Below are 144,179 nucleotides of genomic sequence, written 5' to 3'. Positions count from 1 at the left end.
TTTGGGCGCATAGCAGAGCTTGGAAGGGAAGGAGCACCATTTGACTTTTTCAACTCAGAATTGGCTGGAATTGAGATCAGACGCCATGTTGCATTTGGAGAGCCCCTGATGTGCCCAAACAGTGGAAACCCCCAATTCTAACTCCAACCCGAACCCCAACACGCCCCTAACCCTAGCCCTAACCCTAGCCCTAACCCTAGCCCTAGCCCTAACCCTAACCCTAGCCCTAGCCCTAACCCTAACCCTAGCCCTAACCCTAACCCTACCCCAACACACCCCTAGCCCTAACCCTAGCCCTAACCCTAATGGAAAAATGGAAATAAATACATTTTTTTTATTTTATTATTTTTCCCTAACTAAAGGGGTGATAACGGGGGGTTTGATTTACTATTTATGGCGGTTTTTATGTTTGGCGGCTGTCGCACGCTAAAAGACGCTTTTTATTGTAAAAATAGTTTTTGCATCACCACATATTGAGAGCTATAATTTTTCCGTATTTTGACCCACCGAGTCATGTGAGGTCTTATTTTTTGCGGGACGAGTTGACGTTTTTATTGGTACCATTTTCGGGCACGTGAAATTTTTTGATCGCTTTTTATTCCGATTTTTGGGACGCAGAATGAACAAAAACCAGCGTTTCATGAATTTCTTTTGGGGGGGGTGCGTTTACACCGTTCCGCGTGCGGTAAAATTGATAAAGCGCTTTTATTCTTCGGGTCAGTACGGTTACAGCGATACCTCATTTAGGTCTTTTTTTATGTTTTTGTCGGTTTTATGCAATGAAAACTATTTTATATAAAAAATAATTATTTTTGCATCGCTTTATTCTGCGAGTTATAACTTTTTTATTTTTTTGCTGATGATGCTGTGTGGCGGCTTGTTTTTTGCGGGACAAGATGACGTTTTCAGCGGTACCATGGATATTTATATGTGTCTTTTTGATCTCGCGTTATTGCACTTTTTGTTTGGCGGTATGATAATAAATCATTATTTTTTGCTTCGTTTTTTATTTTTATTTTTTAAGGGGTTCGCTAAAGGGGTTAACTAATGGGACAGTTTTATAGGGCAGGTCGTTACGGACGCGGCGATACCTAATATGTGTACATTTATTGTTTTTTTTTTTTATTATTTTAAAAAAATGAATTTATTGGGGAATATTTTTTTTTTTTTTTACTAATTTATTTGGCGATTTTTTTTAATTTATTTTTACACTTTTTTTTTAATTTTTTTTTACTTTATTACATAGTCCCAGGTGGGACATCACTGTCCTGTGACAGATCGCTGATCTGTCACATCACAGATCACTGTGACAGATCAGCAATCTGTCACAGGCAGTGCACAAGGCTTCCTCATGCCTGCGCTTTGCAGGCACTGAGGAAGCCAGCTTCCCCAGGCCCCCCGAAGGCCCCCGTCGCCATCTTGGATTCGGGGGCCTGGGGGATAGGAGTCCCTCGCAGCAGCGCTGCACATTGCGCTGCCGTGGGGGGCTCAGGGAAGCACGGAGGGAGCCCCCTCCCTGCCGATGCTTCCCTTTAACTCCCGGTACACCGCGATCGCGTTTGATCGCGGTGTGCAAGGGGTTAATGTGTCGGGGGCGGTCCGTGACCGCCCCTGACACATTGTGCCGGGTGTCAGCTGTGATAATCAGCTGACACCCGGCCGCGATCAGCGGCGCTCACCACGTGGGCGCCGCTGATCGCGGTAGACGTACTATCCCGTCCCCGGTCATACGGGCCCGGGTACCGTGGACGGGATAGTACGTCTCATGTCAGGAAGGGGTTAATGACCACTGTCCCTTTATGAGGTAATAACTCTGGAATGCTTCCATGGATCCCGGTGATTCTGACTTTGTTTTCTCAATACATATTGTACTTAATGTTAGTGGTAAAATTTCATTCATATAACTTGCGTTTATTTGTGAAAAAAATGGAAATTTGGTGAAAATTTTGAAAATTTAGCAATTTTCCAACTTTAAATTTTTATGCCAGTAAATCACAGAGATATGGCACACAAAAAACTTAGTAAGTAACATTTCCCACATGTTTACTTTACACAAGCACAATTTTGTAACAATTTTATTTTTTTTAGGAAGTTATAAGGGTTAAAAGTTGACCAGCGCACACCCCTGAAGGTGCTCAAAACCACATTCAAGAAGTTTATTAACCCTTCAGGTGCTTCACAGGAATTTTTTGAATGTTTAAAAAAATGAACATTTAACTTTTTTCACAAAAAAATTACTTCAGGTCAATTTTTTTTTATTTTGCCAAGGGTAACAGGAGAAATTGGACCCCAAAAGTTGTTGTCCAATTTGTCCTGAGTACGCTGATACCCCATATGTGGGAGAAAACTACTGTATGGGCACACGTCGGGGCTTGGAGGGTAGTAGTAACGTTTTGGAATGCAGACTTTGATGGATTGGTGTGCGGCTGTCATGTCATGTTTGGAGAGCCCCTGATGTGCCTAAACTGTGGAAACCCCCCCAAGTGACCCCATTTTGGAGACTAAACCCCCAAAGGAACTTATCTAGATGTGTGGTTAGCAGTTTGAACCCCCAAGTGCTTCACAGAAGTTTCAAACGCCCGGACATGAAAATAAAAAAATCATATTCTTTCCACAAACATGATCTTTTAATCCCCAATTTTTTTATTTTCCCAAGGGTAACAGGAGAAATTGGATCCCAAAAGATGTTGTCCAATTTGTCCTGAGTACGCCGATACCACATATGTGGGAGAAAACTACTGTATGAGCACACGTCGGGGCTCGAAAGGGAACTAGTGACGTTTTGGAATGCAGACTTTGATGGAATCGTCTGTGGGTGTCATGTCACGTTTGGAGAGCCTCTGATGTGCCTAAACTGTGGAAACCCACCACAAGTGACCCCATTTTTGAAACTAGACCCCACAAGGAACTTATCTAGATGTGTGGTGGGCACTTTGAACCCACAAGTCCTTCAAAGAAGTTTATAACGTAGAGCCATAAAATTAAAAAAAAATCATATTTTTTTACACAAAAATGATACTTTTGCCCCCAATTTTTTATTTTTCCAAGGATAACAGGAGAAATTGGACCCCAAAAGTTGTTGTGCAATTTGCCCTGAATATTCTAATACCCCATATGTGGGAGAAAACTACTGTATGGGTACACGTCAGGGCAAGGAAGGGAACTAGTGACGTTTTGGATTGCAGACTTTGATGGAATGGTCTGTGGGTATCATGTCACGTTTGGAGAGCCCCTGATGTGCCTAAACAGTGGAAACCCCCACAAGTGACCCCATTTTGGAAACTAGACCCCACAAGGAACTTATCTAGATGTGTGGTTAGCACTTTGAACCCCCAAGTGCTTCAAAGAAGATTATAACGTAGAGCCATAAAATTAAAAAAAATCATATTTTTTTCCACAAAAATGATACTTTTGCCCCCAATTTTTTATTTTTCCAAGGATAACAGGAGAAATTGGACCCCAAAAGTTATTATGCAAATTGTCCTGAGTAGGCTCATACCCCATATGTGGGGCTAAACCACTCTTTGGGCGCATGGCAGAGCTTGGAAGGGAAGGAGCAACGTTTGACTTTTTCAATGCAGAATTGGCTGGAATTGAGATCAGACACCATGTTGCGTTTGGAGAGCCCCTGATGTGCCTAAACAGTGGAAACCACCAAATTTTAACTCCAACCCTAACCCCAACACACCCCTAAGTCTAATATCAGACCTATCCCTAACCCTAGCCCTAACTCTAGCCCTAAATCTAGCCCTAACCCTAACCCTAGCTTTAATCCTAATCCTAGCCCTATCCCTAGCTCTATCCCAAACCCTAATGGGAAAATGGAAATAAATTTTACCTAACTAAGGGGGTGATAACGGGGGGTTTGATTTACTATTTATGGCGGGTTTTTATGTTTGGCAGCGGTCACACGCTAAAAGATGCTTTTTATTGTAAAAATAGTTTTTGCATGAACACATTTTAAGAGCTATAATTTTTCCATGTTTTGACCCACAGAGTCATGTGAGGGCTTATTTTTTGCGGGACAAGTTGATGTTTTTGTTGGTACCATTTTCGGGCGTGTGACATTTTTTGATCGCTTTTTTTTCTGATTTCATTAATTTATTTTCGGAGGGTAGGGTGTTTACACCATTCCGCGTGTGGTAAAATTGATAAAGCGGTTTTATTCTTTGGGTCAGTACGATTACAGCGATACCTCATTTATATTTTTTTTATGTTTTGGCTCTTTTATGCAATAAAACAATTTTATATAAAAAATAATTATTTTTGCATCCCTTTTATTCTGCAAGCTATAACTTTTTAATTTTTTTGCTGATGATGCTGTATGGCAGCTCGTTTTTTGCGGGACAAGATGACATTTTCAGCGGTACCATGGATATTTATATACAGTACAGACCAAAAGTTTTTATACACCTTCTCATTCAAAGAGTTTTCTTTATTTTCATGACTATGAAAATTGTAGATTCACTCTGAAGGCATCAAAACTATGAATTAACACATGTGGAATTATATAGTTAGCAAAAAAGTGTGAAACAACTGATAATATGTCTTATATTCTAGGTTCTTCAAAGTAGCCACCTTTTGCTTTGATTACTGCTTTGCACACTCGGCATTCTCTTGATGAGCTTCAAGAGGTAGTCACCGGAAATGGTTTTCACTTCACAGGTGTGCCCTGTCAGGTTTAATAAGTGTGATTTATTGCCTTATAAATGGGGTTGGGACCATCAGTTGTGTTGTGCAGAAGTCTGGTGGATACACAGCTGATAGTCCTACTGAATAGATTGTTAGAATTTGTATTATGGCAAGAAAAAAGCAACTGAGTAAAGAAAAACAAGTGGCCATCATTGCTTTAAGAAATGAAGGTCAGTCAGTCCAAAAAATTGGGAAAACTTTCAAAGTGTCCCCAAGTGCAGTGGCAAAAACCATCAAGCGCTACAAAGAAACTGGCTCACATGAGGACCGCCCCAGGAAAGGAAGACCAAGAGTCACCTCTGCTGCGGAGGATAAGTTCATCCGAGTCACCAGCCTCAGAAATCGCAGGTTAACAGCAGTTCAGATTAGAGACCAGGTCAATGCCACACAGAGTTCTAGCAGCAGCCACATTTCTACAAGAACTGTTAAGAGGAAACTTTGTGCAGCAGGCCTTCATAGTAAAATAGCTGCTAGGAAACCACTGCTAAGGACAGGCAACAAGCAGAAGAGACTTGTTTGGACTAAAGAACACAAGGAATGGACATTAGACCAGTGGAAATCTGTGCTTTGGTCTGATGAGTCCAAATTTGAGATCTTTAGTTCCAACCACCGTGTCTTCGTGCGACGCAGAAAAGGTGAACGATGGACTCGACATGCCTGGTTCCCACCGTGAAGCATGGAGGAGGAGGTGTGATGGTGTGGGGGTGCTTTCCTGGTGACACTGTTGGGGATTTATTCAAAACTAGGTGAAGAGCCCGGCGCTGCCCGGGCATAGTAACTAACTGTGGTTAGTTATAGCAAATTATAATTATCCTCCATCCCATAGTCCCGTGCCCATATACCCATCATACATATCCACGATCCCATAGGCCCATGCCCATATACCCATCATACATATCCTCCATCCCATAGTCGAGTGCCCATATACCCATCACACATCCTCCATCCCATAGTCCCATGCCCATATATCCATCATACATATTCTCCATCCCATAGTCCCATGCCCATATACCCATCATACATATTCGCCATCCCATAGTCGAGTGCCCATATACTCATCACACATCCTTCATCTCATAGTCCCATGCCCATATACCCATCATACATATCCTCCATCTCATAGTCCCGTGCCCATATACCCGACATACATATCTTCCATCCCATAGTCCAGTGCCCATATACCCATCACACATCCTCCATCCCATAGTCCCGTGCCAATATACCCATCATACATATCCTCCATCCCATAGTCCAGTGCCCATATACCCATCACATCCATCCCATAGTCAACCATTATGACATCATAATGAGTGGCGGGGCTTGCAACCTATGATGACATCAGTGTCGCCATGGCAACCATTATGACATCATAATGAGGGGCGGGGCTTGATACACGCACTTTTTCCCCATTATGTAGATAGGGGCAAAACTGTTTGGTGAATTGGAACGCGCGCGGTTCAAATTTCGCCTCACAACATAGCCTAGGACACTCTCGGGGTCCAGACATGTGACTGTGCCAAATTTTTTGGCTGTAGCTTGCTGACGGTGCGGATGCCAATCCCGGACATACACACACACATACACACACATACATGCATACACACACTTGAGCTTTATATATTAGACTAGCTGAAGAGCCCGGCGCTGCCCGGGCATAGTAACTAACTGTGGTTAGTTAGAGCAAATTATAATTATCCTCCATCCCATAGTCCCGTGCCCATATACCCATCATACATATCCACGATCCCATAGGCCCGTGCCCATATACCCATCATACATATCCTCCATCCCATAGTCGAGTGCCCATATACCCATCACACATCCTCCATCCCATAGTCCAGTGCCCATATACCCATCACACATCCTCCATCCCACAGTCCCGTGCCCATATACCCGTCATACATATCCTCCATCCCATAGTCCAGTGCCCATATACCCATCACACATCCTCCATCCCATAGTCAACCATTATGACATCATAATGAGCGGCGGGGCTTGCAACCTATGATGACATCAGCATCGCCATGGCAACCATTATGACATCATAATGAGGGGTGGGGCTTGATACACACACTTTTTCCCCATTATGTAGATAGGGGCAAAATTGTTTGGTGAATTGGAACGCGCAGGGTTAAAATTTCACCTCACAACATAGCCTAGGACGCTCTCGGGGTCCAGACGTGTGACTGTGCCAAATTTTGTGGCTGTAGCTGCGACGGTGCGGATGCCAATCCCGGACATACACACACACACATACATACACACACTTGAGCTTTATATATTAGACTAGCTGAAGAGCCCGGCGCTGCCCGGGCATAGTAACTAACTGTGGTTAGTTATAGAAAAATATTATTATCTTCCATCCCTTAGTCCCGTGCCCATATACCCGTCATACATATCCTCCATCCCATAGTCCAGTGCCCATATACCCATCACACATCCTCCATCCCATAGTCCAGTGCCCATATACCCGTCATACATATTCTTGACAAAGCGGCGGGGGACGTCGCGAAACGCGTGTTGGTGGTTCCACAGCTGGGAGCTCCTCTTCCTCTCCTCCCTGGTAAGTCGCCACATGGGTCTCCTGCAACTTTCTGTGGGCACTTTTTTATGGCAGGATTTCACCATACCCCTTTAGCAGGCAGCACTGGAATTGTACTTAGCCACTGAGCTTTAGTGATTTAGTTCCTGGATGTTGTAATGGTACTTCTATATGTGACAAGACATGTGCTATATTCCCATTTTTCTACTTACCGGGTTTTCCATCTTGGGGAGGTTTGGGAGATGATTTTTGGGATTTATTGCCCAGACTTTTTATGAGCACCTCATTATTATCTATGTTGTAACATTGTTATTTAATAAAGAATTTTGATATTTTTATATCTAAATGATTGCATGTTCTTTTGCTTCTCCTGGTTTTATATCAGTTTTTGAGCTTTTGCATTTGGTGTTGGAGCAGGGTTCTCCCTTGTCTCCATTTCACCTCTAATTTATGGGACCCTTGTTGTCATATTCTCCATCCCATAGTCCAGTGCCCATATACCCATCACACATCCTCCATCCCATAGTCAACCATTATGACATCATAATGAGCGGCGGTGCTTGCAACCTATGATGACATCAGCAACCTATGATGACATCAGCGTCGCCATGGCAACCATTATGACATCATAATGAGGGGCGGGGCTTGATACACACACACTTTTTCCCCATTATGTAGATAGGGGCAAAATTGTTTGGTGAATTGGAACTCGCGGGGTTAAAATTTCGCCTCACAACATAGCTTAGGACACTCTCGGGGTCCAGACGTGTGACTCTGCCAAATTTTGTGGCTGTAGCTGCGACGGTGCGGATGCCAATCCCGGACATACACACACACATACACACACACATACATACATACACACACTTGAAGCTTTATATATTAGATTGAAGGCATACTGAACCAGCATGGCTACCACAGCATCTTGCAGCGGCATGCTATTCCATCCGGTTTCCGTTTAGTTGGACCATCATTTATTTTTCTACAGGACAATGACCCCAAACACACCTCCTGTGTAAGGGCTATTTGACCAAGAAGGAGAGTGATGGGGTGCTACGCCAGATGACCTGGCCCCCACAGTCACCAGACCTGAACCCAATCAAGATGGTTTGGGGTGAGCTGGGCCACAGAGTGAAGGCAAAAGGGCCAACAAGTGCTAAGCATCTCTGGGAACTGCTTCAAGACTGTTGGAAGACTATTTCCGGTGACTACCTCTTGAAGCTCATCAAGAGAATGCCAAGAGTGTGCAAAGCAGAAATCAAAGCAAAAGGTGGCTACTTTGAAGAACCTAGAATATAAGACATATTTTCAGGTGTTTCACACTTTTTTGTTAATTATATAATTCCACATGTGTAAATTCATAGTTTTGATGCCTTCAGAGTGAATCTACAACTTTCATAGTCATGAAAATAAAAAAACTCTTTGAATGAGAAGGTGTGTCCAAACTTTTGGTCTGTACTGTACGTCTTTTTGATTGCGCGTTATTGCACTTTTTGTTCGGCGGTATGATGATAAAATATTGTTTTCTGCTTTTTTTTAGGGGTTCACTAAAGGGATTAACTAGTGGGACAGTTTTATAGGGCAGGTCGTTACGGACGTGGCGATAATAAATATGTATACTTTTATTGTTTTTTTATTTACAAAAAAAAAAAATTATTAGGGAATTTCTTTTTTTTTATTTAGGAATTTTTTAAAAATTATTTTTACACTTTTTTTTTTTTTACATTTTTATATTGCCCCAGGTCCCCACATTACTATAAAGTGTCAAATCGCTGATCTGACACTTTGCAGTACACTGTGTCAGATCAGCGATCTGACAGGCACTGAGGAGACTTTCTCAGCACCTGCTCTCAGCAAGCACTGAGAAAGCCGCCTCCCTGCAGGACCCCAAAGGCCCCCGTGGCCATATTGGATCCGGGTGCCTGCAGGGAGGAGGCCCTCGGAACAGCGAAAGCACATTGCGCTGTTCCGAGGGTCTCAGGGAGGCATGCAGGGAGCCCCCTCCCTGCGTGATTCTTCCCTGTGCCCCCCAGTACACTGCGATCATGTTTGATCACAGTGTGCCGGGGGTTAATGTGCCGGGGGCGGTCCGTGACCGCCCCTGGCATATAGTGTTGGGTGTCAGCAGTAATAATCAGCTGACACCCGGCCTCAATCCAGCGGCGCTCCCTCCGTGAGCGCCACTGATCGTGGTGATGTACTATCCCGTCACCGTTCGTACGGGCCCAGGAACTGTGGATGGGATAGTATGTCACATGTCAGAAAAGGGTTAAGTTATAATTGGATTCCCTTATTGTAAAGGACAATAAGAAGCCAAAAGGATCCTATTTAGGATTCCATCATTGCATTGTAATTTATACAAATAAAAGTTCAGGCTGGTATACCCTTAAAGCCATGCTTCCAACTAGTGTGGTGTCAGTGCCAACACTCCCGTTACTCTTTGTTTTATATGCAGCTCATTTCACCTTGGAACCCACATACTGGATGGGCCCAGGAAAATCCACTTCACCATATTCATTTGGTACTCCCGTACTCTTTGTTCTACACATTGGCAGCAAGGCCAGCCTTTCTGCATAATCATATGAACCCCAATTCACCTTGGAACCCCCATACTGGATGAGCCCAAGAAAATCCACTGTCAGCGTGTCAAAGTGGTCGCTTTAAATATCTCTCGCCTAATGATACAGGCCGGGTGCTTTGGACACTTCCTGAATGGCCTGTATCATTAGGCGAGGGATATTTAAAGCCACCACTTTGACACATATACACGCTGCCTCCTGCGGAAGCGGGAAGCGAAACGTGTGTTGGGGCACCAGCGTGACGTGCGGGCATCATAGCATGGGTAAGAGCGCTTTTACTTTCCATTAACCCTTTATCCACTCTCACTTATGGGAGGTCTGGGAGGAACGCCTTATTGTATTAAATAACGGATCATTAGTATGTGTAATCCCTCCTGTGACCTTATATCGTGAGGCCCTATGAATAGTGCACCTTTTTACTTATATGGGTGGACCAAACATATGATTCCGTGTGGTTACTTGTTGTGAATTCACTTTCTTGCCTACCTCTGGTTACTAGTGAAGGTAGTGGAGCTGGTTATATTGACAGAGGGGTCGCGAGTTCTTTTTCCGGGCTCCCTCTGGTGGTTACAGGAGGTAATGGAGCTGATCTAATTAACAATGGTCTGCCACCTGATAATGAGGATGATTGCATATCTGGAGTGTCTGATTGGTTTAAGGCAGCCGACTCCCTCTATCCCTGCTGGTGATTTTTTCCTGCCTCCTAAGGTCTTAGCTTCCAGCTCAGTCCCTGCATGCTCAAGCTAAGTGTTTTTTTGCTATTGTTCACATTTGATTTGATTTTGTCTATTTCAGTTTTGTGTGGTTAGCCAGCCCCTGCTGGGGCTGTGTTGAATTTCCATCCTTATGTTACTGTTTGTGCCAGTTTGTTTTTGTCCCTTATTAGATTGGCCTCTCTTTGCTCTGCTTTCAGAATATACCAGAGTGCTGATATAGTGGGCGAAGTCTAGTGACTTCAGTGTTTTTTCTATCAGACGTGTTGGGCATTTTTTGCAGGGTTTTTTGCGTGATTGCAGACAGTGTCTTTCCTTTCCTGTCCTGTCTAGTTAGTTTGGGCCCCATCGTTTGCTCAGCCTATTTTCCTGCGTTTGTGTTTTCATCTTGTCTCACCGACAGTATATGTTTGGGTGCTAGCTATTCCTTTGGGGTCTGCTCTGGGGCAGTTTAGATTTCCTCTTTCTTGCTTTAGGCTTATTTAGTTCTCCGGCTGTGTCGAGGCATCTAGAATCATCGTAGGTGCGCTCCACGGCTACTGCTAGTTGTGTGGATAGGATCAGGGGTCTGCAATCCGCTTAGTTACCAACCTCTCTGGTTTTTGTGGCTTAGCTTGGTCTTGCTTTCCTCCTCGGTGACCCAATTATAGCAGTTACTATTGACTGTCCTCTCTCTAGTTGGGGTCTGATGCTGCTCTTTACCTTGGATGTGACTTATGGTGTATATCACATGTTTACCTTTGCCTGGTTTAATGATATAATAAACATCTAGATTCATCCTTCTGAGATATAAGCTCTTCTGAGCCCTTTTTTGATTAAAAACTCCTTGCAGATATTGTCTTTGGTGGGATTTGAATCCAGGACCCCAGCGCTGCAAGGCTGCATTGCTAACCACTGAGCCACCGTGCTGCCCTATGGGCTTTTATTCTTTAATGGACTGCAGGAAGGTAGTAGGGTCCAGTCCGTTTCCTCCAGCCCAGATCTTATAAGTGGCCTATGGCCAGAGATTGGAGTGAAGGAAAACAAAAACCCTGCAGGAAGAGTTTGGGTGTGTCAGTTTTGGTTCTGCAAGCAGACAGAGCACTCCCTGTGTGAGGCAACACAGGGCCAAGTGGAGCCAAAGGGTCTGGCACACCTGCTTACACGATAGTGCGGTCGCTCATGGCAACCGGTCACAGACTGTTTTGTGCTTTCCCAGCTGTGATCCGTACAGCGTACTAAGTACTGTGTGAGTTTTTGGACACTAAACACATTTTGGTTTGAACTTTCTTGGGTCACTGCTTCATCACTGCACAGCGTGGACACTAGTGATAAGCAAGCACTAAAATGCTCGGGTGCTTGTTGTTCGGGTCGAGCAAATTGTAATTCTCGGGTACTCGGACAGAACAACAAGCCCAATGTAAGTCTGTGGGAGACCCAAGCATTTTTGCCGCGATCCCCCCGGGGTCCTTTTAAGGTCTAGAAACGTCTGAAAATGCTGGAAACACTGCTCAAATGACACGGGGACATCATGGGGATCGCCCCTGGAAGCATTCCTGACTCCTAGTTCACAGCGTTAAACATTTTTTCCAAGATTCATGCCATTTTTCCCGGTGCAACAAAAACACCCCAAAACGAAACCAAAATGGATTTTCCTGGGAAATATGTTAATGTTCATCCTTTGCAGGTTAATGACTTGCCTGTAAGGCAAAATAATTAACCCCAGACCGAAATGTTCCTCCTCTACTTGGGCTTAGTTCAGACGCATCGTTTTTGAAGCATTTTTCAACTTTAGCTTTGCTTTAATACACTACAAATGCGTTCACTGGGAAATGCCATTGTAGCATTTACCAACCCTAGTTGGCCATGTGGTGTGCGACACATAAGCAGACCCATCTTGTTTCATTTATAAAGGAGGAACTTTTAAAGTCACAGAGCCTATTTTACTGGTGCATCAGGTGGCATTAATCTTCTTAAAGGGACATTATTAATCTCCTAAACTGTTGTAGCCTATGCTGTGAGTTGATGGGCTGCCAAGATTACGACGCCCCTAATACCCCTTTCATAAGATGTCCAGGAGGGCCTCCATAAAAAGGATAGCATTGAATGCAAGGCCTGCCCTGCTACCAATTCATATGCACCCCATTTCACCTTGAAACGCACATACTGGGTGGGCCCAGGAAAATCCACTTCACCATATTCCTTTGGTTCTCCCGAACTCTTTGTTTTACACATTGGCAGCAAGGCCAGCCTTGCTGCATAGTCATATGCACCCCATTTCACCTTCTAACTCACATACTGGATTGATCTAGGAAGATCCACTTCACCATGTTCATTTTGTACTCCCGTACTCTAGTTTTTAAAGATTGACAGCAGTGTCTGCCCTGCTGCAAAGTCATATGCACCCCATTATGCCTTGGAACCCACATACTGGATGGGCCCAGGAAAATCCACTTCACCATATTCATATTGGTACTCCCGTACTCTTTGTTTTACACATTGGCATCAAGGTCATCTCTGCTGCATTATCATATGCACCCCATTTCACCTTGGTACCCACATACTGGGTGGGCCTAGTAAAAGTCACTTCTCCATATTCATTTGGTACTCCCGTACTCTTTGTTTTACACATTGGCATCAAGGCCAGCCCTGCTGCATAGTCATATGCACCCCATTTCACCTTGGAACCCACATACTGGATGGGCCCTTGAAAATCCACTTCACAATATTTATTTGGTACATCCAGAAGTCGCCAATAATAGACAGAAAAGGTCTAAGTTAATCTACACAAGTGATGAATACTGGGGCTTCAGTACAAGATTTTCAACATATCAAAGTAAATGGCATTTGCACGCCAAAAAAAAATAATTACACCTCCATGCAAAGTGTTCTTTTTCTGACCAGAAACACTTGAAGATCTTTTTTATTTTATTTTTTTTTCAAATGTTAGTGTATGAGATAAAGAAAATAATGTGGCTTCACTGAAATCGTCTTCTGATGGCAACAAGGCATGGTTCAAAAAGATTATTGTCAAATGTCAGAAAAGTGCGTTTTTTCCCAAAACAATTACATTTCGCAATGTTCAAATAAAAAATCACATAGAAAATCACACAGAGTGAAGAACTGACTGCAAGTAAAAAAAAAAAAAGAAAGAAAGAATATGCATCTCTTCCACCAAAACTTGATAATACTTCAGAGTTGTGGCTGATAAAAATAATCAGTCCAAAAGGGAGTGATACCGATTGTTACACCCAGTCCCCGTGCTGGCTCTGCGCCCCAGTCTGCTGCTGCACCCCAATCTGGTCACTCACCTCCTGCCCTGCATGCTGTCCCTGTGCAGCAATGAGCTCCCTGTCCGTCTCATGCTGCTCCTTGGCATCCTGCTCTCGCTCCCTCCCCCATCTCCTGGCGTCCTGTCAGCATGTCTTCAGGCAGAGCTATTAGAGCACGCGCGCTCTCCTGGCTTCTTAAAGGGACAGAGTGCATTTTTCAAAGTTGGTGATTATCCAATGGTGGTCTCTCCTCCATAGGGAGAGCGCCGGAGCAACGAGTATCTATCATTGCTACATCCGGATCTGTTCCTGACCTGTCTGTGCTGCGTTAGCAGTCTCTGTGCATCTTCTCATGCTATCTGTCTCCACAGATTATCTGTATCCTGCTACCTTGGCAATCCCTGCAATCACCTGTGCAAGTGCCATCCCGTTCCGCCATCAGCCATCCGTGTCCGTGGACTGTGACAAGGTTACTGGAGCCTGCTTGCTACCAACTACCCGGATCCAGGACCTGCCTCACCTGTGTCTACTTCTCTACGGACTCTGCTATTGTATCTGTTACCCCTTTTGGTCCCGCTGGGACAGCTGCCACGTGTCCAGGGTCTAACTGGAGGTAGCATCTGTGTCCTCCGGGTATTCCATTCTGGTCCTGTCCAAGGGACTTTACTACGGGTACCCGGGGCTCACTAGTTACGCCCCCTTCGGAGCCCCCCAGACCGTGGTGCCGAGGTTCCACTTTAAAAATAAAAAGCGAATGTAAACTTCACCATCTCTGTCTCCGCTTCCATTCTTTACACCAATTATTTAAAATCCTTGCAAGACTATAAAGTTTACTAATGTGACACAAAATTGTGTATGTTTTCAGTTAAGCTTTTGAGAATAACCCACAATGCAGTCTGAATGATGTGATTGGAGACAGGAGACGGTATAAAACATTTTTTTTAAAAAGTGTACCATGAAACCTCAAGCTGTCCAACCCTTTCTTGGTTTTCAAATATTAATGTATCACGACAATATGTTGAGAGCAGGATGCACTACATTGAAGGACAATCAACTTTTCGCATTTTTTAATGGTATGATGGTTCTCTCTTTGCAGAATTATGTAATGGATAATTTTGCTAGTTTATTTGACAATTTTTTAACACTATGGTTCAGATACAGCTTTAAAGATGGCTAATACTTGCAATATAACGCTTTTTTATTTCAAAGTACAAAATTAAAGGAAAAGTATGACTGAATAGTATGAGTGGGTACACTTTTGTATATTTTAATATACAAAGGTTAAGTACATATAGGGATTAAATATATCTAATATTTAAGTATATATAAAGATTAACTACATACAGTATACTTACATCATCACCAAGAGGCTTTTAAACATCATCTGTCTGGAATATCAGAGAAGCAACACCAAGACAGAGAACCCCTTGGAGATTCAATACACTGCATGGGCGCCCCAGTTGTGTAGGTATGAACACACTGTACATGTACAGGTACCCCAGTTTTGGCATCTGTCTTTGTCATGTTTCTCTGGTCTTATATAGTGATTTACACTATATAGTAACTCAAGTTTCACCCAGCCCTTCAAGTGGCCAGCTTTCAAGGTCGGATGAAACTGAGATACCATGTAGTCGTCAGACGAAGGGCCATAGGGTTCAGAATATAAAAGCCACAAGGATTAAAATAAAACCACCACAGACAGAGGTAAAGTAAACCGTAAAGTTTTACAATCACAAACCACTAACATATGGAAGCTTAGAACTGTTTGTGAAGTCAATAAACAAACAGTTCTCCAGATTGTGGCAGGATGAGATTTTTATTTCACATCTGTACATCTTTTACCAGAAATGCAGCTAGGTAATTGTCTGAATGCATTCTGTATATTTCAATATGGATTCAAAAGAGCCATTTTTATATTCGCACTACACTATTAACAGCAATCATATCTATATTCAGCCGTTCTTAAAAAACTGAAGCTTAACCCATAGACTACTATGGGTCATGACAATGTTCTTGACCAGTATCTATCGGTAAGTAATGTTAAAACTATCTGCCACTATGTATTCCGGAAATAAAAGAAAGAACTGCAAGAATGTGAAGATGTTCTAAAACATAACTGTGACCATGCTCAATATTCCATAACTGTTCCGTTCTGCTGTGTAGTAAATATTGGAGACTCAATAGATGATCTGACATCCTCTCCAAAAATTTCTTTACAGATAAAAATAGCATTTATTTTTAGTTATTTTTATTCCTGTTTATTATCCTAGAAAGAAAGAAGGAACATGCAGTCTCCCTCATACAAGTTATCTCAGCCAAAAATGATTACATTCCATACTCTGGATCTACAAGCACTCAGCTGTCACTTTTTGCTATTAAACACTTCCCATTTGATGCAGCCAAAGTAACGGTTTTCAATACAAGAAAAGATATTGTGTCAAAAGATATATTTCTAGTTAGCTACTGAGCCAAATTAACAGCATTGCTTTATCAAAGTAATATGCTGCATATTGTGTCCAATGTGATCAACCAGTCAATCAAAAACTGAGCTTTACAAGTGAGGTCTTTAAAGCATGAAAATTTTCTGAAGTATTTGCAAACCAGAATGTGGTTTACACATGCGGGGGTACCTTGGAAAAAATATACTCTTGTCAGCACAGACACACTTGCCCAAAATTGTATTGCCAATAACAGCACAGAAGACGTTATCCGTGGTCATCCATTGGCTGTTAAGGAGGAGACGGTGATGAAGGCCTGAGTAACAAGTAGACCAAATGTAAAGGACCGGCTAACCTACACTGGTAATGCCCATACACGCAGTGCATAGGCTGACAAACATTTCACCAATGGGGGTACCTTTTTTAAAAATATACTAGTGCCATCACAGCCCCCTTGCCCAAAATTCAACGGACTATAACAGTACAGAACATGTTCATGTAGGTCATGTAGTCTGAGTTAAGGAAGAGACATTGCAGGAAAACGAGTTAAGAAGTAGGCCCAATGTAGGGGTGTGGGTCTCTGAGACTTGTAAAGGAGTGCATAGGCTGACAAACATTTCACCATTGGGGGTACCTTTTTTATAAATTTACTAGTGCCATCACAGCCCCCTCTTGTAGCAAATTGAGCGGCCTATAACAGTACAGAACATGTTCATCTAGGTCAGGTAGTGTGAGATAAGGATGAGACATTGCAGGAAACCGAGTTAAGAAGTAGGCCCAAAGTAGGGGTGTGGGTCTCTGAGATTTGTAATGGAGTGCATAGGCTGACAAGCATTTCACCAATGGGGGTACCTTTTTTAAAAATATACTAGTGCCATCACAGCCCCCTTGCCCCAAATTCACCGGCCTATAACAGTACACAACACGTTCACCCAGGTCATGTATTCGGAGATATGGATGAGATATTGCAGGAAACACAGTTAAGAAGTAGGCCCAATGTAGGGGTGTGGGTCTATGAGACTTGTAATGGAGTGCATGACCTGACAAACAATTCCCCAATGGGGGTTACCTTTTTTAAAAAATAGACTATGGGCAACATGGACACCCTTGCAAAAAATTGGACTGCCTGTAGCAGCACAGAACACATTAACCCTGGTCATGTAGCCGTGGACAGTGAGGAGACATAATGAGAAACCATACTGAAATTCTAAAACTAAATTTCAAATGTGAAGCCATGTATGAAAGAAAATAACAAAACGGATGGGTAAACACAGATTCATAGATATCAAGCCACAATGTGTTCAACGAGATAGGTTTGTCCCTAGCAATAGCTCAGAGACAGTGATATAAATAGAAACATCTAATACCCTTGACAAAAGTTGAGTTACTTTTGCATCACGCAATCCCTCCGGCCTGATGTTCGACTGCTTGTGGATGATGAGGATAAGGAGGAGGCTAACAGAAAACAGACCAACCCAGGAAACGTACCACAACATAAAGGCAGCCATGCGTGCCCAACTACTAACAGACATGCCTTCCATGTCCTCAACATCAGGACGATTGACCATGGTGTCCTCCTCCTCCTCTTCCTCATACTCCTCAGGCCATCCCCGCTGAACAGATGGTATGACAGCTGTGCTTGTAGTACCTTCTACAGCTCATGAAAGTAGCTCCTGTTGTTCCTCCTCCTCCTCTTCATTGTCTACCACTCCACGTTGCAATGACATGAGACTGGGCTGAGTGTAATCACCCGGTATGTTTCCTGGCTCAATGTTCTCGTGTCCTTCCTGCAATGCATCCTCTTTTATTGTGAGCAGAGAAGTTTTCAGAATGCTGAGAAGCGGGATGTTGACGCTAATTATGGCATCATCGCCGCTCACCATCTTGGTGCAGTCCTCAAAGTTCTGGAGGACGGTACATATGTCTGACATCCATGTCCACTCCTGAGGTCTTATATGTGGTGTCTGACCTGAATATCGATGGCCTTGTTGAAGCTGGTACTCAACAGCTGCCCTTTTCTGCACACAAATCCTTTGCAACATATGCAGTGTAGAGTTCCAACGCGTGGGGACATCACACACCAGTCAGTAAGGCAGAAGCTGCTGAAGGCCAGCAAGGGCTGCTGAAGCTGTCACTGACTTTCGAAAATGGGCAGACATACGGCGCATTTTCAACAGCAGATCAGGCTGCTCCGGGTAGCTTTTGAGAAAAAGTTGAACCACGAGGTTAAGCACATGGGCCAGGCAAGGTACGTGAGTGAGCTGACCTTGCCTCAGAGCCGCCAACCGGTTCCAACCATTGTCACACACGACCAATCCTGGCTGTATGTTCAGCGGGGTCAGCCAAATATCTGACTGCTCCTTCAGCGCTGTCCACAACTCTTCTGCATTGTGTGGTTTGTCAACCAATGCAGATTAGCGTCAGCACAGCCTGTTGCCGCTTTGCTGAGGCAGTGCTACAGTGCTTCCTGCTTCTGACTGATGCGTTCATTTCAGAGATGGAGGCTGAAGTAGAGGAGGAGGAGGAGGTGCAGGATCTTTAAACTGGGTGCCACCCTGACTGACGTAGGGCCAGCGTAGGAAGGATGTGTTCCATCCCAAGGTCTGACAGGGTGCCGGCTTCCACTCTATTAACCCAGTGTGCCGTCAGTGAGATGTACCGTCCCTGCCCACCAGCACTCATCCACGTGTCCGTGGTTAGGTGGACTTTCCCAGTAAATGCATTGTTGAGGGCACCGGTAATGTTGTGGGACACATGCTGGTGTAAGGCCAGTATGGCACAATGGGAAAAAGAGTGGCGACTGAGGACCTGGTACCTTAGGACAGTCGCCACCATCAAGTTGCGGAAAGCTTCCGTCTCCACTAGCCTAAAAGGCAACATTTCGAGTGCAAGCAGACAAGAGATGTGTGAATTAAGTAATGTGGCCTGTGGTGCATTGAATGAGTATTTCTGCTTGCATTCCAATGACTGGGGTATAGACAACTGAAGGCTAAGCTGGGACAAGGACATGAACGGGCTTGATGATGGTGCTGATTGACTGTGGGCAGCAACAAGTACAGGGCTCGAGGCATCTTCACAGGCACGTGGAACTGGGGATTGGCATGTACGCAAAACAGTGAAAGAAGAAGTGTTGTCACCTACAGACAGTGTTCCTGGAGACTGTGGTTCTGCCCACAAAGTCAGGTGCTTTGCAACTTTGTGCCTAATCATGCTAGTGGTGGTCAGGCTAGTAGCTTTACTACCCCTGCTGATGTGGGCATGGCAAGTGCTGCAAATGGCCTGTTTGGGGTTATTGGCAGAGTCCTTAAAAAATAACCAGACTCTGGAAGATCTAACACTTTGAATGGCAACTTTCGGCCTGTTGGTGTGACGGGTAACGGATGCACACCTTCTGTCTGCGGCCACCACACTGCTTCTTCTTGCCTGTTGGGGTCTTCTTCTTGCCTCCTTCCCCATGTGTGCTGCTTTGCTCGCTCTGCATATCCTCCTGCCAGGTTGGGTCAGTACCTATGTCATCCACCACATCGTCTTCCACATCCGCACCCTGCTCCTCCTTCTGACTTTCCAGCAATTGTGTCTCATCATCATCCACCTCAGGTGACCGTGGCTGCTCAAAGATTTGTGAATCGCTACATGGAATATCATCTTGCCCCGCTTCAAGTGGAGTGGGCAAGAGGCCAGAATCTACAAATGGATGACTGAACAGCTCTTCTGAGTGTTCGAGTGTGGCATCAGTTGTCTCAGGGCACTCGGCATGGTGGGAGGAAGGAGGAGCAGGGTGAGTAATATCCGGTCCACACTCACGGCTACTCAGACTTGACCGTGTGGAAGACATGGTGGTGTTGGTGGCTAAGTGACTTGAAGCATTATCCGCTATCCAACCAACAACCATTTCACACTGCTCTGGCTTCAATAGTGTTGTGGTGCGGTCCCCTAGAAACTGGGACAGGAATTTCAAGCATGAAGATGTGGTTCTTTGCCGTGGCCCACTGTAAGCTTTGCCATGGCCTCGTCCTCTGCATGCACCATCAGCATCATTTCTACTTCCCCGTCCCTTGCCACTTGCCTTGCCCATTTTAAATGGAGTAATGAAAGAAGTAAAAAGCTGCCTAAAAATTGATGTCTTTGGAGAACATTTGGATGTGGTAAGTACTGTAGGCCTGCAAAGCGAAGATTTTCCCACCACAGATACACCAGGCCTCTGCCTGAGATAACAGACTGTATTCCTTATTAATTTTAATTTTTTTGGGAGACCAAAGACTGCTGGATATAACAACAGTGACAGGCAGGTGAAAATTAAAACAGATAGTAGCTGGCACGGAGAGACCACTACAATGAATTTGTGGCCTTTTTTATTTTGTGGCCTAAATTATCATGTATTTAAAGCAAATTTACAGGAAGCCCCCAAAAATATAACAGCCGTAAACTGGCAAGAGGTTGAGCACAAACAGATATGAGCTGGCATCAAGAAAACACTACAATTAATGTGTTTGGTTTTTTAAATTTTTGGGGGGGCTAAATGCTGCTGTATTTAAAAAAAAGGTACAGATAGCCCCAAAAATGAAACAGCCGTGAACTGGCTATAGATTTAGCATGCACAGATATCAGCTGCAACGGAGATACACCAAAAAATGTGCGGCATATACTGTATTCAAATTGCATATATACGGATAATATAGCCCACAGGTAGCAGCAGCAGCACCAGAAAACAGGAAGGGAATGCTGTATATACACACATACAGTGCCTGCAGGCCTTGCACTGATGTGTATGAAGTGACGTACGATACCCCGCCTGCCTATAGCTGGAACCCATATACTCCGTTACTAGTCCTTAGAAGGACTGTGGGTTTAGCTGGATGTGAGATATAGCATGCTAGAACCCACACCTATAAAGCACCAATTCTGACCCTATATCGGCTGCATCTATCCCTACTCTGTCTGATTCCGGAGGTGACTGTGACGAGCATGGTGATGCCCGGTCTCTTCTACCCCTGATGATGCTGTGCGACCAGCCATATCACTGCACGACCACAACAAAGATGGCTTCGGCGTTTCATAGTCTGAAGCGTGATTGGGTCTCTAAAGTCCGCCAAAATTGCTGAGTGGAGACACGAGTTCCCACCGAGCTATCCCAGAAATGCTCGCTGCTCGCCGAGTACTACGAGCACACTAATACTCGGGCGGGTAACGAGTAGTGGCAAACACGTTCGCTCATCACTATGCATTACCATTGGTGATGTTTTGAATATGTTCTGATGTTCTTTTTTTAACTTGCAGGTAGTGCAGCCTACATAGTCAAGATTACAAATGTCACATTGAATACAGTAGACAACATATTGCGTGTTGCAATTAATAAATGTTTTAATAAAATGTCATTAATGCATTGCGTTTTTATTGCATATTTGCACACACCGTATTTGTTGCCTGCACATTTAAAAAATCCTTTCGTAGATAACCATGTAGTATTAGTGGCTGTCATATTATTTTGAAAGAGTCTTGGTGATTAGTGTTGAGCGATACCACCCGATACGGAAAAATATCGTATCGGAATGGATCGGCCGATCTAAAAAAAGTATCAGGTATCGCCGATTCCGATCCCGGAAGTCTCATTCAAGTCAATGGAACAGAAATATCGGAATTAAAAAAAACCCTTTCTTTCCCTGTTGGTTAATTCTACATGGAGAAAAACAACTAATAATAATGTAGAATCTATTGTGGGAGGTGTAGGAGACATTAAAGCCATAGAGGTTTAGCCCAATCAAATGGAATAGCAGGATATTTTTTTTTTTAAAGACGTTCGTAGTTACAAAGATATTGACTATGTTAAAGTCTTTAATATTTTGTCAGATATGTATGTTTCACTACTTCCATGCTCTTCACCTTCTTTTTGACTTCTCCCACACTTTCTCCTTCATCATCTTCAACAGCAGCAGCAGCAGCAGTATCTTCTTCTTCTTCTTCTTCTTTTATTCTTCTTTTAATCTTCTTCTTTTATTCTTCATATTCTACTTCTTCATCTTCTTCCTATTCTTCTTCATCATATTCTTATTTGTGTCAGGCATTCCTGTAGTTGTTATCTATAAAAGTTTGAAGATTACACCTTCCGTTCAGCCTGTCACAAAAGATTTACAACAGGATTTGTCCGCGTTCAGTTTGGCCTGCAGCAGCAGGCCTTTTCCAGGGGCACCACGAGGAGGAACGGACTCACCCCCATACACTGCTTAGTCTTCTTCTGCTTATAAATTAGATAATATCATTTGCTCTGATTTTTAGCCTTATGCTTCATGTTCTTCTGCTTTTGGTTTTTATGCTTCTTGGTCTTCTGTCTCTTGTTGTTCTGCATCTTGGTGGTTGTCTTCCTGTTCTTTGTCCTTTTGGTCATCTTCTTCAGGGTCATCTTTTAGGTATTCTTCTGTGTGGTCTTCAGGGTCGTCGTCTTCAGGGTCATTGTCAGGGAGATCCAGAGTGAGAATCAAAAACCTTTTCCACAAGCTAGAACTTGGAAAAGTAGCAGAAGGTACAAGAAGGATGAGGAACTGCCGAGAACCAGCTGACGGTACTGGAACCCGGAGGGGCAGGAGAATGAATAAGAGCCAATGGCACAACCGTGGACCAGCTGACGTTGCTGGAACACGGTTACTAAGCAGGAGGTACCTGTGCTCCAAAGCACTACCAAGGACCAGCAGACGTTGCTGGAACTCGGATACCAAGAAGGAGGCACCTAGGCCAAAGGCACTGTCGAGAACCAGCTGACGGTGCTGGAACCCAGATGGGTAGCAGAAGCTGCAAGAGCAAATGACACTAGCGAGGACCAGCTGACGGTGCTGGAACCCGGTGGGGCAGCAGAAGGAACAAGAGCCAATGGGAGAACCGTGGACCAGCTGACGGTGCTGTAACACGGTTTCTAAGCAGGAGGTACCTGTGCTACAAAGCACTACCAAGGACCAGCAGACGTTGCTGGAACTCGGATACCAAGAAGGAGGCACCTAGGCCAAAGGCTCTGCCGAGAACCAGCTGACAGTGCTGGAACCCGAATGGGTAGCAGAAGGTACCCAGGAAAAAAACAAAGTTGCAAGGCCGTGAGCCGGCCGCAGTTACCGAAACCCACAGTCCTACAGGGGCTGCTTGTTGCTTGTCCTATTGGCACTACGTAACCAGCCTTTATTACCAGAACCCGCAGCCTACATAGGAAGCACCGAAACTGCAGGCACCATAGACTCGGCTAACCCGACCGCAACACGACAGGACAACGTATTGGTGGCAAAGTGACGTTGACACTACCTGGAAACAGCAGGCGTGCTGGAACCAGGCTGGGCAGGAGGGAGTACCCGTGCCAAAGACACTGCCGAGAACCAGCTGGCGGTGCTGGAACCCGGAGGGGCAGCAAAAGGAACAAGAGCCAATGGCACAACCGTGGACCAGCTGATGGTGCTGGAACACGGTTTCTAAGCAGGAGGTACCTGTGCTAAAAAGCACTACCAAGGACCAGCAGACGTTGCTGGAACTCGGATACCATGAAGGAGGCACCTAGGCCAAAGGCTCTGCCGAGAACCAGCTGACGGTGCTGGAACCCGGATGGGTAGCAGAAGGTACCCATGAAAAACAAAGTTGCAAGGCCGCGAGTCGGCCGCAGTTACCGAAACCCACAGTCCTACAGGGAGTGCTTGTCCTATTGGCACTATGGAACCAGCCTTTGTTACCAGAACCCGCAGCCCACATAGGTAGCACTGAAACTGCAGGCACCATAGACTCGGCTAACCCGACCGCAACATGACAGGACAAAATATCAGTGGCAAAGTGATGTCGACACTACCCGGAAACAGCAGGCGTGCGTAACCAGGCTGGGCAGGAGGGAGTACCCATGCCAAAGACACTGCCGAGAACCAACTGACGGTGCTGGAACCCGGAGGGGCAGCAAAAGGAACAAGAGCCAATGGCACAACCGTGGACCAGCTGACGGTGCTGGAACACGGTTTCTAAGCAGGAGGTACCTGTGCTAAAAAGCACTACCAAGGACCAGCAGACGTTGCTGGAACTCGGATACCATGAAGGAGGCACCTAGGTCAAAGGCTCTGCTGAGAAACAGCTGACGGTGCTGGAACCCGGCTGGGCAGAAGGGAGTACCCGTGGCAAACACACTTCTGAGCAGCAACATGCGATGTTGAAGCCCAGGGGTCAATCATGCAGCAGGCTGAGGCCAACTTGGAGCGAATTTTATATTGGTTGTACATAACTACTGATTGTAACCGTGATCCACTTTGGCCTCTGGCTCTACTGTCTCTAATATTTCCCCTGGCCTCCAACCACGGCAGTTGCTGCTCTGCAGAGTTGTCTGCACAATCCACACTTGTTCCTGAGTTACTGGGGCTCAGTCACATCAGTTGATCCCCGGAGGGGTGTCCGGCAAGGTGTCCTGCTCTGTCCACATTCCCACAACTATTAATGGGAATGGGGACAGAGCAGGAGACATTGCCGGACACACCACAGGGGATCAACTGACGTGACTGAGCCACAGGAACAAGTGTGGATTGTGCAGACGGCACATCAGAGCAGTGACTGGCGGGGTTGGAGGCCAGGGGAAATACTAGAGACAGTACAGCCAGAGGCCTAAGTGGACCACGGTTAAAAGTCAGTAGTAGTGTGATGTTGGAGGCAGCAGGAGACTTTGCCATCCGCACAGCAGGGGAACAGCTGGCGTTACTGAACCCCACAGACACAGGAGCGAGTGTTTCTATCTGTGCGGACGGCACTTCCAAGCTACAACTGGCTGTGTTGAAGCCCAGGATCAATGCTCCGAGCAGGCTGAGGCCTACTTGGAGCAAGTGGAAAATAACATGTAGTGTGATGTTGGAGGCAGCAGGAGACTTTGCCATCCGCACAGCAGGGGAACAGCTGGCATTACTGAACCCCACTAACACAGGAGCTAGTGTGTGTTTCTCTGTTAAGACGGCACTTCTGAACACCAACTGGCATTGTTGGAGCCCAGGATGAGGCATGGAGTTGGCTGAGGCCAACTTGCAGCATGTTTTATAGAGGTTGTAGACTACTACTGATTGTAACCGTACTCCACTTAGGCCTCTGGCTCCACTGTCTCTAGTATTTCCCCTGGCTTCCAACCCCGCCAGTGACAGCTCTGAAGTGGCGTCAGCACAATCCATACTTGTTCCTGTGTTACTTGACCTCAGTCCTGTCAGTTGATCCCCCGATGTGTGTCCAGCAAGGTCTCCTGCTCTGTCCTCATTCACACTACTAGTAATGGGAATGTGGACAGAGCAGGAGACCTTTACGGACACACATCAGGGGATCAACTGACGTGACTGAGGCCAAGTAACACTGGAACAAGTGTGGATTATGCAGACTCCACTTAAGATCTGTCACTGGCGGGGTTGGAGGCCAGGGTAAATACTAGAGACAGTGGAGCCAGAGGCCTAAGTGGAGCAGGGTTAAAAATCAGTAGTAGTTTGAATGTGGATGGAGCAGGAGACTTTGCCGTCCACACAGCAGGGGAGCAGCTGGCATTACTGAACCCCACTACCACAGGAGCGAGTGTTGATATCTGTGCGGACGGCACTTCCAGGCTACAACTGGCTGTGTTGTAGCCCAGGGATTATAGTTCAGGTGGTAGAAACATGAACACAACAGAAGACCTGGATACAGTTGCCAACCAATTATTTAGTCGGGAAGAGGACTGGCAAATTCTGGGGAGATCCAGGCCTTGTTCATTTTCAGAAAAGTAAGCCGATCGACGTTATCGGAAGAAAGTCGCGTGCGACGGTCTGTTAGTACACCACCTGCGGCACTAAAGACGTGTTCCGATAATACACTGGCAGCAGGGCAAGCCAGCACCTCCAATGCATACTGGCTAAGCTCTGGCCATGTATCCAGCTTAGAGACCCAAAACTTGAAGGGGGAAGAGCCATCTGGGAGTACACTCACAGGGCAAGACATGTAGTCTGTCACCATCTGACGGAAACGTTACCTCCTGCTGAATGGAGCCGTCAGTGATGGTGTAGACAATTGTGGCGGACACACAAAACTTTGCCACATTTGGGCCATAGTGGTCTTGCCTTGTGCTGAGGCGCTGCCTCTGCTCCCTCTTTGTGCCGAGTTTCCTCCACTGGGTCGACACACAGAGGTGCTTTGTAAAGCACTAGCACCACTGCTGTCGGGTGGAATGGAAAACATGATGGACTGCACCAGTGTGTCTTGGTACTCCCGCAGTTTACGCTCCCGCTTCAACGTTGGTATGAGGGTTTGCAAGTTGTCCCGGTAGCGAGGATCTAGGAGGGTGTACACCCAATAATCAGTTGTGTAGAGAATGTGGGCGATGCGGCGGTCGTTTCTCAGGCACTGCAGCATGAAGTCAACCATGTGCTGCAGACTCCCAACTGCCAAAGAACCGCTGTCCCCTGCTTGAGGCGTGATCTCTGCCTGCTCTGCATCACCCCACCCTCGCTGTACATACTGACTAGAGCTTTGTGTACCTCCCTCCTGTGGAGAGATGTCTTCCTCCTCCATTGACTCCTCCTCATCCTCCTCACAAAGTGTCCCCTGCCTAGGCCTTTGTGAAGAAGCACGTAGCGCAGACTGTCCAGAAGCAGATGGCATTTGGGACTCCTCATCCTCCACCTCTTCCAAAACCTCATCCCTTAGTGCTTGCAGTGTTTTTTGAAGCATGCAGATAAGGGGGACAGTCATGCTGACTAGTGCATCATCTGCACTCGCCATCCGTGTGGAATCATCGAAGGCACGCAAAACGAAGCAGATGTCCTTCATAGAGGCCCACTCAGTGGTGCTGAAGTGTGACCGGCGCACATTGCGACTTGTTTGCGCCTGATGCAGCTGGTACTCCATGACTGCTGCCTGCTGCTCACACAACCGCTCCAACATATGTAACGTTGAATTCCACCTGGTGGGTAGGTCACATATGATGCGATGTTCCCGAAGGCGTAATCGGCGCTGCAGAGCAGCAAGGCGCGATCTTGCCGTGCTGGAACGACGCAAGTGAGGGCACTCTATGCAGACCTTGTGCAGCAGTGCATCTAGATCCGGATAGTCCCTCAGAAAGCTCTGCACAACCAAGTTGAGCACATGTGCCAGACATGGGATGTGAGTGAGGTTGCCAAGGCCAAGAGCTGCCACCAGATTTCGGCCATTGTCACACACTACCAAGCCCGGCTGGAGATTCACTGGCAGAAACCACACGTCGCTCTCCTGCTTGATGGCATTCCAGAGCTCCTGCGCTGTGTGGCTTCGATTTCCCAATGAAATTAATTTCAGTACGGCCTGTTGACGTTTGGCCACGGCTGTGCTCATATCGGTCGTAACAGGCTCCTGCTGCGCTGTTTCAGAGGAACTGGAGTAGGAGGAGGAGTCAATGTGTACAGACTGGATTCCTGCAATCCATGGAGTTGGCAGAACACGTAGAGCGCCACTCTCCAGATCTGTACCCGGCTCCACAACATTGACCCAATGGGCAATGAGGGAAAGGTATCGTCCCTGTCCATGGTTACTGGTCCACGCATCGGTGGTCAGGTGGACCTTGCTACTGACGGCGTTTAGTAGCGCATGTTTTATGTTTGCCTCCACATGTTTCTGCAGGGCAGGGACGGCTCACCTGCTGAAATAAAAGCGGCTGGGCACGGTGTATTGTGGGACTGCCAATGCCATGAAGTCCCGGAAGGTGTCAGTCTCCACCAGCCTGAATGACAGCATTTCAAGGGCCAGTAGTTTGGCAATGCCAGCATTCAGAGCCTGTGCTCGGGGATGGTTTGCCGAGTATGGACGCCTTTTCTCCCATGCCTGTGCTACCGATGGCTGCCGAGTGGCCTGGGAGTGTGAGGATGACTTGGAACGTGGTGCTGTGGGTGGAATGTCACAGGGTCTCCGGACAACAGTGCCAGAGGTTCTTCCTTGGCGATCCTGTGAGGAAGCCGAACCAGCTGTGTGTGAGCTGGAGGAAGAGGCCCCAACACAAGCTGAAGAGGTGGTAGGTGGTGCTGTACATTGGCCTACGTCTTCAGTGTGTCTGTGTAACTCCAGCTCGTGCTTGGTCCGCACATGTTTCCACATATTAGTGGTATTGAAGTTGCTGACATTTTTCCCTCTTTTGACTCTCTGATGACACAGCTTGCATTTGACAAAGCAAATGTCATCTGCAACTGTGTCAAAAAAGGACCACGCACTGCAAGTCTTGGGAGCGCCCTTTTTGCCTTTTGAAAGTGGAATGCTCCTAACGGGTGCCGAAGTGGAGGCTACAGGCAACCAAGTCTGCCCCCTCCCTCTCCCTCCGGTTTTGGCCATTCGGGGAATCTCTTCCTCAGAGCTGCTCCCACCACCTTCCTGTTCCTCACACCATGATGGGTCAAGGACCTCATCATCTACACTCCCCTCTTCAAACACCTGCTTCTCCTGGGTTGTCTCGCCAGCACCGTACGCAACAGAAAGTGGTAACTGAGTCTCGTCATCATCTGATGCGTACTGAGGTGTGCTGACCATAGGCACTGGCCCACCCGCCTCTTCAGATTCAGAGGGACAAAGAAGTTGCGCATCACTGCATACTCCCTCTTCTTCACATTCTGGAATGCTGCTTGGCTGGCCCCCTCTTTCCAAACCAACAGATTCCGAGAACAGAAGTAGAGACTGTGATGGCTCCTGTCCAGGGCTCTCTGACTGCCTGGGCACTTTGTCAGGTGGTGAAGAGACAGATGGTTGCTCTTTGGTGCTCTGGCCCTGAGAGGATGTGGAAGTAATTGAAGTCAATGCGTTAGCTGCCATCCATCTGACAACAGATTCAATTTGTTCCTCCCGCAGCAGTGGGGTACGGTGAGGTCCTACAAAGCTGCGCATAAAGGACTGTTGCCTGCTAAAACTGGGGGATGCTGACTCACTGGTGCCAACAGCAGGCACAGAATCCCCACGTCCTCTCCCTGCAGAATCCCCACGTCCTCTCCCTGCAGAATCCCCACGTCCTCTCCCTGCTGAAACTCCACGCCCACGGCCACGTGCCTTACTCCCTGCCTTCTTCATCTTGCTAGACTGAGAAAGATAGGCAGAAAAGTACAAAGGGGGGCCTTAGTGTGCTTATTCCTGAACAGCTGGTTACAGGTATAAGAAACACTAATTTTATGAAGTGTGTGTGTCGACTACACTTTAATGGGAGCTAATGTGGCCTACACAACTTTCAAATGTAGTGTTTGGTGAACTTTGTTGTTTTTTTGGGGGGGCAAAAACACTAAAAGGATGTGACCAAAGATTTGAAAGTCAGAGTATCACCAACTTTCTGGAGCTATTACAATGCAGGCAGGTAACCTACAATGCAAAAGATGAGGCTCCAAAAAAATTGGGTAATACTAATCTGGCTGCAGCTGAAGGGCACAAGCCAGAAAAAAGGCTCCTCTATCTATCCTATATAGTGTTTGCAACCAACCAATGTAGATGGATATGGATGGATGCACACTAATAGGAGAAGAAAAAACGAGCTGCAATTAAAGAAATATATGTGTGAGGCAGTGACACGCTGAGCAGCCTACAACCAGACGTAGCTGCAGGACACACTACTCAGCATGAGCTGCACTCACACACAGTCAGAGACCTCTCAGACAGCCGTGAACAGTGCAGCTAAGTGGGCACTAGCACTGAAAGGCTGCAGAAAGGCTCCGCTGTCTACTACTAGTGTTTGCAACCAACGTATATGGATACGGATGGAAGCACACTAGATAGAATTTTTAAAAAATAAGCAGCTCAAAAAGAAAAATATGTATGAGGCAGCAGTGAGGCACGCTGGGCAGCCTACAACCAGACGTGGCTGCAGGGAACACTGCTGCTAGGGAAAAGCAAGCTACAGTGGTGGTTTATGTAGCCTGGGTAAAGAACAATATTGTTTGAGAATCGCTATTTCTAACTGTCCCTCACAGTCTTCAACAGCAGCCTGTCCCTAACTGAATTCACAGCAGAGTGACCAGAAATGGCGGCGGCACTGGCTTTTATAGTGCATCATGACATCATTTCAGCAGCCAATCACAGCCATGCCAATAGTTAACATGCCTACATGCCTAACAGGATGTGCCCAAACTTCTGAGGATTCCCATTGGCTGAATCAAAGCGAGCGGGCTGATAGCATTATGGGAACTTCCGATTCCGGTATCCGATATGAAAAAAGTATCGGAAGTCAGTATCGGAATTCCGATACAGCTAATATCGGCCGATACCCGATACTTGCGGTATCGGAAAGCTCAACACTATTGGTGATAAATAATCACCTAAAGATTTACCTCTTTGTGCAATACACCTATGTCCTTTAGATAAAACTTGATTGAAAATATCATCTTGATATAAGAAGGAATATATTTATTAATGATATATTTAATACCATTAAATTGAAGACTATAGGGAGCACTAAATGTGACAATATCTTTACCTCCACTAATTTTACATTTTATAGGCATTAAAGTATGTTGTCTGGTTATATTGGGGTCCAATTTCTTCTGTTACCCTTGGGAAAATAAAAAAATTGAGGACTCATCACTCATCTAGATAAGTTCCTTGGGGGTCTAGTTTCCAAAATGGGGTCACTTGTGGGGGGTTTCCACTGCTCAGGCACATCAGGGGCTCTCCAAACGCGACATGGCATCCAATTTCAATTCCAACCAATTTTGCGTTGAAAAAGTCAAACGGCGCTCCATCCTTTCCGAGCTCTGCCATGACCCCAAAAAGTGGTTTACCCCCACATATGGGGTATCAGCATACTCAGGACAAATTGCACAATAACTATTGGAGTCCAGCTTCCCTTGGGAAAATAAAAATTGGGGGTGAAATGATTATTTTTGTGGAAAAAAAATGATTTTTTTAATTTTACGGCTGTATGTTATAAACTGAAGCCCTTGGGGGTTCAAAGTTCTCACCACACATCTAGATTAGTTCCTTGGGGGGGTCTAGTTTCCAAAATGGTGTCATTTGTGGGGGGTTTCTACTGTTTTGCTGTAGATAAGCCCCTGATGGCGGTGGCCGCATCTCATAGGCCAAAAATGAGTTGACAGATTCCCTTTAACGTGCAAACCACCTTTGGGGGTAAAGGGGTTAATGGGTGATGTTACCAAAAATTGTATCCATAGTTCTATTTATCGTTAACCAATTAGTAGCAACACCACATTACCTGCAGGTAGCTGTCACCCTAATCACACTATTAAATCAATCCCTTACAGTGAGTTTATTAAAGCCAGGAGAATCTGTTCTGACATCAAGTCTTTTTTACAAGAAAGCGCCAACATTACACAAAGGCTCTATACTAGAGGGTATGACAAAAATATTATTGATAATTCATTCATTGACAATGCTCAGGTTTGTCCTCCTGGAACTCTTCCAGAGCACGTCTCAAATCGGGCGAGATGGCAGAAAGAACTACCCCTTCGCCTAAGATGGTAGCAGGCTAGATCACCACAGGAGAATCAGCAAAGAAGCTCCTAGAGAGAGCGTCAGCCTTGACATTCTTAGTGCCAGGAAGAAAAGAGACCACAAAATCAAAACGTGTAAAAAACAAGGCCCACCTAGCCTGTCTAGGGTTCAAGCGTTTGGCCGACTCCAGGTAAATCAAATTCTTGTGGTCAGTGAGGACCATGACTTGATGTTTAGCTCCCTCCAACCAATGTCTCCACTCCTCAAATGCCCATTTCATGGCTAACAGTTCCCGATTCCCCACATCATAGTTACATTCAGATGGAGAGAACTTTCGGAAAAAGAAAGCACAGGGATTCATTTTAGATGTTACAGGATCCTTTTGGGACAAAACAGCTCCTGCACCAATCTCAGAAGCGTCCACCTCTACCTGGAACGGGAGTGAGACATCAGGTTGCCACAAAACCGGGGCAGAAGTGAATCTTCGCTTCAGCTCCTGAAAGGAAGAAACAGCCTCCGGAGACCAATTCAACACATCAGCACCCTTCTTAGTCAGATCAGTCAATGGCTTGGCCATACAAGAAAATTTAGCTATAAATTTACGATAAAAATTAGCAAAACCCAAAAACTTCTGAAGGGCCTTCAAAGAAGTAGGCTGAACCCAATCATAAATGGCCTGTACCTTGGCCGGGTCCATTTCAATAGTTGACGGAGACAAAATAAATCCCAAAAATGAAATCCTCTGTACCCCAGAGAGGCATTTCGATCCTTTGACATACAGGGAATTCTCCCTCAAGATCCGGAACACAGTCTGAACATGTTCCACATGAGAATCCGAATCCTTGGAGAAGATCAAAATATCATCCAGATAATCAAAAATTTATCCACAAAGTCTCGGAAAATGTCGTTCATGAAGCACTGGAAGACAGAAGGGGCATTAGTGAGCCCAAAATGTATCACCAGGTACTCAAAATGTCCCCCCGGAGTATTAAACGCCGTCTTCCATTCATCCCCATGCTTAATGCGGATAAGATTATACGCCCCCCTGAGGTCAAGCTTGGTAAACCAGCAAGCACCTTTAACTCTGGAGAATAGATCCGAAATCAGGGGTAATGGATACTGATATTTAATAGTAATTTTGTTGAGGGCACGATAATTAATACAAGGCCTTAATTAACCATCCTTTTTGGCCACGAAAAAAAACCCAGCACCTAAGGGTGAAGAGGATGGTCTAATATGACCCTTCTCCAACGCCTCCTTAATATAGGATCGCATAGCCTCGTGCTCGGGTACAGATAAATTGAAGAGCCGACCCTTGGGAAATTTACTCCCCGGGCTCAGTTCAATTGCACAGTCATAACTCCTATGAGGAGGCAAAGACGCAGACTCATTCTCACTAAATACATCATAAAAGTCTGCCAAATAGTCAGGAACATCATGCGACTGAGGAGAGGTGGAAAAAACCGGAGCCTCACTAAGGGCACACCGACAACCTCAACTCACCACATAGATTTCCAATCCAAAACTGGATTATGAATTTGCAACCAGGGAAACCCCAGAACAATGGTATCATGCAAATTATGCAACACCAAAAATCTGCAATTTTCTTGATGGTCTGGGGCGACCCGCATTACCACCTGGGTCCAAAACTGAGGTTTATTTTTCGCCAAAGGAGTAGCATCAATCCCCCTCAAAGGGATAGGCATCCGCAGAGGTGTCATCGGAAATCCACAACGTTTAGCAAAATCCAAGTCCATTAGGTTCAGGGCTGCTCCCGAATCCACAAAAGCCTTGGCGGAAAATGTGGACAGGGAGCAGATCAGAGTAATTGCCAGAAGAAACTTAGGTTGAACACCACCCACAGAAAACGTGTGTGCAAAACGTTTCTCTCGTTTAGGACAGACAGAAATCATATGCGAGGCATCTCCACAAAAAAACACAGCTTATTACGCCTTCTGAACTCCTGACGTTGCTCCCTGGACAAAACTCTATCACATTGCATAGGTTCAGACACTTGTTCAACAGTTGGCAACACCTCTCGTGCAGTCCTGGGTTCACGTAAACGCCGATCAACCTGAATGGCTAATGACATAGAATCGTCAAGACCAGAGGGAACAGGAAATCCCACCATAGTATCTTTTACGGCTTCTGACAAACCCTTCCGAAAGAGAGCTGCCAAGGCATTATCATTCCAGGTAGTAAGGACCGTCCACTTTCGGAATTTTTGACAGTACAATTCTGCAGAATCTCGACCCTGGCTCAATGCCAACAAGGTCTTTTCAGCCTGATCAATAGCATTAGGTTCATCATACAACAACCCCAAGGCTTGAAAAAATGCGTTCACATTAGTCAGAATAGGATCACCTGGTTTCAAAGAAAACGCCCAATCCTGGGGATCGCCACGCAGCAAAGAGATGACAATTTTAACCTGCTGCGCGGAGCTCCCTGACGAGTTAGGCTTCAAGGCAAAAAATAATTTACAATTATTTTTGAAATTCAAAAATTTAGACCGATCCCCAAAAAACACATCAGGAGTAGGGATCTTTGGCTCAGCAGCATGTGAATGAGCAAGGTAGGCGGAAATTCCCCGCACTTCCGCAGCGAGCTGCTCCACACGATCAGACAATTTCTTTATCTCCATTAAGAGAAAAAAAAATTCCCCCTACGGCCTCAGAGATATAGAGTAAAAAATATACACACTTTTTTTTTTTTTTTACAATTCTTTCCTGCTATTGAGTACCCTAGGATCTGCGGTATGGCTGGTGATTCTGTTATGAATGAGTCACCGTAGGAGGCAAAAACAGAAATTCTAGCTAAGTCCAGAAAACCAGAGAAGTTGGCAGCTATCGGATTGCAGACCCCTGAACCTATCAACAACAACTAGCAGTAGCCGTGGGGGGTTCCTACGGTGCCCAAGACCCCTCGATCACAGCCGGAGAACTACATAGCCTAAAGACAGAAAGGGAAATCTAAACTGCCCCAGAGCAGACCCCAAAGCAATAGGCAGCCCCCAACATATAATGACGGTGAAGCAAGATGAAAAAACACACAGATAGAAAGATAGGCTGAGCAAATGATGGGGCACAAGCTAACTAAATAGGACAGGATAGAAAAGCTGCTGTCTGCAATCCGCCAAAACCCTATCAAAACAAGAGCCAACAGGCTGATAGGGAAAAAAGCCCTGAAGACGCTAGGCTTCAAAAAGACTATATCAGTACTCAGGTATTTTCTGAAGACAGAGCAAAAAGGAATTCAGCTCACCCCAGCAGGGAATGGCAGAAATCCAGAAAAACAAGGCAAAACAAAACCAAAACACAAATGCAAAAAGCAGAGCAGAAAACTTAGCCTTTGAGGAGCAGGAATCAGACTGGTCTCCTAGAATCCCTCAGAGAGATCACCAGCAAGGCAGAAGGGCGTCGGCTGCCTTATATCCAGTCAGCAATTCCCGTCACCCAGTCATCATCATCCAGCTCAGGTGCTTGGTAATCAGCCTCACTACCATCCTTCACCAGAAGAGGGAGTTCATCAGACCTCAACGGTGAAAGGGAAAATGAACTCACAACATTAGCCTTTACTGGCTATTAAAATGGAGGACCCTAAAAAAAATGACATAGGGTCCTCTATGATTAATAAACAGCAAAGGCTATGCAGACAGCTGCGGGCTGATATTAATAGCCTAGGAAGGGGCCGTGGATACTGCCCACCAGGTTAAAACCATCAGCTCTCCGTCGCCCCAGAAAAAGCACATCTTTAAGATGCAACAATTCTTGCACTTATCCTCGGTCATCCCATTTGCCCTGTAGCAATGGCAAGTGGGGTGATAATTGGGGATTGATGTCACCTTTGTATTGTCAGGTGACATCAAGCCCAGAGGTTAGTAATGGAGAGGTGTCAATAAGACCGCCCCCATTACTAACCCCATAATCATATTGTATAAAAACACAGACACCAGCAAAAGTCCTTTAATTGAAAGAAAGACACAGACTTCTTTAACAGATCTTAATTTAACCATACTTACGATCTCTCCCATTCCCCCGATGCCTTCATCATCTGCAAAAGAGGTAAAAAAACAAACAACAATATTCCTCATCTTTACGCAGAGATGTTTTATCCATTTGTCCCACGACGGGTCTAGCTCTCCTGCATCTAGATGGCAGACTGCATGGTTGCATGATGCGACTATGCAGCCTGTCATTCAGTAGACACTGAGCACCCTGTGCTCAGTTTCTGTCTGTGAACTGCTATTCCCTGTTTGAGGGCATCGTGAGCGTGAGTGTCATGGCCACTGGCACTCACCCGTGCATGTCCGCCCCCCCGGCGCGTCCCCAATGCTGTCCCACGCCGCTCCCCGCCTGTCTTGGGGTCTCGGTGCATCGGCAGTTCGCGCATGCGCGACCATACTTCCTCCACCACAAGTTTTTCTGGGAGGTCCTGACCTGGTGGCTCCATCCCATCATGGCGGTGCCCACCAGGTATTTCAGCACGGCGTCTGTACAGGTATCGACGCGCTTAGAGCTAGCTTCGGTTCACCTGATGTTTTCCCAGTCCTCAGGCCCTTAGCCTTGCTACCTGTAGGCTTCCATATCTCCCGCTGTCCCTCTGTCCTTGAGTCTGTGTGCTTCCTGTGTCCTCAGTCCTGAGTCCGTGTGCCTCCTGTGTCCTCAGCCTTGAGTTCGTGTGCCTCCTGTGTCCTCTCAGCCTTGTGTCCATTTCTCCCTGGTACTAACCCTGCGTACCTCCCTCATTTTGTTCTTCTCCCTCGCTTTCAGCTTCAAGTCCCCGCCAGCCCCTAGTCCTTCTGGTCCCACTTCCCTTCCGTATTTCCCGTCCCTGGGTATCTCATTCCATCGACTCCATCTTCTCCTCAGTCCTCCTTCATATCTTCCCTGTGTTGCGCTGAGTCGTCCCTTTGGCTCCAGCCATTGTGGTTCCATCTCCCTTGGGCCTTCCCCTAACACTCCCTGTATAGGGGAGGCTCCACCTGGTTTGCTCGCACTCAGGGGCTCTGGAGCCATGACCCAGAGGGTCCACTTTCGGGTTTTCCCTAGAAACTCTAACAGTGAGAAAGTTCTCCTGCTCGTAGTGCTGTCTGACAGGTCCTGTGAGTTCATGGCCAATGAACTCACTTCACCTTTCTGATGTCAGCGCAAGCACTGTGGGAAAACTTCTGTGACTTGAGCACCGTGTGAAAAAGCAAGTCATGAGGTCACCGCAGTTCAAGTTCAGTGACTTCACAACAAATCACGGTGAGAAATTCCACTGTCTGGTCTACTGTGAAGTCACTGAGATTGAACTGCTGTGAACTCAGTAACTTTTTCCCATGGTGCTGAAGTCACAGCAGTTCAGCCCTGCTGGGAACGAAACCGCAGTGACCAAAGGCAACTTTGATGATGTCACCACTGGTCACTGATGCTGCGCTTGCAGCAGTTCAGTCACCAGTGATTATCAGCCTGGACAGTCGCATCATGGCACTGTCCAGGTTGAAAACTGTTAATCCCCCTGATATGTATTACGGCTTGGGACAGAACGACTGACAGGTGAGGGATGTTGTCGTTTTTTTTTATTTTAGTTTTATTACAGGAGAATGAGGGCTTCAGTGGAATAGGCGTTCACCTTATTATATTAATTGAGACCCACTTTTAGTGTTTTCCATCCCTCCCTATGTCAATTACTTTGTTGTGATACTAATTTTGCATTTAATTATGTGCCTTTTTGTGATTTAATAAAGAAAATAACTTTTTTAGTACAAATTTTCTTGGACTGTTACTCCAGGATTTTCTTCTCTTGATGGTAATAACTTACTGTATCTTCTGGTTTAGTGAAAGATCAGACTCATCCAAACTCAAAATGCAGAACTTTTTTTTCTCTGAAAGAAGCCATCAAGCGTCCTCTATCACACATGAGCTTCCTTTTAGATCCTGTTGACTTCTTTATGATCTATTGACAATTTTAATACATATCCTTCCAGTTTGGTGTTTACAGTAACCCAAAACTGTTGCGCTCATGAATGCAGCAGACAGGCTAATCTTCCTGTCTAGAGAATATACAAATTATAAACTGGGTACTAGAGAGGAGTGAAGCGATTCGATGCATATAGAAATTGAGTTGACTTTTATGAATTTCGCAGGTTGCAGCAAGTTCAGACAATTTGCCATTTGATTAGCACAAATTGACAAAAAAAGTCAGTTTCCTTTTGTCACATTGCAGAAGATTGCATCAGCTATAGAGGGATGACATAACATTGGGGTGCGACCATGGCATAGAGCAACCAAACACTACACTCTGCGTATCCAATACAACAATAATATATACGGATTTAATCTTAAGCACATACAACAAAATAAATTCTGTAGAGTCGGTAGAGAAACAATCGCCCCTTACTATAACAGTGAATAAGTATCTTAGAGCAGTCGATTATGTAAGTACCCCTAGTGTACATTTCAGATCTTCCATTTTGAACCATGAAGTAGGTTTAAACCTTTTCATCAGTTGTGATATATCCGATTGTGTATAGCTATGTTCAATAAAGGATCTCCGTGTGTGAAGAATTTGATTGTTGACTTTTCCTTTTATCTCTCTAAGTCTAATTTGCCATATACTAATGGAGTTTTTATAACATGTATCATTTCAGACTGTTGAGGTGCTTCTTTCTTTATCCAATATGTAAGTACGCACTTTTTGTCTACAAGAAGAGCTAAGTGTATTATTTGAGTGGATACAATTCTATATATATTTTACATTTAGTTTGTATATAGACTCTCATATCTCTTAGATTTTTATTAACCTCATTATATGCTAGTGTAGTCTTAGATTTGAGAAATTGTATGTATCCAATGATATGGCCTCTAATCACTGCCTTTTCTATATCCCAAAAGAGATGAGAATCTTCTATATGATCCCTGCTATCTAGATTATATTCCAACCACCGTTCCTTCAGTAGTTTTTTAATGTTTTCATCTTAAGTCAGAAAACTTGGGAATTTCCAAATACTATCTGACTCTTTTGGAAAAACATCAGTCTAAGTTTTCTTCACAGAGCACAATCTGAGATAACTAGATCTTCAACATCGACATGACTGATTTTGCTTAAAATATTTTCTACAGCCAAAAAACAATCAATCCTAGACCAATTATTATCGACATGGGACAAATGTGTATATTCCCTGCCCAGGGAGAAAGTGGGGCGCCAGGCGTCTTTAGGATTTGTGTTTTCTAGCATGGGCGCCAATCCTTATCCTGTAGTAATGCTGTATCTATTTTGATTTTTTCAAATGTCTTACCACTAAAATTCTCTTTTGGGTGATTGTAGCCCTTTCATATTCCAAAATTAGCTTTATAATGCAGTAGTCAAGTTATTATAATAATCACAGGGTGTGAAAACAACAAACATCAGAACCAAACAAAGAAAGAAAAAAACAAAAGCAGACAACTTTCTCCAACTTAGAGAATTTCACTATAGACAGAGTCAATATTTGTAGTGTTGACTTCACTTTTTTCACAAACCTATGGGAAGTCTGTCTACTTCCCTACTTTTTGATAAATTATATATATATATATATATATATATATATATATACGCTGAAGATGGCACGTTCCATGAGTTTTTCCAGCAAGATGGTGCACCATCACATTATGGGTGTCAGGTCCAAGCATCCCTACAAGGAATCTGACCTCCTTAGACTAGCATTTCTTGTGCGATGTTGCTATCATTGTGTCAAGAGTGGAAGTAGAGGGTTGCATTGACAATCCAACACAATGGGCAGCCCTGTGAACACATTTTATAAGTGGTCATAAACTTGTAAATAACTCTTGAAAAAATAAATCTACATTAAAACCAAGCATAACATTGTTTTTCTTGGGAAATTCTCAATAAGTTTGATGTGTCACATGACCCTCTTCCCATTGAAAAAAATAAAGTGGGATCCAAAATGGCCAACTTCAAAATGGCCACCATGGTCACCACCCATCTTAAAAAGGTTCCCCCTGCCATATACTAATGTGCCACAAACAGGAAGTTGATTTCACCAACCATTCCCATTTTATTTAGGTGTATCCATTAAATGACCCACCCAGTATAGACAGAGTCAGTATTAGTAGTGGTTACTTCACTTTTCTTCACAAAGCTCTGGAAAGTCTGTTTACGTCCCTACTTTTTGATAAATTAAATATATTAAAATATATATATAAATAAATATAAATGTACATAACTTCAAAGTATTCCAATATTGAAAGAACCCTCTATCTCTATTCCTCCTCCTTTAGTCAGATCATGTATTATTTAAAAAAAACAAAAAAAACAATACTTTCCGATGTCGTCATATAGTTCCACAAGAGCAATTCGTAACAAGTACATCTTTCATAACATTTTCACTTGGACTCTTTCTCCTTTTTTCCTCCCCTTTTCCATTACTCTCCCTCCTCTCTCTAATGTCCACCCCCTTCTCCTCCACAATTATATATCAACACCCAAAATTTCTCTTCTCATAGCGATATAAGATTTCTCAGTCTTTTGCATAGTGTAAGATTTTTATCTCTTTGAGAAAGAGTTTTAATCATTCAAAAGGGGATAATCAGAATAAGTCCCGACAATACTCAGACGTTTTGTTGGTGATTCTTTTTTCTGCTGTTTTCCTTGAGAAGATCTTCTCTGTCTTTAAGAAAGTCTGATGCTTGTTCTGGTGCTGAAAATGTTTGTGTTCTTCCTCCAGGTAAAAACACTTTAAGATTTGCTGAGAATTGTAATGAGAAGCGGGTTTTCTTCTATACTAGTTCAGTGCATATTCCACTAAAGACGCGTCTTTCTTTGTTACTTCCACCGAGCAGTCACTGAAAATTAACGCTCTACGTCCATCGAGCACCAGGGGTGGAGAGGATTTTCTGTACTGGATGAACACAGAACTTAAGCACATGCTAAAAAGGAAGAAAAAAATGTTTATAAAATGGAAAGAGGGAGGCATATCTAAAGAAGAATATAATGCTGTCTGCAGAACCTGCAGGGCACAAATCAAATTATCTAAAGCTGAAAATGAATTGAGGCTTGCAAGAGATGTCAAAAGCAATAATAAAGGATTTTGGGGATATGTCAAAAGTAAAAGAAAAGTCAAAGATGCTATAGGATTTTTACAGGATGAAAATGATGAAATGGTAAGACAGGATGTTGAGAAGGCTGAACTTTTAAATTCCTATTTTGCATCTGTTTTCTCTCAGAAAGGAAATGTAACATCAACTGTTATTCACTGTCCTATTAAGGGAATAGAAGAATCCAGGATATCTATAAACAGAAAGATAGTGAGGAAACACTTAGCTAGCCTAAATGAATTCAAGTCTCCAGGTCCAGATGAATTACACCCCAGAGTACTGAAGGAGATAGCAGAAGAAATTTTTGAACCCCTCTCTATAATCTTTGAAAATTCTTGGAGAACAGGAGAAGTGCCAGAAGACTGGAGAAGAGCAAATGTTGTTCCTATCTTCAAAAAGGGGAAGAAGGTGGACCCAGGTAACTATAGGCCGGTGAGTCTGACTTCTATACCAGGAAAGATCTTTGAACAAATTATTAAACAACATGTATGTCAATACCTGGATAAGAATGAAGTGATTAAACAGAGTCAGCATGGGTTTGTAACTAATAAGTCATGTCAGACTAACTTAATTTCCTTCTATGACGGTATCACTGATTGGGTGGATCAAGGAAATGCTGTAGATATAGTATATCTTGACTTCAGCAAAGCATTTGACAAAGTCTCTCATACAATCCTTATTGAAAAAATGATTAAGTATGGAATGGACAAGGCAACTGTTAGGTGGATTCATAACTGGCTTAGTGATCGGACCCAAAGAGTGGTCGTAAATGGCTGCACATCCAGTTGGAAGAATGTCTCAAGTGGGGTACCACAGGGCTCTGTCCTGGGCCCTGTATTGTTCAACATCTTTATCAACGATTTAGATGAAGGAATTGAGGGTAAACTGATTAAATTTGCTGATGACACAAAGCTAGGAGGGATAGCTAATACTAGAGAAGAGAGAGAGAGGATTCAAAAAGATTTAAATAAACTGGAGAAGTGGGCAGCAACTAACAGAATGGATTTTAACAGGGAGAAATGCAAAGTACTACATCTGGGCAATAAAAATGGAAAAAGCATATATAGAATGGGAGGAATAGGGCTAAGTGACAGCACATGTGAAAAAGACTTGGGTATACTAATAGATCACAGACTGAATATGAGTCAACAGTGTGATGCAGCAGCAAAAAAGGCAAATGCAATTCTAGGATGTATTAACAGAAGCATACAGTCTAGATCACGTGAAGTCATTATTTCCCTCTACTCCTCTTTGGTCAGACCTCATCTGGAATATTGTGTCCAGTTTTGGGCACCACATTTTAAAAAAGACATCAACAAACTGGAGCAAGTTCAGAAAAGAGCGACCAGAATGGTGACCGGTCTGCAAACCCTGTCTTATGAGGAAAGGTTGCAGGATTTGGGAATGTTTAGTTTGCAAAAGAGAAGACTGAGAGGAGACTTAATAGCTGTCTACAAATATCTAAAGGGCTGTCACATTGTAGAAGGATCAACTTTATTCTCATTTGCACAAGGAAAGACTAGAAGCAATGGGATGAAACTGAATGGGAGGAGACACAGATTAGATATTAGAAAAAACTTTTTGACAGTTAGAGTGATCAATGAGTGGAACAGGCTGCCACGAGAAGTGGTGAGTTCTCCTTCAATGGAAGTCTTCAAACAGAGGCTGGACAGACATCTGACTGGGATGATTTAGCGAATCCTGCTTTGAGCAGGTGGTTGGACCAGATGGCCCAGGAGGTCCCTTCCAACTCTACGATTCTATGATTCTATGATTAAGATGTCCACTTTGTCTGTGTAGAGTCGGTGGTGGGGTGCCGAGCTGGGGGGGTGGTCCTACTTTTATACCGCGCAGAGATGACAACAGAGACACGATGGAGGCAGATTCTGGGTGCAACAGGTCCAAGTTTATTTCTTCACTTGCCGTCCGACTGACGGCACACCTCGCGGCCCTCCGTTTCCAGAGCCGCTTCTCACACCGTACACTGGAGACGTGTCTGCACACACCGTCCCCTCCTTTTCTGTCGACGCTCCTGACAGTTCCGTCACTGTGGCCGCCTTAGGCCCATTAACCAACAGCGCTTCAACTGCTCAGTCGTCGTGTCACATACGGTGTCTTACACCCAGTACCTCGTCTCAACTGCGGTCCTTTCCTGTCAGGACCACCCCCCTGACATTCTCTCTCCTCAGTCCCCCTGGTCTGGATTCTCCTCAGAGTGCACAGACTGTCGTAGTCCTCCTGTCACTTGAGCTCCCCCTGGGGACTGGAATCTTCTGGAACCCTCCCTCAGAATTTATAGCTCACCCGGTTCCTTGAAACTGTCACTCCAACTGTCACCTCGCCTCCCATGACCAACGGTTTCTAAAGCCCTAGGCTGCTGTAAAGTCCTTTGCTCACACTCCACCCTGCCATCTAATGGTCATCCCAAGGTACTGCACGTCCACTACACTTTCCTAGTTGTTTCCCCACTGTAATCACTGACTCCTACCTACACTGTGCAAACCTATCTTTCTTCACTCTGACTAGTCCGTCAGTCCGTCAGGTCACCTGCCCTACACTCCCCCTTCCTTTGTCCATTGTCGTCCTCGACAATCGTCATCCCTGCCTTCGTCGTTCTGAATCTACACCTACATTCTGTTGTCGGACCAGAAGTTGAGCCAAACCCACTATCTGCGGGGGCCGAACCATACTGGGAGCACTATGCTCTGAGCAGCCTACTGCTACTCACCAGCGCGCACGCCACATGACATCGTCTTTCAAATTGGGCAAGGTACACCCGTATTCTCTCTACAGCGGGTATCTTTCCCCTACTCTCCCCTACTGTTACCTTTCACTATCCGATACGCCATGATCGAGGCCACTCACCTACCAGATCATTGCCGGCGCCCGCCTTTTCCTTCTTCAGGGGTGTCCGTGGTGTTGGGGACCTGACCTAGGACGGCTGTCTTTCTCACGTCTTCCAACTCATTTTCCTTCTTTCAATTACATGTCATTGTCGGCGTCCCGGTCTCCCAGACCTCAACTCTTAGATCCCTACCGGATCTCACACTTTCCTTTGGTCCCGCAGACCTTCCCTTAACCCGGACCTGTTGCATTTTACTTTGGCATATCATACAATAAACAACTTTATAATAGCACAAGTACCCATTTTTATATTATTTTTTTTTTCATTTTCTTTTGCTTTAAAACTCAACGTTCAACAATAAACATCGCCAGTACTCCTTTTCCCTCCCCCTTCCTTGGACATGAACACTCCCTCTTGTCTTCGTATCCCCGTTCTGTCAAGTTTCCAAATCAGTAAAATAACATCCTGTAAGAGGAACATTCTAAAAAAAAAACAGCTTAATCACATAAAACATTTTTTTTTTTTAAACTAGAACTGTTCTTTCAGACTCTGACAGTCCAGGCCATCTCCTGATGGCCGGTAGCAAGGGGCCCACAGCCGTGGAACTCCTGGGGTGAAGGGAGTGTCCAATACAGTCCTCTTTACGGGGGTTCGCGTTCCTCAGGTACCGCCAGTACTGCCACCGCATAATACCCGCGGGGGCAGTATTCTTTATAATAAGAGACAAAGTCCCCTATTTCCAGGGCACGGCCGTGGCGTATGGAGGCTACGTTCACGTATACCTTCTGGCCAGTCTGATCACGTATGAAACCATACCCCCGGTCCACATTGGTGTACACCAGCCGCCCCCGGGATCTTTCCACCGCCATGCCAGCCTCCCCTTTTGAATGAAGCAGGCTCCATACCTCCTGCTCTCGAACCTTCTTTTGTTTTACCACCTCCGCAACCCAAACGGAGGGTACCGCGCCAGTCCCAGAGTCCGGTGGGCGGGACCTTGCCGAGAAGGGGCGCGGGGCAGAGGCGGTCGATGATATCTGTGGCCCAGCAGCCGCTGGGGCCGGGTAGCGGATGGGAGCAGCCGTGATTCCGGAGGGCTGGTCCACAGGGCCCGTTAAACAGACCCCAGCCGGTTCCAATACTGGCATTACCGCGGCCGCAGGGTAGGCCGCATCCACAACTTCCAGCAAAGCCGGAGTAACGGCCGGTTCAGGTGATGAGTCTGACACCGGCCGAGGGAGCGCAACCGCGCCTTCTGTAAATAAGCTCCGCCCTGGTGACTCCGGGCGGGAAGGCTCGGGGACGGGAGCGAGGGCCTTGCTCAATTCCGCGTATAGCTTAGGGCCCTCCGCAGCCGGGCCTTCCGATACACTGGAGGCTGCGTGTTGTGGCAAAATGATAGGGGCCGCTTGTGAAGCTGCCGGCAGGGCCGGGGGAACTCTCACCTTCCCCGGCGCCGCGGCCTCCGTCACACCACCACACGGCTCATCCCGCAGCCTCCGCTCTCCAACTTGCTGCTCAGCGGGCCTAGCTTCCAGACTCAGGGGCTCCGCGGGGAGACTCTCCGCCGGTATCAATGGCGGCCGCTTCTTCTGGCTCCGCACGGGCTCCGCACAGACTCCTCTTCTTGCCCATGGACCCGAAGATGACGTCTTCTGTCTCAGCTCGTTCTCCTGCCGCCACTGCCATTCTAGGCGGCCAATGCCCCGACACCCGCAGCGTCTCATACCGTCCGGTGGGCAGCAATCGAATGGCGCCAAACAGCCGCTCCCAGGCTTTTCTTCGGTGTCACTCCCTCTGTGGGGTGGGGCGCTGGCAGGCCTCTCCACCCACCTGTCAGGGTCCAATATATGGAAACGTCGGCCTCCGGGCACATACTGCTGTCCACGGGGGTACGTTGGAGGGGGTCCCAGTCCATTCAACACGACTGCAAACACCCGGACCTCTCCCCTGCGCTGTAGTAATGCCGCCATCTTGCGCAGCTCCTGATACCGCCCCGGATCTTCGGTCAGCACCCCGGAGTCACCACAGTGCTCCCAATTTGTAATCCACAGGTAAGCCAATCGTAATCCACCGGTAATTGTAATCCAAACTGAGTAGTCCGAGTCCTTATCCATTCTTTGAGGCAGGTCTGCCGCAGAAGATGAGGTATTAGGGCGGCCATCCTGCCGACTACGCCAAATGTAGAGTCGGTGGTGGGGTGCCGAGCTGGGGGGGTGGTCCTACTTTTATACCGCGCAGAGATGACAACAGAGACACGATGGAGGCAGATTCTGGGTGCAACAGGTCCAAGTTTATTTCTTCACTTGCCGTCCGACTGACGGCACACCTCGCGGCCCTCCGTTTCCAGAGCCGCTTCTCACACCGTACACTGGAGACGTGTCTGCACACACCATCCCCTCCTTTACTGTCGACGCTCCTGACAGTTCCGTCACTGTGGCCGCCTTAGGCCCATTAACCAACAGCGCTTCTACTGCTCAGTCGTCGTGTCACATACGGTGTCTTACACCCAGTACCTCGTCTCAACTGCGGTCCTTTCCTGTCAGGACCACCCCCCTGACATTCTCTCTCCTCAGTCCCCCTGATCTGGATTCTCCTCAGGGCACACAGACTGTCGTAGTCCTCCTGTCACTTGAGCTCCCCCTGGGGACTGGAATCTTCTGGAACCCTCCCTCAGAATTTATAGCTCACCCGGTTCCTTGAAACTGTCACTAACTGTCACCACGCCCCCCATAACCAACGGTTTCTAAAGCCCTAAGCTGCTGTAAAGTCCTTTGCTCACACTCCACCCTGCCATCTAATGGTCATCCCAAGGTACTGCACGTCCACTACACTTTCCTAGTTGTTTCCCCACTGTAATCACTGACTCCTACCTACACTGTGCAAACCTATCTTTCTTCACTCTGACTAGTCCGTCCGTCCGTCAGGTCACCTTCCCTACATCTGCATAGCTCAGGTATTTCGCAGTACCAGGCCCGGGCTTATAAGCAGGAGATTCTTGTGGAGGTGGTGGTGGTGGGCCGACTCTGTGAGCGCATTTCACCTTCAATGGTGTATCAAGGCCCAGAGCGTTTGGTAGGTCTAGTGTGCATATACTTGTAAGCTGGCTACGGGTCATAGATTCTGATAAACCCATGATCCTAAGATTGCTTCTCCGGGATCTATTCTCCAGATCATCAAATGCAGCAAGATCTCATCTTTAATATGCATTTAATTAATTTATTTGCTGATATAAATTTGTTCAGATAAAAGAAAAATTCTCAAATTGGCACCGGCCGCGCCTGCGCAGTAGCATCTATTGGATCACCAATCTTGGTGGAGACAATTTTTTTTTCTCTAGCAAACCGCCGGCGCCTGTCTGCTGAATGTGAATTTTTTTTTTCAAAACATATAGTCAGTGTGTAAAATAGGGGGCAGATCTGAGGGATCAGTGACCTGACAGAAGCCATCGGTGTGAAAAGCTAAGAAGAGCACCACATGAAGACCTCCCCCACAGGCCCACCCGGAGTGGAAAGAGATGAAAAACATTCTCCACAAGAATTGGCCTGTACTAAAAACAGACCCAATTCTGGCAGCACAATTACTAAAAAATCCCCTTATGACGGCCAGGAGGGGTAGGAGTCTGAAGGACATGTTACTGAGGAGCCACTATACTGCCAAGGTGTCCAATCCCTTCACCTCTTCTGAAAGTAAACCTAGATGGGCTGTTACCCCTGTGGTGACTGTCGGGCCTGTGAAAATATCATCAGGAGTACAGAATTTATGTCCTCTGATGGGTCGTTATCTTGACAATAGAAGATTTTTCATGGCTGTGATACAAAAAGTCCAAAGTTAAGGGGGATTGATTGTGTAAGGCTGTGTGCACACGATGCAGATTTGCAGCGGTTCCGCAGTGGATTTTACCGCGCAGAAACGTTGCATATCCGCATTGTGATGTACAGTAGCCTTAAAATCAATGTAAAAAAAAAAAAAATGTGCAGACGCTGCGGATTTTTCCGCGGTACAAAATCTGCAGCATGTTACTTCTTTTGTGCGGTTTTCCATCTCCCCTGTCACCAAATCCGCAGGGGGAAAACCGCGATGGAAAACCGCATGAAAAATGGAAGAAATCTGCAGGAAAAATGCAGGTCATTTGACCTGCGGATTTCTTCCATTCTGCGCGGAAAAATCCGCAGGACCAAAAAGTCTGTCTGCACTCAGCCTTAATGGGGGAATTAGGGATTGCGATTTAAAACAGATATTGGCACAATTAGAATACCAATAGATCAGTCATTTGGAATCCATGGCCCCCAAAGGCTTAACTGACAAAATGAAGCTTTCTCCCATTTCTTTGAATAATCCATCAACATCAACAATGTCCATTGTATAGGGAATATTCAAGGTTCCTGATATCTCTGCGCTTTTATTTTAATTATGTGTGTTTTTTGTCTGTTTGTAGCTGATACATTATTGAAGATTTATCTTTTCCTTATGGCTATTCATGAAATGTATGTGTGATATGGGATTCTTGTGTGACCATCATATGAGGACCCCTCTGGTGTCAGGATGAACACTTATGAACATTTCATCTTGGACGCCATATTATTGTTTGACACAGTAATAATAGTGTTGTTCATGTACTATTGTATATATAGCTATTCACATTTTTGCCCATGTGCACTTTAATTATGTTTTTTTTTAAATGCTGCACTTTATAATGCTATGGTATATTAGTAGATTCCAATGCAATAATGTTGTTTTCTCTATTTGAGTATATTAAGCACATGTGCACTTTATTATACCTAATGTTACCCATTGTGTGACACACTTTCATTAATGTGACTAGTGGTTATGATTTTACACTGGCACTTGTAATATCTGTTGTTTTCATTATCTAATATGGTGATTTATTTTACCTCACTAATAATGGTAGACTCCATGGGACTCCTTAAACATGGCCGCCGGTTGAGAGTGCACTCTGTGACCTGAACGCTGGTCCGTCCTTCCTGGAATCCAACTTGACATTGCACCTGTCTGTGACGCCATCGGGGGATTTCCCCGGACGTGCACTTTAGATAGATCCATATGAGCCACCATTACACATTACCTCTCTTAGGAGAACTATATATAGAGAAACTATGGATGTACTGGAGTTATACTGATAACTTTTTGTCTGTGTACAGTAGTACATGGGCCGACTGAGGGGTGGTCCCTTTCGGTTGTGAAACAGACTGGAGACAGACACAGGAATCCATTCAATCAGGTCCAAACTTTATTGGGTGTCCTCCTGACATCCACGGCATACATGACAGCTTCTGCCCCTAGACCCGGGTACCCGTCACCTCCTACTGCTGCTATTGGCAAAGACCCTCCGGGTTCATTCACCGTGGCTGCCGTAAGGCCCATGGCCACAGCGCTTCCCCCTGGCTGAATCTGCTCACTGTACACCTACTCACTCTTCGGTGTCCAGCCGTCCGGTACCCAAACCTTCTGTTAGTCATTGCCGTCCTTTCCTGCGGCTGTCTTCTCAGGGCCACCCCCTCTCCGAGTAACCGTCTGTTTTTACTCTGTCCTTCCTGAGCCTCTCCTTTTTCCGTCCTCTCCTGAGCTCTTCTCACTTCTCTCTTCCTCCTGGGTGTCTGCCCTACCCCTGCGACTCTCCTTCCTTATATCTCCTCCTTCTGGAAATCCCCTTCCCAGTCCCGTAACTCCGCCCACTATAACTATGCAGTTTGCCTAGCCTAAGGCCAGCTGTTGAGTCCTTTTCTCACTACTATCTCTCTCCATCTTGTGGGCAAAACCCGGTACTACGTCATCCTGTACTAATTTCCAGCTGTTAACCATACACATATAATAAAGCATAGTGCACATCATCTTTTACATGTCCTTCCCACCTCAGACAGGTCCATAGGTCAGTCCACCCCCTACATCTGCTGTGGTTATTTTCCCATCTTTTGAAGTGATGTATGCTTATCTGCTGGATTTATAATATCCTTTATATACTTTCCATTGTTTCTCTGTTCTATGAGAGCCCAAGTGCTGTGAGTGCTCCCCAGGTGACACTTGTTGTTTCCTTCTTGATGTACAGCCTGTATATTTTTTCTTTATTACTGATTTTGATGAAATAAAAAACATATATTTGTTTATATTTATGACGTTAGTGTGGCGCCACAGAGGTACTGCACCTCACCAGAGGTGTAGTGCCCCACCATCCAGGTAAGGTGGAGGCTCCAACCCTTGCTCCAACACCTGCATCCCACACAACACAGAGTTCAGCAAAGCCACATTGCGGTTCTTGGCTCATAGGGTAGCAGAACACCTTTGGTGGTTCCCTGCTTGGAACCAGGAACGTGCTGGGAGGTGGGTGGAGTTAGTTTGACATAAAGAGCGGGAGAGGTTAGGATTCTGGGTCAGTCAGTCAGTCGGGAGAGAGTCAGTGAAGATGGATGTATGAAGGAGGTGCTGCAGCAGGTCGCAGTGATCTGGCCCTGCTGGCACCGGGGAAAGAAGGAGAGGGAGATTGACAGTGACCAAGAACCTAGCCCTCCATAAGAACGAACAGAATAGAACAGAACATGAGAATAGCAGGACTGTGGTAGCGGAGTTAGAAGAGAACAAGGCTCCAGTCCTGGGCGCAAGGCCGGGATCCGGTCCCCGAGGTTGTGAGGACACTGATGGTCCAGCAGCAGACACCGGAGGAATAGTACGCTGTAAATGCTATATTCCCACCGAAAACTTGAGGGCACAACAGCAAACTGGAGTGAGCCGTGGCTTATGCTAGGAGGTCACCGAAGCAGGCTACAGCTGTCTGTCGTACAAGTCAGGAACAGAGGAACATCTGTAAGGAGGAACGCCAGTGTATTCAGTACCGGGAGTTCTTCACACTTAGGCGCCATTGGGGAGACGTTCAGGAAAGGTACATGTTGGCGGAGCATCGGAAGGGAGACTTTCATCTTGCCTGGGGGTCGGCTGGAGCGCTGACCCGGGGGACACAGCATAGAAGCGGGCACCTGTGCAAGTGGCAGACTGAGTAAAGCTTTGGAACTGCATGCCCTGGTGTCCTCCATTCCTTTCCGCACCAACACACCGACGCCGCTACATCGTGGGAGCTGCCCCGTCTACCCCTCGCCATCACATTACATTTACACTGCCCTGGGACCACAGCTTCGCCTGTGGGGAGCTTCACCATCTTGGCTGCACCACACCACCAGTCCCAGAGGAACTGCTTGCAGCGTCGGCCTAACATCTACATTGCCGAACACCACAGGTGGCGTCACAAACTTTACACTTAATCACCATCGCCATTGTAATTGGGAACCCAGGGCCATGGACCTGGTCACCGCTACTGTGACACCTCCCCGTGATCCACCGGCCTGGTACCGAGTACCCCATTGCCCTGGGAGCCGTGTGGGCGTCCCATCAGCAATCAATTTTTTCTTCAGTTTCATTTATTATACCCTGGAGACCAGTGAGCAAAAGCACAAGACGGGGGGGGCACAGACTGAGACGGGGATCCCCCTCTTGTTCTTCTACTCACTGGGTCCCTCACAACAGTGAGGGCAGTAATGCTCTGATGGTGGTCCTGTCCACGCATAAAAAGTATAAAATAAAGACTCAGACACATAATGGAAATTTTAAATAGTTGGAAGTCTATTATATGCTTTATTATATATTATATTATAATTATTATATATATATATATATATATATATATATATATTTATTTAACATATATTTATTATATTATATATTTAATTATACTATTATTAGTATTTATTATATATTTATTATATATTTAATATATATTAATATATTATACATTTATATTATATATTTATTAAATTACATATTTATTATATTATTATTATTTATTATATGCTGGTTACCTTCCATCACTCACAAAGAGCATACAGCAACACTAAGGACAGGAAAAAACCCCAGTGTTGGAAACCTGTAGGGAAACCATGGCTGCTGTACTACTGCCCTTCCTCTGGGCATACTAAGGGAGGTCACTACTATAATATACACGTGTGAAAAAATAACAATTATGTGTAAAGTATATAGTGTGTCTATGAGTACAGTATATGGGGTGTCTGTATGTTGCCTATGTACAGTGGGGTGGGCTTTTTCGGTGTGTGACTATTCAGCATAGTAGCATAGTAACATAGTATTTGAGGTTGAAGGGAGACTTTAAGTCCATCTAGTTCAACCTACAGCCTAACATGTTGATCCAGAGGAAGGCAAAAAAAACCCATGTGGCAAACAGCTCCACAGTGGGGAAAAAAATTCCTTCCCGACTCCACATACGGCAATCAGACTAGCTCCCTGGATCAACGCCCTATCAAGGAATCTAGTCTATATCCCCTGTACACCATACCAGCATACTTCTCTACTATCTCCAGTTCTTCATCCGTCACGTCTTCTATCTGTTCTTCTAGGACCGTCAGCCACGTTCCCCTTCCAGCCATGTTCTTCTACTTGTAGGTCCTGCAGCTCTGTTTCCAGGCATCAGTGGATATTCCTCTCTCTCTTCCATGCCCAGTGGTCAGGGTCTTCTGCCATGATCTAGAATAAAATAAGTGATTATAATCAGAGTGTAAAGGGCATATGTCACCATTAATCATAATCCAATTTGCATATATTTTAGACCTGATGATACTGGTGTGATGACTGAAAATCCATGGCAGAATGACTTTATAATCACTTATTAAAGTTTTCTTGCTTGACATTAAAACAAACATGTCATGAGTCCAGCTATGGCTGCACTCATAAAATGCTCTGCCTAATATCAGGATTACACAACCATTTCGACGTGGCTTTTCAGAGTAAGTACAAGCACCCCATCAGGTCTAAGGGATTTATGTAAGCATACTGTTTATATTGTGATATCTATTTACAGATCAGCTTTATATTATTATTGCTTCTATTGCTCACCAGATCACACGTGTCCCGATCCACCCAAGCCCGGAATCCCATCCTGGTGAGCAGAACATTGCGGCATTGTAGCAGTCGGTCCTTCTTCATCCTCCACTTCCGTCCAAGGGCCCAGCGGTAGATCTCCTGTCGATATCGCACATCATCTTCCTCAAACTGGTTGGCTAAAAAACTTGGAGGGAAGAGAAATGAAACCAGATAAATTACAATCCACTTCAGAAGAAAATACAGACAACAACAACAAATGCCATTATCATGTATTTAGCCGAGTGGCAGAAAAGAGATTTTGGTTTTACAATAAAATAAAACAATGTTATTTATAGACGTGAATGTGTAATAATAAAAGAGACTCACAGAGCTGGAAAGAAGAAGGTTCCATATTCTGAAGATGGCAGTCCTGCTCTCCTGAAGTAAGCGACGACCATGGCGAGGAGATACTGGAGGGAGGAGAAGCCGAGTTAGAGGGATATATAACACAGCACATATCTGTCAGTAGATTCCTAGGTTTGGTCATATCTGGCCACTATTACATAAGAATAAGCCCTTTATTTCCCTATGATGGATCTTCTCAGATCTGGAGGATTTCTTATCCTTCACTACAATAATACCTTGTCCGAAATCTTAAGACAGCTGTCCCTGGCTAGAAAAGACCTGATGTGTTCTTCTTCTACAAAAATGAGGAAAATAGACTTATTTCACTATAAACTTTGTAATGAAAACCTTTTTAATGCTATTAATTCTAAATTAATGGGGTTGTAGGGCTCCTCATCAATGATGGATTATCCTCAGGATGGCTCATCACTGATCAGATACTGAAGAATTGTCCTAAAGACATGCCATCAGTATTGAGGTGACACCAAAGCCCCGACACTGCTCACCACATAGTGTCTTCTGTATCATACTAGGTGGGATTATAAGAGGAGGAGGGAGAACACTTCCCTACATGTTTCTCCACCATAATACACATAAAATAGATTAATATAGAAATACATGTCATATAATCTAAAACTTTGTGTCTGGAAACCTTGGAAGGTGCAATGAGTCTTACCAAGGAGTGCGGTGAAAGCTGCCCGCTCTTCCGGCTGGGGGATGTCCTCTTCTGTCTTCCTCCTCTTGGCCTCTTCCTGGGCGGCAGACCGTGAGCTGTAATAGAAGAGGTAGATATTATAGTATTAGGCCTCACGCTCATGGCCGTACTGTGGCTACACATAAGTCACATCCTGATGGGTGTTCTCCTCATGGGGATCTGACATTAGTTTGGAGCTGTACATGGGATAAATATGTAGTGGTGGTGTGTAATGGTCACTATGGACTTTCCGGTGTAAGTGTATGGATTGTAATGACCGCAGTGATGGAACCTCATCTACTTACCACTCCTCTTCATAGTGGGCGATCAGTTCTCTCTTCCGCTTCCTCATGGCCATTTTTACTCTTCTTCCTGGAAACTACCATACAGAAAAACGAAAACCTGAGTATGCAGAGGATGGCGCTTTCTATAGGATCTCTAGTAGAGTAATGCTATCAGCCTAATGTGTAACCAAAAACATAACTACCACGGCCTGCATTACATGTGTTGCAGTATTGCAGCTTTATTGACTTGATTGGTATTTAGTTGTAATACCCAACATAACCCACTGACAGAAGTGGCGCTGTAGCTACTAAACAAAGCAAACCCTATTTTCTACTTAAAGCGCCACTCGTGTTTTGTTTGTACTGCTGGAGTGGCGCTTTAAATGTAAGCCGCCTGACCACGTTCTTATACCGACGGTGCTCTGGTCCTGTGGTGCCATCTTGTGCCCGTAACTTCTGACTGGCTGCAAGTGAGAAGTTATGTCACAAGATCTCAATGCAGAAAGTTGTGGGATATCCCTGAGGAAGGTGCCAGGAAGGGCGCTGAAACGTGTAGGAGGAAATAAAGGAGTACACTGCTACAACATCTTGTTTCCCAGGTGATTTGTCAATCTCGGCAGCGCGGACTGCAACACACCCTGCTTCCCACAACTTTCTGAAGGTTTTTCCACGTGTGAGTGGTTGGTGGAGATCCTGCAGCAGCTGATTCTGTGATATGCTCTCAAGCCAGTTGTGGGTGACACAACTGGTATAGGTGAGTGGAACTGTATTATACCGCTCATACTTCAAGTGTCACTAGTGATAGGGCACTATTGCGCCTCTTTTTCCCCCCACCATTTTTTGTAAGATCTCAATGCAACTCTATGAACGCCAGAACTAGGCTCTCATGCAGATGTATTGAAAAGTGACCTTTGCGCCGCTCCATGAAACACTGGAGCTGATGGTAGGTCACTTTTCACCAGAGACTGATAGGAACAACACTGGAAAAGGATTAAAGTAGCGAGAGATGAGGATGAGGCAGGGGCCAGGAGAATCACATATAAGGCACCACTCCTGCGGAGCACTAAAGAGAACCGCTGGAGTGGAGCTTTAAAAAAAAATGTATATATAATCAATCTATGTCTAACGAGATTGATTTTATGTCCTATGGTAAGAGAAGACTACACATATCTACACTATACTGACCGCACTGTGACCCGCCATATAAACCTCTGCATATATCCGCTACCTCCCTGTATAGTAACTGATGAGCCAGTAACATATTCTCCATATCTCCACTATATTTAATATAGAACTATTATATACAGGCTAATAATGGCCATGCACTTCTAAATATTAGATCTGGGAGTTTCTAGGAGAAATATGTGGCCCCGTATTTTTCAGATTAATCTTTACACATCATTATCCACATTGTAAATATTTTCTCAGAATCCCCATATTTTATCCCATTTATCCGTTATCACCCCGTTATCTATATTTGGGTCTTTATGGTGAAATCATTTCCTTTTTTCTATGTGTTGCTTCCAGTATAGATCCCAACTGTCAGTATCCAGGATGAGATAAGTCGGCAGTTTACTCCTCACACAATGATTCTCACCTCTGTAGAGCGGCCGGTGGCGGCTGTCTCTCCCAATCAGCAGGTAACGATCTGGGTATAAATGCAAAAAGTGTCGCTTCTAGGAATCAATAAGGAGGCGGTCTCTTCTCTAATAGAGCAATCGCAGACTGGCACCAACTGACGTTTTGTTTCTTTCTTTGAATTCAAATCCTGCGATGTTATTGGTTGATGGCTGAGACACATGATGCATGCGGCGCTAAATTTATATGGACAGCGCATTCTAGTAATGTTATAAGGAGATGCAGTGTATGACTTTTATCTCTATCTTTGTAGTTTCCCTCTTTACTCCAATGAGTGTTATTTGGGGAAGTTGTCATGTTATTCCATTTATTAACTGATGTTTGTGAAATGGCAGCAGTGAAAACCCCATGTAATAATGATGATACTAAAGTCATGTGATGAGAGAAGTGTGATGTGTAACATGTTCACTAGATCGTCTAATGGAAGAGAGTAATTGTCATCTGCTTTCTTGCTCCCTGTAAAGTCATTATTTAAGCCCCTTAACAAGATCAATTTTCATTTTTGCGTCTTTGTTTCTTCCTCCACTTTTCCCAAACGCACAACTTTTTTATTTTTCTGTCCACATAGCAATATGAGGGCTTCATTTTTGGGGGAGATGTTGTACTTTTAATGACACCATTCATTTCACCACATAGTGTACAGGAAAACATAAAAAAATTCCAAGCGAGGAGAAATTGTAAGAACAAAAAAGGAATTCTCACATTGCTTTTAGGACTATAGGATGCATTATACTGTATGGACTATGGGGTGTGTTACACTGTATGGACTATAGGCTGCATTACTCTGTGTGGATTATTGAGTGCAATATTCTGTATGGACTATCTGGAACATTATGCTGTATAGATTATGGGGTGCATTATACTATGCAGAGGAAAATGGGATAAATTATACTGTATGGATTATTGAGTGCATTATGCTGTATAGCCTGTGGGGGACATCATAATATACAGAGGACTGTGGGTGCATGATATTGTATAAACTATGGGGTGCATTATGCTGTATGGACCATGCATTGTATTATGTTGTATGAACTATAGAGTGTATTATACTGTGTGGAGGACTATGAGGTGCACTGTACTGTATGGACTATGGGGTGCATTATACCAAACAAAGGACTATAGGTTGCATTATACTGTATAGAGTATGGGGTGCACTATACTATACAGAGGACTATTGGGTGCATTATACTGTATGGACGCCTATACCCCATATATGGTGGAAAACTACTGTTTGGGTGCACAGCAGGGCTCAGAAAGGAAGGAGCACCTTTTGACATTTGGAGTTATAAATTGGCTAGAATAGATAGCAGATGCCATGTGGCGTTTGCAGAGCCCCTGATGTGCCTAAACAGTGGAAAACCTCCACAAGTGACCCATTATGGAAATTACACCCCTCAAGGAACTTATCTATAGGTGTAGTGAGCATGTGAAACTCACAGGTGCTTCACCGAATTTTATAATGTTGAGCTGCAAAAATGAAAAAAAAAAGAAAAAGCATTTTTCCCACAAAAATGTAGCTTTTGCCATAAATTTGTCATTTTCACAACGGGAAAAGGAAAAAAATGGACAATGCAATTTGTTGAGCAATTTCTACTAAGTACGCCGATACTCAATATGTGATGGAAAACTACAGTTTGGGCACATGGTATGGCTCAGGAGAGAAAGAGCGCCAACAACTGAATTCAGGAGCTCCATTTTGGCTGTAATAAATGTGACATGGCATCCTCAATGTAACGAGGCCCTGAGATGCCAAAACAGCAGAATTCCGCACAAGTGACCCCATTTTGGAAACTAAACTTCTTGAGGAATTCATTTAGGGGTACAGTAAGCATTTTTTTAACCGGTTCCCGACCTGTGACACAGCGTATGCGTCATGAAAGTTGGTGCCAATCCGACCCATGACGCATACCCTGTGTCATGACTTCAAAGCCCCCCTACGGGTTGGGTGACCGGGGTCAATGAAAGGTCACCTGACCAGCAGATACAGGGGGCTTTGTAATTCACCACAGGGGGCGTGGCTTCGCCCCCACATGGCTACGATCGCTCTGATTGGCTGTTAAAAGTGAAACAGCCAATCAGAGCGATAGTAATATTTCATCAATGAAAATTGATGAAATATTACAATCCAGCCATGGCCGATGCTGCTGTAGCATAGGACATGGCTGGAGACACCGATCCGACCCCCCCCACCGGCAATTGCCCCCCCGCCACTGAATTACAGCGGCGATCTGCTGCCACTGTCATCATCTGCTCCCCCCCTCCCATTCCCTCCGCTCCCCGCCAGCTTCCGATCCCCCCCCTCACCCCCCCTGGTACCTCCTAAGTCCCCGTCGCTCCCGGTGTCCCGCGGGTCAGGATCGTGGGCGCCGCCATCTTGGAAAATGGCGGGCGCATGCGCAGTGCGCCCGCCCGAATCTGCCGGCTGCAGATTCCATTCTTTCATTTTGATCACTCTCACAGTGATCAAAATGAAATAAAAAGTAAATAAACCCCCCGATTATCACCCCCATAGGTAGGCACAACTAATAAAATAAAGAAAATATTTTTATTTTTCCATTAGGGTTAGGGTTGGAGAGAGGGTTAGGGTTGGAGACAGGGTAAGGGTTGGAGAGAGGGTAAGGGTTGGAGAGAGGGTAAGGGTTGGAGAGAGGGTAAGGGTTGGAGAGAGGATTAGGGTTGGAGAGAGGATTAGGGTTGGAGAGAGGATTAGGGTTGGAGAGAGGATTAGGGTTGGAGAGAGGATTAGGGTTGGAGAGAGGGTTAGGGTTGGAAAGAGGGTTAGGGTTAGAAAGAGGGTTAGGGTTGGAAAGAGGGTTAGGGTTGGAAAGAGGGTTAGGGTTGGAAAGAGGGTTAGGGTTGGAATTAGGGTTAGGGTTGGAATTAGGGTTAGGGTTGGAATTAGGGTTAGGGTTGGAATTAGGGTTAGGGTTGGAATTAGGGTTAGGGTTGGAATTAGGGTTAGGGTTGGAACTAGGGTTAGGGGTGTGTTGTGGTTAGGGTTATGGTTAGGGTTGGGATTAGGGTTGGAATTAGGGTTAGGGGTGTGTTGGGGTTAGGGATGTGTTGGGGTTAGGGTTGAAGTTAGAATTGTGGGGTTTCCACTGTTTAGGCACATCAGGGGGTCTCCAAACACGACATGGTGCAACCATTGATTCCAGCCAATTTCGCGTTCAAAAAGTCAAAACGGTGCTCCCTCCCTTCCAAGCCCCGACGTGTGCCCAAACAGTGGTTTACCCCAACATATGGGGTATCAGCGTACTCAGGAAAAATTGCACAACAACTTTTGGGGACTAATTTCTCCTGTTACCCTTGGGAAAATAAATAATTGGGGGCTCAAAAATTTTTTTGTGGAAAAAAATGATTTTTTCATTTTCACGTCTCTGCATTATAAACTTCTGTGAAGCACTTGGGGGTTCAAAGTGCTCACAACACATCTACATAAGTTCCTTGGGGGGGTCTAGCTTCCAAAATGGGGTCACTTGTGGGGGGTTTCCACTGTTTAGGCACATCAGGGGCTCTGCAAACTTAATGACGACTGCAGACTATTCCATCAAAGTCTGCATTTCAAAACGTCACTACTTCCATTCTGAGCCCTGACATGTGCCCAAACAATGGTTCCTCCCCACATATGGGGTACCAGCGTACTCAGGATAAACTTGTCAACAACTTTTGGGGTCCAATTTCTCCTGTTACCCTTGTGAAAATAAAAAAATTGCGAGCTAAAAAATCCATTTTTTGAGGAAAAAAATGATTTTTTATTTTCACGGCTCTGAGTTATAAACTTCTGTGAAGCACCTGGGGGTTCAAGGTGCTCACCACACATCTGGATATGTTCCTTGGGGGTCTAGTTTCCAAAATGGGGTCACTTGTGGGGGGTTTCCACTGTTTAGGCACACAGGGGCTCTGCAAATGTAACATGATGCCCGCAGACCATGCCATCAAAGTCAGCATTTCAAAATGTCACCACTTCCCTTCCGAGCCCCGACGTGTGCCCAAACAGTGGTTCCCCCCCACATATGGGGTACTAGCGTACTAAGGACAAACTGTACAACAACTTTTGGGGTCCAATTTCTCCTGTAACCCTTGTGAAAATAAAAAAATTGTGGAATAAAAAATATTTTTTTTAGGAAAAAAAAATATTTTTTATTTTCACGGCTCTGCGTTATAAACTTCTGTGAAGCACCTGGGGGTTAAAAGTGCTCGCTATGCATCTTGATAAGTTCCTTAGGGGGTCTAGTTTCCAAAATGGGATCATTTTTTGGGGGAGCTCCAAAGTTTAGGCACACAGGAGCTCTCCAAACGCGACATGGTGTCCGCTAACGATTGGAGCTAATTTTCCATTCAAAAAGTCAAATGGTGCTCCTTCCCTTCCGGGCCCTGCCGTACACCCAAACAGTGGTTTATGACCACATATGAGGTATTGGTGTGCTCAGCAGAAATTGCCCAACAAATTTTAGGATCCATTTTATCCTGTTGCCCATGTGAAAATGAAAAAACTGAGGCTAAAAGATAATTTTTGTGAAAAAAAAAAAAAAAAAAAGTACTTTAACGGATTAATTTGTGAAGCACCTGGGGGTTCAAAGTGATCACTATGCATCCAGATAAGTTCCTTGGGGGGTCTAGCTTCCAAAATGGGGTCACTTGTGGAGGAGCTCCAATGTTTAGGCGCACACGGGCTCTCCAAACGCGACATGGCAAGCGCTAAATATTCCAGCATATTTTCCATTCAAAAAGTCAAATGTGCTCCTTCCCTTCTGAGCCCTGCTGTGCGCCTAAACAGTGGTTTATGATCACATATGAGGTATCGGTGTACTCAGGAGAAATTGCCCAACAAATTTTAGGATCCATTTTATCCTGTTGCCCATGTGAAAATGAAAAAAAATGATGCTAAAAGAAAATTTGTGTTGGAAAAATTAAAATGTCCATTTTTTCCTTCCACGTTGCTTTAGTTCCTGTGAAGCGCCTGAAGGGTTAATTATCTTCTAGAATGTAGTTTTGAGTAGCTTGAGGGGTGCAGTTTTTAGAATGGTGTCACTTTTGGGTATTTTCTGCTATATAGACCCCTCAAAGTGACTTCAAATGTGAGGTGGCCCCTAAAAAAAATGGTTTTGTACATTTTGTTGTAAAAATGAGAAATCGCTGGTCAACTTTTAACTTATAACTTCCTAACAAAAAAAATATTTGTTTCCAAAATTGTGCTGATGTAAAGTAGACACGAGGGAAATGTTATTTAGTAACTATTTTGTGTCACATGCCTCTCTGGTTTAACAGAATAACAATTCAAAATTTGAAAATTGCGAAATTTTCAAAATTTTCGCCAAATTTCTGATTTTTCCACAAATAAACGCAAAAATTATCGACCTAAATTTACCACTAACATGAAGCCCAATATGTCACGAAAAAACAGTCTCAGAATCGCTGGGATGCGTTCCTGAGTTATTACCTCAAAGGGACACTGGTCAGAATTGCAAAAAATGGCCAGGTCATTAAGGTCAAAATAGGCTGGGTCATGAAGGGGTTAAATTGTCAATTTTTATTGAAAATAAACACTTCCAAAGTGATTAACATATAACATGAATATTGACATTCTCTTATAGAAAAACAGTGTCAAACAATAAATTGTCAAATCAATGAGCTAGCAGGATGTTTCCGACATTATATTAGGTGGCATTATAACGAATGATATACCAGCAGAATGTTCAACCATTGTATACATAAATCGGTATACTCAAAAGTGGAGGACCAACCAAACAGACACAAGACAGGACATTAACAAGGGTGGGGGGTATCTGAAAATCAGAAAGGGGAGACCAGGAGTGGCTATATAGTCTTGAGAATCAGGTTCCTGTATTTATTGAGGACCAAAAAGAGTCCCAAGGAAACCAGATAGAATCAAATCTATCAATCGTGCCGTTACGCAGTCTGCGTGGTATTCAAAATTTCTAACATCTTTAATAATTCTGGCATATAAGTCAAGTGTAGATGGGGGAGAAGATTGCTTCTAATGGGACGTCACCAAACATCTGGCAGCCGTCAAGATGTGTAAGAGGAGCCTAGTAGTTTTTTTTATTAGGGAAGGTGGGAAAATGTTAAGGAGAAAAAGCTGGGGGTCCAGAGTAGAGATGAGCGACTTTGCCTTTTTTCGGGTCGAGTTGGGTCTCGCGAAACCAGACTTTCGCAATTGTCGGGTCAAACGAAATCAGCCGACTATAGGTAAAAGTCGGGGGTCCGACTGAAACACGAAACCCAATGTAAGTCAATGGGGAGGAAAAGTCAGCAGTGAGAGGACAGGAAACACAATTACAGTGCCCATTTGAATGCCAAAAGCATAAATTCTTATTACTGAAGCTTGTCACCCTTTATTTACTTCATAATACTAGTTACGCATTGAAAAATGGGGGTTATTTGGCTAAAGTTGTGGGGGGGGTAGGGCTGGCTACAGGTTTTCATGTGCCCTGGGCCAAAGAGTGCCCCTTTACACATACCACAACTCATGATGCTCCGATACGGCAGAGAAATAGCGGTATACTACAATGAAAAATACTTCACTTTTTACATCTCATGACTGATATCCATTTTAAATTCTCCAATAGCTCCAAAAACGGACAATATATTACTCCATACAGTATTATGGCCAGCGCTTAGTGCACTATACAGAGTAATGAGGCCCATCTATTTCTCCATACAGAATCATTGGTCCCATATAATGTTTGAAGCAGTATATGATGAGCTCCACATAATGCTACAGTATATGTTGGTCCCCACGGATGAAGCTCCACTGTCTTATGGGCCCAAATAATGCTCCATACATAATGGGCCCCATTTCTAATGCTCTAGTGTATAATGGGCCCTGTAAATGCTGCTCCAGTGTCTGATGGCCACCTTTGGAATGTTCCAGAGTATGGTGGGCCCCATCTATCATTCTCCAGAGTATAGTGCTCCCCAAAAATTGCTGTCCCAACATTGAAAACAATGAAATAAGTCTCCTCGCTAGGGAATCCCTGTACTAGTCTGGACTCCTTGTCGTCCCCATCTTCCATCTCACTGCACTTGGCTGTTTAGGCAGAGGGCGTACAGACGTGATGTCATTGCGCTCTCTGATCAGAATATCAGTGTCAGGAAACGCAGAAGACGTCATGGCAGTGGAGCAGGGAGAGGTAAGTATTTCAACCTTGCAAGTGCTGTGATCCTGAGCAAGCAGGGGGGGCCCACTCGTTGGCGACGGCACTGGCACAGGGCCCCTGATAGTACGGCGGTGTGTCTGACGGCGGGTGCGCCGAACCTGCACTTTCATCTGCAGCTTCCTCTTTGTCACCGTGTAAGGTGGAACAGTATATGGGAAGGGTAACCTGAGTTTCATCAGGGTGAGATTCAGGCTGTGTAGAGTGCGAGGGGAATGTAGTGGTCTGGGTCAATGTACCAGCAAAATCATCGAGCAGTGGCTGGGCATCAGTGCACGTGTGGCGCCCCCAGGAGTACGGTCGCCACAGTGGCATTACCTTCCTCCTAAGGAGTGTGATGTCATGCTTGGGAGCAACGAAGGATCTCTCTAGCAGGTTAGCTGATTGGGCGGCGTTATTCCCACGAGTCACGACCCTCCAAACAGCGTCCAAGAAGGCAAAGTGTTTGTTTCACGTGGGCAGTATGGTTGCAAAGCTGAACCTTAAAGGAATGTCCAGAAGGGCACCACCAGGAGTGGAGCCTGCGGCGTAATTGGACTCAACATGGGCAACCTCAACCATCCAGCAACCGAAAAGATGCACACATTGCAAGCTTAATTCCGTTAACGAACGAGACTCCGTCATGCCCCCGCGGTCCGCGTCCAGCTTACTAGAGGGACACGCGAGACTCTGGCACACGAGATTGGCCAATAACTGGTGTGTCATGGCCTTACATGTCCGTGGCTGCATGCGCGCTACACTGAAAGGGCCATCGTGTGCTGCTTACAGGTGCAGATAACCCGCTGAACACCGTTAGTGATGGGGATCTGGGATTACAATTATTACCCGCGAACGATGATTTCCCAGTAAGTGCAGGTCAACCGCAGTTCTGGAATTAGGCCTAACCGTCATTCCTGAAAAAAAGAAAAACTTACGTGTGCAAACCACAGGTGCTGTAGCTTGCTTAACAGCTCGCCAGCCGTTCTCAGGCCCAGTATGGATTACACGTGATTGCACAAAGGTGACAAAGGGTACCGTATCCCCGGATAACATGTATGGATAGCATAGTTTACACATTAAAAATATATGTCTATAGATCAGGAGGCAGGCTCAGACGGTGTCAGGCCCAGTATGGATTTGACAGCCCAGACTACACAGCGGAGGAGCAGGGAGAGGTAAAGATTGCAAATGCTGGGGCCCTGCCCAAGCAAGGGGGGCCCACTCGTGGGCGTCAGTACTGGCACTAGGCCCCTCATAGTACGGCGGTGTGTCTGACGGCGGGTGTGCACCCCCACCGTCAGAGACACTTGATTGCACTATGAGGGACCCTGTGCCAGTGCCCGCGACCAAGAGTCGGCCTACCCACCTGTCCAGGGCAACGGCACTCGCACGGTTGCGTGCGCTAGGTGATGACCCCAGTCATGGGGGGGGGGGGGAGCCAGCCCAGTTAGGGAGGTTTACAAAGTGGCATATGTTGATGTTGGACATTCAGCTGATGCAAAAGGCGAAATTGGTCAAGTCACAGGGAGAGGAGGACCAAAGCAAGCCATTTTTCTGTCAACCTATGTGTCATCAGGGGAAGGTGGGACAAAATCCTTGGGAACCCATGCATGGTTCATTTTAATGAAGGTTAGATCATCCACATTTTGGGTCAACAGACGGGTCCTTTTTTCTGTCAGGATTGATCCAGCAGCACTGAAGACTCTTTCCGATAGCACACTTGCAGCTGGGCAAGCGAGCTCCTGTAATGCATATTGTGCCAATTCAGGTCAGGTGTCCAGTTTAGCGGCCCAATAGTCAAAGGGGAATGACCTGTGAGGGAGAACATCGACATGGGAGGAAAAGTAGTTTGTAACCATAGTTGACAAGTGCTGTCTCCTGTCACTTTCCATCGATGCAGTATTACCAGTCGTTTGAGCGGGACTTGAAAAATCAGTCCACAACATGATCATGAAACTCCTTTCTCCAACACCACTTCTGATGTGTGCACCACGAACATCTCTTCCAAGCTGCCCCCGGCCCCTACGGCTCGTGTGAGAACCACCACCGCTGCTGTGTGCTGGGAATGCCTCAACCAACCTGTTTACCAGAGTTGCTTGTTTGTTAGCCAATATTAGGTCAAGGTTCTCCTGTGGCATGATGTTTTGGAATTCGCCTTTATAGCGTGGATCCAGGATGCTGGCCAACCAGTAGTCGTCATCGTTCATCATTTTAGCAATGCGGGGGTCCCTTTTTAGGATCTGCAAGGCATAATCTGACATGTGGGCCAATGTTCCCAGTGTCAATGATGCACTGCGAGTGCTGGGTGGAGGAGCACTTTCTGGCAAATCCACATCCCTCCAGTCACGCACAAACCCTGTACCAGACCTTGCCACGCCAACATTTTCACTTGCCCCACGAGATGCATCCTCCTCCCCTAAGTAATCATCCCCATCATCCTCCTCCTCCTCCTTACTCCTCACCTTACTTTTATCTATAATACCAAATCTTTGGATTTCCTTGATGTTACCATTAGGAGGGATTGTGCTGGGGTGTTGCAGACCAGCATCTACAGGAAGACAACTTCCACTAACCTAGTTTTGCATGCATCCTCCAGTCATCCCAAACATACCATTCGAGCTGTCCCAGTAGGCCAATTTTTAAGACTCCGTAGGATCTGCTCTACAGACATTGACTTTGTTAGGCAAGCAGAGATACTACGTCAACGCTTCTTGGAGCGCGGATATAGCCGCAGATGTATTAAGAAGGCTTACAACAGGGCGAAATACACTTCTCGCCAGGAACTATTATATCGTTCCCATCTGACCAGCTCTGTCAACACTAGTCAGACGGTCAGATTTGTGACGACATTTAGTTCCAGATCTGATGCTGTACGTCTGGCACTAAAGAAAGCGTGGCCTATTTTACAGATAGATCCTATTATCAAGAAATTTTTGACAGATCAGCCTGCCATATCGTTCCGACGTGCAAAAAATCTTAAGGATCATTTGGTGGATAGCCACTATTCTGCAGACAAGTCGACTACATTTTTGAATATGTTTACCCCTAAGGTTGGCTGTGTTCCATGCGGGAATTGCGTGGCATGTCCAAACATATTACGTAGTAGTTCTTTTTCTAACTTCAGTGGTTCTAAAACCTATTCTATCTGCCAACGTATTACTTGTACCACAAGGTATGTCATCTACTATGCTACTTGCCCTTGTGATTTGATATACGTTGGCCTCACTACGCGTCAATTTAAGGTGAGGGTTAGGGAGCATGTATTGGGGATCCAGGCAGCATGCACACAAGAAGACTCCACTACTTTAAAGACCATTCCACGCCACTTCAAGGACCATCACGCTTGTGATGCCACCCAGCTTAAAGTCAGGGGCATTGATGCCCTAAACATTGACATTAGGGGTGGCAATCTTTCCAAGCGACTTGCCCAACTTGAATCCAAATGGATATGGCAGCTCCAGACAGTCCATCCATATGGACTTAATGAATGTCTCTCCTTTGCTCTGTTTTTATAATCCTTTGTCCATTACTGTATCCTTGTGACACTTTTTAGTGTGTGTTTTTAACTATGTGTTATTCTCATTTTAGTGACCTTTTTTCTATTCTGGCTGATTTTTGTTCAATTTCGTGATGGACCCGCTATTGTTTTACCTTTTGGTCGTTCTCCAAGTCCAACTTCTGAAGTTCGAAACCCTGGTCCAGTGATTCATCGCCTTTTGGCATATTCGTACATATTCATGGACACTATCTTCACTGTTTTCATTACCTACACAAATAAATTTGATAGGGATAATATGTACATTGTACACATGATAGTTGTTATATTATATCATTTTGTCTTTTCCAATGCATACAATATGTCTATATCGTGGTTTACATATATTTATTTATCTATCCACTTAATACCTATTAAATGTGGATCATGAATGTACGGTACTCTTATTATTACGCCACTGATGTGACTAGATATGATATTTGTTATTTATCACTATCATTGTTATACGCTCCATGACTTTCACTTCTGATTTAGTCTCTTTAGTTAATTTTGGTATTTATTATTTTGTAGTAGCCTCTCTGCACATGATTTTGTTTTATCATGTTCTGCACATGCGCGGTTCCAATATACAAGAGGTGGATATATATATATTTTTCCTTTGTATTATTTTGTATTATATCTATATATAACCGCATTTGCATGGTAGATACCTGTTCTTGGATTACTCCTCATTATAAATCGATGTTCGGTTTTTATTCTACTGCTGCTATTTTTCATTGTATTAATATGCCCTTTTCCAAAATGGCCGCGGCTCCATCCACTTCTGTCTGCGCATGCGCGGGTCCCAAATCCGGATGTTGTCATCGGTCTCCTCCTCCCTTCCGCCCACTGTCTGACGTCTGACACCACGGGGCCCCGTTGTGTGCCAGCGTCAGCGGCGGTCGCTTTGTTGGGATGGGTGGGATGGTTGCATACACACCGGGCTCCACTAATGGCGTCCATCAACTCACTATATATTGAACTAAAAACGGCCTTAACACACGCCCCCTGAGGAAGGAACTTTCCGAAACGCGCGTTGGGGCACGGCTGTGTACATTGTGCCACACTTTTCTACAGGTATGCAACTCCACACTTATGTTTGGGCAATATTTCTACTTTCTTACGGCTAGCCAGGGATTTTTCCCTTTACCTTTGATGGCCTCCTATATAGTATCTTTGCCTTTTCATATTGGGTGCTTATAATATATATGCATTGCTGTACCATCTTTATAGTTGTGGCCCACTATACATTGCCATTCTTTTGTGTCACTTTTTATTTGTATTGTGCCTCATCTGTTGTCAATAAAGATTGTGATTTTTTACATATTTATATTGGACTTTTTACACTGTTTCTTTCGGTGTTGGTATAGTTACATATACAGTGTGTCCTGCACTGTCACATGATGTGCTGGAATCTTGTTGGTGGTCTCCAGTACATTCATTACGAACATGTGGTTGACTAATTTTTCCAGCACATCTTGCTACCTATTGTTCTTATTATCCAGTGTCAATGATGCAGTGCGACTGCTGGGTGGAGGAGCACTTTCTGGCAAATCCACATCCCTACAGTCACGCACAAACCCTGTACCACACCTTGCCACGTCAACATTTTCTCTGGACACACGAGAAGCATCCTCCTCCCCTAAATAATCATCCCCGTCATCACCCTCCTCCTCCTCTTCCTCCACCTCGTCCAGGAGAGGTCCCGGAGCAGACAATGGCTGACTGTCATCAAGGATTCCCTCCTCCTCGGCTGCAGACGCCTGCTCCTTAATGTGAGTCAAAGTTTGCATGAGCAGATGCATAAGTGGGATGCTCATGCTTATGATGGCGTCGTCTGCGCTTACCATCCATGTGCATTCCTCAAAACACTGAAGGACTTTACAGAGTTCTTTCAGCTTTGACCACTGCACACCGGTCAACTCCATGTCTACCCTCAAAGTGCCGGTCCGGGTATCCTCCCACAAATGCATTCCGGCCTGCCTCTGTTCGCACAGCCGCTCAACCATGTGCAGGATGGAGTTCCACCTTGTTGTAACGTCGATAATTAGCCGATGCTTGGGAAGGTGTAGCAATCGCTGCAGCTTCTGCATTCGACAGGAGTGTTCAGGCGACCGGCGGATGTGCGAGCACAGTTTTCGAACCTTCTGGAGCAGGCCTGTTAACTCCAGATAATTATTGAGGAAGCACTGCACCACCAGGTTCAAGGTGTGAGCCAAGCAAGGTATGTGTCTGAGTTTTGAAACGGCTATGGCAGCCACAAAATTATGGCCGTTATCACTAACTACCTTGCCTGCCTCAAGATGTAGACTGCCCAGCCATGACTCAGTTTGTTGCTCAAAGTAGTCGGCCAGTACCTCCGCGGTGTGTCTGTCGCCCAAACACATTATCTTCAACACAGCCTGCTGATGTTTTCCACTAGCTGATCGATAGGGGGACACCTCGTGTGCAACACTGGCAGCTGCGGATGGAGTGCTGCTGCGACTGCGCTCTGGGGGACGAGCTTTCGCTTCTGGAGGAGTAGGAGGGTCGAATGCCTACAGCCAACTGTTTCCTATACCGTGGGCTAGGCAGCACTGTCCCACCACCGCTGTCCCCTGTGGACCCCCTGCATCCACCACATTAACCCAGTGCGCAGTGATGGACACGTAACGGCGATGCCTACTGGACCATGCATCAGTTGTGAGGTGCACCTTTCCACTCACTGATTGCTTGAGTGCATGGACAATGCGGTCCTTCACATGAAGGTGAAGGGCTGGGATGGCTTTGCGAGAAAAGAAGTGGCGACTGGGTAGTTCATAGTGTGGTACTGCGTAGGCCATGAGTTCGCGGAAAGCTGCGCTTTCCACCAACCGATAGGGCATCATCTCTAACGAGATTAGTTTGGCTATGTGGGCGTTCAAACCTAGTGTACGCGGATGAGAGGATGAGTACCTTCTTGTCCTACTCATAGTCTCTGGCAGGGTGAGCTGGACTTGAGAGCTGCCTGTGGTGGAACTAGCGGTGGACAGGGCAGAGAGGGTTGATGATGGTGATGGAGTTGGTGTTCTTTCTGATGGCCTAGATTCATCAGTCTTTCGTTGATATAACATTGTGATTCCCTAACAGCTTTGGCCTTGCAACGACACCTCAACATTTGCTGCTGTGCTAACCGGTGGGCTTACAGTGGGGGAAACAATGTAGCGTTGCTGACTACCTTCTTTGGGAGCATTTGCACATGTGGTACTTGAGGTTTGGTGTTCCGTCCACGCTTGCAAGTGCATGGTGGTTAAATGTCTAAGCATGCAACTGGCATTCAAATTTTTCAGATTTTTCCCTCGGCTAAAGGTCTTTGTGCACTTCTTACAGATAACCTTGGCCTGATCATTAAGATTTTGTTAAAAAAAAGTGCCACACTGCACTCTTCCTACTATGGAAGACATTTTGCGTCCTTGCACGCTGTGCTATTTTGACCGTCTGGCCAAGCAGTCCAGCAACTTTTTGGCTTTTTGTAACCCGGTTTTGGACTGCTCCGTGCCTGCCAGATAACCGCTGTTGCGATGTCGATGCCTGCTGCGTATGCTCCTCCTCTTCTGAGCTATTGGCAGCGGCACCCTCTTCCCCCAATGGATGCCAATCTGGGTCAACAACTGGGTCATCCATCACCTCCTCTTCAATGTCATGTGCACCTTCCTCTGTGTCACCGTGTATGGTGGTATAGTATGCGGGAAGGGGCACCTGAGCTTCATCAGGGTCAGAATCTGGCTCAGTACACTGCGAGGACTGTTATGAGCTCATTTTCTGCTCCACCAGCTGGGAGTTTTCCTTCCGTTCTCCCTCTGGTGGTGACAGGAGGTAGTGAGGTTAGTTTGATTGGTAATGGTCTGCCACCTGACGAGGAGGATAGTGATTGGATCTCTGGAGTATCAGACTGAATATAAGACAGCTAACGCCCTATCCTGTTGCTGGTGATTCAGTCTGTTTCTCAGGTCTTGGACTTCAGCTCTGCTCCAGTCTTCTCAAGTTAAGTTTGTTTTTTTGCTAATGTTCACACTTGCTCTTGTTGGTCAACTCAGTTTTTGTGTGGTCAGCCAACCCAGCTGGGATGTGCTGAATTTCCACTCTTATTTATCTGTATTTGCCAATTTGCCTTTTTGTCCTTTATTAGATTGGCCTCTTTTTGCTCTGTCTCAGAATATTCCAGAGTGCTGATATAGTGGAAGAAGTCTAGTGACTTCAGGGTTAATTTTGTTATCAGAAGCGTTGGACATTATTTTTGGTAGGGTTTTTTGGCAGATTGCAGACAGTATCTTTCCTTTCCTGTCCTTTCAAGTTAGTTTGGCCCCATCGTTTGCTCAGCCTATTTTTCTGCCTTTGTGTTTTCATCTTGCTTCACCGTCAATACATGTGGGGGCTGTCTTTCCTTTGGGGTCTGCTCTGGGGAGTTAGTTTTCCTCTTTTCTTACTTTAGGCTTATTTAGCTCTCCTGTTGGGACGAGGCGTCCAGGACCACCGTAGGCACGCTCCACGACTGCTTCTAGTTGTGTGTTAAGATCAGGGCTCTGCAGTCTGCATAGTTACCAACCTCTCTGGTTTTCTGAGACTTAGCGTGTGTTGCTTTTTTCCTCCTCGGTGACCCATTCATAACAGGACGCCATGTTGCATTTGGAGAGCCCCTGATGTGCCGAAACAGTGGAAACCCTCAACAAGTGACCCCATTTTGGAAACTAGACCCTTTAAGGAACTTATCTAGATGTGTGGTGAGCACTTTGAACCTCCAAGTGCTTCACAGAAGTTTATAATGTAGAGCCGTGAAAATAAAAAAATCATTTTTTTTTTTTACAAAAATGATCCTTTTGCCCCCAAATTTTTTATTTTTATAAGGGTAACATGAAAAATTAGACCGCCAAAGTTGTTGTGCAATTTGTCTTGAGTACAGATACCCCATATGTGGGGGGGGGGGACCACTGTCTGGGCGCATAGCAGAGCTCGGAAGAGAAGGAGCACTATTTTGATATGCAGACTTTGATGGAATGTTCTGCGGGCGTCATGTTAGAAACTAGACCCCCCAAGGAGCTTATCTAGATGTGTGGTGAGTAGAGTTGAGCGATACCGTCCGATACTTCAAAATATTGGAACGGAATGGATCGGCCGATCTTTAAAAAAAGTATCGGTATCGCCGATGCCGATACCGGAAGTACCATTCAAGTCTATGAGACTTCCGGTATCTGAATTGGAAAAACCCTTTCCTGCCCTTGTACAGCCTCTCGGGGGTCTGTACGGGCCTTCCGGGGTCTCTGCCGGCCTGCCGGGGGTCTGTGCCGGCCTGCCGGTGGGCTGTGCGGACTGCCCAGGGTCTGTGCACCCTGTGGGGGTCTGTACCGGCCTGCCGGGTGGCTGTGCCGGCCTGCCGGGGGGCTGTGCCGGCCTGCCGGGGGGCTGTGCCGGCCTGCCGGGGGGCTGTGCCGGCCTGCCGGGGGGCTGTGCCGGCCTGCCGGGGGGCTGTGCCGATGTCCGGGGGGCTGTGCAGGCATCGTCCGATGGGACTACAAGTCCCATCGGGCGATGCCTGCTACCATGACAGTGATTGACACATTAGCCAAGGATGGGACAGTAGTAGTCCCATCATCCGGCTAATGTGTTAAATGTAAAAAAAAAAAAAAAAAAAAAAATACTACATACATACATACTACATGCATGCTACATACATACTACATGCTACATACATACTACATACATACTACATGCATGCTACATGCATGCTACATGCTACATACATACTACATACATACTACATGCATGCTACATACATACTACATATATACTACATGCATGCTACATACATACTACATGCTACATACATACTACATACATACTACATGCTACATACATACCACATATATACTACATACTACATGCATGCTACATACTACATGCTACATACATACCACATATATACTACATACATACTACATGCATGCTACATACATACTACATGCTACATACATACTACATGCATGCTACATACATACTACATATATACTACATGCATGCTACATACATACTACATATATACTACATGCATGCTACATACATACTACATGCTACATACATACTACATACATACTACATGCATGCTACATACATACTACATGCTACATACATACTACATACATACTACATACATACTACATGCATGCTACATACATACTACATGCTACATACATACTACATACATACTACATGCATGCTACATACATACTACATGCTACATACATACTACATACATACTACATGCATGCTACATACATACTACATACATACTACATATATACTACATGCATGCTACATACATACTACATGCTACATACATACTACATACATACTACATGCATGCTACATACATACTACATATATACTACATGCATGCTACATATATGCTACATACATACTACATGCATGCTACATACATACTACATGCTACATACATACCACATATATACTACATACATACTACATACATGCTACATACAATACATTCATACAATACATACATAGACATACAGTACATATAACATAGAGTAACATACTTACCAATACTTGTCACATTGTTCCCCGAAGCCATTGTCGTCTACGGAATAAATATTAACATAACAAACCACAAAAATACTCACCCATGATCCGAAGCAGTCCACGAGTGTGTCCCATGACGATCTTGGGTAGAGAACTGCAGCATCAGCTGATGCTGCCGCTCTCTACGGGCTGCAGGAATCCAATGACGGAAGGTAGGTATCCTTCCGCACTGTATTCCTCCGCCACTTAAAAAAAAAAAAATCCCTAGTCTCACTTTATGGTAAAAGCTGTGTTTTACCATAAAGTGAGACTAGAGATTTTTTTTTTTAAGTGGCGGAGGAATACAGTGCGAAAGGATACCTACCTTCCGTCATTGGATTCCTGCAGCCCGTAGAGAGCGGCAGCATCAGCTGATGCTGCAGTTCTCTACCCAAGATCGTCGTGGGACACACTCGTGGACTGCTTCGGATCATGGGTGAGTATTTTTGTGGTTTGTTATGTTAATATTTATTCCGTAGACAACAATGGCTTCGGGGAACAATGTGACAAGTATTGGTAAGTATGTTACTCTATGTTATATGTACTGTATGTCTATGTATGTATTGTATGAATGTATTGTATGTAGCATGCATGTAGTATGTATGTAGCATGTATGTAGTATGTATGTAGTATATATGTGGTATGTATGTAGCATGTAGTATGTATGTAGCACGTATGTAGTATGTATGTAGTATGTATGTAGCACGTATGTAGCATGCATGTAGTATATATGTGGTATGTATGTAGCATGCATGTAGTATATATGTGGTATGTATGTAGCATGTAGTATGTATGTAGCATGCATGTAGTATGTATGTAGCATGTAGCATGTATGTAGCATGCATGTAGTATGTATGTAGCAAGTAGTATATATGTGGTATGTATGTAGCATGTAGCATGCATTTAGTTTATATGTAGTATGTATGTAGCATGCATGTAGTATGTATGTAGTATATATGTGGAATGTAGCATGTAGCATGTAGTATGTATGTAGCATGCATGTAGTATGTATGTAGTATGTATGTAGCATGTATGTAGCATGCATGTAGTATGTATGTAGCATGTAGTATATATGTGGTATGTATGTAGCATGTAGTATGTAGCATGCATGTAGTATATATGTAGTATGTATGTAGCATGTAGTATGTATGTAGCATGCATGTAGTATGTATGTAGTATATATGTGGTATGTATGTAGCATGTAGTATGTATGTAGCATGCATGTAGTATGTATGTAGTATATATGTGGTATGTATGTAGCATGTAGTATGTAGCATGCATGTAGTATGTATGTAGTATATATGTGGTATGTATGTAGAATGCATGTAGTATGTATGTAGCATGTAGTATGTATGTAGCATGTAGTATGTATGTAGTATGTATGTAGCATATATGTAGTATGTATGTAGCATGCATGCAGTATGTATGTAGCATGTATGTAGCATGCATGTAGTATATATGTGGTATGTATGTAGCATGCAGTATGTATGTAGCATGTATGTAGCATGCATGTAGCATGCATGTAGCATGTATGTAGCATGTATGTAGCATGTAGTATATATGTGGTATGTATGTAGCATGTAGTATGTAGCATGCATGTAGTATATATGTAGTATGTATATAGCATGTAGTATGTATGTAGCATGCATGTAGTATGTATGTAGTATATATGTGGTATGTATGTAGCATGTAGTATGTATGTAGCATGCATGTAGTATGTATGTAGTATGTATGTATGTAGTATGTATGTAGCATGTAGCATGTATGTAGCATGCATGTAGTATATATGTGGTATGTATGTAGCATGTAGTATGTATGTAGCAAGCATGTAGTATGTATGTAGCATGTAGCATGTATGTAGCATGCATGTAGTATGTATGTAGCATGTAGTATATATGTGGTATGTATGCAGCATGTAGTATGTAGCATGCATGTAGTATATATGTAGTATGTATGTAGCATGTAGTATGTATGTAGCATGCATGTAGTATGTATGTAGTATATGTGTGGTATGTATGTAGCATGTAGTATGTAGCATGCATGTAGTATATATGTAGTATGTATGTAGCATGTAGTATGTATGTAACATGCATGTAGCATGTAGTATGTAGTATGTAATATGTATGTAGCATGCATGTAGTATATATGTAGTATGTATGTAGCATGCATGTAGTATGTATGTAGTATGTATGTAGCATGTAGTATGTAGCATGCATGTAGTATATATGTAGTATGTATGTAGCATGTAGTATGTATGTAGCATGCATGTAGTATATATGTGGTATGCATGTAGCATGTATGTAGTATGTATGTAGCATGTAGCATGTATGTAGCATGCATGTAGTATATATGTGGTATGTATGTAGCATGTAGTATGTATGTAGCATGTATGTAGCATGCATGTAGCATGCATGTAGCATGTAGTATATATGTGGTATGTATGTAGCATGTAGTATGTAGCATGCATGTAGTATATATGTAGTATGTATGTAGCATGTAGTATGTATGTAGTATGTATGTAGTATATATGTGGTATGTATGTAGCATTTAGTATGTATGTAGCATGCATGTAGTATGTATGTAGCATGTAGCATGTATGTAGCATGCATGTAGTATATATGTGGTATGTATGTAGCATGTAGTATGTATGTAGCATGCATGTAGTATGTATGTAGCATGTAGCATGTATGTAGTATGTATGTAGCATGTAGTATATATGTGGTATGTATGTAGCATGTAGTATGTAGCATGCATGTAGTATATATGTAGTATGTATGTAGCATGTAGTATGTATGTAGCATGCATGTAGTATGTATGTAGTATATATGTGGTATGTATGTAGCATGTAGTATGTAGCATGCATGTAGTATGTATGTAGTATATATGTGGTATGTATGTAGAATGCATGTAGTATGTATGTAGCATGTAGTATGTATGTAGCATGTAGTATGTATGTATTTAGTATGTATGTAGCATGTGGTATGTATGTAGCATGCATGTAGTATATATGTAGTATGTATGTAGCATGCATGTAGTATGTATGTAGTATGTATGTAGCATGTATGTAGTATATATGTGGTATGTATGTAGCATGTAGTATGTATGTAGCATGTAGTATGTATGTAGCATGCATGTAGCATGTATGTAGCATGTAGTATATATGTGGTATGTATGTAGCATGTAGTATGTAGCATGCATGTAGTATATATGTAGTATGTATGTAGCATGTAGTATGTATGTAGCATGCATGTAGTATGTATGTAGTATATATGTGGTATGTATGTAGCATGTATGTAGCATGCATGTAGTATGTATGTAGTATGTATGTAGCATGTAGCATGTATGTAGCATGCATGTAGTATATATGTTGTATGTATGTAGCATGTAGTATGTATGTAGCATGCATGTAGTATGTATGTAGCATGTAGCATGTATGTAGCATGTAGTATATATGTGGTAAGTATGTAGCATGTAGTATGTAGCATGCATGTAGTATATATGTAGTATGTATGTAGCATGTAGTATGTATGTAGCATGCATGTAGTATGTATGTAGTATATATGTGGTATGTATGTAGCATGTAGTATGTAGCATGCATGTAGTATGTATGTAGTATATATGTGGTATGTATGTAGCATGCATGTAGTATGTATGTAGCATGTAGTATGTATGTAGCATGCATGTAGCATGTAGTATGTAGTATGTATGTAGCACAGTATGTATGTAGCATGCATGTAGTATGTATGTAGTATGTATGTAGCATGCATGTAGTATGTATGTAGCATGTATGTAGCATGTAGTATGTAGCATGCATGTAGTATATATGTAGTATGTATGTAGCATGTAGTATGTATGTAGCATGCATGTAGTATATATGTGGTATGTATGTAGCATGCATGTAGTATGTATGTAGTATGTATGTAGCATGTAGCATGTATGTAGCATGCATGTAGTATATATGTGGTATGTATGTAGCATGTAGTATGTATGTAGCATGTATGTAGCATGCATGTAGCATGCATGTAGCATGTAGTATGTAGCATGCATGTAGTATGTATGTAGCATGCATGTAGTATGTATGTAGTATATATGTAGCATGTAGTATGTATGTAGCATGCATGTAGTATGTATGTAGCATGTAGCATGTATGTAGCATGCATGTAGTATATATGTGGTATGTATGTAGCATGTAGTATGTATGTAGCATGCATGTAGTATGTATGTAGCATGTATGTAGTATGTATGTAGCATGTAGTATATATGTGGTATGTATGTAGCATGTAGTATGTAGCATGCATGTAGTATATATGTAGTATGTATGTAGCATGTAGTATGTATGTAGCATGCATGTAGTATGTATGTAGTATATATGTGGTATGTATGTAGCATGTAGCATGCATGTAGTATGTATGTAGTATATATGTGGTATGTATGTAGCATGCATGTAGTATGTATGTAGCATGTAGTATGTATGTAGTATGTATGTAGCATGCATGTAGCATGTAGTATGTAGTATGTATGTACAGTCATGGCCAAAAGTATTGACACCCCTGCAATTCTGTCAGATAATACTCAGTTTCTTCCTGAAAATGATTGCAAGCACAAATTCTTTGTTATTATTATCTTCATTTAATTTGTCTTAAATGAAAAAACACAAAAAGAATTGTCTTAAAGCCAAATTGGATATAATTCCACACCAAACATAACAAAGAGGGTGGACAAAAGTATTGGCACTGTGCGAAAAATCATGTGATGCTTCTCTAATTTGTGTAATTAACAGCAGCTGTAACTTACCTGTGGCACCTAACAGGTGTTGGCAATAACTAAATCACACTTTCAGCCAGTTGACATGGATTAAAGTTGAGTCAACCTCTGTCCTGTGTCCTTGTGTGTACCACATTGAGCATGGAGAAAAGAAAGAAGACCAAAGAACTGTCTGAGGACTTGAGAAACCAAATTGTGAGGAAGCATGAGCAATCTCAAGGCTACAAGTCCATCTCCAAAGACCTGAATGTTCCTGTGTCTACCGTGCGCAGTGTCATCAAGAAGTTTAAAGCCCATGGCACTGTGGCTAACCTCCCTAGATGTGGCCGGAAAAGAAAAATTGACAAGAGATTTCAACGCAAGATTGTGCGGATGTTGGATAAAGAACCTCCACTAACATCCAAACAAGTTCAAGCTGCCCTGCAGTCCGAGGGTACAACAGTGTCAACCCGTACTATCCGTCGGCATCTGAATGAAAAGGGACTGTATGGTAGGAGACCCAGGAAGACTCCAGTTCTTACCCCGAGACATAAAAAAGCCAGGCTGGAGTTTGCCAAAACTTACCTGAAAAAGCCTAAAACATTTTGGAAGAATGTTCTCTGGTCAGATGAGACAAAAGTAGAGCTTTTAGGGCAAAAGCATCAACATAGAGTTTACAGGAGAAAAAAGAGGCATTCAAAGAAAAGTACACGGTCCCTACAGTCAAACATGGCGGAGGTTCCCTGATGTTTTGGGGTTGCTTTGCTGCCTCTGGCACTGGACTGCTTGACCGTGTGCATGGCATTATGAAGTCAGAAGACTACCAACAAATTTTGCAGCATAATTTAGGGCCCAGTGTGAGAAAGCTGGGTCTACCTCAGAGGTCATGGGTATTCCAGCAGGACAATAACCCAAAACACACTTCAAAAAGCACTAGAAAATGGTTTGAGAGAAAGCACTGGAGACTTCTAAGGTGGCCAGCAATGAGTCCAGACCTGATTCCCATAGAACACCTGTGGAGAGATCTAAAAATGGCAGTTTGGAGAAGGCACCCTTCAAATATCAGGGACCTGGAGTAGTTTGCCAAAGAAGAATGGTCTAAAATTCCAGCAGAGCATTGTAAGAAACTCATTGATGGTTACCGGAAGCGGTTGGTCGCAGTTATTTTGGCTAAAGGTTGTGCAACCAAGTATTAGGCTGAGGGTGCCAATACTTTTGGCCAGCCCATTTTTGGAGTTTTGTGTGAAATGATCAATGTTTTGCTTTTTGCTTCATTCTCTTTTGTGTTTTTTCATTTAAGACAAATTAAATGAAGATAATAATACCAAAGAATTTGTGTTTGCAATCATTTTCAGGAAGAAACTGAATATTATCTGACAGAATTGCAGGGGTGTCAATACTTTTGGCCATGACTGTAGCATGTAGTATGTATGTAGCATGCATGTAGTATATATGTAGTATGTATGTAGCATGCATATAGTATGTATGTAGCATGTAGTATGTAGCATGCATGTAGTATATATGTAGTATGTATGTAGCATGCATGTAGTATATATGTGGTATGTATGTAGCATGCATGTAGTATGTATGTATGTAGTATTTTTTTTTTTTTTTTTAACATTTAACACATTAGCCGGATGATGGGACTACTACTGTCCCATCATTGGCTAATGTGTCAATCACTGTCATGGTAGCAGGCATCGCCAGATGGGACTTGTAGTCCCATCGGACGATGCCTGCACAGACCCCCGGACATCAGCACAGCCCCCCGGCAGGCCGGTACAGACCCCCACAGGGTGCACAGACCACCGGCAGGCCGGTACAGACCCCCACAGGGTGCACAGACCACCGGCAGTCCACACAGCCCCCCGGCAGGCCGGCACAGCCCCCCGGCAGGCCCGAAATGACGGCGCATCATGATGCGCACACACCGCGCATCATGATGACGTCATTTCGGCTGTCAATCAACTTTGAACTTCCGATTCCGATGCCCGATATTGAAAAAATATCGGATGTCGGTATCGGAATTCCGATACAGCAAGTATCGGCCGATACCCAATACTTGCGGTATCGGAATGCTCAACACTAGTGGTGAGCACATTGAACCCCCAAATGCTTTGCAGAAATTTATAGCGCAGATCCGTGAAAATAAAAAATCATTTTTTTTCCACAAAAGTGATTTTTTTAGCCCCCATTTTTTTATTTTCCCAAGGGTAACAGGAGAAATTAGACCCCCAAAGTTGGTGTGCAATTTGCCCTGAGTACGCTGATGCCCCATATGCTGGGGTAAACCACTGTTTGAGCACACGTCTGGGCTCGGAAGGGAGGGAGCACCATTTGACTTTTTTTTTTCTCAATTATTTTTATTGAGGTTGAACAAGAAAACAAGTCAAAACAATGACAACCATAGTTACAACCACCATATATATGAAACTAGGGGAACGAGAGGAGAAAATAAGGAGCAGAAAGTGGGGACCGACAAATAAAAAACAGGAAAGGAAGGGGGGGGAAGGGGTGAGGGGAGGAACAGGCATTAGTGGCATCGATAGAACAATGTGTAACAGCAAGTACACACAATAAGTCACCATTTGACTTTTTGAACGCAAAATTGACTGGAATCAATGGTGGCGCCATGTTGCGTTTGGAGACCCCCTGATATGCCTAAATAGTGGAAACCCCTCAATTCTAGCTCCAACCCTAAGCCCAACACACCCCTAATCCCAACCCTAACGGAAAAATAAAAGTAAATATTTTTTTAATTTTATTATTTCTCCCTTCCTATGTGGGTGATAAACGGGGGGTTTATTTACTTTTTTTATTTTGATTACTGTGATAGAGTTTATCACAGTGATCAAAATGTATCTGTAATGAATGAATGAATGAATGAATCTGCCAGCCGGTAGATTCAGCGGGCGCACTGAGCCCGCCATTTTGGAAGATGGCGGCGCCCATAGAGGAGGAAGTCTTCCAGGTTCTCTTCAGAAGTCCATCTGCCTTTCGATCCATAGGCTCTTTTAGGCTGGAGGAGTCCTCAAATGGGATAGAAGTTCTTTTCGCTACTTTGGCCGCGACCTGGATGTACAGGGAGACGTCACCGGAAGTGGGGCTCTCCTGCTGGAGCGCACGCCGCCCGCGGGGAGGAGTCGGCCGAGGATCGTCCTGGGCTGCCACATGCTGGAGGCAGCCTGTGAAAGCTGGAGGCAGCCTGTGAAAGCTGGCCACAGCCCGGAAACCGGGGGGACGTGGCCAGAAGTGCCTGCTGGGACGCTCGCCGCCCACGACAGGGAGGATTTGGAGGCAGCGCGTCCTAAGCCGGGAGCCCCCAGGTAGGGGGAAGCGGCTCGAACCCCAGGAGCAGCGTTACACTGGGGTAAGCTGAGGGCCCCCTTGGTGGCAGGAAGGTAAAGGCTGGGCCCCCCGATCATAGCTGTTCTGCCCGATCTGGTCAGGGATATTAGCTCTCTCGTTGTTCCTATCCTCCGTGGGACAGGAAAAAACACTAAAGGGTGGTAAGGGCAGGGTCCTTTTAACCTCTCGTTGTTTCCTGTCCCAAGGAGGATAAGAAGGTCGTCCTCCATGGTGCTGTCAGGTGGTGAACTGGAAATGAATTCTGTGGAGTCACAACTAACCATTTCAACAAGTTTGTGATATTTCTTCCCTCCTAAATGCTCCAGAATTACCTGTGAGCGGTGTTCTAGAAAAGTGGAAATACTTCGGGAACACAGGTACTCAGCTGTGAAACGGTCAACCACGTAAAGTTACAGAGCGGGGTCATTGAGTGCATACATTTCCCAACATTTTGCTGACTCCGTAACTGCAGAGCTGCAAACCTCCGCCTAAGGTCAAGCACAAGTATGGTGTTTCCATGGCCAAAGAGCTGCATCACCAATGAATCTTCTGATGGAGCCGTGTAATGTATGTGGTCGTTGGAGCAGTGGGAACTTGTGGAATGATGAATCTGCTTCTCTAGCTGGTATCTGACGGATGGCTGAGTAGCAGTTTGGAGAACGCCAGGGGAACGCTACCCACCTACATTGTGCCAGCTGTAAAGTTTGGAAGAGGGGACAATGCCAAGAGGTTATTTTTCATAGGTCGGCCTCCGCCTCTTCGCTCCATTGAAGGGAAATCTTAATGCTTCAACATATAAGACATTTATGACAATTGCAACTTTCAACGTTGTGGAAACAGTCTGGGGAAGGCCCTTTTCTGTGGCCCGTGACTTTTACCAGTGCATAAAGCAAGGTCTAAGAAAACACGGTTGGGTGACTTTGATTTGAAAGAACAAGACCTCAACCCCAACCAACACCTTTGGGAAGAGATAGAATGGAGATTGTGATAAAGCCCCATCACATGTACCATTTCTTATTAAATAAAAAAAGAGAGAAACCAGCGCTGCCTAAGATTAGAACACAATACATAAAGTGCATATATACATATTAATTTCTAACTGTACTTTAAAATGAGACATTTAGCAAATAATTGATCAATTTTTTGAGCCACCACGCCACGTCAAGGCATTCTCATATGGGGCAGTCCTACTCTACGTTGTTAATATTCACTGTGCCATTACGGCCTCCTAAATAAATTAAAAGCAAGACTGCATAAAATGCAAGATGTACCTGAAGAGTCTCAGAATCGCTCCAATGACGCCAGAAAGGGCAAGCGCAGATAAAGGCTGACCAGGTCCGGACATTGACATATCAGGTCTAACCTCCGCACTGCCAAACCAGCAATGACAGATGAAGGGTGAAACAGGCCCAGATACAGGTGCAAAGATCAAATAGAGCCTGGGGCAGGGCAGGGCTGCTGTGTGTGCACAACAACCTAGATCAATCACAAAAAAGACAGAAAGAATGGCGTGCATAACCCAGCGCGCAAGGCAAACTGTGGTGGTCCCCCTTTTTTATTTATTTCTTATTATTAGTGTGACTTCCTAAAGACCAGTCGGCCAGAATCTCAAATTAGGCTATGTGCGAATAGGACACGTCCACTGTGTAGTTTCCTCAACGGAAATCCACTGCAAAAATTAGATCTTGATGCAGAAATTTTCAGATTTTCCCACAATTGGCGCTTTGCATGGCAATAGTGAAATTGGCAGCGTTGGTCAATTAACATCACATATTCTCTCCATAGTGTGTGCATGTGATTGTGTAAAGTCTCACCGTGCTGCCACAGTAATATGCAGCAGACCATACAAGTTGTGATCACATACCCTTACAATAACCGTGCCATGTGTACAGACATCTACGGACACTCACCTGTCCACCTCCTCTTTACTCATGGAAGCAAAGGTAAAACACTCGGTTACGCCATTGACAGCCAGCAAGAGCACGTAGAGACAGTAGAAGCGCAGGAGCACAGGACCTGGAATACACAGATCTAGAGGTATTTGTATATTCATAGAATTCATCTACATTCAACTTGTGATCATTATTCCTACTGGAGACTCGAAAAATCAAAGTGACCACAAAGAAAGCAGAAAAGTGGTGTAATGGCTGAACTGCAAGAGAGAGAGAAGCCAATGACTGCTCCATGTCACCTCTTTCTTCTTAGAGGGGTTGTTCACGACTTTTAGAGTGATTGCCTATCCTAAGGACAGGTCATCAATATCAGATTGGTGGGGTGTGACACCCGGCACCTCAGCCGATCAGCCATTTCCGATATGATCAGTTGTGGAGCTGCACAACACAGCTCCACCAACTGTACCGTAGTCGAATAAATAGGGGTGGGTGTGCGGTGCCCCGCTATGGACACCATACAGCTGACGGAGTGTTGCCCTTCCCTTTACAACTCATCACATCCAGCTACTGACACCGATACCAGCTGATCGGCGGGGTGCCAGGTGTACCTCCCCCAACAATCTGATATTGATGCCCATTCCTAAGAGTTGGTCATCAATATAAAAGTAGTGGACAACTTCATGAAAGGAGATGTCAGTAAGAAAGAAACAAAAACAGGAATCTAAAAGGCCCCGTCACACATAGCGATCTCGCTAGCGAGATCGCTGCTGAGTCACAAGTTTTGTGACACAACAGCGATCTCACCAGCGAGATCGCTGTGTGTGACAGCGACCGGCCCCCCTTCCGGTATCGCTGATCGCTCTGGGAAATCTCTAGACATTTCTTTCGTCGCTGATCTCCCGCTGGCCAGCACGCATCGCTGCGTGACAGGCGGGAGACCAGCAATAAAATAATTTAAAAAAATATATATATATTGTTATTCTCACCTTCCAGCATCCCGCGCAGCATTCCCGCCTCTCTCCACGCTTCGGTCCCAGTAATACATTGCAAGAATGACCACGAGACTTCGCGATCCCACGAGAACGGACGTCATCGCGGTAATTCTCGCAAAGGATTACTGGGACCGGAGCGTGGAGAGAGGCGGAAATGCTGCGTGGGACGTCGGAAGGTGAGAACAACAATATTTTTTATTTTAATTCTATTTTTGACATGAATCAGTGCTGAACATCGCGTGCGGCATCGCTGTGCTAATCGTTGGTGAAGCTGTCTGTTTGACAGCTCACCAGCGATCACATAGCGACTTACCAGCGATCCTGACACGTTGATATCGTTGTCGGGATCGCTGGTAAGTCGCTATGTGTGACGGGGCCTTAAGTGTCACTTTAATTACATGTCATTTACATGCTAAATTTTTCTCTAGTCACATCTAAAGCTGCAGTCAAACATTTGCTAGTCACTCGTGGAAACAGAAGGAGGTTGATCTTTATCCCATGAGACCCGGTAGCTTGGCATCGGCTGTAATGACCCAACACTCCGGCTCCTGACTGAACACAAGGTCATACTATCTTCTGATCAGTTCTGTACTTTAAATTCAGCTTTGGTTGTGATAAGGGAAGAAAACATAAGCATGGTGCAAAGTTACATGTTGGAAAAGTGATTTTTTTCTGACACTTACTGATATATAGTACAGGTTTGTCTCCGTCTTGTGAGTGCAGCCTCAATGACCTCCTGGTCCTCAAAATTATCACCGATGCAGAAGTATGAGACCAGACCTGTCAATCAACCGCCTCCTATCGAAAATCAGCTTTCATTTGTGCAGGTTATTTTTTTTTTTCAATTGGAGAAGATTTATGTACAGCTCTGATCACATTAGCAGTGGCAATTTTGAGAACAAGTCTGGTTCCTTCAGAGATGAAATCAGACAATTTGCATTCCTCAGAAGGCTGGTCTTACAGAAAACCCTATCCAGATACCCGAACACGGTCATCACTGCTACAATGAAGAGGTTAGGAGCTTCTCCGTCCAGAACAATGTGCACGGATTCCATTAACAACCCGCAGAATATTTAGAGTGCAGCTCTGGAGTGTTATACAAGCCATAACTTAGAAATCATCACTCAAGCTCATAGACTTTGTAAGGGATAACCCCTCAATCGCACACAGTTTTATGACACATGACCACTTGCCATCCTTACCAGAGCCACCACTAAGCAGGGATCCACCATAAATATCCAATGCCAGCTGCGAATAGGCATATCCGTAGGTAATGATAACCAGACCAATCAACGTCAGCAGCTTCAGGAGAGACTCCAATACTTCAGATGCAGCAGCCATCTCCTCCTTTTGCCATGATATAAGAGGATAAATGGATGTTTTACCAGCACAAGGCGACTTTCAGCATTATTTTAAACAATTTCACTTACCTTCCTTTGATTTTTGACATTTTCCTCTTTCTAACACCTTAGAGAAATAAACATAGAAGCTTTCCTCTATAGGTAAGAAGACGAACCGCGCCACCAGAGATCCCAAGTTATTCACTATGTCGTACACGCCTGGGAAAAGATAAAAGTCACAAGACATCAATGCAGCTTATTAAAAAGGTTTTATATAAAGTGTCCAAAAATTTCAAAATAATAAGAATCTATACATTTACCAATCTACCAGAACTGGAGCCTCCATCTATGATATTCTTATTCCGTATGGGAAAGGGTCTTCTCATGAAGACCACCTATTTAAACACTAATTCTACATCAGTGGTTACCATGCTGAAATGTCCTACAGGCTTCATGTTTTGCATAACTAAATTAGTTATTGTAAGCTTCTATATGATATAAGGCCACCAGGCCAGTCCTCCGTAGTCATACCTCATCCGAAGGCAGAATGGGACAGATTTACTAATCCAACAGATCCAGAGTTCTGCCCATGCCATTCTCCACAGTTAGCGTTTTGGATACATTTGTGGGGGCATGGCTTGAGAAAATGGGCAAGGCCTGGCTGTAAAGTGGCCATTGCTAAAGTTATGTCACCATGCAGAAAAATGTTAATGCGAAAAAAAAAAAAAAAGACAAAAAACAACCAACAAAAAACCGGATTGAAAGTACATATTGTTAAATGCAGGAAAGATGTATATCTTTGTACCGTGTTAGCCAGTGGATAGAAAAATATTCAGGATTGAGAGTCCTCAGTAGTTGATACCTTTTAATGGCTAACTGAAAAGATGGTAATACATTGCAAGCTTTCGAGACTACTCAGGTCTCTTCATTAGGCTAGACTAATACAAAATCTGAAGTCACATATTTATGCACAATACAGCCTAGAAAAAATGCAATAGATAAGACAAGTGACGTGAAGCAGAACTATCAATATGGGAGAGGGAGAAACATAAATATAAACATTGGACCAGTTCATAGATAAGGAGTCTGGATGTTTTATGGTCCCAGAGGACTATAGATTGGGGTCTAGTTCTGTGTTGCCCCGCAAGGTTTTAAAAGGAAATTCCTTAATTGATGAAAAAGACATAAATCCATGCGACACATTCATTCCAGCACTGAGAGTGTCAAAGTTCGTCATAAATTTGTACTCCCAAACTCGTCTCTCTCTCTGAGAATTGAAGTTACCTTTCAATACCAGTAATTTCATATCCACGCTGCTGTGATCAGGGATACAGAAATGTTTTGCCACAGGTAGATCCATTCTTTTTTCTCTTATAGTGTGACGATGAGCATTCATCCTTGTTCTAAGCTTTTGCCCTGTCTCACCCACATACAGACCCCCAGTTGGACATTTAGTACAAATAATTAAGTACACCACATTAGATGTAATGCAGGTGAAAGTACCTGGGATCTTGTAGTCCTGATGTGAGTTGGGGATCTTTATCTTGTCCGTGGTCATTATAAATGGACAGGTTTTACACTTTTTCTGGTTGCAAGGAAAGGTTCCTGCAGCTGTTGGAGAGGACAGGGAGCTTCTGACAATGATGCTTCTTAAATTTGGGGGCTGCCTAAAACACAGTAGTGGGGGGTCTGGAAAAATGGATTTTAATCGGGCATCTTTTTGTAGTAAAGGTTGTAATTTCCGTGCAGCTCCCCTTAGCACCTCCAGATTTGGGTTGTAGGTGACTACTAGAGGCACTCGGTTATTTTCTTCCTTAGCTTTGTAATGTAGCAGGTGATTCCTTGACAATCTGGTGGCTCTTGTAATTTGGTTTTCAATTGTTCTTGGATGGTAACCCTGATTCAAAAAGGTCTTTTTGAGGTGACCAAGGTGTTTGTCTCTATCCATGGGGTTGGAACATATACGATTGTATCTGATGGCTTGGCTATAGATAATAGAGTTCTTTATGTGTTTTGGATGGAAACTGTCCCATTTAAGGTATGTTGGACTGTCGATTGGCTTCTGATACAGGGATGTCTCTATTTCATTGTTTTTTAGCTTAATGATGGTGTCCAAAAAATTAATCTCGGTACTGGAGTAGTTGAGTGTTAAATTGATGGTGGGATGAAATTGATTAAACTGTTCGTGGAACGTCTTTAGCTGTTGCTCAGACTCCGTCCAGATGATTAAAATATCATCAATGAAGCGGTAGTAGCCCAGGGGCCTGATGGGGCATGAGGACAAAAAATCGCTTTCAAGCTTGGCCATGAAAAGATTTGCATACTGTGGAGCCATTTTACTTCCCATAGCTGTGCCAGTCTCCTGTAGATAGATCCTGTTGTCAAATTCAAAGTAATTGTGGGTGAGGATGAATTTTATAAGTTTCACCACAGCATCAGCATCAGTCCCTGTGTTTTCCATGAAGAATTTGCAGGCATGTAAACCATCTTGGTGTGGGATATTAGAGTACAAAGATTCCACATCCATGGTGGCCAGGATGGTTCCTTCTGGTAGAGGACCTATTGCTGCTAGTTTATTCAATAGGTCAGTTGTGTCCTGAATGTAGCTGGATGTATCCTTCACCAGTGGTTTAAGAATACCCTCTACCCATCCAGATACCTGCTCAGTGAGGGTGCCCACACATGAAATAATTGGTCTTCCTGGATTTCCAGATTTGTGGATTTTGGGAAGCATGTAGAATGTCCCTATTCTTGGAGTCTCTGGTATCAGGTCATCGCCAGCTCTTATGGACTGGTCAGGCAGACAAGAAACCAACTTGTTTAGTTCCTTGTAATAGTCCTGTGTAGGATCCGACTCCAATTTTCTATAGTAGCATGTGTCCATAAGTTGCCTGTTTGCTTCCTTCATGTAGTCTGATGTATTCATCATGACTATTGCACCTCCCTTGTCAGCAGGTTTAATGATGATTTCTTTGTTGGTTTTTAAAGACTGTATGGCCTTTCTCTCCTGGGCACTGATGTTGGATGCTTGTCTCCTGTTAGTGTCTATGATTGTGGATTTTATCAAATGTGACAGGGCAAAAGCTTAGAACAAGGATGAATGCTCATCGTCACACTATAAGAGAAAAAAGAATGGATCTACCTGTGGCAAAACATTTCTGTATCCCTGATCACAGCAGCATGGATATGAAATTACTGGTATTGAAAGGTAACTTCACATCTCAGAGAGAGAGACGAGTTTGGGAGTACAAATTTATGACGAACTTTGACACTCTCAGTGCTGGAATGAATGTGTCGCATGGATTTATGTCTTTTTACATCAATTAAGGAATTTCCTTTTAAAACCTTGCAGGGCAACACAGAACTAGACCCCAATCAGAGGACCATAAAACATCCAGACTCCTTATCTATGAACTGGTCCAATGTTTATATTTATGTTTCTCCCTCTCCCATATTGATAGTTCTGCTTCACGTCACTTGTCTTATCTATTGCATTTTTTCTAGGCTGTATTGTGCATAAATATGTGACTTCAGATTTTGTATTAGCCTAGCCTGATGAAGAGACCTGAGTAGTCTCGAAAGCTTGCAATGTGTTACCATCTTTTCAGTTAGCCATTAAAAGGTATCAACTACTGAGGACTCTCAATCCTGAATATTTTTCTATTGTTAAATGCTAATTAACTAAACCTGAATTCGGACATCTTCGGGGAAGGTATATCAGCCAGCCATCACTATCTGTATTGTAGGAAAAAAACAGACAGGCCTAAATGCATCTGCACTAGAACAGGGTGCAGCGGACCCAAGTAAAATGGCAACTACACAGGTGCAATAATACCAAATGAGACAGCCAGCCTACAATCAGGGATTGGCCGTGTGGCACATCAGTGCAGAAAAAATAATCCGTATGTGGCAGTGTTCACACAGGGAATGCAGGGCTTCTGGTTCACAGCCTCTTAGTAACACCATGTATTGTAGGAGCCTGAGGAAGGAGCTGGGTCAGCTCATTAACACATAGCTCGAACAGAAAAGTTCTTAATAAAAGTTTATTTCTCTCGGTTTTTGGCAGCGGTATTAATCCAATGAAAGCCTCCTTTTTATTTTCTATCTTTGTATGTAATGGAACAGCATAAATAACAAGTCCACAGCGACGAATTTGAGGAGACTTTTCATTAATATGCAAGTGAAGGCGGATAGTGACCGGCATAGAACGATCTTGTCGTTGGACGCGGCCAAAGCATTCGATAGCATGGAATGGAAATACTTGTGGGCTACGTTGCAGCACATGGGCTTTGGGGAAGTGTTTGTCAAATGGGTTCAGTTGCTATATACTGCTCCTAGGGCCAATGGGCAAATGTCTGAGGGGCTTTCCTTGTTTAGAGGCACATGACAGGGATGCCCTTTATCCCCTTTATTGCTTGCTATAGCAATAGAGCCACTGGCAGCGGTGATTAGAAGGGACCTAAATATTGTAGGATTTAAATATGGGATACATGAGGAAAAAGTGGCACTCTATGATGACGACATGTTGCTATTTTTGGGAGATGCGGAAGGTTCCTTGGGGAGGGTGATGAGGGTTCTAGACGAATATGCCGGTATATCTGGGATCTGCATTAATTGGGATAAGTCCGTTTTGTTGCCGCTGGGTGGTGGGACTCTTGTAGGAGATCAGCCAACTCCGGTTCAAGTGGTTACAGACCTCACGTACTTGGGCATTAGGGTGTCAAATAATATTGAAGATTATGAAAGACTTAATTTGAACCCGCTGCTAGGTAAATTTAAACAGAAAATTACGACATGGAGCAAATTAAATCTAACAATGGCTGGGCGTGCTAACTTAATAAAGATGATACTTATGCCTCAGCTTTTGTATGTGCTACACAATGCACCGGTTTGGCTGCCTCAAAATAGATTTGATAAAATTAAAGCCATTTTCCGTGATTTGATATGGAAAGGAGGTCGAGCTCGTATTAAGTTGGAACTGTTGCAGCGTCCAAAAGATGATGGAGGTTTGGCGGTTCCCAACCCATGGCTGTATTATATTGGGTCCCAATGCCAGCATTTGATAGGATGGGGGGGATCATGATCTTATAAGGTCAGTGGGGAAGGTTAATTCTCATGTGGTAGGTAGGGGCCCGCTGCTGGCGGCGGGTAAATTTCGTCTGAATCCTAAATGTTCCCACCTTTGGCGTTGCATGAAAAACTGTGGAAAAAAATAAAGCTATGGAGGGGTATAGGGGAATACACGAGATACACAGCCATTTGGTTTGACCCCTGGCTGACTGAACTGCTAAGTCTACGGAATTTTGGACAGTGGAGAAAAATAGGTATATGGTATGTGTCGCAGTTGCTAGATGGTGAAACACTTAGGGAAGAGTTCCCTTTGGAGTATACCATGTTTTAACAGTATCTGCAGCTGCGACACTCATTCTCTAGACAGCAGAGAAAGTCACCGATAGTGATACAGAGTGACAGTATGTTGAATATTCTTGGCCCCCAGAGGGGTACTAGGGGTCTTATATCGATAATTCACAGGGGATTGCTGGGTACGTTTTTGGATAGACACCCATTAATGGCTAGATCCAAATGGACAAGGGATTTGGGAGACATATCGGATGAGCAGTGGGAGTCGGTTTTACAATATGTCCCTAGAATATCAATAAGTGAATCTGGGAGGGCATCTCAGTTATACACTCTACATAGGGTATACAGGACACCTGTGTGGATGAAAAAGGCTGGACTAAGGGCAGACTCAGGGTGTCCGAGATGTACGATGGATGAAGCTGATATTCTTCATATGCCATGGTCTTTTCCAAGATTACAGGCATTTTGGATTGGGGTCCTGGATTTGGTGGAAAGAGTGACGGAAGCAAATATTACTCGAGATCCATTGACGTGTATTTTAGGACATGTAGAGGAGGTGGCGTCGGATGAATGGGGTAGGCTAACAATAGCCAGATTGCTTTATGTTGTAAGGAAGACTATCACATTGCACTGGATAGATGAAAACCCTCCTACTAGGAAGGAATTTGTAAATAGAGTTCATTTTGGAATCCTTATGGAGCGAAGCGTATACATGAAAAGAGACAAGATGAACCACTACCAGAATATCTGGGGGGGCTGGTTGGACTTTCCCGTATTGGCTTCTGCTGAACTCGTCAAAAATAAGTTATTAGGGTTATAAAAAAGTGTACAGCATTGTAATGCATGGATAAGGATTGTAGATGCGTGACGGGGGGGGGGTGTGGAGGTGTTCTTGTTATGGGAAGGGGGAGGGATGTGTTTGGTGTATGTGCATTTATTAAAAAATGGTAAAAGTACTATAATTTGTACTCTAATGTACAGTCATATGTTAAAGTTTGGGCACCCCTATTAATGTTAATTGTACTAACAGAAAATGTGCAATCTGCATTTAAACAAAATTTGACCAGTGCAAAAGTATGGGCACCTCAACATAAAAGTGACGTTAATATTTCGTAGATCCTCCTTTTGCAAAAATAACAGCCTCTAGTCGCTTCCTGTAGCTATTAATGAGTTCCTGGATCATGGATGAAGGTATTTGTGACCATTCCTGTTTACAAAACAATTCCAGTTCAGTTAAGTTTGATGGTCGCCGAGCATGGACAGCCCGCTTCAAATCATCCCACAGATGTTCAATGATATTCAGGTCTGGGGACTGGGATGGCCATTCCAGAACATTGTAATTGTTCCTCTGCATGAGATTTGGAGCGGTGTTTTGGATCATTGTCTTGCTGAAATATCCATCCCCTGCGTAACTTCAACTTCGTCACTGATTCTTGCACATTATTGTCAAGAATCTGCTAATACTGAGTTGAATCCATGCGTCCCTCAACTTTAACAAGATTCCCGGTGCCGGCATTGGCCACACAGCCCCAAAGCATGATGGAACCTCCACCAAATTTTACTGTGGGTAGCAAGTGTTTTTCTTGGAATGCTGTGTTTTTTAGCCTCCATGCATAACGCCTTTTTGTATGACCAAACAACTCAATCTTTGTTTCATCAGTCCACAGGACCTTCTTCCAAAATGTAACTGGCTTGTCCAAATGTGCTTTTGCATACCTCAGGCGACTCTTTGTGGCGTGCTTGCAGAAACGGCTTCTTTAGCATCACTCTCCCATACAGCTTCTCCTTGTGCAAAGTGCGCTGTATTGTTGACCGATGCACAGTGACACCATCTGCAGCAAGATGATGCTACAGGTCTTTGGAGGTGGTCTGTGGATTGTCCTTGACTGCTCTCACCATTCTTCTTCTCTGCCTTTCTGATATTTTTCTTGGCCTGCCACTTCTGGGCTTAACAAGAACTGTACCTGTGTTCTTCCATTTCCTTACTATGTTCCTCACAGTGGAAAAACTGACAGGTTAAATCTCTGAGACAACTTTTTGTATCCTTCCCCTGAAAAGCTATGTTGAATAATCTTTGTTTTCAGATCATTTGAGAGTTGTTTTGAGGAGCCCATGATGCCACTCTTCATAGGAGAATCAAATAGGAGAACTACTTGCATGTGGCCACCTTAAATACCTTTTCTCATGATTTGATACACCTGGCTATGAAGTTCAAAGCTCAATGAGGTTACAAAACCAATTTAGTGCTTCAGGAAGTCAGTAAAAAGTAGTTAGGAGTGTTCAAATCAAGAAAATGATAAGGGTGCCCATACTTTTGCACCGGTCAAATTTTGTTTAAATGCAGATTGCACATTTTCTGTTAGTACAATAAACCTCATTTGAATCCAAAAATATAACTGAATCCATCAGTTATTAGATATATGAAACTGAAATAGCTGTTGCAAAAAACAAAATTGTTATAAAGTAAAAAGGTTAACATTAATAGGGGTGCCCAAACTTTAACATATGACTGTATACTTATGTATGTAATACTATCCTGTATGCTTTCTTGAATAAAAAGTATTTGATTTAAAAAAAAAAAAACAAAAAACAGCATTCAGAGATTCACAATGAACTTCTGGAGTAAGTGCTGCACTGAAAGTAAAAGGGCCGAATAATATTGCACGCCCCACTTTTCAGTTTTTGACTTTCCACAAAAATTTAAAATAACCAATACATTTCGTTCAACTGCACAATTGTGTCCCACTTGTTGATTCTTCACCTAAAATTTACATTTGGTAGCTTTATGTTTGAAGCATGATATGTGGGAAAAGGTTGAAAAGTTCCAGGGGGCAGAATACTTTCGCAAGGCACTGTATCTCTCCACGGGTGTTCAATGAAATTTAGATCCGGATTGCTTCTAGACTTCAGAACTCTCCAGCGATTTATTTCCATCCATTTCTGGGTGCTTTTTAAAGTATGTTTGGGGTTATTTTCTTGCTGGAAGACCCATGACCTACGAAGCCAATTCAGCTTTATGACACTGGGCACTACATTGCCACCCAAATCATTTGATAATCTTGAAATTTCATGATGCCTTGCACACAGTCAAGGCACCCAGGGCCAGAGGCAGCATAACAACCCCAAGACATCTTTGAACCTCCACCATATTTGACTGTAGGTGTTGTTCTTTTCTTTGTAGGCCTCATTCCATTTTCAGTAAACAGTAAAATGATGTGCGTTACAAAAAAATTCTATCTTGTGTAGTGCCGTGGTGTTCACACATTGCAGTAATGAGGCAGTGACACAGGAAAGTTCACAGCAAACGCATTTAATGTTCAAACAACTCACAACATGAACAGCACATGGTATAATCCTGATCACAGCCAGGGCGTCAAAACAGTCCGTATCCGAGACCGGTTGCCGAGGGCGACTACACCACCATATCATGCTGCGGCATGCCAGGTGTTGGCTGCTCTTAGCTCTGTGTTACACACACAAGCCGGCTGTAGAAGAGCCATCTGCTCTGCAGCTTGCAAAAAAAATTGACACACCCAACAGTTTGCTACAGGGTTTTTAAATGGAATCTATGGCCATGAGCCACTTTTAAAATCTGGCATGGAGAGAGCGTAATGCCCCACTACCATCCTGTAGTTAGCTCGAAAAATAAAAGCCCTTAACAGGTTTTCCTAAACATTGCCTTGGTCAAATAACTTGGCCAGGACCACACTTACTTTTCTTTTGCACTGCAGCCACAGCTACGCCTGTGACTGCAATGCACTCCAGCGTGTTTAATACTCTTCTATGCGCATAATGGGAGACACATAGTGACCCTCACATATAATACCTGTCAGTGTCTCACACTTGGTCTCATCAGTCCACAAGATGCTTCCCTAAAAACTTAGCCTAGCTTTTTTGTCTGTGTCAGCAGTGCGGTCCTCCTGGGTCTCCTGCCATAGGGTTTCATGTCATTCAAATGTCGATGGAGTCGATGGATAGTTCGCCCTGACACTGATGTACCTTGAGCCTGCATGACAGCTTGAATTTCTTTGAAACTGGATTGGGGCTGCATATCCACCAGCCGGACTCTCCTGCTTTGCAACCTTTCATCAATTTTTCTCTGCTGCCCAGTGAGATTAGCTACGGTGCCATGGGTTGTAAACTTATTGATTATGTTTAGAATTTAGCAAATTTGTTCGAATTCGGCTCTGAATACGATCGGCAGCAAATATTGGTTTTGCAATATTTGTCGAACACAGCCGAACGTCATTAGAGTCAATTGGAGTAGAAATTACTGAATATGTTCGGAACCAATCATAAGACATACATTCGGGACAAATAGGGTACCCACTTTCAGCCATGAGTGTATTATATATCTGGCACAGAAGATGTATGCTAGTTTAATGGCAGAAATTCAGCCAGAATTCTGGTGTATTTAGTAAAGCTGCTGCAATCTGCTAACTTCAAATAATTTTACATGATTATCAGAAAGATTGCTATTTCTAGTGTAGGACCTGAGCATTAGGTACATAACACAATTTCTATCTTTTAAAGAGGTTGTCCACTACTTTTACATTGATACTTATCCTTAGCATAGGTCATCCATGTCTGATTGGCCGGGGTCCTACACCTGACCCCACCGCTGATCAGCTGTTATCGGTGCCGGATGTGGCCGCAAGTATTCACTTTCTGAGCTGCTCCATCTTTTGGTAGTATTCAGGGCTTGGTACTGCGCATCTGCCTCCTATTCAAATCAATAGAAGGCAAATTTGTAATACCCTGTGGCAGCCACTATCAGGAGACAGCCAGCTCCGTGAGTACTCCCGGCTGGCAGACACTGAAAACAGCTGATCGATGGGGGTAGCAGCCGATCAGACATTGATAATCTATCCTAAGGATAGGTCATCAATGTAAAAAGTAGTGGACAACCTCTTAAAAGATAGCCAGCGGTGATTATTTAATAGCCTCTTTATACAGGCCGACCACGATTGCCTAAAGGTCCCGTAACACACACATATTGTGACGCCACAGCGATCTCGCCAGCGAGATCGCTGTGTGTGACGGGGATAAGCGACCGGCCCCCCTGCCAGTTATCGCTGATCGTGCTCGAGCGGCCTGGGCCGTTTTTCGATCGCTGGTCTCCCGCTGCCCAGCGCGCATCGCTGCGTGTGGCAGTGAGACCAGCGATCAGCGATGCTGGTTTCTAATGTAAACGTCGGGTATCCAGGAGCTGCTGCTCCTGGATACCCGCTGGTTTCCAAGGTAAACAGCGGGTATCCAGGAGTCGCGCGGCTCCTAGATACCCGATCTTTACCTTGGAAACCAGCGTCCAGCTTTGCTGGTCCTGATCGCTGGGGCTGTCTATGTGACAGCTCACCAGCGATCAGCCGAACGATGTCCCAGCGATCCCATCCATGTCGGATCGTTGGTGGGATCGCTGGGACATCGTTATGTGTGACGGGGGCTTAAATGAATCTCAGAAAGACTGGCAAAGCTATTATTTCCCACTACAACATATTTATTTATATCTCCATTTGAAAAAGATGTGTATGTAACAGCGTGTCCCTGCCCCGACCTGAGTCCCTGGACTGCAATGTAATCAGGCCTGAGTCATCAACCAGTGGGGGAGTCTGTCTTTGTTCTCCTCAGCATTGGACTTATCCAATACAAGCTGTAGCTTCTGGAAACTTCTTAAGTTAGCCACATAGTCAAAAGTAGGTGGGAGACTTCCCCCATGGATGGGCTGATCCCAGGACAATAGCCTCATGTGTTGGCTGAATGGAGTTGGGTGTTGACAAGCCAGGGGCTAGGACTTTATGCTGAGGAGAGATCCTAGTGCCCGTGTGGGGAGAGTTAAAAGCTGCCACGTGGAATGATGTGATGTCCCTCATCTGTTGGATCCATTGAACTCATCCCAGGATTATTTTGTCTTTTCCCTGGCGTCGGATTACCGGGTGGCGCCCTCGGAACTGTTTCCCTCTTGGTGTGGACTCATAGTGGACTCTAAGACACTACTGATATTTTATGTTCTGTGCTCCGTCTCAATAAATCCCGTTGGATTGATCTTCGGCCTGGTGTCCCTTCATGCTCTGTCACACACACCGTCACAGTGTAATACACAGAAAACAGTGGTGTAAAAAAGTTTGCAACTTACCCTGATCTCCAAATGACAGGACACTGAGAAAAGTCATCACATAGCGCTCACCTAAAAAACAAAACAAATATCATATATTATATTAAAATCTAACAGCTATAGGTTAAACCTTAGGATTGTTTCCCTTTTCTTAAAGTTCTTAGATACCGGAAACGTGAAGAAGAAGTCCATACAACGTTAGAGAATGGCTAACAGCATCATTTTTGCTTTTCCTCCTCCTAATGAAACCTCACAGAATGATAAACAGGAAAAAAAACTCTCGTCAACCCATAATTTACTGATGCGATGGCTACAAACTAACCTTCTGTAAGAATCTATTTCAGAAACGACTGCTTGAAGAAGCTCCAGGCTAGCCAGGCCTGCTTCCAATCCAAAAAGTCCTGTTAGAGATACAATCAGAAAATCAGCTCCGGTTACTGCACATGGCCATGTTATTCTGCCTTATCTAGGCTTCCTGCAGTACAGCAGAGCTGAGAATTGTCATTACACCCCTTATCTTCCAATAATAATTAAAAGGCACTGCTGATCATGCACCATTCTACGCAGCACAGTGAAAACGTATTGCCGCTTGCAGGCTCCTCTGACAATATTGGCACATAAAGGTAAGATTGAGCTATAAAGCCATGTTGAAACAATGTGATGCGTTCCAGGGGCATTTTCTTAATGGAATTGAAAAGGTAAAAAACCTGTGTTCTGGGAAAAAGAGCACAAAAAAGCATCAGAAACACATTGTGCTTTATTGCTTTTGTGTCTAATTTTCTTTCTCCATCATTTCCTAAAGGCCTCCTGATTATACACCGACATCCAAGTGCTGGCCACAGAAGGTGAAACCAGGCCAAGCACGGAAGTGAGAAGCCGTGTCTGTAGCCCCCATAGAAATGATTGGGAGCTACTGAGAGAGGGTAATATTAGTGAAGGCACAATGCAAACTTGCAATTTATGCAATAAAAAGCAGACAAGAAGTTAGAGGGGCATTCTGGTGACAAGTTATCACTTATTTGGAAGATAGGGGGTAACTTGATCAGCAGGGGTCTGACCACTGGGATCGGCACTGATAAGCAGAAAGGGGCACTTTTATTCCCATTACACTGAGGCAGCAGTGCGCAGCTTGATGGCAGCTCCATTAATTCCCAATGAAGCTGCAGAGCATTGCATCCGACCTACTGCTCCATTTTGGAATGAGGATACAAGTTCCCTGTTCTATTGATCGGTGCATTCGGACTAAAACACCAACATGTGAATGAGGTCCAAGGCCAAGTTCAGACAGTACTTGTAATTTTTGGGCTAGTGTGACGCTGCTCTCACCTGAGGCCGGAACCCTGCACCCAACGTCACCATTTCCGGCGCCGCGGCCGCTCCGGGGGTCCCGTCGGGTGCGCACACGCACCTCTGTACTTAGTTCCATGGCTGCACAACGTTGCTAGTGTGCATGTGCACGCTTCTCGGTTCTAGCTGCAGCCTTGTCCTTTCTATGGTCCTGGAGGACCCGACCGGAAAGTCCTAGCACTCATGCCCTATATCAGGCTACCTCTTCCTATGGGAGGTGCCCGATTATTGTTGTGCTTCCTGGCATGGTCTGCTTGGTCCTTGCCTGGCTGTGCGCTGTATTTGGGTCCTCTGCCTTGTGCTCTTTGACTGTACTCTACTCTGCCTTGCCGTGCTTCCTAGCACATGCTTTGTAGCTACACTCTGCTCTGCCATACTCCTTTGCACAAGCTCAGCTCCTGCCTTGTTCCTGTCGTGCTTCTCAGAACACCCTCTGCCTAACTTTGCACTCAGGCGTGCTCTCTGCGCACGCTTTGTCTAACTCTGTAGACTGGCGTGCTCCTTCGCATGCACCCCGCTTTGCTCGCCCCCGGGCGTGCTTGTCTGTGCACGCCTAAGGCTAGTTTCACATTTGCGCTTTTGAGCACAGCGACGGCCTGCGCACGGCCGCCGCTAAGCCCCGCCCCCTGCCGCGCATCTGCCGGTAGCTCCGCCTACCGGCGCATGACGCTGCATGCGTCCTACGTCACCTATCTTTATCACTGGGGGCGCAGGCTGTGCGCAGTATGCGTTTGGTGACGGTGCGCCGACCAGCGCCAAACGCAACCTGCTGCAGTTTGGTTGCGCTCGGCGCACCGTGAAAAGGACGCATGCGCCGCCAAACGCATACTGCGCACGGCCTGCGCCCCCAGTGATAAAGATAGGGGACGCAGGACGCATGCCGCGTCATGCGCCGGTAGGCGGAGCTACCGGCGGAGGCAGGGCTTAGCGGCAGCCGTGCGCAGGCCGTCGCTGCGCTCAAAAGCGCAAATGTGAAACTAGCCATACATGCTCTCGTGTACCCGCCTTACACTATCCTATATCTAGAGCACTCCTGTGTACACGCCTTGTATTGTTCTGTACTCTCCGTGCCCCTGCACACTCGCCGTGTATTGTCCTATACCCTGCGTGTCCCTGTGTCCACGCTTTGCACACTCTTGTATTCTGCACTTTCCCTGTTGCTAGACACACTCACTCGTGTCTCCTGTGAGCCGGCCACCTGGTTCCAGCAGTCGTGGTACCTCACCCCCTTGGGCTTGCCCCTGGCACTCCCTGTATAGGGGGTAGTCCCCACTAGGTCAGCTCGCCCTAGGTGGGTTTGTGCCACCACCCAGAGGGTCCACTCCAGGAGTCATCACAGCTAGTTACACCAGCAATTTTGGCCACGATTGGCTTCATGTGCAGCTCCGTGCACCAATCAACATGACGGTTGAATGCAGCAGCTGCCCGTTATTACATAAAATGACCAGAATAAAGCTTGTTGAGATATTTCCCAGCATACAGGCTACCAACAGTCCATGTACTGACCTTGTGTGGTCCTTAGTGCACCTGGACCAAAAATATGCTTGTATAAACAAGACCTAAGACAGCAGCAATTATGTGACTGACCGTCCATACGACAGCTGCCATGGAGGAGTTTCTACATTCTGAAGCCAGTGAGGAGAGGATGATAAATAGAGGAGATGTAAAATGAAAATCGAGATGGTCCTATTTTCTAATCAAGTTTTGGTTTCAAAATTGCATCTCAAAACCTGAACTTGTGAACATGAGGGAAGGCCAAATTCTAAAACCACCAAGACAGCCTTCCCTGCCCCCCGAGTAAATGAATCTGGTCATGTAAAGAAATTAAAATGAGTAATGATGGAAATAACTAAAAAGATGCGTCAAGCACCATATTACCTGAGATACGGAGCGTCGGGGTAAAAATTCCATCATGCTGTGAAGAGGAAATGATTTCTTCTGAGAACAAAGAAACTTTGCGAAGTAGACGATGTAACATAGAGAGAGCAGGCTGGTGTACAAGACCTAGGTGAGACAAAGCGCAAGTTACAAGGCCAGGTCTCAATAATGTGGGCTAAGTAATGGCTCCCCTGGAAGAGATGAGCCAAGTACAGGATCACTGGGTGGGTTAACACTGAACGCCTTTTGCCAATCAGCTATATATATATATCTATATCTCTCTACATACACACACACACCGATCGGCTGCTTGATAGCCTCTTTATACAAGCCAACTGTGCTTCCGAAGGATTGTTTTGTGAGAACAGACCGTCTTTGTACTCGGCAGCACATGTTCTGATAATGTGCTGCTGAGAAAGATGGGTTTTAAGAACAGCTTAATAATCATTTCACCAGATGAACGACCATTTTGCTCATTTGTCAGGTGATCGGCAGCCTGCTCACTCCACGATCGTCAGGAAACTCGTTCACCATAATCAGCCAGTGTAAATGCACGCCACCAGCAATGCTCCATGGGAGATCAGTATGCAAATAAGTTCTCTAACAGCGCGAAAAAGCTTCTCCCTCAAGTACAACCCAGGAAAAGTATTTATCCTATTAGTCAGTGTCCAAATCTTGTAACATGACCTGGGATAAAAAACGAGCCAGAATTCATCTCCAGACTGTCTGTTTCGGGGTGTTTGCCCATCATCAGTGTACAGCAGAGTCATCCCTGGTCATGTTAAAGGGTTCTGACTTATAGGGTAGCCTCCACTCTAGGATGGCACTTACCAGATCACTCTTCTGCAAAACAAAATAAACTAATTTGCACCGGTTTCTATAAAACAGAGGGAAAGTGGTCTTTATAGGGAACCTATCACCTCGTTTTACTGTTATAAGATGTGGCCACTGCCTTTCGGGGCTTATCTACAGCATTCTATAGTGCTGTAGATAAGCTCCGGGTCTGACCTGAAAGATAAGAAAGTCTTAGTTACTCACCGGTTAACGGTATTTTTCGGAGTCCATGACAGCACCACCTGAGAGAGGGGATCCGCCCTTTAGGAACAGGAAACCTACAGATACAAAAGGGTGGCACCTCTCCCACTCATCAGTTGGATTACAGAGCACAAGAGGACCTCCAAGGTTAATGCATGATTTCTGTACAGTATTCTGATTATTATTATAAACGTTTGTCACCAGTGGGCATATACAAGAGGAAGACGTGCACACCCAAACTAAACTAAAGGGAGGGAATATACGGGTGCTGTCATGGACTCCGAAAAATACCGTTAACCGGTGAGTAACTAAGACTTTATCGGTCGTCCATGACAGCACCACCTGAGAGAATTACAGAGAGTAAAATTATTTAGGGAGGGACTACAGCCTGCAGTACCCTTATACCAAAAGAGAGGTCTGTGGAAGCACCAAGTCTAGCCTATAATGACTATAAAAGGTGCTCGGAGAGGACCAAGTAGCCGCCTTACATATCTGATCAATGGAGACTTCTGATCTTTCGGCCCACGAGGTCGCCATGGCCCTGCTGGAATGCGCCCTCAGCTTCCCGGGTGGCGACCTGCCCTTTGAGGTGTATGCTATTGAAATCGCCTCTCTAATCCATCTGGCTAGTGTATTTTTTGACGCTCTACAACCTTTCCTAGGGCCTTGATGGGAGATAAACAGGGCATTATCTTTCTTCCAAGGGTCGGTGACTGCCAGATATTCTATGAGGCATCTCCTAACATCCAGAGTGTGTAGTTTCTCTTCCTTCTCGTTAGCTGGATTAGGGAGGAAGGATGGGAGGACTATTTCCTGTGTCCTATGAAAGCTAGAAACTACCTTAGGTAAGTACGCTGTCTTCCGCTACCTGCGTAAACCCCTGGACTCCCTGTCTCTATCAACCCCTACCGTCTGTCGTATGCATGGCTGACATAACTTTTTAGGGTGGCCATCTGGTAGGGGGCAACTACAGAGGGCACATTCCCTGTGCTTCTGTTTTCCCGTAGCTTTCTTCCCCTGCGAAAAAACATAAGAGAACACTGCATCAGGGTACATTCACGGAGATCTCTTACCCATGCAGTTGAAGCAGGTACCGGATCACGGAGGGAGGCAGGGGGATCCTTTAGTCTGGAGGAACTTCCGCGGCTTTGGTCGCTTGTTCGTCTCTGTCTCTTTTGCTGGCCACTCGTATGTGGTTTTGTTGTGGCCTGTTTCTGCGGGCGCTCCTGCGCCTCGTCCTGCTGGTCTATGGGGGCTTCCGTTGTATCCATCGCTGGGCCCTTCGGAAGCATCCCCACAGCGTCCCCACCTGCCTTATATGGCCTTTTGGTGTCCGGGTCAGCAGGTATCTGGCCATGGCACCACCCACCCGGGATCCTCCCGTGACCTTCCCCCCCTGCTCCGGCCCCCCCCACCTTCCCGAAGCCGCGCCCGCGACCCCCGGTCAGGCGTGCACCCGCGGCGCGCATCGGAAGCCGGCCGGCACCCGACTTCCGGTTTTGGCGTTACCGGCTCCGCCCCTTCCGCCGCGTCACTTCCGCCGCTCACCGGAGCTTTGCGGGGGCGCGCGTGAAGGAGCCAGCACGGCGCCCCCCGCCCGGAATGCCTTCCAGCACCGCGTGCGCCGCCATGACTGCTGACCAGGCGCCGACGTCGACCGGGAGGACCGGACCCGGGGGAGCGCACCAGGAGGGCCCAGGGCATACTTACCCGGTGCTGGCGCTCTGGAGGCGGTGTCCACCGGACCCTCTGCTCCACCTGCTCCGTCCACTGCCGTGGTGACCTACCCGGCCCCACCGTGGCGCTTCCAGGGACCCCCCACTGACCGAGGTAGGAGACCCCCCCGCTACCTGGGTCGGTCAGCCGGCCTGGGAATACATGACGACTCCATGACGGACGATCTGTAGGGAGTCCTGTCCTCTAGGAACAGGAAACCAACTGATGCGTGGGAGAGGTGCCACCCTTTTGTATCTGTAGGTTTCCTGTTCCTAAAGGGCGGATCCCCTCTCTCAGGTGGTGCTGTCATGGACGACCGATAAAAACAAGTTTTATTATACTCACCTGGTCCGATGGGTGTCGCAGGTCCGGTGCCTCCCATCTTCATGCGATGTCGTCCTCTTTCTTGCTTTGTGCCGCGCTCCTGCGTATCCGTACTGATCTGCTCTGTTGAGGGCAGAGCAAATCCCTGCAGTGCGCAGGGCCTCTCTGACCTTTCCCGGCGCCTGTGCACTGCAGTACACTGCAATGCTGCAGATAAGGCCTGAAAGGCAGTGGCCGCTTCTTAAAGCAGCAAAACGAGTTAACAGGTTCCCTTTAAACGTCATAAATGGTCATAAATGTTTGATCTGTTTGGCTGCTGACTGGGATCCCATTGTCACACTCCAAATAAAGAAGTGTCCGCATATTATAGTCTACAGGAAATGCAGCCAAGACCCCATTAATCACACATCACATCCATAAAACATGCTTTTACAGGGAAAAATATTCAGAATTGAGAGTCCTCAGTGGTTGATACCTTTTAATGGCTAACTGAAAAGATGGTAACACATTGCAAGCTTTCGAGACTACTCAGGTCTCTTCATCAGGCTAGGCTAATACAAAATCTGAAGAGTCACAAATTTATGCACAAACACAGAAAAAATGCAATAGATAAGACAAGTGACGTGAAGCAGAACTATCAATATGGGAGAGGGAGAAACATAAATATTGGACCAGTACAAAGATAAGGAGTCCGGATGTTTTACAGTCCTCTGATTGGGGTCTCCTAATGTGTTGTGATGCCCCCACAAAGTCTTGGAAGCAAATTCCTTAATTGATGTAAAAGGACATAAATCCATACGACACATTCATTCCAGCACTGAGAGTGTCAAAGGTCGTCAAATTTGTACTCCCAAACTCGTCTCTCTCTCTCTGGGACTTGAAGTTACCTTTCAATACCAGTAATTTCATATCCATGTTGCTGTGATCAGGGATACAAATATGTTTTGCCACAGGTAGATCCATTCTTTTTTCTCTTATTGTGTGACGATGAGCATTCATCCTTTTTCTCAGTTTTTGCCCTGTCTCCCCCACATACAGACCCCCAGCTTTTACAGGGAGCATCAGAGACAAGGGAGACAGTCAAGCTGCATGGAAAGTTCAGGCATCCCTCTAAGGGAGCGCGGTAAGCGCATGAGCCCACTGTAAAGGTAGCAGCAATCTGAGCCGCAGATCTACGTTCCCGTGTTTCCTTCCACTATGTCTCCTCCATCTTCAAGAATCCTCTACTGGATTCTGATGTGATACATCGTGCAGAGCATAGTACAGTACATATGCAAATAAGGGGGTTCCGGTCCACCATTATGACCCTCATTTTGCCATGTTGGGTGTTTCCCCTGCATCATCTGAGATGTATGCGCACTGACATTGCCTATGCCCAGGCACGCTGAGACACCTGCACACACGCAAGCAAACGGGTCAGGCATGTTCTCCTCCCTGGCATGTCTCTGCTGGCGCCACTCGCTGCCTTTCCAGGGGTATCAATGTTGTAAGCGGCATCAGCAGAGGAGCTGGGGGGAGACCGCGGCCGGGCACAGGCGGTGTCAGCACACCAGCTGACTTTAGGCAGCACTTGCTCTTGGAAGCGAGCACTGTCCATCAGAAGAGGTGGAAGACTCCAACATGCAGGATTCTTATAGAGGAATCCCCCCATATCACGATTTAGTTCTTATAAAACGTATCTGGGGAGTTATGGGGGACAGACTGCCTTTAATATTTAGACACAGTACATGAATACAGTTCCATCCAAAAGATATCTATACTCTTTATATACTAATAAAAAAAGATTTAAGACACCAACAGTGTAAAATCGGGACGGACTTGTGCGACAGCAATCTCCGTACAGAGCTGCGGAATATGGGGATAATATATAAGCAGCTGGAAATGCAGAAGTAAAAAATATCTATATACATAACTAGATTAAGGCCCGATGCTATCGCATTGGGAGGATATTGACACACCTCTTGCCATGTTATCGCGGGATTTCACGATACTCAAGATGGCGTCGCCGCAAGAACATGTCGCCGGCGTGGACAACGTCTGGATTCAGGATGGCGCCAGCGGAAGAAGATGTCGGGGATCGTGGAGCAGCGGCGATGACGGCGTGAGTATGAGAGACGGAGTGAGAGAAAGGGTCGTATGTGGAATGAAAGAGTGAGTGGACGTGAGTGGAGATGGTGAAAGGTGAGAGGAGTGTGTGTTGAGGAGTGGTGTGTTGAGGGTTAACATGGCAAGAGGTATGCTGTGACGTCACCAGTTACAACTGGACGGAAGTTGTTACAAACCGGAAGCTGCTTAGCGCATTTATTACTATAGATTGCCTTGTAATGTTTTCATTTCAGTCTGGATGTGCCCGAATCCCACCGCACCGACCGGAAGTATGCCGACTGCCATATTGAAATACCCAAGTGATGGGTATTTCAATATGTCACCCACTGGTGGTACCAGGCCCTTCCACAGTACCACCAGTGGGACACTGCCGGACCCCCCCACCGCCACCGGACCCCCCGCCGCCGCCAGACCCACCACCTCCATCTCAGCCGGCAGGAAAGATCACGGCTTGCGGCCTGTGCACAGGCCGCAAGCTGCGGTCTTTCCTGCCGGCTGGCCACCACCAGGACCCCACCCGCCGCTGGACCTGCCGCCACTGAACACTGCCGATACCACTGGACCCGCCGCTGCTGGCCACCCCGCCGGACCCGCCGCTGCCTGCCTACCCACCTCCGTCACAGCCGGCAGGAAAGACCGCAGCTTGCGGCCTGTGCACAGGCCGCAAGCCGCAGTCTTTCCTGCTGGCTAGCCGCCGCCAGGACCCCCCAGCCGCTGGACCTGCCGCCACTGAACACCCCCATCGTCGGACCCACCATGTGCATACACACACGTACATATACACACACGCACACATGTACTGTACATACACACACGTATACACGCACACACACACTTTCCTCCCGATGCGATAGCATCGGGCCTCCATCTAGTCTATCTATATAATAGTCTTGTAATGTTTTCATTTCTTGTTCTGTCCAGATGTCACCGTATCCCAAAATTCCAAGAGGAGGAAGTTCACCGACCGCGATATTGGGACACCCAAGTGATGTCCCAGTATGGAAACTGCTGCTGGTACCAACCTATTGCGCGGTACCACCAGTGAAACACCGTCGCACCACACACACACACTATACGCTGTATGCAGCACACACTCTCACACTCACGCAGCCTCTTGTGCGGTACCACTAGCGGAACACTGTCGCACCACACACACATTCACACACTCACACAAACACACTCTATTATTAATACTAGACAGTGTAGGACCGCCCCGACCGCAGAGTCACCTTGTCGATGGTGGGACGGCTTTTATGCTATGTTTGATCAAATACAGTATTACTAAGAACTCTGTATGATTTAAATGCACTTTTGCTTTTTACTTATTTAATTATAGCAGGGTTTTTTAATTTTGTCTTTTGTAGGTTTTTGTACACTCTATACGCTGTACGCAGCTCACACTCACGCAGCCTCTTGCGCAGTACCACCAGTGGAACACCGTTGCACTGCGCCTGCGTGATTTCCGCGCAGTGAATCATTTGGCTGATCCTGGCGGCAGATGCACGACGTGTCTACAGGCAGAGGAAGCCGGCCACATTAAAGGGGTTTTCCCACAAACGAAAGTTCATTTTAAAAATTGTCTGCCTGACCGTGTACGGAGCATACCTCATCTACTGGGCAGGGGAGGAAGCAAAAGACAATACTGACATTACAGCAGGGAATCACAGAGGATTCATTTTGTGAGGTAAAATATTTCACTGACTGGTTTTAAACAATATTTTACCTCACAAAATGTATCCTCTGCGATCTCCTGCTGGAATGTCAGTATTGTCTTTTGCTTCCTCCCCTGCCCAGGAGCTGTGGTATGTTGTGTACACGGTCAGACACAGGGGTGAGAGAGACAGAGCACAGGGGCGAGACAGCTCAAACGGGACAGCACATGAGGGGAGAACACAGCACAGGAAGGCGTGAGACAGCAGACAAAGGGGATATCACATGGGGCAGACAGGTCAAAGAAGAGAGAACAGACGGGAGAAGTCAGCACATGGGGAAATACAGAGTGGATAGGTGGGTGAGCACATGGGGGGGGGAGGGAAGAGATTCTCAATGCTGCAAAGCCTGACCCCATCGTGATATTACCGCCCTCCCGATGTGATAGCATTGGGCCTCCATCTAGTATATATATATATTTACAAATACAGAAGATAAAAGCGGACCTCTTACCTGAGCCAGCGCAAAGATGAGGAGCCCCCACTGAGGCCGGAGAAGCACCAAAGTGACGGTGACCGAACAGCGGACAATTATCGCCAGACTCTCCGCAATCACCTAAGAGACAAGAGGTGGAGATGAAGATACAGAACGGGACGCGAACAACAACCAGGGATCAGATGTACCAAAGAAATACAACAATGGGCGAGAATAAAGGAGAAGGCGATGGAAATGGTGTGATGGCAGCTAAGTCGGTAATATGATGCGAGATATCCAACGTTACCTGCAGGCTGATCACACGTAGAGCCAGCATTGCTCACTTAGTATCTGCAGAAATTACCGCTATAATATAACAGACTGACGTGTGTCTGCTGCCCCCGTGCACGCTCGGTGGATCATACATGGCTATGTGGTGGTGCTGACGATCGCTGCTGGCTCAAGCGTTCGGTTGACGTTAGCCTTAGACATGATTCACACTAGTGTTCAGAGTTCCGCTTTCTTATCCCATCCGTTATGGCGTTCGTCTTGCTGCTATCCTTGTTTTCTTGTGAAAATGACGGCGGCTCCAACTCCACAATGAACCTACTGTAGGAGCGGTAGGCACGTAGCAGCAAGTACGTGATTTACATACTACCCGCCACATTCCAACTAGATGACCTGGCTCATACGCTTAAATAGAGCAAGGCCAAGCACGTCTAGTCGGCATGTGACCGCACATATGCAAATCACATACTTACGGTCATGTGCCCGGCACTGGAGACTCCTCACAGTGGGCAGTACGTGCAAGTCTGCAGTCACATAGAGTAACTGCAGACTTGTAACCTAAGGCCGGACAATCCCTACAGAGCAACACAAGACACAGACATGGATGAAAAAAGACTTTCTAGTGTAAATGCCAAGTAAGAATCACCTTCACTTTCTTACCTTCAGCCTGACAAAGAGATGAGCTTGTGCAAGGACCCAGAACGGTTCTGACATCAGTTCGATTACTGCAGAAAATCCAAACGCCAGAACCCCGGTGCCATAATGTGGGATAATCGCTGGATCGGGGACCTCCAACATACTCAGCCATATCCCCCCTAGTATTACAGACCAGCAGATGCCTAGCGGGACTCTGCAAATACAAGAGAACAATACATTCTTACCTTTAGCAAAAATTCAATTGTTACACTAGTGGCATCAACTCGGGCGGAGCTCACCGATTGGCGGCAGCGCCGTCGATATCACGTCAGTGCTGCAGACAATAGCAGAGCCTCAGCGTTGGACCTGGGGAGGGAGCTTATGGGAACAAGTATTTTAAAAAAGTGGAAACCCCTCATCATGTGTATCAGCTAGAGCCGCCGGCCAGTCCGAGCACTGCGCTGCGATCCCAGTCTGACTCTTCCCTATTACAAGCCTAGATATTGCAGTGCGATGACAGACTGCAGACTGTATTCAGAAACCACGCCCCGCTGCCACATTATATACTGGAATTGTTACTCTAGCAATTCTCTAATGTAAACAGATTTTTCGTCAAGTCTTTAGCGCCACAAGACTGCAGCAGAGTCCTGATCCGCGCCGTCGGCAATACTTATGCCAACCAGGTGAGGTGGACGGTGTGTCCCCAGCTCTGCTGTGTAGAATGGCTCAGACAGGCTTTACGGAAAGCTTCACGGGCGAGAAACACGACGGTGGTGTAGAGGAGGGTGAGACTGAGGAGAGAAAGAAGAGGAATGACCGCAGTGTCTGTAGGAGACAGGTTACATACGGGCACAGGAATCCTAGCACAAAGCAGCTCACTCTAGCCACACACAAATAACTATTAAAAAGGGCATTTTTCACCGTCCTATACTCACCATCCCCAGGTCCAACACTGAATCGCTCCCGGTAGCAGTGGTTATCTCCAGTGCATCGACAGCGCTGCAGCCAGTGAGCTCATCAGCGCTGAGTAGTTTGTGCCGCATTCCAGGTAATTACAGCCACTGGGAGGAGATTAATTGTTGGACCTGGGGAGGGTGATCACACAAATACCACAAAATCTATTTAACGAATACCTGTACTTTCCGAAAACTTCAGGCATATCATAGAGAGCTGTTCCCCTCCGAGACTGAAGAGGGGACCAATACAAAGCCAATGGGGACGATTCATTAAGATTGGGGTAGCGCTCACCAGTCTTACTGAAGGTCTGGAGTACAATGTGCCTCATTTATTAAAGGGGTTGCTCAGATCAAAGCTACAGCTCCTCTACGTGACTGCAGACTTGTGAGTACTCACATTGCGCACTGTCAGGATTCTCCGGTGTGGACGCAGCGAGCAGTGGTCATGTGACCGCAAGTATGTGATAAGAGGACTCACAAGTCTGCAGACATACAGTAACTGAGGACTGGTTTATGGCCGGACAACCCCTTTAAGAGTCACACACACTTAATGAGTTCAGCACATTACTGAGTGTCATACACCTCACCAGAAATACTACTCCAATCAGGGACTGGAGTGACATTTCTGAAGTGCAAAATGCCAGCATTTTTCATGAATAGGACAAGTGGGCGTGGCCAAGATTCATTATGTCGCTCCCCCATTATGGAAGAACCGATTCCAGCCGGCATGAAACCAGCAAACGTTGCACCATTTCTGCGCTACTCTGACTGTGGGGGAGGGGACTGGCACCCGGACCCCACATCACAAGTTTCCTGCCGTCACAGTGACAGTAAAGGTGTCTGCACCACTGGGCCACAGCGATGACTGGAAGGTCACTTACCGGACATTCACGACGCCGATGACCTCCCTGGAGACGTACCGCAGGGTGAAGGCGCTCAGGGCAAAGGTCAAGAGCCGGAAGACGACCTGTACAGACAAGAGGGTGTCAGGTGCGGAGCCTGCGCTGCCGGAGGATACAAAGGGGCGCTGCTACCAATCCCAGAGCCGGAGCGTTCCTGCATCATCAGCGTCTGACATCCTGACAATACTCCAGAAACAAGACGGAAAAGCCCCTAATGCGGAGCTGACACACAGACCTGATGAGGCTGAGGGGATTACTATGAAAACCCACAATGTCAGAAGGGCTGTATAGTATTCTCTTCACATGTGACACTAATGAACAAGAGCTCATGGGGACTTCAGGCCTACACGGCCACTGCTGTCAGGGCATGCTGGGAGTTGTAGTTCCACGGCTGCTGGAGACCCACAGCAGAACAACTGTAGGGCAGGTTCCTGCAGGGGAGCGGAGAGCAGGACGAGGGCTGTACCTGCAGGACCATAGTGGAGGAAGCCAGCCTGGTGGTGTCCCGGAGGACGTCGTGCTGAGCCGCCATGCTGCCGGTGTCATCAATCCAGCGATCGGCGACTCTCTCCTAGCACACTGCCGGCTGCGAGTATTGGCTTTGCAGTTTAGTTCTGTAGTGGGCGTGTCGGGGGGGGTGGCAGTGTTTGTGAGCTGCAGTGCTGAGGTGCAGCGTCTGCGCATTTCACAGGTGCTGGGCGCGCTTTTCACGGGTGCAGCGTCTCCGCACATTTCTGCCTCTCCGCCGTTTGCCACTCTGCCATATGATCCATAGTCTACCTATAGTAAGCTGTTGCCATTATTCCCAGGTGCTGCGTGTCCACGCATTCCGGAGCACGCATTTCTGCCTCTCGCTGCACATTTAGGGTGTGTGCACACGTTGCGGATTCTGCTGCGGATTTGGCCCTGCGGATCTGCAGCAGTTTCTGCTGCGTTGTACAGTACCATTTAAGTCTTTGGTAAATGAAAAACGCACTGCACACGTTACGTTTTTTTCCGCGTCGATTTGCTGTGGTGTAAAATTTGCAGCATGTCCCTTCTTTGTGTTGAATCCACAGCGGTTTGACACCTGATCCATTACAGGTGTCAAACCGCAGGCTAATCTGCACTAAATCCGCAGGTAAAACGCAGGTCATTTGCCCTACAGATTTAGCCAAATCTGCGTGGAAAAATCTGCACCAGAATCTGCAACGTGAACCCTGAGGAGCAGAAGGCGCACATTCATGAGTGCGCATTTCTGTGTCTCTGCCGTATGATCCGTGTTCTGCCTGTAGTAAGCTGTTGCCTTTATTCCCAGGTGCTGCGTCTCCACGCATTCAGGAGCGCACATTTCTGCCTCTCGGCGCGCATTTAGGAGCGGTAGACGCTCTTTCAAGAGCGTGGGTTTCTGCCTCTCGGCACGCATTCAGGAGCGTGCACATTTCTACGGCTCCTTTTGATACACTGCAGTATGATCCGTATTCTGCCTCTAGCAAGCTGTTGCCTTTATTCCCAGGTGCTGCGTCTCCTGGAAGGTGTGGGTTTGCCAGAGCTGCTGATTCAATTAGCCACATTGGCTATTTTGGAGACTGCGGACGACCTGAAAAGTCAGGTAATGCCATGTGCAAGCTCTCGTCTCTATGATATTTTTTTGGTGAGTGACCAGATGTCTCCTGATTGTAGGCGACTTTGAGGACTCGTACCTTCAAGTATCACCTGGATTTGGGACACAACAGCCAGTCGTACGACCCTCTCGCACATATTCCCAAACATAGCAGGTGACACTGAGGTCCGCTGGCTCATGGTGTGGGGCGGAGGTCTGATGGCTCATGGTGTGGGGTGCAGGGCTGACAGCTCGTGGTGTGGGGCGGAGGTCTGATGGCTCATGGTGTGGGGTGCAGGACTGAGCGTAGTGTGGGGTGCAGGGCTGACAGCTCGTGGTGTGGGGTGAAGATGAGTATGTTGTGCCTGAGCCTTAGACCCCAGCGTTTGCTCCATACATGGCCAGATGGAGGATGGAAGCATCTCTTTCGTGTCTGGCCCTGATCATGAGCCGCTCCGTACACCCGCTCCTCGCCTGTAACGTACATGCACCTCAGTGGTTGGGAATGTATTGGCGCTGCAGCTCCGTGCTTTGATTGGCTGCCAGGCTGCAATTGTCCTGATGCTGTTTGGTTTATCAGGGCAGCGAAGGTGCGCATTCAGGAGCACACTCCGTCATCACGGACTCGCGCACCTGTGATATATACTGGGGTTCATCTGTATACACTGGGTCTGTTGTACCTGCGCTATACACTGTAGTGGCTGTAACGCCATGCTTTGCCACACTCGTATTAAAAGAAAAACAAGAAGCCATGTGACTGAAAGATTTATTTATTTTTAGTATTATTATAGAGATGGATCCCGCAGCCAGTAATGGCGTCCAGCAGCAGTTACAGGTTAATATAGTAGCAGTGTAAGGCAGCAATAGTATTACTGTATATAGGTACGAAAGTTACTATATATTGGTAGGTCTGTAGCATTACTGTATATACGGTATGTAGTATATTAGTACATTATATGGGTAGAATATTGAAGTACAGACCTCCCATGAAGTGCGCTTTCAGAGTATCATGATTGTCCCATGTATCCCATTTGCATTTAACCCCTCAGTGAGTAGGCCTGATTTTGCCTTTGAAAGAGTACTCCGGAGAATAGAAGTTAGAGGCAAACATTCGAATAGGGGTTACATAGCATATCTGTGTGGGTGGGCTCTGAATCACACCCTCACCAATCACCAGCACGTGGGCTCTGAATCACCCTCACCAATCACCAGCACGTGGGCTCTGAATCACACCCTCACCAATCACCAGCACGTGGGCTCTGAATCACCCTCACCAATCACCAGCACGTGGGCTCTGAATCACCCTCACCAATCACCAGCACATGGGCTCTGAATCACCCTCACGTGGGCTCTGAATCACCCTCACCAATCACCAGCACGTGGGCTCTGAATCACACCCTCACCAATCACCAGCACGTGGGCTCTGAATCACACCCTCACCAATCACCAGCACGTGGGCTCTGAATCACACCCTCACCAATCACCAGCACGTGGGCTCTGAATCACCCTCACGTGGGCTCTGAATCACCCTCACCAATCACCAGCACGTGGGCTCTGAATCACCCTCACCAATCACCAGCACGTGGGCTCTGAATCACACCCTCACCAATCACCAGCACGTGGGCTCTGAATCACCCTCACCAATCACCAGCACGTGGGCTCTGAATCACCCTCACGTGGGCTCTGAATCACCCTCACCAATCACCAGCACGTGGGCTCTGAATCACCCTCACCAATCACCAGCACGTGGGCTCTGAATCACACCCTCACCAATCACCAGCACGTGGGCTCTGAATCACACCCTCACCAATCACCAGCACGTGGGCTCTGAATCACACCCTCACCAATCACCAGCACGTGGGCTCTGAATCACCCTCACCAATCACCAGCACGTGGGCTCTGAATCACCCTCACCAATCACCAGCACGTGGGCTCTGAATCACCCTCACCAAACACCAGCACGTGGGCTCTGAATCACCCTCACCAATCACCAGTGGCCATCTTGCTTTAGTCGCTTTCATAGGAATGAATGGATGTCTTGCCGCACATGCACAGTGCTTGACGCTCACGCTGCCAGTACTTGGGCCAGAGCCACCGTGCTGACGATCGTTGTGGGTGTGAACAGGCAGACACACATCAATCTGTTAGTTAACCCCTATCCTCCAAAGTACTCCTTTAATGACCAGGCCAAATTTGGAAAATCTGGTGTCACTTTAACAGACAGTAACACCATAAAGAATTTTCATATTAAAGTAATTCTCTCAATGTTTGTCACATATTGTACTTTATTTAGGTGTTAGAATTACATTAATACGATTTGCGCCTATTTAACCCCTTTCCTACATTAGACGTACTATTCCGTCCATGTGACTTGGGACCTAAGTCCCAAGGACGGAATAGTACGTCATAGCGATCCGAGGCGCCCCCCCGTGGGGAGCGCCGCTTATCGCGGCCGGGTTTCAGCTTCTTATCACAGCTGACACCCGGCACTATATGTCAGGGGCGGTCACGGACCACCCCCAGCACGTTAACCCCTGGCACACTGCGATCAAACACGATCATAGTGTACCAGGGGTTTAGGGAAGCATCGGCAGGGAGGGGGCTCCCTCCGTGCTTCCCTGAGACCCCTGCAGCAGCGCGATGTGTAGCGCTGCTGCGGGGGCCTGCTTCCTGCAGGTCCCCGTATCCAATATGGCAACAGGGACCTTCGTGGGGCCTGTAGGGTGCCGGCTTCCTCACTGCCTGCAGAGCGCAGCCATGAGGAAGCCGCAGCAGTGCCTGTGGCAGATCGCTGATCTGTCACAGCGATCTGTGATGTGTCAGATCAGCGATCTGTCACATGACAGTTATGTCCCCCCTGGGACAGTGTAATAAAGTTCAAAATAAAAAAAAGTGTAAAAATTTATACAAAAATCGCTAAATACAGAAAAAAAATATTCCCTAATAAATTATTTTTTTTTTTTTTTTAAATAAAAGAAAAAAAAAAAACAATAGTACACATTTGGTATCGCCGTGTCCGTAATGACCCGCCCTATAAAACTGTCCCATTGCTTAACCCCTTTACCGAACCCCTTAAAAAATCAAAATAAAAAACGAGGCAAAAAATAATGCTTTATCATCATACCGCCGAACAAAAAATGCAATAACGCGCGATCAAAAAGACGGATATAAATAACCATGGTAACGCTGAAAACGTCATGTTGTCCCCCAAAAAACGAGCCACCACACAGTGTCATCATCGAAAAAATAAAGTTATAGCTCGCAGAATAAAGCGATGCAAAACTAATTATTTTTTATATAAAATTGTTTTCATTGCATAAAAGCGCCAAAACATAAAAAAAACTATATAAATGAGGTATCGCTGTAATGGTATTGACCAGAATAATAAAACCGCCTTATCAATTTTAGCACACGCAGAACGGTGTAAACGCACCTCCCCAAAAGAAATTCATGAAATGATGGTTTTTGTTCATTCTGCGTCCCAAAAATCAGAATAAAAAGCGATCAAAAAATGTCACGTGCCCGAAAATAGTACCAATAAAAACGTCAACTTGTCCCGCCAAAAATGAGACCTCACATGACTCGGTGGGTCAAAATATGGACAAATTATAGCTCAAAATGTGTTGATGAAAAAACTATTTTTACAATATAAAGCGTCTTTTAGCGTATGACAGCTGCCAGACAGAAAAACCGCCATAAATAGCAAATCAAACCCCCCGTTATCACCCCCTTAGTTAGGGAAAAATAATAAAATTAAAAAAAAATGTATTAATTTCCATTTTCCCATTAGGGTTAGGGCTGAGATTAGGGTTAGGGGTGTGTTGGGGTTAGGGTTGTTAGAATTGGGGGCTTCCTCTGTTTGGGCACATCAGGTGCTCTTCAAACGCGACATGGCATCCGATCTCAATTCCAGCCAAAAAAGTCAAATGGCGCTGCTTCCCTTCCGAGCTCTGCCATGCGCCCAAACAGTGGTTCCCCCCAACATATCAGGTATCGGCGTACTCAGGACAAATTGCACAATAACTTTTCAAGTCTAATTTTTCCTGTTACCCTTGGCAAAATAAAAAAATTGAACTTGAAGTGATTTTTTTTGTGAAAAAAAGTTTTTTGTTTTTTTTTTTTAAACATTAAAAAAAATCCTGTGAAGCATCTGAAGGGTTAATAAGCTTCTTGAATGTGGTTTTGAGTACCTTGAGGGGTGCAGTTTTTAGAATGGTGTCACTTTTGGGTATTTTCTGTCATATAGACCCCTCAAAGTGGCTTCAAATGTGAGGTGATCAATAACAAAAATGTTTTTTGTAAATTTTGTGGCAAAATGGAGAAATCTCTGTTCAACTTGTGCTGATGTAAAGTAGACATGTGGGAAAGGTTAGTTATTAACATGTTTTTTAATGGACTGAAAATTCAAAATTTGTAAATTGCTAAATATTTCAATTTTTCCAAAACTTTCCATTTTTACAAAATAAAAAACACAAGTTAGATCTAAGGCTAGATTCACATTTGCGCTTTATAGCGCAGCGACGGCCTGCGCACGGACGCCGCTAAGCCCCGCCCCTTCCCGGCTCTCTGCCTGCCCCATCCGGTCATCGCCGCCTACTAGCGCACATGGGCGCTTGCGATCTGCGCACCCTATCTTTAGCATAGGGTGCGCAGATCGTGCGCTGGCCGTACGCTAGCAGGATTTTGCCGTGCGCTGCGCACTTTTGAAGGTGAGCCGTGCGAGCCGAAAGGCAACATGCTGCGTTCGGCGCACACGGGCGCACCTTCGAAAGTGCGCAGCGCACGGCAAAATCCTGCCAGCGCACGAACTGCGCACCCTATGCTAAAGATAGGGTGCGCAGATCGCAAGCGCCCATGTGCGCTAGTAGGCAGCGATGACCGGATGGGGCGGGCAGAGAGCCGGGAGGGGGCGGGGCTTAGCGGCGGCCGTGCGCAGGCCGTCGCTGCGATATAAAGAGCAAATGTGAAACTAGCCTAAGAAATATAAACACTAAAGTGAAGTACAATCTCATAATCGACAAGATCCGTTGAAGCGTTCCAGAGTTATTACCTGATGAAGGGACAGTGGTCCGAATTATAAAAATTGGACCGATTATTACTGTGCAAACCACCCTGGGGGGTAAAGGGGTTAAAAACGGCAAAATTGTATAAAATTAATCTCATTTAATTTTTTTACTAATTTGAATTGCAGTAAGTCACATATGTGCATACATACAGTACACATCATTTATCATAGATATGTTTCCATGGGTTGACTGTAATTAGGATGCATATTTGCCAAAAGGTGTGGGTTTTTTTTTTTGTTTTTAAGAATTTCCCCAACTTCCCGTATTAACAAACATATTTATATTTTTGACATTTTTTTCCCTCCAAGGCCTTAATCTGACTAGTGCTTTACCCACCAATTATGGCCACGCTCAGTGCAGGCAAAATCACCAGCCAAAATCCTGCGCTAAATAGATCACAGGTGCTCAAAGCGGCGGTTGTGCTGGTACCACGATTATTATCTTGTGCTGCAATTCTGGCCTAATCACCGCAAACACCACGGCTGTAGGCCGGCAATGTTTTGGTATGGAACAGGGAGGGCTGCTGCTCCCGGAGGATGACGCCACCACACTCGCTGCTCACGAGCATCTGCGGGGCCTTTACATGTTGGAAAATCGGTGCAACTAGCGTCCATTATTCAGCATATTGAAATCAAATCTTCGCTCATGCTGCCGAGTCGTCTGACCATTGACACATTCAATCATCGCTCTGAGCAGCGATCATCGGAGCGATTATTGCATGTCTAAAGTCCCCATTATACATGCTGAACACAAACTACTTTACATTGTATGAAAGTGTGTTATCTTCTATATTGTCCCATGAAAACATAACATTTATAAAGATGTGAGGGGTGTACTCAGTTTTGTGAAATACTGTATATAGTCTGTATAGATTAGGAGGGAGATGCACACCGCAGCAAGTAACTGTCAGGCTGCCGAAACTTGGTGATGTGATACCCATTGCATTACTTAACCTTTTCTCTCCCTTCTGCAATACCATCTTGCAGGATATTCTGCCAAGCGGCTATGATTATCACGTAGAGTCCTTCACGGAAGGTGAGAATGAAGGCTGGTTCCATGCAAAGACCACCAGATGGACTTGAAATGATCTCCAGGCTGAAGATGTTTATTGACACCTATAATAACTCATGTGGGTCTGTCTGTGCCAAGGTGGAATTGGAGGAAGACAAGGACCTGATGATAGCCATATGTTCACCATTAATGCAACGTGTACATAAGTACTTGCCAGCATCAGGTGAAATTGCATTTATGGATTCATCAGGATCAATGGACAGACATAACAGTCGAATATTTCTTCTACTTGCTCCTAGTGTCGCATGGGCATTGCCGCTGGCAATCCTGGTCATGTTTTCTGAAGCACAAGTTATTAATACCCATGCGCTAAAGCTACTGCAGTCTATTTTACCTGAGGATGCATTTTATGGTCGCGGTATTGAGCACGGTCCGGGGATAATTATCACAGATGATAGCCACAGTGAAAGAAATAGCTTGAAGGACAGATTTTTAGACTCACGGTTACTGCTATGCAAATTCCATGTACTCCAGGCGTTTTGGAGATACATATGGGATTCTACCAATCATGTTCAGAAAGTAGACAGGCAGGAAATATATACCTTGTTCAAGAAACTGGTCAATGAACAAAGTCAACAACAGTTTGACATTCTTTTCACAGAGGTTATATCTAGTGCTATATTGCAAATATATCAGAATGTACTGAAATATTTAAAGAAAATGAGAGAGCAGAGGAGTGGGAAATGTGCTACAGAGCGACACTGCTAACAAGGGGTCATGACTAATGTTGAGCGATACCACCCGATACTGAAAAATATCGTATCGGAATGGATCTGCCGATCTAAAAAAAAGTATCGGGTATCGCCAATTCCGATCCCGGAAGTCCCATTCAAGTCAATGGGACAGAAATATCGGAATTGAAAAAAACCCTCTCTTGCCTTGTACAGCCTGTTCGGGAGGGGGGAAGAGTGTGGGCGGTGCGTGGGTGGACATTGTGCGTGTGTGTGTGGGCGGGGTCTGTACGGGCCTCTCAGTGGTCTGTGCCGGCCTGTCGGGGGCCTCTGCGGCTGTCGGTGGTCTGTATGGGCCTCTCGGGGGCCTGTGCCGGCCTGCCGGTGGTCTGTATGGGCCTCTCGGGGGCCTGTGCCGGCCTGCCGGGGGCCGGCTGTCGGTGGTCTGTACGGGCCTGCCGGGGGTCTTGTGTGTGTGTGCAGGCATCGTCCGATGGGTCTACAAGTCCCATCGGGCGATGCCTGCTACACTGACAGTGATTGACACATTAGCCAATGATGGGACAGTAGTAGTCCCATCATCCGGCTAATGTGTTGAATGTAAAAAAAAAACATACTACATACATACAACATACATATATACTACATACATACAACATATATACATGCTACATACATGCTACATACATACTACATATATACAACATTCATACAACAAACATACATGCTATATATATACATACATGCTACATATACTACATACATACATAGTACATACATGCTACATATATACTACATTCATACAACATATATATACTACATACAACATACATATATACTACATACATGCTACATTCATACAACATACATATATACTACATACATACAACATGCTACAGACATACAACATACATACTGCATACAATACATTCATACAATACATACATATAGGCATATAGTACATATAACATAGAGTACATACTCACCATCACTTGTCACTTTGATCCCCGAAGCCAGTGTCATCTAAGGAAAAATATGAAAATAACAAACCACCAAATACTCCCTGATCTGCAGAAATTCACGAGTGAGTGTCCCACGCCGATCTCCCGTGGAGAGCAGCAGCATCAGCTGATGCGACCGCTCTCTACGGGGCTCAGGAATCCAGTGTCGGGAGGTAGGTATCCTTCCCACTGTATTCCTCTGCCACTGTAAAAAAATAGTCCCTGGTCTCACTTTATGGCAAATGCTGCGTGTGAACTTTTTCACACAGCAATGCCAAAAGTGAGACTAGGGACTATTTTTTTACAGTGGCGGAGGAATACAGTGCGGAAGGATACCTACCTCCCGACACTGGATTCCTTGAGCCCCAAGAGAGCGGTCGCATCAGCTGATGCTGCTGCTCTCCATGGGAGATCGGCGTGGGACCCTCGTGGATTTCTGCGGATCAGGGTAAGTATATGGCTTGTTTGTTGTTTTGATATTTTTCCTTAGATGACACTGGCTTCGGGGAACAATGTGGCAAGTATTGGTGAGTATGTACTCTGTTATGTACTGTATGTCTATATGTATGTATTGTATGAATGTATGTATTGTATGTTGTATGTATGCAGCATGTAGTATGTATGTAACATGTATATAGTATCTATGTTGTATATATGTAGCATGTATGTAGTATCTATGTATGTTGCATGAATGTAGTATGTATGTATGTAGCATATATATGTTGTATGAATGTAGTATATATGAAGCATATATGTAGTATATATGTATGTTGTATGAATGTAGTATATATGTAGCATGTATGTAGCATATATGTAGCATGTATGTTGTATGAATGTTGTATACATGTAGCATGTATGTTGTATATACATATGTAGTATGTATGGTTTTTTTTACATTCAACACATTAGCCGGATGATGGGACTGCTACTGTCCCATCTTTGGCTAATGTGTCAATCACTGTCAGTGTAGCAGGCATCGCCCGATGGCACTTATAGTCCCATCGGACGTTGCCTGCACACACACAAGACCCCCGGCAGGCCCGCACAGACCACCAGCAGCCGGCACAAGCCCCCCGGCAGGCCCGTACAGACCCCCGGCACAGGCACCTGGCAGGTCCGCACAGACCACCGGCAGCCGGCACAGGCACCTGGCAGGCCCGAACAGACCCCCGGCAGCCGGCACAGTCCCCCGGCAGGCCCGCACAGACCCCCGGCAGCCGGCACAGGCACCTGGCAGGCCCGCACAGACCACCGGCAGCCGACACAGGCACCCGGCAGGCCCGAACAGACCACCGGCAGCCGGCACAGGCCCCCGAGAGGCCCGTACAGACCACCGGCAGTCGGCACAGACCCCCCCGCAGTCGGCACAGACCGTGCATCATGATGACGTCATTTCAGCAGCCAATCACAGCCATGCCAATAGTGAACATGCCTAACAGGATGTGCCCACACTTCTGAGGATTCCCATTGGCTGAATCAAATCGAGCAGGCTGATAGCTTTATGGGAACTTCCGATTCCGGTATCCGATACGAAAAAGTATCGGAAGTCAGTATCGGAATTCCGATAGCTAATATCGGCCGATACCCGATACTTGCGGTATCGGAAAGCTCAACATTAGTCATGACACTAACAACTACGGTGAAGCCAACATAAGGGTGCTAAAAGAGAAAGTGCTGATGCGTGTAAAAGCTTTCCATACTGTACAGTTATTTGATTTTCTGACAACACGATTCATGACATATTTTGAACAGAGGATCATCACTGTTCTCCGTAACAGAACTGTAAATTTCAGTCGCTCACGTTATTTCATTCCAGAACTCAAAATTGACAATTTGTTGGTAACACACATTTCTGGGGACACAGTGTGAAAAATTTAACATCTGGCCATGAATATGCTGTAAACATGTTGACAGGCACATGTTTCTGTCCAATAGGATCCAATGGGGCTCCCTGCAAACATCAATTTGCTGCAGCAACAAAATTCAACATTTCTACTTCCCAGTTTCTCCCACTTACAGATGCACGTGCTAAGCTTACACTGCATAAGATCTTGGCGGACTCCATAGATGTTCCAGAAGGCTGGTATGATAACTTGCACGGAAGCAGAGGAGTTCCAGAAGGCTGGCATGATAAACTGCAAGGAAATACTTCTACAGATGCGCTATCACAACAAGACGAATACACTGTCATGGTAGATGAATTAGGCCTGAATGAAGAAGCTTCTTGTGCAGAGAAAACTGTGGCAAGAACTGGGACAGATGAGAATAATGATCACAACAGGAACCTGAAGGACATGTGCTGGGTTTTGGAAGAAAAATTAGCTGAAAGAGAAGATATTTTTGGGCCCGGTGTGGATGCATTATATAAGAATTTTTTGTCAGTAGAGAAGCGAGATGCCGCTCTCCTTTCTGCCCTCCACACTTTTGGAAAATCAAATGGTCCTCCTGCTCTTCGTACTTCAAGGAGAATTCCTGTGCAACCCACAGCAGTGGCGAGGAGGACTACATACTTAGGTGGTCGTCCCGTACAGCAAACCGGTCGTCCTGCAAAAAGGACATTAGTTGCAGAACATGGGTACTGCATCTCAAAAAAATCTGTGCCAGATTGGGTAATGCCTGTTTGTAAATTGCAGCATGCAGCCCCACACAGTCTCTCTCACTGCGTGGAGAATGTTAAAATGATAGGGAAAAAGCATTAGAAGACTTAGGCTAACAAGTTTTCTTAAAGACTAAGGCTACTTTCACACATCAGGTTTTCGGCGTCAGGCGCGATCCGGCGTCGTGCCGGAATGCCGGATCCGGCAAATGTTTTGTAAAACCTGATGTGCCGGATCCGGTTTTCTGCCGGATCCGTCTTGTTCTTGACAGACAAAACCGGATCCGTCTCATCTGGTTCATCCGTTTTTCTATCCGTTTTTCGAAGGATTACGCCGCATCCGGTTTTTAAAATTGACCCTTGTGGCCTTCCGAACGGGATTGGCTACTGGAAAACTATATATAGCATGTTCCTACAGCCCTTCTTTGACAGGTTGTAGAGAAGAAAGTGCAGGTTGGAGAGAAGAGCAAGTTACTGGCGAAGATGGATGTTGTCATTGGAAATATTACCACTAGAAGTTCTGTGACGGTTTCAGGGACAATTTTCCACTATACTTTGTCACCTCAAGGCAGAGTACACTGGGATGACAGAGTGTGAAAGATTTGTGCCCTAACCAAACTTGTGTACCTTCTGGACCAACAGTATATACCTTTTGCCAACCAAAGTTGGCTATCTTGTCATGGTCTTACTATTTTTACCTTTAGGCCACAGGTGTGTACCTGGTTGTGTTTTATGCAAAGTATTTCACCTTTTAACAAAAGTTGTGTACATTGGTAGGAAATCACCAACAATAAACACAACTTTTTAGGTGAAATACTTTGCTTCAAACACAACCAGGAACACAACTGTGGCAAAAAGCTAAAATTTACCCACAGTTATATACCTGGTTTTGAATACCTTTTTACCTTTGAAATACCCTGTATTTAACCTTTTTTTTAAACATAGTTCGCCGCAGAAAGAAATGACAGACAACCATTGTGAAACGATAATTTAACTTTTATTTAAATTTTTTTTTTTTTGTAAAATGTTTTTAAAGTGCAAAAAACTTTTTTAATAAAGGTTTTAAACCCAATGGGCATTTTTATTACAAAAAACACACATTACAAATCTGTGTACTGTGGGGTGGAAATACTGCTGGAGGGGCTGCAGGACACTTCGACACTGGGTGTGTGGAGAGAGGACTGGGATCGTGGTGGGGAAGGAACAGTTAGAGGTGAAGGTGTGGAAAAAGCTACAGAATGGGTGGACATGTGGGAGGCAGAAGAGGTGGTGGGCGGTGGAGTGGAGGGTTGGGCAGGGACTGTAGGAGCAGATGATGTTGATGGAAAGTTGTATGGGGAAGGAGTTTGGTACGGGGAAGGAGTTTGGTACGGGGAAGGAGTTTGGTACGGGGCAGGTTGCTGGAAGTGGGGAGATGTCTGGTACTGGGGAGGTTGCTGGTACTGGTGAGGTTGCTGGTATGTAATAGGAGGGGGAGGATGGAAAGTGGCTGGAGGGGGTGCAGATGTAATAGGAGGGGGAGGATGGAAAGTGGCTGGAGGGGGTGCAGATGCAATAGGAGGGGGAGGATGGAAAGTGGCTGGAGGGGGTGCAGGTGGAGGAACTTCAGTGGTGGGAGGTGGAGGTTGGGAGGTAACCTGCTGTAGAGCACCGTGGCACAAATGCATTACATGCATCTGCTGGGTAGGAGATAGTGTTGCCATGCGCTCCACAACAGACCTGAAAAAGGTGTGGTTTGGCGAAGATCTTGCTTCTGAATGCATGGTTTGCAGAAGTGTCTTCACCTCCAGAATGCTGGAGTTGATCTGCTGAAAGCCTGCGGAGATTTCCTCTGACAAGACTTTTAGACAGTTCTGGAAAGATGCATTCAGATGCAAGAACTCTTGCGCATAACTCTTTTCCTGACCCCTCTGCCGCTGCCGCCCAGTACCCGCAGGTGTACTAGAGGTGGCAGGGGCAGAAGGGTGGGGTAAAGGGAAAGCGATCTCCTCACCAGCAGCTTCATGTAATGTAGGCGGCCACGATGCTCCTGTGCTGGTGGATGGGACAGATGGGTCGAATGTGTGGGAAGGCTGGGAAGGTGCAGATGTACCGGGGCGGTCGAAGTGTCCCTCGGTGCCGGTCTCCTCAGGGATCGCCTCAGAAGGGTCCAATCGTGCAGGCTCCCGAGTGCTGCTCACCGTGCTGTGGAATAAAGAGAAAAAAAAACAATTAAAATACTGACATGGTATGGCCCTGGCTGAAAAAAAAATCTAACATTTTTTTCACATGTGGTGTGTAATATTTACCTTCTGGTGAGCATTGTTTCCCGGAGGAACAACAGGGCTTGTGCGTACTTGTACTTGCTCCTGCGTCCTCCAGATCCACTCGGGGCCCGCATCTCTTTATTGAACTCCTTCTTGAAACGATCCCTCACAGACCGCCACCGATTCACAATTCTGTTCCCTGAAACGAGAAAGGAGTGGTTAGTATACAACATCAGTGTTTTACAAACTCCAGTCCTCATGGTCCCCAGGGGTCATGTTTTCAGGATTTCCATAGTAAATAGAAATCCTGAACACATGATCCGTGGGGACCACGAGGACTGGAGTTCGGGAAACACTGGTTTACATCAAGCAACCGGTACTGTATATACTTACGCTCTTTAATCTGGGCCCGAACATCGAGGTCCTCCCAGCGGCCCACAAGGAGCGAACAGATTTCCTCCCAGAGTCGTCGGGTAACGATCAGGTCAGCGTGGCGGCGGTCAGCCATATTCCAGAGCGGCTCCCTTTCTCTGACGAGATCGATGAGGCGGTCCACGTCAATCCCTCCATCCTCACCGTCAGAGTCGGGAGCACGCTGTGAAGGCTGTTAAAGAAAAAGACAAAAATAACATAATTAGCCTCCACAAAAGAAATGAAATAAAAAGTGCAAAAAAACAAAGCAAAAATATTTATACTTACACGCTGGTGACCGCCGCGTTGCAGTCGCCGACGACCCTGGGAGGCACTGCGAGGACCTCTTGGCCGAGCACCAGATTGGGAAGACTAGAGAAGAAAACAAAAAATGTTATGTCTTTGGATGTAGGCATTTGTTTGCTGTGTGTGGTCTGCAGAACATTGTTTTCTATGTGTTGTGTGTAGTGTGATGTTGTGTTTCTGCGTTTGATGCAAAAAACTTACCAATTGTGAGCCCACTCCAGGTGTCTGTCCACCCCTTCCTTCTTCTTCTGGGAGCTCCTCTTCATCTTGTGATTCCTGTTTTGAAATAAAAGGCAATGAATAGACATATATTACAGAGATGATGGATTTTGGAAATAAAAACTTACCGTCAAACGCTGACGATGCGAGGGAGGGCTCCCAGAAGAAGATGTGCTGTCCTGTTGATGGCCAGACTCCATGGCTGTGGGTATTGCTGCTGCTGTTGCTGCTGCCAGTGATGCCATTTCTGCTGCTGCTGCTGCTGCTGCATCTCTTTGGCGGCTGTTGAATAAAGAGAAACAAAGGGCCTATGAATATCTTGATATTCCATGGCCCTAGTTTGGAGGAATGGGGGATTTGATAATTACCGTCTCTCATCTGCTGCTGGACTCCCCTCCTCAGCATGTTCCATTTGCTGCTCCATTTGGGGTGGTGCTGATGGTGCTGCTGCTGCAGATGTCTGCTGCCTTCTCCTGCTCCTGGTTCTTGGCTTGGGTGGCATGTTGGGTGTGGCTGAGGGTCCCATTGTCTTGCTTTTATATATCTCCTGTGGGCAGAGCTACTGAGCATGCTCAGACCAAAAAAACGGATCCGGCTTTCGCCGGATCAGGCGCATTGCGGCGCTCATAGGCTTTCATTGTGTGAAAAAGCCGGACGCGCCGGATCCGGCGTGTCCGGCTTTTTCGCCGGAGACAAAAAACGTTACAGTAGCCGTTTTTTCCAGACGCCGGATCGCGACACATTGCCGGATCCGGCAAAAACCGGATGAAACGCATGGCCATCCGGCGCGATCCGGCGCAAATGCAAGTCAATGGGGGGGAAACCGGATCCGGCATTGCATTTCGCCAGATCCGGTTTCTGTCAAAAGCGCCGGATCGCGCCTGACGGCGAAAACCTGATGTGTGAAAGAGGCCTAACTGTCCTTTTTTGTTTAATTCAGATGTAGCAAGTATAATGCTCCTGGACACTGGCTAGGACAGTGTTAAATACCTTATCTGGCTTCCTGTCCCAGTAATCACCCTCCAAAGTAGGGTTCCTCTCAGGACTGCAGCTGACACATCTCCAGCTATACTGTGTTACATTAGTCTTCAGTGTGTAGAGAAATACAGACTCCCACTCCCCCTTCAATGACTTCTCCTACTGTCCTCGGAGGGTGAGGGCCATGTGACCACTCAGAGACCCAGAACTAAGCAAAACTAGGAGAGCTCATCATTTGCAGTCTGAGAGGAACCCTACTGCTGATGGAGGAAGCCAGAGAAGGGATTTAACAGTGTCCTAGCCAGTGTTCAGGAGCATTACGCCGAAGCTTGCTAAATGTGAAGGAAAAATGTTGTAGGCTAGCTTCAGACTAGAGTTTCCGGGCGCAGCGCAGGGCCTCTGCGCAGCTCCGCCCCCTCCGGTCAATTCTTCTAGGGTCGCACATCGCTGCATGCGATCTGCGCACCCTATCTGTAGCATAGGGTGTGCAGACCATGCGCTAGGATGATTGTGAGTGCGCTGCGCCCTTTTGACGTTGCACCGAGCGAGCCAAAATGCAACATGTTGCATTTTGGCGCGCTCAGCGCACCGTCACAAGGGAGCAGCGCACTCACAATCATCCAAGCACACCCTATGCTAAAGATAGGGTGTGCAGATCGCATGCAGCGATGTGCGACCCTAGGAGGAGCTGACCAGAGGGGGCGCTGCCGCACGGAGGCCCTGCGCTGCGCCCGGAAACGCTAGTCTGAAGCTAGCCTTACTCTTTAAAATTCCACCCTTATTGCTTATTGTCCACACAGACACAGGATCTTTCTGATGGGTGCTTGTTGCCTAATGTATATAAAGCATGTCACGGATGGCACATGTAATATGGAAATGTTTACAAATTTAACAATAAAAGACTTAAAATACATTTTTTATTAAAGTCACTTTGGGAAAATAGGTGTGGTGTTGGCTGAGGGACAGGAAAAGTGATTTCTGTGTGGCCTGTCAGCATGGAAATGCGATGGAAAATTCAGTAGCCAGCAAAATGAATGTGATTGCAGGAAATCTCGTCCCCATGCTGCGATAATTTTTCCTACAAAATCAATGCGGAAGTTGACATGCGCAGCACCACACGGGCGGGAGGGCTCTACAGAATGGCGGCTCCACAGCGTCACAGGCAGGAGCCGCCGTGTGCAGACATCTTGGCCAACATTCATGTCGCCAGGTCACTGTTTCATGTGTGACACATCAGTCAGCAGCGTCACCGGGAGCATCCACAAGTAATTAGGGGGCAGATGACTGCCGCAGCCTCCACACACCAGTTAGAAAGGTTACGGCAGTGGGCGGTATGGGGGTGCACAGTGTGGGGGTGACACTATAATACTCCGACTACTCACTTTCCCGTTAAAGCGGTTGTCCATGACTTTAAAGGCCCTAACAAATAAGTGGGTAGCGCCCCCAGCGTTAGAAACTATCCAGGGAACATGATTCCAGTCATTTTTTACAGATGTATGGGCACAAAAAAATCAAATTTGGATAATTGCAAAATTTCTAAATGTATTGGCAAATTGCTGGTTTGTTTCAGAAATTAACGCAAGGCATATCAAACAAATTTTAACACTATCATTAAGTACAATATGTCACACAAAAACAATCTCAGAATCAGCGGGATCCATTGAAGCTCCTGAAAAGAGACAGTGGTTAGAAATGTAAAAATTGGCTTGGTCATTAAGCTCAAAATTGGCGTGGTCAATAAGGGGTTAACATTAATAATCCATGTTTAGCACTGGTTACACCCGCCATCTTGGCTGTTAGGCCGGGGTCACACTGGCGAGGAATACGGCCGAGTGAGAGGCGCTAAAAGCACGCATTAGACACGGACCAATGATTCTCTATGGGGTCCCTCGCACCAGCCGTATATTTCTCATCCGTATTCTAGGCTCCGTGCCAATCGCAGCATGCTGCGATTGTCAGCGTATTACGGCCGTAGTACGCCAATGCAAGTCTATGGGTGCGCAAAAAATACGGATTACACACGGACCACACATGTGACTTGCGAGAAATACGCACCAGGTGTCTTTTAGCAAAGCCGGCAATTCAGTGCGCTATACAGTAAACTCACACTGACAGTTTTAATAAAGAAACGAAAGAATAGATATAGACACATAGAATACACATATATATGTATATAAATATATATATATATGCATTCTATGTGTCTATATCTATTCTTTGGTTTCTGTTAGAAACCCTGTCATAGGGCTCCATTATATGTCCATTTTGCAAGCCTGCGAGAAAATCTCGCCATACGGATGCCATACGGATTACATACGGATGCAGACATGCGCAAAATACGCGACCACACCTTGATTACGGATGACATACGGAGCACTGTTTAGGGGCCATTCTTCCGTATTACGCATGTAAAATACTGACCGTGTTTTGCGTCGGTTAGTGTGACCCCAGCCTTAGGTCTTCCCTGTTGTCGGCTGGAGCTGCTCAGTCACCGACACCCACAGCACAGCGGCGTCACCGGAGCTGTGTCCACGGTCGGGTACTGCACGTGTCGGCAGAGCTGTGCAGCGCAGGGACTGACAAGTTCCAGCCAACACCTGATAGTCGCAGGTGCCGGTGTCGCACCCCCCATTGATCACACACATGGATGACCTATTCTAAGGAGAGACTGTCAATATCACAGTCCTGGACAACCCCTTTAAAAAGAGAACAGCTCAAGAGATGAAAGCTCATGCCCACCATGGCAGCCCCTCCAACGCTGCTGCTGCAGCTCAGCTCATCGTCGACCGTACCAATGACATCTGGACACGAGATGCTTGAGGACGAGGACCACAAGCTGCTTGTGTTTATATCGTGGCAGTTGTGTTCATGCAAGAATGGTATGTTTATATTTACTGCTTGCAAACAGCTACAAGAATACATTACTTACTCTACACCAGCTGGACCCACCGTTACCACACAGTTCTAAAAAGTGGGCAGGGCTTAGTGGGAAGGGCAGAGTCTGCTAGCGTTTTAATTACTATAACCCATAAACTTGATGTAACTTACCGTATATGCTCCTGTATAAGCTGACCACCCTAATTTTGCCACAAAAAACTGGGAAAACTTATTGTCTCGTGTATAAGCTTAGGGTGGAAAATGCAGCAGCTACTGGTAAATTGCAAAAATAAAAATAGATACCAATAAAAGTAAAATTAATTGAGACATCATCATTAGGTTCAATGTTTTTGAATATCTATATCGAATCAGGAGCCCCATATAATGCTCCATACCAAATACACCCCATATAATGCTGCACAAAGGTTAATAATGAGCCCATAAGATGCTCTATAGAATAATATGTCCCATATAATGCTCCATAAAGGTTATGGCCCTACAAGATGCTCCATAGATTATGCCCCCATAAGATGCTCCATAGATTCTGCCCCCATATGCTGCCCCATAGAATATGCCCCATATATTATGCCCGCATATGCTGCTGCTGACAAAAAAAAAAATGCCATACTCACCTCTCCTGCTCAGGACCCAGCACATGAGATATTCACCTGTCCCCCGGTGCATCGCTGCTCACCACCGTCTGCGCATCCTCTGTCATTGACTGTTCAGCCAGCAGAGGGCGCGGCGCGCACTAACCACGTCACCGCGCCCCCTGCTGACTAAACATCATGGACAACACAGGAAGCAGCAGACGGCGGTGAGCAACGTGGGAGCGAGGACAGGTGAATATCGCTATACTCACCCGTCCTGGAACGTCTCTGCAGCCTCGCTTCTCCACTGTCTCCGTTCCTGCCTTCAGCGGTTACGTGATACCGCTCATTACCACTCATGAATATGCGCATATTCATGAGTTTAATGAGCGGTACCATGTGACCGCTGAAGGGAGACAGTGGAAAAGCGAGGAGGCTGCAGAGAGTGCCACAAGGGGTGAGTATGATCTGTGACACCCCTGCTCCCCCTCCCCCGCCGAACCCCAGGTATATGACTCGTGTATAAGCCGAGAGGGGGACTTTCAGCACAAAAAAATGGGCTGAAAATCTCGGCTTATACATGAGTATATACGGTATCTAACGTTGAGGACACGGCCCATTACCGAGAAACCAGTGACTCCGGATTGCAAAAACATAGAAAATATTAAATTTTATTATACAAAAAATGACTACACACAGGTATAAAGGGGAAAACCATGAAGCACAGAGCGGCGCTAGCTTCTCCGGCGCATGAGCAGATGCGACGTGGAGTCTCCCAAGTTCTGAAAGTAGTAGTTGAGTTTGCCATTGAGCTTCTCCTGCAGCTGTAAAGGAAATGGAGGAAGATATTAATGGCGCACACATGGTCCAAGCCCGGCTGCCATGGCTCTAATACATCACTGTTTATGAGTGTGGCATTATGTCACCATGCATGACATCACCATTAGTCACCACGGTCATGTGATGTGAAAGCGCGCTATTAACGGTCAGGGAGTCCAGGCGCATTTGGAGGACAAGCTTTGGCTTTTCCGATTCTCGTCCTTACATGTCAATCATCCCAATAGCACCAGGCAGCACAGACTTAGAATGGGGCCTATCGTGGCATCCGGTAAGTGGCGGCAGAATGTGCAGCAACTAATGGGGAACAAGTCCTATAACTGGAGCATATACCAAGCCCCCCGAATACCACACGCATGTGTGACAGTGACTGCGGCTCTTACCTCTTGGTGTAGCCGACTTTTATTCTCTTCCAGCGCTTGCAGAAGGTGATCGATGGAGGAATACGGCATCCAAACCAAAGGAGACAAGGCGGACAGAGGCCACTGTGAGAAGAATACAGGATGGAAAAGATTAAAAATCATGGCAGCTTGCCTTTAAAAACAGTGCCTCCTTAGTCTACAGGTTGTGTCAGATATTACAGATGAGCTCCAAAGAGAATGTTTTCCAAATTCTGTTCGACCCCTTTTACAATTGTGCCTCATGTAGATAATGTATGTATGTGTTATAAGGGACAATGTAACACAAGCTTTTTTCTGCTGTGTGATACAAGTAAACAATCGTGAGTCTCCAAACTCCATCTGATGCCGGATTCCAGACCGCTGATCTTCATCCTATAGCCCACGTGGTCCTTACCAGCTAGGGGTCTCCTGATCCAAATACGATAGCCTCATATGTACAGTATTAGATGAGACTGTTCAGTTTGTACATAAGTGGATTTTGGGGCAGCAAAGTGGCTCAGTGGCTAGCATGCAGTGGCTCAGTGGTTACCATTGCAGAACTGAGGTCCTGGATTCAAATCGCAACAAGGCCAACACCTGCAAGCAGTTTGTATGTTCTCTGTTTTCTCACATTCCACAGACATCCCGATAGGGAATGTAGATAGTGTGCCCCGATAGGATCAGCAATGACATCAGTAAAGCTGGGGAATTAATGGTGCTATATGGGGGGGGGGGGATGAGGAACCGACCAGACCCTAATATTCCTGCCCTCCTGACCGCAGCGTGTAACTGGGACCTACTCTGGCTAAGTGAGGGTTAAAGGGAACCTGTCACATCATTTTGGCCCTGTAAGCTGCGGCCTACGGCTATCAGGGCTTATCTACAGTATTCTATGATGCTGTAGATAAGCCCCAGATCTAACCTGAAGGAGAAGACAAACAAGTTTTATTATACTCACCCGGGTGCGGTTCGGTCAGATGGGCGTCGCAGGTCCGGGTCCACCACCTCCCATCTCCATGCGATAACGTCCTCTTCCTTGCTTCGTGTAGCAGCTCCTGCGCAAGCGTACTTCTTTGCCCTGTTGAGGGCACAGCAAAGTACTGCATTGCGCAGGCGCCGGGAAATGTCAGAGATGTCCCGCTTCTGCGCCTGTGCCGAGGTAGAAGTAAGGAAGAGGACGTCATCGCAAGAAGATGGGAGGCACCGGATCACAACACCCACCGCGCACAACCCTGCACCCCGGTGAGTATATTAAAACTTGCTTTTCTTCTGTTTCATGTTACAGTGTGGGCTTATCTACAGGCTTATAGAATGCTGTAGATAAGCCCTGAAAGGCAGTGGCCGCAGCTTACAGAGCCAAAACGACGTGACAGGTTCCCTTTAACAAGTTGAATCAGTGATGTTTCTGCCCATTGCCATTTCCTGCGGTGCCTTTAATACATTCTCAACCACTGAGGTGCATGTACGCTACAGGTGAGGAGCGGGTGTACGGAGCGGCTCATGATCAGGGACAGACGCGAAAGAGATGCTTCCATCCTCCATCTGGCCATGTATGGAGCATACGCTGGGGTCTAAGGCTCAGGCACAACATACTCATCTCCGCCCCACACCACGAGCTGTCAGCCCTGCACCCCACACCATGCTCAGTCCTGCACCCCACACCATGAGCCATCAGACCTCCGCCCCACACCACGAGCCATCAGACCTCCGCCCCACACCACGACCTCAGTCTCACCTGCTATGTTCGGGAATATGTGCGAGAGGGTCGTACAACTGGCTGTTCTGTCCCAAATCCAGGTGATACTTGAAGGTACGAGTCCTCAAAGTCGCCTACAATCAGGAAACATCTGGTCACTCACCAAAAAATATCATAGATACATAGAGACGAGAGCTTGCACATGGCATTACCTGACTTTTCAGGTCGTCCGCAGTCTCCAAAATAGCCAATGTGGCTAATTGAATCAGCAGCTCTGGCAAACCCACACCTTCCAGGAGACGCAGCACCTGGGAATAAAGGCAACAGCTTGCTAGAGGCAGAATACGGATCATACGGCAGAGTGGCAAATGGTGGAGACACAGAAATGCGCGCTCCTGAATGTGCGCCTTCTGCTCCTTAAGGTTCACGTTGCAGATTGTGGTGCAGATTTTTGCATGCAGATTTGGCTAAATCTGCAGGTCAAATGACCTGCGTTTTACCTGCGGATTTAGTGCGTATTAGCCTGCGGTTTGAGGCAGAAATGTGCGGAGACGCTGCACCTGTGAAATGCGTGCCCAGCACCTGTCAAATGCGCCCAGCACATGTGAAATATGCGCCCAGCATCTGTGAAATATGCGCCCAGCACCAGTCAAATGCGCAGACTCTGCACCTGTGAAAAGCGCGCCCAGCACCTGTGAAATGCGCAGATGCTGCACTTGTGAAATAGGCGCCCAGCACCTGTGAAATGCGCAGATGCTGCATCGGTGAAAAGCGCGCCCAGCACCTGTGAAATGCGCAGATGCTGCACCTGTGAAATATGCGCACAGCACCTGTGAAATGAGCAGACGCTGCACCTGTGAAAAGCGCGCCCAGCACCTGTGAAATGCGCAGATGCTGCACCTGTGAAATATGCGCCCAACACCTTTGAAATGCACAGACGCTGCACCTGTGAAAAGCGCGCCCAACACCTGTGAAATGCACAGACGCTGCACCTGTGAAAAGCGCGCCCAGCACCTGTGAAATGCACAGACGCTGCACCTGTGAAAAGCGCGCCCAACACCTGTGAAATGCACAGACGCTGCACCTGTGAAAAGCGCGCCCAGCACCTGTGAAATGCGCAGACGCTGCACCTGTGAAAAGCGCTCCCAGCACCTGTGAAATGAGCAGACACTGTACCTGTGAAAAGCGCACAAAGTAATTGTGAAATGCGCAGACGCTGCAGCTGTGAAATATGCGCCCAGCACCTGTGAAATGCGCAGACGCTGCATCGGTGAAAAGCCCACCCAGCACCTGTGAAATGCGCAGACGCTGCAGCTGTGAAATATGCGCCCAGCACCTGTGAAATGAGCAGACACTGCACCGGTGAAAAGCGCGCCCAGCACCTGTGAAATGCACAGACGCTGCAGCTGTGAAATATGCGCCCAGCACCTGTGAAATGCGCAGACGCTGCACCTGTGAAAGCGCCCAGCACCTGTGAAATGCGCAGATGCTGTAGCTGTGAAATATGCACCCAGCACCTGTGAAATGAGCAGACACTGCACCGGTGAAAAGCGCGCCCAGCACTTGTGAAATGCGCAGACGCTGCAGCTGTGAAATATGCGCCCAGCACCTGTGAAATGAGCAGACACTGCACCGGTGAAAAGCGCGCCCAGCACCTGTGAAATGTGCAGACGCTGCACCTGTGAAAACCGCGCCCAGCACCTGTGAAATGAGCAGACGCTGCACCTGTGAAATATGCGCCCAACACCTGTGAAATGCGCAGACGCTGCACCGGTGAAAAGCGCGCCCAGCACCTGTGAAATGTGCAGACGCTGCACCTGTGAAAAGCGCGCCCAGCACCTGTGAAATGAGCAGACGCTGCACCTGTGAAATATGCGCCCAACACCTGTGAAATGAGCAGACACTGCACCGGTGAAAAGCGCGCCCAGCACCTGTGAAATGTGCAGACGCTGTACCTGTGAAAAGCGCGCCCAGCACCTGTGAAATGTGCAGACGCTGCACCTGTGAAAACCGCGCCCAGCACCTGTAAAATGCGCAGACGCTGCACCTGTGAAATATGCGCCCAACACCTGTGAAATGAGCAGACGCTGCACCTGTGAAATATGCGCCCAACACCTGTGAAATGTGCAGACGCTGCACCTGTGAAATATGCGCCCAACACCTGTGAAATGCGCAGACGCTGCACCTGTGAAAACCGCGCCCAGCACCTGTAAAATGCGCAGACGCTGCACCTGTGAAATATGCGCCCAACACCTGTGAAATGAGCAGACGCTGCAGCTGTGAAATATGCGCCCAGCACCTGTGAAATGCGCAGACGCTGCACCTGTGAAATGCGCAGACGCTGCACTGGTGAAAAGCGCGCCCAGCACCTGTGAAATGCGCAGACGCTGCACCTGTGAAATATGCGCCCAACACCTGTGAAATGCGCAGACGCTGCACCTGTGAAATTCGCCACGTCCGGTAAAAATGCGCTCTCATGAATGCGCGCCGCCGCCTTCCATCTTCTGCGCGCTCTTGATTGCGCGACCTACACCTTCCCAGCCTGCCCCAGGATCTGGATGTGACCGCGCTCATAAATGCACCGCCCTCACTGCCGTGGTAAACCAATCAGCGCTGCAGCCATGATGAACCAATCAGCACTGCAGCTCACAAACACTGCCACCCCCCCTGACACGCCCACTACAGAACTAAACTGCGAAACAAATACTCGCTGCCGGGGGGGAGTGTTCTGACAGCAAAGGCGGGAAGGGAAGACGCCATTACACGTGCATAGCTGGAATCAGAAAACAATGGCTCTGGCTGCACTTTGCACCTTGGTAGAGCCTAGACTGTATGGGCTCCTGCCAGGTCCTAACTGCTGCCCGTACAGTCTAGCCGACTCACTACTGAAGATGCTAGACTGTATGGGCTCCTGTCAGGTATATATTATTGTAGATATAGACTGTATGGGCTCCTGTCAGGTATATATTATTGTAGATACAGACTGTACGGGCTCCTGTCAGGTATATATTATTGTAGATACAGACTGAACGGGCTCCTGTCAGGTATATATTATTGTAGATACAGACTGTATGGGCTCCTGTCAGGCATATATTATTGTAGATATAGACTGTACGGGCTCCTGTCAGGTATATATTATTGTAGATACAGACTGAACGGGCTCCTGTCAGGCATATATTATTGTAGATATAGACTGTACGGGCTCCTGTCAGGTATATATTATTGTAGATACAGACTGTACGGGCTCCTGTCAGGTATATATTATTGTAGATACAGACTGTACGGGCTCCTGTCAGGTATATATTATTGGAGATACAGACTGTACGGGCTCCTGTCAGGTATATATTATTGTAGATACAGACTGTACGGGCTCCTGTCAGGTATATATTATTGTAGATACAGACTGTATGGGCTCCTGTCAGGCATATATTATTGTAGATATAGACTGTACGGGCTCCTGTCAGGTATATATTATTGTAGATATAGACTGTACGGGTTCCTGTCAGGCATATATTATTGTAGATATAGACTGTACGGGCTCCTGTCAGGCATATATTATTGTAGATATAGATTGTACGGGCTCCTGTCAGGCATATATTATTGGAGATACAGACTGTACGGGCTCCTGTCAGGTATATATTATTGTAGATACAGACTGTACGGGCTCCTGTCAGGTATATATTATTGTAGATACAGACTGTATGGGCTCCTGTCAGGCATATATTATTGTAGATATAGACTGTATGGGCTCCTGTCAGGTATATATTATTGTAGATACAGACTGTATGGGCTCCTGTCAGGCATATATTATTGTAGATATAGACTGTATGGGCTGCTGTCAGGTATATATTATTGTAGATATAGACTGTACGGGCTCCTGTCAGGCATATATTATGGTAGAGATAGACTGTACGGGCTCCTGTCAGGTATATATTATTGTAGATACAGACTGTACGGGCTCCTGTCAGGCATATATTATTGTAGATATAGACTGTACGGGCTCCTGTCAGGCATATATTATTGTAGATATAGACTGTACGGGCTCCTGTCAGGCATATATTATTGTAGATATAGACTGTACGGGCTCCTGTCAGGTATATATTATTGGAGATACAGACTGTACGGGCTCCTGTCAGGTATACATCATTGGAGATACAGACTGTCCTGTCAGGCATATATTATTGTAGATATAGACTGTATGGGCTCCTGTCAGGTATATATTATTGTAGATAGAGACTGTACGGGCTCCTGTCAGGTATATATTATTGTAGATTGAGACTGTACGGGCTCCTGTCAGGTATATATTATTGTAGATATAGGCTGTACATGCTCCTGTCAGGCATATATTATTGTAGATATAGACTGTACATGCTCCTGTCAGGCATGTATTATTGTAGATATAGACTGTATGGGCTCCTGTCAGGTATATATTATTGCAGATATAGACTGTACGGGCTCCTGTCAGGTATACATTATTGTAGATATAGACTGTATGGGCTCCTGTCAGATATATATTATTGTAGATATAGACTGTACGGGCTCCTGTCAGGTATATATTATTGTAGATATAGACTGTACGGGCTCCTGTCAGGTATATATTATTGTAGATACAGACTGTATGGGCTCCTGTCAGGTATATATTATTGTAGATATAGGCTGTACGGGCTCCTGTCAGGCATATATTATTGTAGATACAGACTGTATGGGCTCCTGTCAGGCATATGTTATTGCAGATATAGGCTGTACGGGCTCCTGTCAGGTATATATTATTGTAGATATAGGCTGTACATGCTCCTGTCAGGCATATATTATTGTAGATACAGACTGTACAGGCTCCTGTCAGGTATATATTACTGTAGATACAAACTGTACGGGCTCCTGTAAGGTTTATATTATTGTAGATATAGGCTGTACGGGCTCCTGTCAGGCATATGTTATTGTAGATATAGACTGTACAGGCTCCTGTCAGGTATATATTATTGTAGATATAGACTGTATGGGCTCCTGTCAGGTATATATTATTGTAGATATAGACTGTACAGGCTCCTGTCAGGTATATATTATTGTAGATACAGACTGTATGGGCTCCTGTCAGCTATATATTATTGTAGATATAGACTGTACAGGCTCCTGTCAGGTATATATTATTGTAGATATAGACTGTACGGGCTCCTGTCAGGTATATATTATTGTAGATATAGACTGTATGGGCTCCTGTCAGGTATATATTATTGTAGATATAGACTGTACAGGCTCCTGTCAGGTATATATTTGTAGATACAGACTGTATGGGCTCCTGTCAGCTATATATTATTGTAGGTATAGACTGTATGGGCTCCTGTCAGGTATATATTATTATAGATATAGACTGTATGTGCTCCTGCCAGGTATATATTATTGTAGATATAGACTGTATGGGATCTTGTCAGGTATATAGTATTGTAGATATAGACTGTATGGGCTCCTTTCAGGCATATGTTATTGTAGATATAGACTGTATGGGCTCCTGTCAGGTATATATTATTGTAGATATAGACTGTACGGGCTCCTGTCAGATATATATTACTGTAGATATAGACTGTACGGGCTCCTGTCAGGTATATATTATTGTAGATATAGACTGTATGGGATCCTGTCAGGTATATATTATTGTAGATATAGACTGTATGGGATCCTGTCAGGTATATATTATTGTAGATATAGAATGTACATGCTCCTGTCAGGCATATATTATTGTAGATATAGACTGTACGGGCTCCTGTCAGGTATATATTATTGTAGATATAGACTGTACGGGCTCCTGTCAGGTATATATTATTGTAGATATAGACTGTATGGGCTCCTGTCAGGTATATATTATTGTAGATATAGACTGTATGGGCTCCTGTCAGGTATATATTATTGTAGATATAGGCTGTACATGCTCCTGTCAGGTATATATTATTGTAGATATAGACTGTATGGGCTCCTGTCAGGTATATATTATTGTAGATACAGACTGTACGGGCTCCTGTCAGGTATATATTATTGTAGATACAGACTGAACGGGCTCCTGTCAGGTATATATTACTGTAGATACAAACTGTACGGGCTCCTGTCAGGTTTATATTATTGTAGATACAGACTGTATGGGCTGCTGTCAGGTATATATTATTGTAGATATAGACTGTACGGGTTCCTGTCAGGCATATATTATTGTAGATATAGACTGTACGGGCTCCTGTCAGGCATATATTATTGTAGATATAGACTGTACGGGCTCCTGTCAGGCATATATTATTGGAGATACAGACTGTACGGGCTCCTGTCAGGTATATATTATTGTAGATACAGACTGTACGGGCTCCTGTCAGGTATATATTATTGTAGATACAGACTGTATGGGCTCCTGTCAGGCATATATTATTGTAGATATAGACTGTATGGGCTGCTGTCAGGTATATATTATTGTAGATATAGACTGTACGGGCTCCTGTCAGGCATATATTATGGTAGAGATAGACTGTACGGGCTCCTGTCAGGCATATATTATTGTAGATATAGACTGTACGGGCTCCTGTCAGGCATATATTATTGTAGATATAGACTGTACGGGCTCCTGTCAGGTATATATTATTGGAGATACAGACTGTACGGGCTCCTGTCAGGTATACATCATTGGAGATACAGACTGTACGGGCTCCTGTCAGGCATATATTATTGTAGATATAGACTGTATGGGCTCCTGTCAGGTATATATTATTGTAGATAGAGACTGTACGGGATCCTGTCAGGTATATATTATTGTAGATAGAGACTGTACGGGCTCCTGTCAGGTATATATTATTGTAGATATAGGCTGTACATGCTCCTGTCAGGCATGTATTATTGTAGATATAGACTGTATGGGCTCCTGTCAGGTATATATTATTGCAGATATAGACTGTACGGGCTCCTGTCAGGTATACATTATTGTAGATATAGACTGTATGGGCTCCTGTCAGATATATATTATTGTAGATATAGACTGTACGGGCTCCTGTCAGGTATATATTATTGTAGATATAGACTGTACGGGCTCCTGTCAGGTATATATTATTGTAGATACAGACTGTATGGGCTCCTGTCAGGTATATATTATTGTAGATACAGACTGTATGGGCTCCTGTCAGGCATATATTATTGTAGATATAGACTGTATGGGCTCCTGTCAGGTATATATTATTGTAGATACAGACTGTATGGGCTCCTGTCAGGCATATATTATTGTAGATATAGACTGTATGGGCTGCTGTCAGGTATATATTATTGTAGATATAGACTGTACGGGCTCCTGTCAGGCATATATTATGGTAGAGATAGACTGTACGGGCTCCTGTCAGGTATATATTATTGTAGATACAGACTGTACGGGCTCCTGTCAGGCATATATTATTGTAGATATAGACTGTACGGGCTCCTGTCAGGCATATATTATTGTAGATATAGACTGTACGGGCTCCTGTCAGGCATATATTATTGTAGATATAGACTGTACGGGCTCCTGTCAGGTATATATTATTGGAGATACAGACTGTACGGGCTCCTGTCAGGTATACATCATTGGAGATACAGACTGTCCTGTCAGGCATATATTATTGTAGATAGAGACTGTATGGGCTCCTGTCAGGTATATATTATTGTAGATAGAGACTGTACGGGCTCCTGTCAGGTATATATTATTGTAGATTGAGACTGTACGGGCTCCTGTCAGGTATATATTATTGTAGATATAGGCTGTACATGCTCCTGTCAGGCATATATTATTGTAGATATAGACTGTACATGCTCCTGTCAGGCATGTATTATTGTAGATATAGACTGTATGGGCTCCTGTCAGGTATATATTATTGCAGATATAGACTGTACGGGCTCCTGTCAGGTACACATTATTGTAGATATAGACTGTATGGGCTCCTGTCAGATATATATTATTGTAGATATAGACTGTACGGGCTCCTGTCAGGTATATATTATTGTAGATATAGACTGTACGGGCTCCTGTCAGGTATATATTATTGTAGATACAGACTGTATGGGCTCCTGTCAGGTATATATTATTGTAGATATAGGCTGTACGGGCTCCTGTCAGGCATATATTATTGTAGATACAGACTGTATGGGCTCCTATCAGGCATATGTTATTGTAGATATAGGCTGTACGGGCTCCTGTCAGGTATATATTATTGTAGATATAGGCTGTACATGCTCCTGTCAGGCATATATTATTGTAGATACAGACTGTACAGGCTCCTGTCAGGTATATATTACTGTAGATACAAACTGTACGGGCTCCTGTAAGGTTTATATTATTGTAGATATAGGCTGTACGGGCTCCTGTCAGGCATATATTATTGTAGATATAGACTGTACAGGCTCCTGTCAGGTATATATTATTGTAGATATAGACTGTATGGGCTCCTGTCAGGTATATATTATTGTAGATATAGACTGTACAGGCTCCTGTCAGGTATATATTATTGTAGATACAGACTGTATGGGCTCCTGTCAGCTATATATTATTGTAGGTATAGACTGTATGGGCTCCTGTCAGGTATATATTATTATAGATATAGACTGTATGTGCTCCTGCCAGGTATATATTATTGTAGATATAGACTGTATGGGATCTTGTCAGGTATATAGTATTGTAGATATAGACTGTGTGGGCTCCTGTCAGGTATATATTATTGTAGATATAGACTGTATGGGCTCCTGTCAGGTATATATTATTGTAGATATAGACTGTATGGGATCCTGTCAGGTATATATTATTGTAGATACAGACTGTACGGGCTCCTGTCAGATATATATTACTGTAGATATAGACTGTATGGGCTCCTGTCAGGTATATATTATTGTAGATATAGACTGTATGGGCTCCTTTCAGGCATATGTTATTGTAGATATAGACTGTATGGGCTCCTGTCAGGTATATATTATTGTAGATATAGACTGTACGGGCTCCTGTCAGATATATATTACTGTAGATATAGACTGTACGGGCTCCTGTCAGGTATATATTATTGTAGATATAGACTGTATGGGATCCTGTCAGGTATATATTATTGTAGATATAGACTGTATGGGATCCTGTCAGGTATATATTATTGTAGATATAGAATGTACATGCTCCTGTCAGGCATATATTATTGTAGATATAGAATGTACATGCTCCTGTCAGGCATATATTATTGTAGATATAGACTGTACGGGCTCCTGTCAGGTATATATTATTGTAGATATAGACTGTACGGGCTCCTGTCAGGTATATATTATTGTAGATATAGACTGTATGGGCTCCTGTCAGGTATATATTATTGTAGATATAGACTGTATGGGCTCCTGTCAGGTATATATTATTGTAGATATAGGCTGTACATGCTCCTGTCAGGTATATATTATTGTAGATATAGACTGTATGGGCTCCTGTCAGGTATATATTATTGTAGATACAGACTGTACGGGCTCCTGTCAGGTATATATTATTGTAGATACAGACTGAACGGGCTCCTGTCAGGTATATATTACTGTAGATACAAACTGTACGGGCTCCTGTCAGGTTTATATTATTGTAGATACAGACTGTATGGGCTGCTGTCAGGTATATATTATTGTAGATATAGACTGTACGGGTTCCTGTCAGGCATATATTATTGTAGATATAGACTGTACGGGCTCCTGTCAGGCATATATTATTGTAGATATAGACTGTACGGGCTCCTGTCAGGCATATATTATTGGAGATACAGACTGTACGGGCTCCTGTCAGGTATATATTATTGTAGATACAGACTGTACGGGCTCCTGTCAGGTATATATTATTGTAGATACAGACTGTATGGGCTCCTGTCAGGCATATATTATTGTAGATATAGACTGTATGGGCTGCTGTCAGGTATATATTATTGTAGATATAGACTGTACGGGCTCCTGTCAGGCATATATTATGGTAGAGATAGACTGTACGGGCTCCTGTCAGGCATATATTATTGTAGATATAGACTGTACGGGCTCCTGTCAGGCATATATTATTGTAGATATAGACTGTACGGGCTCCTGTCAGGTATATATTATTGGAGATACAGACTGTCCGGGCTCCTGTCAGGTATACATCATTGGAGATACAGACTGTACGGGCTCCTGTCAGGCATATATTATTGTAGATATAGACTGTATGGGCTCCTGTCAGGTATATATTATTGTAGATAGAGACTGTACGGGATCCTGTCAGGTATATATTATTGTAGATAGAGACTGTACGGGCTCCTGTCAGGTATATATTATTGTAGATATAGGCTGTACATGCTCCTGTCAGGCATGTATTATTGTAGATATAGACTGTATGGGCTCCTGTCAGGTATATATTATTGCAGATATAGACTGTACGGGCTCCTGTCAGGTATACATTATTGTAGATATAGACTGTATGGGCTCCTGTCAGATATATATTATTGTAGATATAGACTGTACGGGCTCCTGTCAGGTATATATTATTGTAGATATAGACTGTACGGGCTCCTGTCAGGTATATATTATTGTAGATACAGACTGTATGGGCTCCTGTCAGGTATATATTATTGTAGATATAGGCTGTACGGGCTCCTGTCAGGCATATATTATTGTAGATACAGACTGTATGGGCTCCTGTCAGGCATATGTTATTGTAGATATAGGCTGTACGGGCTCCTGTCAGGCATATATTATTGTAGATACAGACTGTACAGGCTCCTGTCAGGTATATATTACTGTAGATACAAACTGTACGGGCTCCTGTAAGGTTTATATTATTGTAGATATAGGCTGTACGGGCTCCTGTCAGGCATATATTATTGTAGATACAGACTGTACAGGCTCCTGTCAGGTATATATTATTGTAGATACAGACTGTATGGGCTCCTGTCAGCTATATATTATTGTAGGTATAGACTGTATGGGCTCCTGTCAGGTATATATTATTATAGATATAGACTGTATGTGCTCCTGCCAGGTATATATTATTGTAGATATAGACTGTATGGGATCTTGTCAGGTATATAGTATTGTAGATATAGACTGTGTGGGCTCCTGTCAGGTATATATTATTGTAGATATAGACTGTATGGGCTCCTGTCAGGTATATATTATTGTAGATATAGACTGTATGGGATCCTGTCAGGTATATATTATTGTAGATACAGACTGTACGGGCTCCTGTCAGATATATATTACTGTAGATATAGACTGTATGGGCTCCTGTCAGGTATATATTATTGTAGATATAGACTGTATGGGCTCCTGTCAGGTATATATTATTGTAGATATAGGCTGTACATGCTCCTGTCAGGTCTATATTATTGTAGATACAGACTGTATGGCTCCTGTCAGGTATATATTATTGTAGATATAGACTGTATGGGCTCCTTTCAGGCATATGTTATTGTAGATATAGACTGTATGGGCTCCTGTCAGGTATATATTATTGTAGATATAGACTGTACGGGCTCCTGTCAGGTATATATTATTGTAGATATAGACTTTATGGGCTCCTGTCAGGTATATATTATTGTAGATATAGGCTGTACGGGCTCCTGTCAGGTATATATTATTGTAGATATAGACTGTACGGGCTCCTGTCAGGTATATATTATTGTAGATATAGACTGTACGGGCTCCTGTCAGGTATATATTATTGTAGATATAGACTGTATGGGCTCCTGTCAGGTATATATTATTGTAGATATAGACTGTATGGGCTCCTGTCAGGTATATATTATTGTAGATATAGGCTGTACATGCTCCTGTCAGGTCTATATTATTGTAGATACAGACTGTATGGCT

The 144,179-nt window shown here is 45.4% G+C and overlaps 2 protein-coding genes across 4 annotated transcripts; one reads left to right on the top strand and one right to left on the bottom strand.

The window, feature by feature from the left end:
* Window positions 1–51,211: 51,211 nt before the first annotated feature.
* On the bottom strand, window positions 51,212–110,604 carry LOC141088284 (man(5)GlcNAc(2)-PP-dolichol translocation protein RFT1-like). Of its 3 annotated transcripts, XM_073574298.1 has the most exons (16): window positions 110,281–110,600; window positions 109,794–109,879; window positions 107,981–108,170; window positions 107,072–107,173; window positions 99,728–99,853; window positions 96,825–96,903; window positions 96,524–96,574; window positions 85,120–85,248; window positions 84,892–85,036; window positions 82,716–82,821; window positions 66,240–66,354; window positions 53,812–53,885; window positions 53,489–53,583; window positions 52,795–52,877; window positions 52,441–52,612; window positions 51,212–52,071 (listed from the first exon to the last, which is right to left on the bottom strand). In XM_073574298.1, the coding sequence occupies exons 1-6, from the start codon at window positions 110,344–110,346 to the stop codon at window positions 96,838–96,840; spliced, it is 636 nt and encodes a 211-aa protein (XP_073430399.1). In that variant the 5' UTR covers window positions 110,347–110,600; the 3' UTR covers window positions 51,212–52,071; window positions 52,441–52,612; window positions 52,795–52,877; window positions 53,489–53,583; window positions 53,812–53,885; window positions 66,240–66,354; window positions 82,716–82,821; window positions 84,892–85,036; window positions 85,120–85,248; window positions 96,524–96,574; window positions 96,825–96,837. The 3 variants fall into 3 exon arrangements, with proteins under 3 accessions (XP_073430399.1, XP_073430401.1, XP_073430400.1); XM_073574300.1 differs by lacking the exon at window positions 96,524–96,574 and having other exon boundaries at window positions 85,120–85,156; window positions 110,281–110,604; XM_073574299.1 differs by lacking the exon at window positions 66,240–66,354.
* LOC141088285 (nuclear pore complex protein Nup160-like) lies at window positions 110,545–112,224 on the top strand. Its single transcript, XM_073574301.1, has 4 exons — window positions 110,545–110,599; window positions 111,310–111,405; window positions 111,477–111,571; window positions 112,188–112,224. Exons 1-4 carry the CDS (start codon window positions 110,579–110,581, stop codon window positions 112,207–112,209), a joined length of 234 nt encoding a protein of 77 aa, XP_073430402.1. The 5' UTR covers window positions 110,545–110,578; the 3' UTR covers window positions 112,210–112,224.
* Window positions 112,225–144,179: the final 31,955 nt, after the last annotated feature.

The sequence above is a fragment of the Dendrobates tinctorius genome, unplaced genomic scaffold (assembly GCF_039654945.1).
Source record: "Dendrobates tinctorius isolate UK_male_01 unplaced genomic scaffold, ASM3965494v1 ptg000038l, whole genome shotgun sequence".
Classification (NCBI taxonomy): Eukaryota; Metazoa; Chordata; class Amphibia; order Anura; family Dendrobatidae; genus Dendrobates; species Dendrobates tinctorius.
The sequence above is the reverse complement of the archived record's forward strand: the minus strand, read 5'-3'. Positions and strand labels throughout refer to the sequence as shown.

Bases quoted from the DNA above. Each gene is read 5' to 3' on its own strand.
- LOC141088285 (XM_073574301.1), top strand. From the start codon at position 110,579: ATGATCCATAGTCTACCTATA. The intron at 110,600-111,309 runs GTAAGCTGTTGC...CTTTATTCCCAG, and splicing joins TGATCCATAGTCTACCTATA to GTGCTGCGTCTCCTGGAAGG. The intron at 111,406-111,476 runs GTAATGCCATGT...TCCTGATTGTAG, and splicing joins CGGACGACCTGAAAAGTCAG to GCGACTTTGAGGACTCGTAC.
- LOC141088284 (XM_073574300.1), bottom strand. From the start codon at position 110,346: ATGGCGGCTCAGCACGACGTCCTCCGGGACACCACCAGGCTGGCTTCC. The intron at 109,880-110,280 runs GTACAGCCCTCG...TTGTCTGTACAG, and splicing joins CCTCCACTATGGTCCTGCAG to GTCGTCTTCCGGCTCTTGAC. The intron at 99,854-107,071 runs GTAAGAGGTCCG...TGTCTCACCTAG, and splicing joins TCATCTTTGCGCTGGCTCAG to GTCTTGTACACCAGCCTGCT.